At 38.9% G+C, this 108,776-nt stretch overlaps 25 protein-coding genes across 35 annotated transcripts; 18 read left to right on the top strand and 7 right to left on the bottom strand.

The window, feature by feature from the left end:
• Positions 1 to 9,354: 9,354 nt before the first annotated feature.
• Positions 9,355 to 12,615, bottom strand: LOC110769359 (Protein kinase superfamily protein). The gene is made up of 5 exons (XM_021973307.2): positions 12,086 to 12,615; positions 11,524 to 11,997; positions 11,297 to 11,433; positions 11,058 to 11,181; positions 9,355 to 9,913 (listed from the first exon to the last, which is right to left on the bottom strand). Exons 1-5 carry the CDS (start codon positions 12,135 to 12,137, stop codon positions 9,444 to 9,446), a joined length of 1,257 nt encoding a protein of 418 aa, XP_021828999.1. The 5' UTR covers positions 12,138 to 12,615; the 3' UTR covers positions 9,355 to 9,443.
• Positions 12,616 to 12,828: 213 nt separating this feature from the next.
• Positions 12,829 to 14,319, top strand: LOC110769360 (Ribosomal protein L17 family protein). Its single transcript, XM_021973308.2, has 2 exons — positions 12,829 to 13,144; positions 13,731 to 14,319. Exons 1-2 carry the CDS (start codon positions 12,886 to 12,888, stop codon positions 14,138 to 14,140), a joined length of 669 nt encoding a protein of 222 aa, XP_021829000.1. The 5' UTR covers positions 12,829 to 12,885; the 3' UTR covers positions 14,141 to 14,319.
• Positions 14,320 to 18,010: 3,691 nt separating this feature from the next.
• Positions 18,011 to 19,490, top strand: LOC110769354 (LURP-one-like protein (DUF567)). Its single transcript, XM_021973303.2, has 2 exons — positions 18,011 to 18,395; positions 18,602 to 19,490. Exons 1-2 carry the CDS (start codon positions 18,129 to 18,131, stop codon positions 19,007 to 19,009), a joined length of 675 nt encoding a protein of 224 aa, XP_021828995.2. The 5' UTR covers positions 18,011 to 18,128; the 3' UTR covers positions 19,010 to 19,490.
• Positions 19,491 to 21,647: 2,157 nt separating this feature from the next.
• LOC110769388 (2,3-bisphosphoglycerate-independent phosphoglycerate mutase) lies at positions 21,648 to 25,899 on the top strand. The gene is made up of 10 exons (XM_021973343.2): positions 21,648 to 21,806; positions 21,987 to 22,166; positions 22,303 to 22,430; positions 22,582 to 22,732; positions 22,848 to 23,051; positions 23,560 to 23,984; positions 24,509 to 24,701; positions 24,833 to 24,928; positions 25,193 to 25,348; positions 25,492 to 25,899. Exons 2-10 carry the CDS (start codon positions 22,005 to 22,007, stop codon positions 25,654 to 25,656), a joined length of 1,680 nt encoding a protein of 559 aa, XP_021829035.1. The 5' UTR covers positions 21,648 to 21,806; positions 21,987 to 22,004; the 3' UTR covers positions 25,657 to 25,899.
• Positions 25,900 to 26,725: 826 nt separating this feature from the next.
• Positions 26,726 to 28,960, top strand: LOC110769389 (cell division control protein 2 homolog C). Its single transcript, XM_021973344.2, has 4 exons — positions 26,726 to 27,573; positions 27,695 to 27,764; positions 27,878 to 28,016; positions 28,630 to 28,960. Exons 1-4 carry the CDS (start codon positions 26,961 to 26,963, stop codon positions 28,720 to 28,722), a joined length of 915 nt encoding a protein of 304 aa, XP_021829036.1. The 5' UTR covers positions 26,726 to 26,960; the 3' UTR covers positions 28,723 to 28,960.
• A 98-nt stretch (positions 28,961 to 29,058) lies between these two features.
• Positions 29,059 to 31,236, top strand: LOC110769380 (serine/threonine-protein phosphatase PP1 isozyme 2-like). Its single transcript, XM_021973335.2, has 3 exons — positions 29,059 to 29,806; positions 30,044 to 30,603; positions 30,803 to 31,236. Exons 1-3 carry the CDS (start codon positions 29,638 to 29,640, stop codon positions 30,977 to 30,979), a joined length of 906 nt encoding a protein of 301 aa, XP_021829027.1. The 5' UTR covers positions 29,059 to 29,637; the 3' UTR covers positions 30,980 to 31,236.
• Positions 31,237 to 31,864: 628 nt separating this feature from the next.
• LOC110769387 (uncharacterized) lies at positions 31,865 to 35,456 on the bottom strand. Its single transcript, XM_021973341.2, has 8 exons — positions 34,977 to 35,456; positions 34,094 to 34,241; positions 33,555 to 33,705; positions 33,355 to 33,480; positions 33,184 to 33,264; positions 32,833 to 33,025; positions 32,475 to 32,745; positions 31,865 to 32,367 (listed from the first exon to the last, which is right to left on the bottom strand). The coding sequence occupies exons 1-8, from the start codon at positions 35,172 to 35,174 to the stop codon at positions 32,117 to 32,119; spliced, it is 1,419 nt and encodes a 472-aa protein (XP_021829033.1). The 5' UTR covers positions 35,175 to 35,456; the 3' UTR covers positions 31,865 to 32,116.
• Positions 35,457 to 36,041: 585 nt separating this feature from the next.
• Positions 36,042 to 42,478, bottom strand: LOC110769372 (mediator of RNA polymerase II transcription subunit 33A-like). 3 transcript variants are annotated; one of them, XM_088255380.1, is made up of 13 exons: positions 42,232 to 42,478; positions 41,657 to 41,925; positions 41,468 to 41,578; positions 40,794 to 41,144; positions 40,268 to 40,584; positions 39,995 to 40,086; positions 39,523 to 39,907; positions 39,119 to 39,329; positions 38,922 to 39,036; positions 38,580 to 38,741; positions 37,797 to 38,457; positions 37,392 to 37,592; positions 36,042 to 37,200 (listed from the first exon to the last, which is right to left on the bottom strand). In XM_088255380.1, the coding sequence occupies exons 1-13, from the start codon at positions 42,232 to 42,234 to the stop codon at positions 36,101 to 36,103; spliced, it is 3,978 nt and encodes a 1,325-aa protein (XP_088111506.1). In that variant the 5' UTR covers positions 42,235 to 42,478; the 3' UTR covers positions 36,042 to 36,100. The 3 variants fall into 3 exon arrangements, with proteins under 3 accessions (XP_088111506.1, XP_088111505.1, XP_088111507.1); XM_088255379.1 differs by having other exon boundaries at positions 41,657 to 41,934; XM_088255381.1 differs by having other exon boundaries at positions 41,657 to 41,956.
• A 1,180-nt stretch (positions 42,479 to 43,658) lies between these two features.
• LOC110769395 (uncharacterized) lies at positions 43,659 to 44,818 on the top strand. Its single transcript, XM_021973351.2, has one exon. It carries the CDS (start codon positions 43,882 to 43,884, stop codon positions 44,527 to 44,529), a length of 648 nt encoding a protein of 215 aa, XP_021829043.1. The 5' UTR covers positions 43,659 to 43,881; the 3' UTR covers positions 44,530 to 44,818.
• Positions 44,819 to 45,499: 681 nt separating this feature from the next.
• LOC110769391 (uncharacterized) lies at positions 45,500 to 46,057 on the top strand. Its single transcript, XM_021973347.2, has one exon. It carries the CDS (start codon positions 45,500 to 45,502, stop codon positions 46,055 to 46,057), a length of 558 nt encoding a protein of 185 aa, XP_021829039.2.
• Positions 46,058 to 47,674: 1,617 nt separating this feature from the next.
• LOC110769392 (uncharacterized) lies at positions 47,675 to 48,187 on the top strand. The gene has a single exon (XM_021973348.1). It carries the CDS (start codon positions 47,675 to 47,677, stop codon positions 48,185 to 48,187), a length of 513 nt encoding a protein of 170 aa, XP_021829040.1.
• Positions 48,188 to 48,573: 386 nt separating this feature from the next.
• LOC110769393 (uncharacterized) lies at positions 48,574 to 49,110 on the top strand. The gene has a single exon (XM_021973349.2). The coding sequence runs from the start codon at positions 48,574 to 48,576 to the stop codon at positions 49,108 to 49,110; it is 537 nt and encodes a 178-aa protein (XP_021829041.2).
• Positions 49,111 to 49,826: 716 nt separating this feature from the next.
• On the top strand, positions 49,827 to 51,142 carry LOC110769371 (uncharacterized). Its single transcript, XM_021973317.2, has one exon. The coding sequence runs from the start codon at positions 50,151 to 50,153 to the stop codon at positions 50,760 to 50,762; it is 612 nt and encodes a 203-aa protein (XP_021829009.2). The 5' UTR covers positions 49,827 to 50,150; the 3' UTR covers positions 50,763 to 51,142.
• An 866-nt stretch (positions 51,143 to 52,008) lies between these two features.
• Positions 52,009 to 53,838, bottom strand: LOC110769369 (uncharacterized). The gene is made up of 2 exons (XM_021973316.2): positions 53,676 to 53,838; positions 52,009 to 53,076 (listed from the first exon to the last, which is right to left on the bottom strand). The coding sequence occupies exon 2, from the start codon at positions 53,060 to 53,062 to the stop codon at positions 52,328 to 52,330; it is 735 nt and encodes a 244-aa protein (XP_021829008.2). The 5' UTR covers positions 53,063 to 53,076; positions 53,676 to 53,838; the 3' UTR covers positions 52,009 to 52,327.
• Positions 53,839 to 56,096: 2,258 nt separating this feature from the next.
• On the top strand, positions 56,097 to 57,044 carry CML42 (calmodulin like 42). Its single transcript, XM_021973302.2, has one exon. It carries the CDS (start codon positions 56,256 to 56,258, stop codon positions 56,874 to 56,876), a length of 621 nt encoding a protein of 206 aa, XP_021828994.1. The 5' UTR covers positions 56,097 to 56,255; the 3' UTR covers positions 56,877 to 57,044.
• Positions 57,045 to 58,363: 1,319 nt separating this feature from the next.
• LOC110769373 (uncharacterized) lies at positions 58,364 to 60,494 on the top strand. Its single transcript, XM_021973319.2, has 2 exons — positions 58,364 to 59,198; positions 59,931 to 60,494. The coding sequence occupies exons 1-2, from the start codon at positions 58,615 to 58,617 to the stop codon at positions 60,436 to 60,438; spliced, it is 1,092 nt and encodes a 363-aa protein (XP_021829011.2). The 5' UTR covers positions 58,364 to 58,614; the 3' UTR covers positions 60,439 to 60,494.
• Positions 60,495 to 61,210: 716 nt separating this feature from the next.
• LOC110769374 (cytochrome P450 714A1-like) lies at positions 61,211 to 63,846 on the top strand. Its single transcript, XM_088254227.1, has 5 exons — positions 61,211 to 61,576; positions 62,129 to 62,355; positions 62,444 to 62,694; positions 62,787 to 63,192; positions 63,282 to 63,846. The coding sequence occupies exons 1-5, from the start codon at positions 61,288 to 61,290 to the stop codon at positions 63,708 to 63,710; spliced, it is 1,602 nt and encodes a 533-aa protein (XP_088110353.1). The 5' UTR covers positions 61,211 to 61,287; the 3' UTR covers positions 63,711 to 63,846.
• Positions 63,847 to 64,510: 664 nt separating this feature from the next.
• LOC110769376 (cytochrome P450 714A1-like) lies at positions 64,511 to 66,817 on the top strand. Its single transcript, XM_021973325.2, has 5 exons — positions 64,511 to 64,890; positions 65,126 to 65,352; positions 65,457 to 65,707; positions 65,798 to 66,188; positions 66,254 to 66,817. The coding sequence occupies exons 1-5, from the start codon at positions 64,587 to 64,589 to the stop codon at positions 66,680 to 66,682; spliced, it is 1,602 nt and encodes a 533-aa protein (XP_021829017.1). The 5' UTR covers positions 64,511 to 64,586; the 3' UTR covers positions 66,683 to 66,817.
• A 2,527-nt stretch (positions 66,818 to 69,344) lies between these two features.
• On the top strand, positions 69,345 to 74,130 carry LOC110769378 (Auxin efflux carrier family protein). Of its 7 annotated transcripts, none has more exons than XM_021973328.2 (12): positions 69,345 to 69,654; positions 69,807 to 69,872; positions 70,124 to 70,532; positions 70,625 to 70,704; positions 70,794 to 70,918; positions 71,233 to 71,354; positions 71,508 to 71,723; positions 72,067 to 72,141; positions 72,261 to 72,361; positions 73,041 to 73,093; positions 73,281 to 73,469; positions 73,563 to 74,130. In XM_021973328.2, the coding sequence occupies exons 3-12, from the start codon at positions 70,350 to 70,352 to the stop codon at positions 73,682 to 73,684; spliced, it is 1,266 nt and encodes a 421-aa protein (XP_021829020.2). In that variant the 5' UTR covers positions 69,345 to 69,654; positions 69,807 to 69,872; positions 70,124 to 70,349; the 3' UTR covers positions 73,685 to 74,130. The 7 variants fall into 7 exon arrangements, with proteins under 7 accessions (XP_021829020.2, XP_021829022.2, XP_021829021.2 ...); XM_021973330.2 differs by having other exon boundaries at positions 70,129 to 70,532; XM_021973329.2 differs by having other exon boundaries at positions 69,345 to 69,650.
• A 228-nt stretch (positions 74,131 to 74,358) lies between these two features.
• On the bottom strand, positions 74,359 to 77,505 carry LOC110769377 (RING/U-box superfamily protein). 2 transcript variants are annotated; one of them, XM_021973327.2, is made up of 3 exons: positions 77,091 to 77,505; positions 76,693 to 76,937; positions 74,359 to 76,351 (listed from the first exon to the last, which is right to left on the bottom strand). In XM_021973327.2, the coding sequence occupies exon 3, from the start codon at positions 76,343 to 76,345 to the stop codon at positions 74,564 to 74,566; it is 1,782 nt and encodes a 593-aa protein (XP_021829019.2). In that variant the 5' UTR covers positions 76,346 to 76,351; positions 76,693 to 76,937; positions 77,091 to 77,505; the 3' UTR covers positions 74,359 to 74,563. The 2 variants fall into 2 exon arrangements, with proteins under 2 accessions (XP_021829019.2, XP_021829018.2); XM_021973326.2 differs by lacking the exon at positions 76,693 to 76,937 and having other exon boundaries at positions 77,091 to 77,498.
• A 914-nt stretch (positions 77,506 to 78,419) lies between these two features.
• Positions 78,420 to 82,998, top strand: LOC110769379 (uncharacterized). Its single transcript, XM_088254074.1, has 11 exons — positions 78,420 to 78,977; positions 79,081 to 79,414; positions 79,512 to 79,620; positions 79,713 to 79,769; positions 79,855 to 79,930; positions 80,130 to 80,175; positions 80,271 to 80,369; positions 80,874 to 80,942; positions 81,052 to 81,358; positions 81,600 to 81,733; positions 81,902 to 82,998. The coding sequence occupies exons 1-11, from the start codon at positions 78,970 to 78,972 to the stop codon at positions 82,880 to 82,882; spliced, it is 2,220 nt and encodes a 739-aa protein (XP_088110200.1). The 5' UTR covers positions 78,420 to 78,969; the 3' UTR covers positions 82,883 to 82,998.
• Positions 82,999 to 83,316: 318 nt separating this feature from the next.
• Positions 83,317 to 86,398, top strand: LOC110769394 (heat-inducible transcription repressor). 2 transcript variants are annotated; one of them, XM_088254112.1, is made up of 7 exons: positions 83,317 to 83,541; positions 83,654 to 84,072; positions 84,262 to 84,420; positions 84,588 to 84,713; positions 84,799 to 84,954; positions 85,162 to 85,326; positions 85,531 to 86,398. In XM_088254112.1, the coding sequence occupies exons 2-7, from the start codon at positions 83,881 to 83,883 to the stop codon at positions 86,047 to 86,049; spliced, it is 1,317 nt and encodes a 438-aa protein (XP_088110238.1). In that variant the 5' UTR covers positions 83,317 to 83,541; positions 83,654 to 83,880; the 3' UTR covers positions 86,050 to 86,398. The 2 variants fall into 2 exon arrangements, with proteins under 2 accessions (XP_088110238.1, XP_021829042.2); XM_021973350.2 differs by lacking the exon at positions 83,317 to 83,541 and having other exon boundaries at positions 83,553 to 84,072.
• A 1,873-nt stretch (positions 86,399 to 88,271) lies between these two features.
• Positions 88,272 to 92,633, bottom strand: LOC110771961 (RING/U-box superfamily protein). Its single transcript, XM_021976315.2, has 9 exons — positions 92,216 to 92,633; positions 91,360 to 92,009; positions 90,926 to 91,002; positions 90,669 to 90,837; positions 90,134 to 90,222; positions 89,737 to 89,901; positions 89,519 to 89,596; positions 89,101 to 89,204; positions 88,272 to 88,724 (listed from the first exon to the last, which is right to left on the bottom strand). The coding sequence occupies exons 2-9, from the start codon at positions 91,988 to 91,990 to the stop codon at positions 88,619 to 88,621; spliced, it is 1,419 nt and encodes a 472-aa protein (XP_021832007.1). The 5' UTR covers positions 91,991 to 92,009; positions 92,216 to 92,633; the 3' UTR covers positions 88,272 to 88,618.
• Positions 92,634 to 95,998: 3,365 nt separating this feature from the next.
• Positions 95,999 to 98,647, top strand: LOC110771983 (transmembrane protein, putative (DUF1191)). The gene is made up of 2 exons (XM_021976350.2): positions 95,999 to 96,681; positions 96,784 to 98,647. Exon 2 carries the CDS (start codon positions 97,363 to 97,365, stop codon positions 98,326 to 98,328), a length of 966 nt encoding a protein of 321 aa, XP_021832042.1. The 5' UTR covers positions 95,999 to 96,681; positions 96,784 to 97,362; the 3' UTR covers positions 98,329 to 98,647.
• Positions 98,648 to 100,270: 1,623 nt separating this feature from the next.
• On the bottom strand, positions 100,271 to 102,311 carry LOC110771972 (NADH dehydrogenase ubiquinone 1 alpha subcomplex subunit). Its single transcript, XM_021976335.2, has 3 exons — positions 102,105 to 102,311; positions 101,883 to 101,988; positions 100,271 to 100,477 (listed from the first exon to the last, which is right to left on the bottom strand). Exons 1-2 carry the CDS (start codon positions 102,210 to 102,212, stop codon positions 101,896 to 101,898), a joined length of 201 nt encoding a protein of 66 aa, XP_021832027.1. The 5' UTR covers positions 102,213 to 102,311; the 3' UTR covers positions 100,271 to 100,477; positions 101,883 to 101,895.
• Between the last annotated feature and the right edge of the window lie 6,465 nt (positions 102,312 to 108,776).

A 108,776-nucleotide genomic window follows, 5' to 3' on the forward strand; every position in this document is an offset into this window, starting at 1 on the left:
AAGTGCATGGTCGAGGAGTAGGCCAAGTAATGATTTGATATCTTTGGCTTTGTGAATCCATTAGCAGACATCATCAATTTCATGTTTTCATGAGGGCCTAAGCAATGCATCGATCAAAGGCCGGCATATTGAAAGCCAGGCAGACAAAGTCGGACTATGGAGGATGTATGATGACCTCATGGGCCAAACTGTCTGGTTTGCTTTACAAGTCATGATTACTGTAAACCTCGATCGATCTGGCTAAGCATGATTTACACCAAAAAGAAGATGAGGTTTCCAAGTGAAAATGCTGAGATGCTCATTAATTCAAACTTCATGCATGCATGTGACTCCATTTGTCGTCATACTGAAACTTTAGTCCAAACATTCCCATTTGTATATTTCAATTGGGAATTTTCTATTTGGTAATTAAGCTTAATTAATGTCTCTCTGACCAGCATTAATTCAAACCCAAGAAGAAATTTTCGTGGGTTTAGTGGGAAACCAGGACATTTCTTGTTGTCTTGCGGTCTGTCGTGATCATTCACAATGTAATTAGTCGATTAATCGGCCATTAAAAACATATTAAAAAGTACTAAGTGGCGAATAAATCACAAGAAATTTGTTTGATTAAGCAAGGGGGAATGTAAATTGGAATGACGGATGGAGAAATAGTAACTTCGAGAAGTTTATTACCAGCTCCTTCTCCTTCCCAATACCATTAGTGCCAATTAATATAATATAGTTGGTTTTAGAGATTCTTAATTAAGCAAGTTGCTTAGTGCATGCCCGTCGTTTTGAGTCACAAAAGCACTGATCACAAACAATCACTTATTTGTAAAGCGCAGGATCACATTCTCTTAATAAACAATACAACTTTTCCAAAATCATTAGTTAATTTTTCTTCACGATAAATTAAGAGGTATATTCAATTATGATTTTTCTTCACGATGTACTTATTTTCTTTTTTATCATGTACGTGTGTAGAACAATAACAAAAAAAGCTAGCCTCTGAATTGGAAGGCGACATCCATTCAAACAAAGGGACCGAGTTAGGTGATAAGTAGCCATCTATGTAGCCCATACACATAAATCCGGCTTCTCTCCAATGAGTTCCTATCCACTAATATATACTTTTAATTAAGGATCAATGTTCATAGTATTAGTAACATGAAAAGAAGATGATGTCTTTTTACTAACATGGAAAGTTCAAAAGGGAGAAGATATACATATATATTGTGAAAAGGTGAACTATCTACAAGAATACAAGCTAGAATTCACAACCTCATCTGAGTATGTATGACATAGGTTAATGTAAAGCAAAGTCTCTTTGGGTGGCTCGATCATGACTAAATTGAAATTGAGTTCAAATCAATCCTTATGAATTTCACTCCTCTAGATGAAATTTACAAGTTCATCACCAAATAACAACTAGGACATCAGTTCGATTTAAGCTGAGCTACCAAACGAGACCTAAGAGTACATACAAGCTTGTGGAAATCATAAAACGCACCGCTTGAATAAGTCAATGATGTTGTAAAATAGGCTCACATTTAGTATGCAAGCAAATGAGTGAGCGACCGGTCGCAAGGTTTGGGCGACCGGTCGTTTAGAAGCAGATTCGAAATCTGGAAAAATCGCAACGAGCGACCGGTCGCAAGGTATCAGCGACCGGTCGCTATGTATCCAAATGGTCGTAGCGACCGGTCGCAAGGTATCAGCGACCGGTCGCCCCTGTGCTGTGCTGATGTTTTCTTACGTGTTTTCAACTGTGTTTTCGGTGGCTATCGCTTTCCACAAGATTTCAGAGGCTTAGTGGGTCACTTCTGAGGTAAAAGAGGGTTGACTACCTGCTGGATAGTTGGGAGAGCACTCATTGCCAATTGGTTGTCTTGGTTTGGAGAATCCATTCTCCATTTTCTGGTTTTGTGGAAGGTGGCTGAAGTGGGATTTGTTTACTTGCATGATCTGATCTTTAGTCTAAGTGGGAGACTAAAGGAAGGAACGTGGAAGACAAGATGGTGCCTTATCTTGTGTCCATTGGTTTGTGTAGGTAATGGAGATAAAGCAAGACATTATAAGATGAGAAAGCAAGTTGAAGTTAGGTGTGGTTAATCTCAAGGTGGTCAAGTAGCTGGGTGCTATTGTGTTCAAAGGAGGTTAACTTACCAAGGGAGAACGTGAGGGAGAGCAATCAGTTCAAGTTAGGAGCTGAGTTGGGGTCTTGAGAGTCTAGACACCAAGGAGGGAAACACCAAGGGTTGTGAGAGTTTTTCACAAGTGCATCAAAGTGTTGAGCAAGGGGTGTGAGAGAAAAGAGAGCTTGGGGAGAGAATAGAGTTCTAAGGGGGTTTTTCTGTGTAAAACCAAAGTTGTAACTTATTCTTTCATGAAGTGAATTTCTCAAGGGGATCACCAAGAGGATGTAGGCAATTGCTGAACCTCTATAAATTCTTGTGTCACTTTGTGCTTGGTTGTTGTCTCAAGTGTGTGTGTGTGTGATTCATCCATCATTGTGTGTGTCACAAAGTCCATCAACAACAAGATCATTAGGGGAGTGAGTGAAAGTGTTTGTCCATTTTTTCACAACAAGTGGTATCAGAGCTGTGTTGGAGCAGCAATTGCTAGTGTGTTGAAGATGGCAAGTGACAAGGAAGCTGAAGGTGGAAGTAGCTCTATGCATCAGAGGCTACCACAATCTGTCAGCATGAAGGTGGAGTTGAAGCCTTTCACAGGGAAGGAGAACTTCACACTTTGGCAAAGGAGGATGAAGTCAGCCCTTACACAACAAAATCTCAGTGTTGTCTTGGAAGGCAAAGAGAAGAAGCCGGTTACCATGACAGATGCGGAGTGGGGTGTGCTAGATGAGTTGGCTAGAGGAGCCATCGAGAACTTCATCTCCGATGAGGTGCTCATCAACGTGATGAAGGACACAGCGAAGCAAACATGGGAGAAGCTCGAAGAGATGTTTGCAGGGAAGTCGCTGTCCAACAAGCTCTTCCTCAAGGAGGAACTCCTAAATCTTCGGATGGCGGAGGAAGGAAATCTAATGGAGCATTTAAGCAGCTTCAATAGATGTGTTGCTGACTTGCAAAGAATGGATGTGTTGTATAATACGGAGGATAAGGCACTCATGTTACTAACATCCTTGCCTCCGTCTTATAAGCATTTCCGAACTACACTTATGTTCGGGAAGAGTACTCTGAATTTTGAGGAGGTGGTGCAAGATGTGATGACGCATCACAGGATGTCTCAACGTTCGGAGGAGAACTCTCAAGATGCTGGTTTGTTCGCAAAGAGTCGTTCAAGCAAGCAAGAAGGCAAGGGCAGCAAAAGGAATACTAAGTCCAAGGACAATGAAGGGTGCTTCGAGTGTGGATCTATGGATCATTGGAGACGAGATTGTCCGGTATGGAAGGAGAAGCTGAACAAGATGAAGAAAGCTGGAAGTTCAGCCCACGTGTGTGATGAGGACACATGTGATGAACTCTTGACGGTTACGGATGAAAGTAACGGGGAAGTCATGGCAAGTTCTTCATGTAAGAATTCTTCTTCAAGTTGGATTTTAGATTCCGGGTGCTCATATCATGTGTGTGCAAATAAGTTGATGTTTGACACATATGAGGATAAGGATGCATGCAAGATTATGTTGGGAGACAAAACTACATGTGAAGTTTTGGGCATAGGGACTGTGAAGATCAAGTTGCAAGGTGGTGAAGTTTGGACTCTTAGTGAGGTAAGGTTTGTACCTGCACTAAGAACGAATCTAGTCTCTCTTGGTTCTTTGGATAGAGAAGGTTGCTCTTACAAGGCCAAAGGAGGGAAGCTCATGGTCACACAAGGTTCTGTGGTGGTTATGAGGGGGGAGATTCAACCAAACAACACATACAAGCTCTTGGGTGGTGCAGAGATTTGTACCAAGGAAGAGCAAGCAACAAATCTTAAAGTCAAGGAGCTGATCCAACATAATGCACCTGCAAGTGTGCTCAAGAGATGTTGGGCAAGGAAGGTTAGTCAAGGTTGTGTGACTAACAATTCATCATCAAGGGTGCTTGATTTCAAAGGTGCAGAAGGTATGGAGTGGAAAATCCACAAAGGTGAAGTCAAGACAAGGAATGATGGGGAGGATGTTGTTGAAAGGAAACTTCTTGCCAAGGTGGTCATGGAGGAGTCTCCATTTGAGGTGGAGCTTGACACAAGCGCTGAAGAAGGAGGGCAACAACAACAAACTCACAAAGGGGTTCTACTTGAGGTGGAGCCATCATCAATTGCAAGGTCCGGGCCCAAGGAATCCATCAAACCTTCCCTAGGTTTTGGATGGATGGACCAAGAAGTTCCAACCACGTTTCGGAGTGCTATAGGGAGCATGAAGCGGGAAAGTTGGAGAAGTGCATTGATGAAAAGAAATGTGTTCTTAAATCCAAGAGCAAGGAGTGCTAAGTGGGGATTTAGTGAACAAATGTTTGGTATGTGGTTTGCATATCAAGGGAAGTCCAAGGTTCAAGGTTCCAAGGAGGCAAGGAGCAACGAATTTGGCAAGGGGGAACTCTTCTCTGCACAAGAGGTCCAAGTTACTCAAGTTTAGGCTTGGGTGGAGCACCTTCCACCAAAGGTGCATTGAGGCAAGAGGTGTATTGCCATGGTGGAGCTCTTGGAAATTACTAGAACGATTTCTAAGAGGTTGAAGAGGTTCTAGAGGTCAACAATGGTTCACGGGTTGATTAAATGGTTCGCCAAGGTGGAGATTGTTGTAAAATAGGCTCACATTTAGTATGCAAGCAAATGAGTGAGCGACCGGTCGCAAGGTTTGGGCGACCGGTCGTTTAGAAGCAGATTCGAAATCTGGAAAAATCGCAACGAGCGACCGGTCGCAAGGTATCAGCGACCGGTCGCTATGTATCCAAATGGTCGTAGCGACCGGTCGCAAGGTATCAGCGACCGGTCGCCCCTGTGCTGTGCTGATGTTTTCTTACGTGTTTTCAACTGTGTTTTCGGTGGCTATCGCTTTCCACAAGATTTCAGAGGCTTAGTGGGTCACTTCTGAGGTAAAAGAGGGTTGACTACCTGCTGGATAGTTGGGAGAGCACTCATTGCCAATTGGTTGTCTTGGTTTGGAGAATCCATTCTCCATTTTCTGGTTTTGTGGAAGGTGGCTGAAGTGGGATTTGTTTACTTGCATGATCTGATCTTTAGTCTAAGTGGGAGACTAAAGGAAGGAACGTGGAAGACAAGATGGTGCCTTATCTTGTGTCCATTGGTTTGTGTAGGTAATGGAGATAAAGCAAGACATTATAAGATGAGAAAGCAAGTTGAAGTTAGGTGTGGTTAATCTCAAGGTGGTCAAGTAGCTGGGTGCTATTGTGTTCAAAGGAGGTTAACTTACCAAGGGAGAACGTGAGGGAGAGCAATCAGTTCAAGTTAGGAGCTGAGTTGGGGTCTTGAGAGTCTAGACACCAAGGAGGGAAACACCAAGGGTTGTGAGAGTTTTTCACAAGTGCATCAAAGTGTTGAGCAAGGGGTGTGAGAGAAAAGAGAGCTTGGGGAGAGAATAGAGTTCTAAGGGGGTTTTTCTGTGTAAAACCAAAGTTGTAACTTATTCTTTCATGAAGTGAATTTCTCAAGGGGATCACCAAGAGGATGTAGGCAATTGCTGAACCTCTATAAATTCTTGTGTCACTTTGTGCTTGGTTGTTGTCTCAAGTGTGTGTGTGTGATTCATCCATCATTGTGTGTGTCACAAAGTCCATCAACAACAAGATCATTAGGGGAGTGAGTGAAAGTGTTTGTCCATTTTTTCACAACAAATGATACATATAGTCTTATTTAAATGAAATGGCACCTTCCTCTATCTTATTTGTACGTGGAATATTATGGGAATGGATTAACTAGTTCTGTCTCATCATGACCAGAAAATCATGAACTCACGCCTGTGGTAAAGCAATAGTGGTATGACTATGCAGACACACAAATTAAAAAGGGTTGGATCAGTTCCTCTATAAGATTAGATTAAGACATATGCAAAATGCGAATTATATATATATATTGATGTGAGTGGCCGCCTAATTAATTAACATTAACATAACCATCGAAAACTCGAAAAGCTTCATCAAGTTAGGTATTGAGTTAGATTAGATCATCATATTCTTCAAATGAGCAAGAAAAAAAATTAAAAAAACGTGGACTAAGTAATGCAGATAACGATTAACGACCGTTTTACTTCTAATAGTGGATAATACGTAGCATTATTTTAAAGACGTTCATGGGCGGGCATAAAATATACAGTAAAACAGCACCCTATTTCAAATTAAGTAAATTAATTACACCATTATCCAGCCACTTAATCAAGGTTACAAGAATATCAGCCTTCAGGTGTCATATTTGATTGAGACATCACTTCGTTCAGGTGGTTGTTAATTTTAGTTATCGTTTTGATTAGATTTTAGTTAACTTTTCTCAGTGCGGTGATGCTGATGGGAGGGAGGAGTAAGAATTTGCGCTAGTGACATATAATCTCTAGAGAGCTGACATTTAGAGTATTCCAGTAATTAATTAAGCATAATACCCTTCTTCATTTGGATTAACAAAAAAACTTTAGGGAAAAGAAAGGGGGATGGAAGATGAGAGATAATGTTGTTAATTAGAGCACAAATCGTACACTAATTCGCATTATCCCTATGAGAATATATACTAATTAATTTTTGTTGTAAATTTTATTTCATTGATGAAATGAGTGGTGCCAAATTAAACTAAAATTAAAATTAATAGTGGCAGCAAAGTCCTTGTACAAAGTTGCTTTCGAAAGGAACACACGATGGTATATGGACAAAGAAAAGGATAATTGAGGTCTCCTGCCTCTGGCATGCGCGCCACACAAAGGAGCTACTTAGCTGAGGAAATCACCCAGAAAATTAATTAGGATTTGCAAGAGTCGTCTCTCTCCCACTTACTTTAAATTATCAATACATGGTCTTCGTCATCCCATTAAGATTCATTAGTCAAGTTAAGAATCAAGGCTCAATGACCACATACGCATCAAGATTAATTGGGGGTTAGTTGTTTTTTTAAGTATGAAAGGTACAATGTTGTCTTTTTTCTGTGGTCAGAACATAAATTAATGGGCCCATTTCAAATTCAAATGTTGTAGAAGAAGATGAATATGTTACAAATTCAAATGTATTCTCTTTCCAATCAAGAAATTTTAAAAAAAAATCTTTGTATTCTTATGTTACCTTTTTTTGGGGGGGGTAAGAAAATTCATCATAACTAAGCATGTGAAAGGGTTTCCCCACAACATGATTTCTCCACATTTCCAAGCGTTTGACAGTCCTTCAATTCAAGAGGTTTGACTTGTACATACATTTTCATGGGGTTTCTGCAAACAAGTTACCGAATGTGAATGCAAGGAGACGAAATTACTGACTCACTGCCATAACCAATTGACTTAACCCGAGAAAAACTCAAAAACAGTAATAAAATACATGATATGATGAGCAAAGCAAGAATATATGTGATGGGCGTGAATCGATGCATATATAAGTACGCGAACATATATTGAAGCACATATTATTATACAGCCAAGTTGCCCACGTGGGGTGTTTCAAAGATGATATTTTTATACAAGAACACAAGAGAAAGAAGGTCGACGTTATTGATTTAAGATTTCTAAACATCGAATAATTTGCAGAGCTCTCTGACACTGCAAGGTTGTCATCATTTGTATTTTAGCCATCGGCTCAAAACCCACCAGTTTCAAATTAACAATAACAATAATTTCGAAGAAAAAAAGAAAGAGAGAGAGAGAGAGAGCAAAATATAATTTCAAAGGGAAGAAGAAAAGCTATTAAGCTTTAAACAGAAGTTGTGCAATTGGTGCAGTTGCAGGTCCTGGGGACGAAAGCACAGACGCCAAAGGGCTTATTGGGAAGCTGGCAGTCGATGCCGAAGCAGCAGGGCATGGAGGTACACGTGGTGGCTGAGCAGCACTTGCACAGCAAGCACAGCTGGTACGGCGCCAGCCGCCGCCGCCGCTGCCGCCGTTGTATATCATCATGATCATGAGGAGGAGCTTTTAACACGTCGATCAATAGCCTATACTCCGTCGTACCGACGGGCTGCAATGTCCCGGCTGGTTGGTTTGGTATCGGCTGATACTCGTCTGCATGAGACCCTGCTGCTGCGCATCATGTATTTAACGGTGAATGATTGAATTGAAATTTGAAGAGTTTTGACCACCAAAAAAAAAAATGAAAGTTGAAGAATATTGTACAGAAAAATAAGTTACTTACCAGTTGCAGGAGTGATGGCTAATAGGGCGGTGAAGATTAGAAAAGGCACTAGTTTTATGGGATTTTTACTGTTTGTGAGGTCGTCCATGTCAACCAAGCAAACATGCAGACACAACAGTAGCTAGCCAGGGAGAGACCAGAGAGAGAGAGAGAGAGAGAGAGAGAGTGTGGTGGGCGAATAAATTTTTGTGTGGTGGAAAGCAGTGGAGAGGAGATTTTTTAAAAGAGGAAGAGGGTCAATGAGAACGGTTTTTTTCTTTTCTATTTAGGGTCTCAGACTGTATGGTACTATATAGCAGGACATTATGGAATCATCATCAAGATCCGACCCAATTGTTGTGGACAAGATTTTCTTAAGAAATTTTTTGAAACAAGTAAACTTGGAGATAAGAAAATAAAATAAGGAGCTAATTAAGTTTCTAATATTGATGCCCATGAACCCTAGCTGAAGGGGCATGGAAGGAAGAAGGGGGGGGGGTTGTTGAAGGTAAAGATCCTTGGTGTTCTAATACTGATTTTGATTTTTTACAATCAATATTGGGGGAAGGAGAAATGAACCCCACATCTCGGTCACTTAAGTTACAAACACTTGCATATAACACTTACTGTTAAGTTCCTAATTCTGTTGATTATTCAACTTAAGCACCAAGAAATATCCACATATAGGCAAACACTTGGAAATAAGAAAGTAACAAAAAACGCAAATCAAAATCGTAAAACTAATTACTAAGAAATAGTACCTTTTTTATTAAGAAATTACACTTGATTTAGGATTAAGTTCCTAATATTGTTAATTATCAGAATTATGGACCAACTATGGCCATAATGACACATTGACACCTTTTAGGAATTAAGGTGGGCTTGAGTTTTTACATTCAATTCTCAACAGATGCCTGCTCTGTTATTTCCCTCATTAGAAGGGGGGAAATCACACAGCGCGAGTTTAACACGGGGCTTTCCACATGCAACTTCCATAGCCGCAAGAGCATGACCAAACCTAAATACAAGCAGGTGTCAAACAGAAACGATGACAAAAGGTAGAGGAACACGGCAACCCTATGTATATGGAAAACAATGACATATGCATCCATAATTTAACAAGCAAATTCTGTCATTGCAAAAAAAGGTTGAGGGATAACGCATACAAAGTACAAACAAGTATACATATAGATGACATTCTCATCTAACTCTGCATGCTGCAGGACCTCCTGGCGAATAGTTTGGGTTGGGAGATCGACAAACAGCGCCTGGACCTACATTGTTAGGAAACCTGTGACGCATTCGATACTCAGGGATTCTGCTCATCGCAAATGGTCCACCTGTTGACGATTCACTTGGTTCGTTACAACTTTGTAGAGGCTCTAGAGTTTCAACTACATCACTCATTAAGGGCCTTGCTTTGGGGTTTTGGCTGAGACAATAGTATGCCAAGCTGCAGGCTTTCTGCGCTGCCCTAACTGAGTACTGATTATCCAGCCTAGGGTCAATTATTTGTAGCAACTTTCTCTTGTCGTTCAGTTTCGGCCGTGCCCAATCTACCAAGTTCTGCTCCTTGCTCGGTCTCGTCTTGTCAACAGATCTCCTTCCAGTCAAAAGCTCAAGGAGAACGACTCCAAAGCTGTATACATCACTCCTGGCAGTCAGGTGGCCTGCCCATTTCATAAGGATTTGATTCAGAAAAGCAGCACATAAGCACGTATACATGCAAATTAATATTCCTACACTATGTGAACAACAAAACTAGACACATGCACAGCAAATGTCAGCATTTCTTCATTTGTTCATACATACAATTTTGAAGAGAAAAAGAGGACCTTGGAGAAAAAAATTAATCAGTGAGTTACAGAACAGAGAAAACAGGGTAGTTGGGCATCGCAATACTCTCAAGTTCCAATCTGCAAGTCACTCGTCACTTCAATAATAAAATGCATTTGAAATCCAAAACCTTACAAGTCATGAACAAAACATCTAAAAGGGGGACTGTTCTATTCCTTACTTATTTAAGTTACCAATTAGAGTCGTTGCATGTGTACCATTTTTGTCTGTGTAGCTTAAGGTTTAGGATTCCAAGCTAAATGAAAAATGACTTAATACTTCTACACCTCATCCATAAGCTGATAACTCCTTAATGTAGCATTTATGAAAAGATTTGAACAGAATGTGTATTGAAGCTGCCAAGAATCCTTGAATTCAAGTCCAGATTTTATAGAAGGCAAGCATTTATGACAAGATTTTAACAGAAATTGCATTAGAGCTGTCAAGAATATATGAATTCAATTTCCAGTTGCTATAGAAGCCAAGCATTTATGAAAAGATTTAAACATAAATGCACTGCATCCAAGCATTCAGAATAGTGTAAACGTAGGTGTCATTCTCTGAAGCAGTGTTGAAACTCTATAACCATCAAGCACTATTGCTCATGTTCATCACAAGAAGAGCTACTCAATCTCTAGATCTCCCCTTCACCCAAGAGCCTGCTTTGGCATTACCATACCAGGTGCAGCCTTCCCCTTTTAAAACCAATTAATCTAAAAATCTTACTCGATCTGTCACTAGTGAAAGGACGAAAGACAATTTGAAAATATAAGCTTACAACATACTTCCATAGCAAGCAGAGAACTATGGCAGAACATTCTTCAAATGGTACCAATACCGGTGATACTTGTTGGCAATTTTTCTATAGGAAGCAGTCAGATTGTTTCCCACTTGACTAATTCAATTAGAAGACTCATGATGTTCAAGCTACTACATAAGCTCTAAATCAAGCATATCCAACATGTAAGAATGCCATACCAGTCATTACATATTCAGGGGCTGCATATCCGTAGGTACCCATAACCCGAGTTGATACATGGGTTTCATCCCCTTGGGGTCCAGCTTTAGCAAGCCCAAAATCAGAGAGCTTGGCAGCATAATCCTGCAAACCCATGCAACCAGTGAGACTAATAGCATCTTGCACGTCATCACAAAGTCAAAAAATTTAGCAGAGAAATTAACTTGTAGAATCTAAAAACTCAAGAAACGCCACTTACAGAGTCCAACAAGATATTAGAAGTCTTGAAGTCCCGGTAAATAACTGGCCTTTCAGCATTGTGAAGAAAAGCAAGTCCCTTGGCAGCTCCCAGAGCAATCATCATCCTCGTTCCCCACGACAATGGAACAGTTGCCTCTAAAATTCCCACCAAATTTAAATTAGCAACAACAACAACAACAAATCATGAAAACAATCCAAAATTTGTAAGATTATGAGCTCAATTACTCCGGAACAAGTGATTCTCAAGGCTCCCTCGAAACATGAACTCGTAAACAAGCAATCTGTGATCGTCCTCGCAACAATATCCAATCAATTTCACGAGATTGGGATGGCGGAGCTGACCGAGAAAGTTGACCTCCGTCAGCCATTCGCGGTGGCCCTGAAGGCCCTCCTTGTTGAGGACCTTGACGGCCACCGGCAGAGACTTGAGCCCAACCCTCACATTCTCGTCAATGTAGCCTTTGTAAACAGTCCCGAACCCACCTTCCCCCAAAATGTAGTCGGAGCGGAAGCTCTTGGTGATGGTCTCGAGCTCGAAGAGGGTGAAGGCGATGACGTGCGTGTACAGCACCGCATTCTTCCGCGCGTCCTCGAAGTTGCGTGGGGTTGAAGGATCGCTCAGATCTGAAATAGAACGGCTGTGAGTTTGCTTCTTCTCGCCGTTCTTCACTGACGAAGACAGAGTGCTTAGCTGCTGAACTGCTCAATCAAAAAGCTGCAAGCTTAGCTGAAAATCACAACACAAATATAGAAAGATCTGGATTCTGAGACCCGAACAAGCACGCACCTTGAGCATTCGTTACCACAGCTGATTCCTCCCTCGTCCCACAGTTTCCCATCTTGACTGAATTTGACTGTTACAAGCAGAAGCAGTAAGTGAAAGCCAAAGCTGGTGATGATGAAGTTGTGCTCCGACTCTGCTGGTGGTGCAGAGTTTCATTCTTCAGTGGCTTTTCTCCTCCACCTCTCAACTTTTTCCCAGCTTTTTATCTTCTTCCTCTCTCTTTCTCTCTCCCTCTCTCTCTCTCTCTCTCTCTCTCTTTCTCTCTCCCTCTCTCTCACTGTGCTTAGCACTTAATTAGTAAGTAATTAGTATTTAACTACGAGGAAGCAAAAGAAATAACGCTTTTAAGTACAAACAGTAGAGCATAAAAAGGTAAATAAAGTCCTAGTTTCCTTCTCCAAGTGGCACTTCTGCAAGGTTCAAACTTTAAAACCTGGCCTGCCCTCTTTCTCTCCTTAAACTCTGTGATGAGAGCTGTGATGGCGATGGACCTGCGGCTGTGGATCTTCTCCTCCCTCCTCTTTGCTGTTGTTACAGTCTGTGGGGACCACTTTTTACTTCCAATTATGTATCTCTCTCCTTATAATATTAGTACCAGATATATTTTATTTTTTTTGGCCAATTGGGGTAAAGATTTTTGGAAAGGCCCAAATTGAAAAGATTGGTTCTTGGGCCTCAAGAAAAGCCTAACCCACTACCCACTACCCACTTTTCCTATGGCCTTATCCAGAATCCATGGCTCAAAAGATAAGAGATTTGGGAAAAGAAGAGGAGCAAAAGACTGTGTTTTGTATGGTTTGGGAATGGCGATGGCAATGGCGTTGGCAACGGCAACTGGAACAGTGGAAAGTGTTAGCAGCAGATGGAGCATGGCGTCTCTGAGGTCGGCGCTGCCTTCAACACCAGATAGGTGTACGGTTTCTGCATCTTCGTCTTCTTCACCATGCGGGCAACGGAGTCTGCGCCTCAGCGTCAGCCTCAACCAGTCTCTCCACAAACCCCAATTTGGGTCCTTCACTGGTCTATCTCCCCTCAATCCTCTGCTCTCGCTTGGCCTCTCCGGTATCACTCTTTTCTCCATCACTTCATTTGGTTGTTTTGTTAAATTTTCTGCTGTTGATGAATTAGAGGGGTATAAATGGAGGTGGAGGCAATTGGGTTCCAGTGTGGGAGTGAAATTATGCATCTTTGTGTGTTATTTCAGTAGAAGTTTGTACCTTTATATATCTGTGTATGTGTTCTGTTTTCATGACCTTCCAAAGTAACCTCTAGTGTTCTATTTTCATTTCAACTATATAATTCAGATGCAGTGTTCGAAAAATCGGCCTAGGCGGGTCTGGGTGCCTGGGTCTTTTTTTTTTAATTTTTTTTATTTCCTGACTTTAAAGAAAACCTCCTATCTCTCTCTCTCTCTCTTTCCCTCCCTCCCTCCCTCCCTCCCTCCCTCTCTCACGAGTCGACCGCCGCAACGACCCGTCGCCCACCCGCCGCGACCCGCGATTACTTTCATCCTGAGATTAATTGCTCTCACATTTATGCAAGAGTAACTTATATGTCATACATCTATGAGATATGTTTTTTCCATCATTTGATTTCTATGTCACTGACCTTGCAAAACCCTTAAGTTATTTTATCTATCTTCTTGCAGAGTATACAAGTTTTGAGCATAACTTCACCATTATTGATAATGGTGGCCGAATTTTGGCAATGAGACATGGCAGGAAAGTCCCTAAGCTCAACAGGCCTCCTGACCAACGAAAAGCACTTCTGCGAGGCCTCACTACTCAGCTCCTTAAACATGGCCGCATCAAGACCACTCGAGCAAGGGCAAGTGCAATGAGGAAGTATGTTGACAAAATGATCACACTGGCCAAGAATGGAACCCTTCATAAAAGGAGACAGGCACTGGGCTTCATCTATGAAAAGCAGATTGTCCATGCTTTGTTTGCAGAGGTACCAGACAGATATGGGGAAAGAAATGGTGGTTACACAAGAATTATTAGAACACTGCCAAGGCGAGGGGACAATGCACCCATGGCATACATTGAACTTGTGTAGGTCTGAAAAAATCATGTCAATTTTGAACTTGTGCGGGTCTGAGTTCGTGTCGATTCTAATTTAGACATTGGTTCCAATCCTTTCCTTTTGTTCATCATGCTGGGATTGTATTGTATGAATAGTTAATGGCTTTAATTCTTAATCAGAGATGCATTGCAAGCCTATATTTGAGATTCGAATTTCTGTTCCTTTCCCATCATTGTGCTATAAAATTATAAATCATCCATCTCAAGATAATTTTTCCCTTCATCTACGATGATTCATTTACATTGTATTCCTATCACTTGGAATTTTGCATGTATAAATTTAGGCGTGCCTTCTCACGACTCTCTTAGCTTGAAAATATTTCTACAGAAGCTATATCTTGTGCACATGTCTACTTTGAGTATCAGAAATTTTTACAAAACATAGACCATTAGGGGTAGTGCTATTTTATATGAACTCTTCTTCCTTGATTAAACTAATGTTTACCAGTCTTTATGTTAACTAAATTAGATCAATTTTCCAAGTCAAAACTCTTTCTTTTACTTCTCTGGTTCATACCATTCAAAACTCTTTATTTGAACAATATGTTTATACTTTTGCTTGGTTAGAACTAGTAATCCATGGTGGAAAATTCTTGCCCCAATGCCAGGATTGGGATTGGAAGGGAAAAGAGAGTTTTTACAAAGTGCTTTCTGAAGATATATATATATATATATATAGTGAACTATTTTACCTATCGAAAAGAAAGGAAGTGCTTTTCAGCTAGTTTTGTATGCTCCCTGTTCCTATTTCCGCCTCTGGAAGAGTAAGTAAATATTTGTGCGTGTGGAAGACCACTTTTCTGCTTTTTGCTCAAAGTCTAGTTGCAGATGTTGACAGGGTGTGAAACACAATAGACACTTCACTCGTATGAAACGGGATAGCATTATTTTGTTATCTTGATCAATAACATTATGTTATGCATGATAAATTTTTGACGTGTGTGTGACTGGTTAAAACACACGTCTTGAGTTGTTTGCGGATGGCAATTTTGGTTGGGATGAAAAGTCATCACGTCCTTCCTCATTCTTGACAATCAATGGACTCAAGTGACTCTAAAAACGTGCTCATCTCCAATACGAAAGTTGAGAGACCTTTAGTCCCTCTCAGCGCATGAAAATCTGACTCTAAATTGCCTATTTGACTTGAGTTTTGCTGCACGTTGTGGTTTTCTCGTTTAGTCGGCCAACCCTTGGACCATATGAAACACGAGAGTCGGTGTGATATTTTCCCATGGCCGTTCATCATCTCTCTCCTTCATTCCTCTTCGACAGCACATAAAAATATATAAATACGTACAAAAGTATTTGTTTCATTATCATCCACTTATTACTATTCTTGTGAAAACATTTATAAACAAAACAAAACAACAATGTTAGGTTTTGACAAGTATAACCTCGGAATTGTTCTTGTTTGTGTTCTGTGTCTGGCCAAAATAGAAAACTCTAGAATTATGAGGAAGTCTTGCGAGCATTTATGATACATGACAATTGAATCTTTGGATGTAACAGCTAGTGAGATATAGGGATGGGTTGGGCGCTCTCATAAATTGGTCTTTGGTATACAGCTGAGGAGAGAGAATCGAACCATTGACGTAGTCTAATTCTAAATGTTTGTTTTCCGAATAGCTTACTTATACGTTACGATATATTCACACACTTTATATCCCACTCATCACATAACTTACGTAATGAGTAAAATTGAGAAAGTAGACATATTTTCGTGACAATGAAGTTTTACTCCACCACTCGAATTAGGTAATAAGTGAGGTAGAGAAAGCGCATATCCAGTGACAATGACATGGAGGTTTTACTTCACCACTAGGGTCATTCTACTTGTGCTACAATATAGTCCTATGATGTCCTGGTACAAATGCATTGAAAGCAAAAAGGCAGATTGTTTGGAACAGGAACACAAGGGCATACGTAGTTTGGTGGATTGATTCATGTTTGGGAATGGAATTTATAATTAATTTGAGATTTTGGAATAGAATTCAGAATTGATTCAGATTTAGGTAAAGTAAAGCAAAGAGTTGGTGGAAGTGGGGAATTCGGGGTCTTTTTACTCGGAGCCCATCACTACTCTCATGTGCAAGTCCCTCTCAGCGTGAAGCTGTCTTCTTTCTCCACCTCCTTTTTCACAATTTCAACTCCTTTATGCATTCTATCCAAATCCACGATATTCATATTCATTTTTGGTAGTAAAAAAAATCGCATAGAATTTGTAGTTCAAATGGTTAAAAGAATTTTGATATTGCACTCGAGATCCTAAGTTTTCTTCTTCCCCAATATCACGTATATAAAAGACTTTAAAAAAAAAATTCAATGAATTGCAAATTTCTCCTTTTAGTGATTACAACCCCCAGCTACCCACAATGCCAGAGAAAAGCCATGATTATAAACGCGGATTCTACTGTGGAATTTTGATCCCCCACAGCCACAAGTCTTTGTCTTCTGGTTGGAAATGGAATCCAATAATAAGCTGAGTTGTTCTTGTTGGGGCCTAGTTGTAACTTTCACCAAACGTATAAACTTTAATTTAAATGTTAGGTCTTTGGTGTCGGTCCAAAAAACTTTGCATGGGCGGCCCCCGTGCTTGTAAGTTTTTTTTCCCCCCTTTTAATGAATTATATTTTCCACGATTGGTTATGAGGAATTGGTGAGACATACTCACGTATAGCATTATATTATAATACGGCCAAAAACAAGAGAGAAAATTCAATTTTTAGTATAAACTCCCTACTTGCCTAATAAATTAGAAATACAGGACTAAATTACTTGCATGTTGTGGCAAGAAAATAGTTCATTAAGTGTGGAGGATGGTAACATCCTCTTGTCGTATGTTATCAAATTGTCGATAAATTATTAATGTTAATTATGTATTTAAACATTGTACGATTCAGCTTGAATTGACTCGTATCGGAGATTATAATGTTATGCATGGAAGAAAATAATAGGGAGGTATGGTAGGTTGCGGCCCTAACCCATTGGCTAGACGAAAGGTTATTTGGCTTGCAAGAACAGAAAAGAAGCCATCTGGAAGCATTTGATATTTTATTTTCCATATAATTTGGGGACCATCATTGGATATAGATGCTGAAATCAAATGGATGGAAACAAACCTAGCTATGACATAAACAAATTTGTCCATTCAATATCTGAATTTTCAAATATATCTTGTTCGAATAAATAATTTAATTCATAGAAAAAGTCAGATGTCTTCCACTTATTTAATGGCTCGGGGGAGTCGCACAAACCGCCCTAGCCAATGGGCATCGTTATCACTTTAATTACTTGCATCATTAGCAGAATTAAACATGATAATTTAAATAAACAAGCACAGGAAATATCTTTGGGGAAACAAATGACAGGCGTCTCTCCTTTCCACCACGAATTGGTCGATAACCACAAAATATAATTGATTTTTTTATACGACCCAAATAATTAAATAATTAAATAATTAAATAATTAAATAATTGAAATAATTTTTTATTGGCTTAGAAGTAAAGAATAAAGATAGCCCTCCCCCATCTAATTATGAGAAAAATATATTCCTTATCATGTTGCATCGTACGGTAGGAAGATCAGCCACCTCTCTCATCCTATCCGTGTATTTCCATTCGTATTTGTTTATTTTATTTTTGTTCATTTGGGTGACGTCACACGTTGGTGGCGCACTCGTGGTGTGACTTTTTATCCCAAAACGACGGTGCTTTTGATTGGGTGCGCCATCTTCGAGTTCAACGCTTATTTTACACTCCATTCGTTTTGGACCACGAAAACTCACCACACCCACATTTCCACCCCAAACCCCGAATCTAGTTTGTGTGTATATATATTTGCCCACTTGTCTCTTAAACTTATTCATTCAAAACACACCAAAAATAACAAAAATTTTACAACTCTTAAGTTTCTGAGCTCTGCTGCTACTGCTTGAAGCATCATAGATTTTTGCAAGGCCAGAAATGACAAAGGTGTACCCAAACGCTGCCAATGCCAAAATTGCCCCTGCCTACGAGCCTGAGAGGCTCAAGCTTTCTGGTTCCGACCAGGAAGATGCGACGGTGCTGACCGTGTGGAAGAAGTCTTTGCTGCTCAACTGCAACGGCTTCACCGTGTTCGACAACAAGGGCAACTTGGTCTTTAGGGTTGACAACTATTTGGCTGGTCACAAGGGTGAGATCGTCCTCATGGACGCCTGCGGCAAGCCTCTCCTCACCATCCGCCGCAAGGTATACACACCTTTACATGCATCAGAAAATGTTATGTTACTAAACTATCAATTTAATAACGTGAGTGTATTAAAATACAACGTTTTTACATGTGTTACGAGAAAAAAGAAACCAAAAAAATATGTATGCATAAATATTAGTATGTAAGTAATTTGTTCTTTCTTTGTTTGGTCGCTGATGATTATTTACTTTATTTGCTATATCAGCGGCTGAGCTTGGGGGACAACTGGGTGGTGTACGACGGAGAAACTGCGGTGAACCCGCTGTTCTGCGTGAGGAAGAACGTGAGCATCCTCAACAACAACAAGTGTTTGGCGCACGTGACCTCCGCCAACAATGGCAAAGGCGCGTCCAAAAATTACGACAACAAAAACGCGATGCTCTATCAGGTGGAAGGGTCGTACGGGCAGCGGTGCTGCGCGGTGTACGACAACAAGAGAAGGAGGGTGGCGGAGATCAAGAGGAAGGAGGCGGCCGTAGGAGGAGTTGCCCTCGGAGTCGACGTCTTCCGCCTCATCGTGCAGCCCGAGATCGACACGTCGGTGGCCATGGCCTTCGTCATCTTGCTTGATCAGATGTACGGGACGTCGTCGTTTTCGCGGCGATCAATTTGATTGGTCAGTCACCAATTTGATTTCGTCAACCACCTTTTTCCCCTCGGTGGATTCAAATCACCCTTCTCTTCCTCTATAAATTCTCAATCCAATATTCTCTCTTTTTTTCGTTTCCTTTTTCTTTTTTAGGGTATGAGCATCGATCTTGTCGTGTCCCAGTCTTCCCCACGTGAACTCTTTTTTTTCTCTCTTTAAAAAAAAAATTCGGAAAAAATCAATGAAGCTCTTGGTTTTTTCCTTTTATATAAAAAACCAAGCTTCGAAGTGGGGATGTAAATATCATCTAGAAACCACACAGTTCTCTTTTCTTTTTCTTTTTCTTTTCTGGGTTCTCTCTGTATCTAAGCCTCCGTTCCAGCGAGGTATTGTGGGTTTACGTTTTCCATTGTTAATAATTTTCAGCAGAAACATGTAATGATGTATGTAGAATTGATATGATCAAATAGTTTTTACAGGAATATCTTGTTTCCTGTTTTATGTATTGAAAGTTTAACTTATTGGAATATCTTTCCGAAGATATTTAATTATAACATGGGATATATTCACACAGCAAAAACATTCATGAAGGTCAATTATGATTGATTGAACAATAACCAATGTGATATTTTGAGTTCGGTGGTACATCAATATCAACGCTGAAAGATAGTTTTAGGAATTTTCCTATTAAGAGAGGCGATAATATACTAAACTCACACATACTGCACTGTACATGTCTTATGACTCGAATCCAAGAACTTTTTGGCAACGATAAAAGATAGTTTTGATAATTAAAAAAACATATGATAATGAGACAGAACGAAATAGATAAGCTACATAGTAAATGTTTGGTACGTTGGTTTGCCAATTTCATTACGAAGTTGTTAATCTTACCTAAATCATAACGTCCTATAATTGAGAGAGAGATCTATAATATCGTGAAGAAGAGAACCATGAGATCAGAGGAGCTCAGTGGAGCACATCCGTCGGATCCCCAAACTTGAAGCCTTATTAGGGCCTCCATTTTAAGCCCAATTTATATATATACGTTGCCCAATAAAAACGATATTTGTTCAACTCAAATGAAAGACTTCAGCCCAAACAAAAACAAAGCAGAACGCTTTTGAGTCGTGCTATGGTGAGAGTTCATACATGTACCGTAGATGTGGACTTTCATATTAGTCATAGGATTCATCTGGATAGTAACTTCACCTAAGTTTAATAAAATGATATTGTGACTAATATAAAGGTTCACATGAGCGGTCTATATATGGGACCCTCACTATAGAATTTCACAAATGGTTTTTGCAAGCCAATGCAAATGGGCTTCTTAGAAGTGTATCAACCCAAGTGGTCATATTGGGCTTCGGCCCATCCCAAGGCCTAACTCGCATCGCAGCCTGTTTTTCTATCCTTTTTCTTTACGTATGATATTTTCTTTTTCTTTTTTTTGTTTGTCAAACGAGAGACTTTCTGTCGGTATGTTTTTGACATCATAGTAAATTTGCTAAGTTTTTTTTATAATTTTTTTTATTTCTATAATTAGGAGTAAATTATTAAGGATATTATTTATGCTCTTTCAAATGAGATCATTAGATAGATGCACGCATCTCTCCTTAATGTCAAAGCATGCTCAATATGAGTCATTTCTTTAACTTATATGCAATCAAAAATGATTAATTTTCTGACTGTTTTTTTTTAATTTTTAAAAGAAGGAGTTTCTGACTTTCTATTATTCAAGAAATTAGCTTTTCGAGTTTTAGTCAGCTACATTGTATAAACCTATCATGCCATCACGTATCAAAATTAACACAATTTCTTATTAAACAACATGCACGCATGTTCCATTGCTTCACTCACTCATTTACTTAAAAAAAATGTAATTCAAAATCCCGAAAACGACTTCAATATTATAAACACATATATATATTTTGAAGTTTAGGTGATCCATCAAGTCGTTTAATATCTTGAATTAAGTGAAGCAAAGGAGCATCAACAGGGCAAGGCAATAGTCGATATTTATATAAAAAAATTGAGGCACACACCTACACTTGAGAAACTATGTTCGTAAATATGGACTTAGCGAAGTTGGTTAGAACGGATGTACTCCCTACTCTATACCCGAGTTCGATTTCCTATTTCTATACTTTAGATTAGATTAAAGTAGAATATCGCTTTTATAAAAAGAAAAAAAATCATGTTCAAAATTCAAATGATGCATTTATTAAAAAAAAATATTTTTAATTATGTAGTTACGTCGGTAGTTAAATTTAATTAGGGAGTCAAATAATTTGACAAAGTTTAACTAATGAATTAGAAATTTGATTTGGAAGAGTATCTTCTGGAATATTCCATTCGGGGCAACGAAATTATTCGAACCGACTTTCTCCGGACGCTACCAGAAATCCCCAAAACGGTAGGTAGACATCTGTCGCCGCTTAGCGTTACTTTTTTGGTTAAAGATATCACGTGCATTAGCATGCCGCTGGTTTTGACGTCACGTGGTTTCTGCTTCGTCAAAGATAGACAGATTTCAATCCATACACGCCACGTGTAACTTTTGGATCGTGTGATGTTACTTTAATATCGTAGACCGGAAAAGCACTGGATTGAAAAACCCCTGCGCTTTGCCCCTACGCCAAGTGGTACCCTAAGAAGGAAAATAAAATAAAATTCCTACGGCGTCAGATTTGCGTTTAAGTCTAAACCGTGGGAAGAAAGCAGTTTGGTTATATATAGCGGGCTTTTGGAGCATTATAGTTGTTTCTGCCTTCTTTAACTCTTCTCTTCCGCACACCACATTGGTCTTCTGACTCTTGAGGTATGGCTTTTGGCTTCGATATTTTCACGACCCTTTGGATTTTTATTTGTCTTTTTTCTGTTTGTTTATGGATTTGTTTGTATTATCAGTATGTGACTGTCTGAGTGTGATTTGTTTGGCTTATAAAATTGGTGGGCAACTGGGTTTTGATTTGGGTTTTGTGTTTTTTTTGTGTGAAAGAAATAAGAAAAGAGAAAAATGGGGAGCTCAGGTTTTAATTGGAAATTGGCGGATCACCCAAAGCTTCCAAAGGGGAAGACCGTTGGGCTCATAGTTTTGGATGGCTGGGGCGAAGCCAATCCCGATCAGTACAACTGCATCCATGTCGCTGAGACCCCCGTCATGGATTCATTTAAGAAGGTATTTCCAGTTTCTTCAGATCTGAGTTTTGGAATTTGGGTTGCTATATGGTTTTGTTAAATCTTACTTATTCGTTGTTGAATGGAAGGATTTGATTCATATTGAGTGTGTGTATGTATGTTTGATGTTGTGACAGGGTGCTCCTGAAAGATGGAGGCTAGTGAGAGCTCATGGAACTGCTGTGGGCCTTCCCACAGAGGATGACATGGGCAACAGTGAAGTCGGCCACAACGCTCTCGGTGCCGGGCGTATTTTTGCCCAGGGGTGAGTGTCAGACTTGCCCTTCAATTTATTGTTCTGTCTGTTAGTTTTGATATATGTTTTGTTGGGTTTCTTGTCTTCATAGTTACTATATACGAATGATTAGAGTTTATGTGGTCACAAAATAATTATATTCGTTTTTGAATGAATATAGTGCAAAGCTTGTCGACAGTGCCCTTGAGACTGGGAAAATTTATGAAGGAGAAGGTTTCAAGTACATTAAGGAATCTTTTCCTACTAACACATTTCATCTCATTGGTTTATTGAGTGATGGTGGAGTCCATTCTCGGCTAGATCAACTGCTAGTGAGTTTTCTAGGCTCTGGGCTGTTTTTGCCTTTTCCTGGGTTTGGTTTTTCAAATTTCAGCTTTCCTCTTCTTTTATCTTATATTCTGTTCGTGTCTTTCTCTCTTGGTGTAGTTGTTGATTAAAGGAGCTAGTGAGCGCGGTGCTAAAAGGATCCGTGTTCATGTTCTCACTGACGGCCGTGATGTTTTGGATGGCTCAAGTGTGGGATTTGCGGAAACACTTGAAAATTACCTTGCACAATTGCGTGAGACAGGTGTGGATGCACAAATTGCATCTGGTGGTGGTCGCATGTACGTCACCATGGATCGTTATGAGGTATATTGAGTAGAGTGAACTCTTAAAGGTCTTTCCAAATGCATGATGGTTACATTTTTTTTTTGAAGTTTTGCCCATTGTGTGTATTTTTACGGATTACTGTATGTTTAGAAGACATTTCTTTTAACCAAAATGGTTGTGCATAGATAAGAACTTATTCATAAGTTGGAACTTGGGATGTGAATAATTGAAATGTTGTGAATTTCATGATCTGCATCCCAATGCTTATGGAATTCTGCCCCTATTTTATGTATGTAAGAAGGGGGTTTGTTAATGTTTTTTTTTTTTTTGGTGAATGGTTTGTTAATGTTTTCATTTGCTTGTTTTATATGTGTTTCCAGAATTATTAGGGTTTCTTCAGTAAAATGTTCATACGTACTTTGTATTTCCCCATATTTAGTTTAAGGTTGTCCTCAGTTAACTGTGGATCATCTCTGTTTACTTGACCCCTGAATTCTTCCATTTATTATCAAATTGTTAATTTATATGGATGATTGGTATTTTGTAGAATGACTGGGGAGTTGTAAAACGAGGATGGGATGCCCAGGTTCTAGGTGAAGCTCCCCACAAATTTAGGAATGCTGTTGAAGCTATCAAGACGTTGAGACAGGAACCAAACACCAGTGACCAGTATCTACCTCCTTTCGTTATTGTTGATGAGAATGGAAAGCCTGTGGGCCCAATAGTGGATGGTGATGCTGTTGTTACATTCAACTTCCGCGCAGACCGTATGGTTATGATTGCCAAGGCGCTCGAGTATGCTGATTTTGACAAATTTGATAGAGTTCGATTCCCTAAAATCCGTTATGCTGGGATGCTGCAGTATGATGGTGAGCTGAAGCTTCCAAACAAATACCTTGTAGAACCTCCAGAGATAGACAGAACATCTGGTGAATATCTAACGTACAATGGTGTCCGTACTTTTGCCTGCAGGTGAGTTTTTGTTATGAAGTTAATTATCTGTAGCATTTGTTACCCAGTTAATTATCTGTGTTGCTGTCAAGCGCTAGGTTTATTTTCTCAAAATCATTATGAACCTATTTTTTAGGATTTTTCCCCTTTCCATGTAAAGGTGTCCGTATTGTGTCCAAATCATTATCTGTGTTGCTGTCGTGTGCTAGGATTCTGTTTTCTCCGAACCATTATGAATCTATACTTTAGTACTTTTCCCCCTCCCATGTAACAGTGTCTGTGTTTTCTCATATTTATTGGGATAATGCCATTTTGACTTCGGGTCAGGGAAATTTAGATATGGGAAGGAAGTGACTATCAATGTGTTTCTTTGTGTTTGTCGATTTGTCTTTTCGAAAACAGTTTTCGACGCTATGCCAAATCTGGGGTGGGGAGAATAATTGATTTTGACCAATATGCTCATATCAGAATTTTCTTTTCATGTTTGAATTTTAGGCTTCCTACTCATGACCCTTTTCTTTCCTTCCAAATCTTTGAATGTGCAGCGAGACTGTTAAATTTGGCCATGTCACTTTCTTCTGGAATGGGAATCGTTCTGGGTATTTTAACCCTCAAATGGAGGAGTATGTGGAAATTCCAAGTGATAGTGGAATCACATTCAACGTCCAGCCAAAAATGAAGGCAGTGGAGATTGCCGAAAAGGCGAGGGATGCTATTCTTAGTAAGAAATTTGAGCAGGTAATAAATAGACCGATCATGTGATATCTAAGAATCTATATTAGATTTTTATTATCTTAAAAAAACAAAAAAACAAAAAACAAAAAAAAAACATGTTTCAGATTTAAACAATATGGTTTGTTTTTCTTTAGGTACGTGTTAACCTACCAAATAGTGACATGGTGGGGCATACCGGTGACATTGAGGCCACAGTTGTTGCTTGCAAGGCTGCTGATGAAGCTGTCAAGGTATGGTGGCTATAGCTTTTTGTAAGAGTTTGAACTCAAATTTGAACGAAAAGGAATTATGAAATAAGGATACTATATCCAATGCTTTGCATTTATATCGAGTTAAAAATGAAAAGAAATGTTTGATTTCTCTACAAGATCGTTACTTGTAAAAGCTAGTTATTGCTGTATCCCCAAATTCTTTCTTGAACTGTTCCCGAACCACCTTGACTGTCTGTAAAGGGTTTACGTCTCCTTACTGTAGATGCTATTGTCTGATTGCAGATAATTATTGATGCAATAGAGCAAGTGGGTGGAATTTATGTCGTTACTGCAGATCACGGTAATGCTGAGGATATGGTGAAGAGAAACAAGAAAGGGCAACCTCTTCTTGACAAGAATGGCAACATTCAAATTCTTACCTCCCACACTCTTCAGCCAGTAAGTTCTCTGAATACCTTTTACATATTTATAACAAATGCATAGTCCTTTGGTGCATTTGATCATTCAGAATCATCAAAATTGAACACTGTTAACTTCCACGGGTTCTCCTTGATTGATTGTCTTGGTTTTTCTTTATTAAGGTTCCAATTGCAATTGGTGGTCCTGGACTGGCACCTGGCGTTCAGTTCCGCAAGGATGTTCCCAATGGCGGGCTGGCCAATGTCGCTGCAACCGTGATGAATCTGCATGGATTTGAGGCTCCTGCCGACTATGAGACGACACTCATTGAAGTTGTTGATAACTAGGCAGCATGATAGAGGAGATGGTTGAATCTAGTATTTCCTAAATTTTGACTTAGGTTACAATGTCATCCAATGAGGCTGTCGATTTCAGTTGCTTTTACAGCTTAGATATTTTGTTAAATAAGTTATAAAACAATGCATGCTCACAGCAGTAGCTGTGTGCTATGGTAATTGGATCACTGTCTCCGGAGAAGGACAGGACAAGAAAGATGAAAATGGATTTTTGCTATTTCATGCTTTTATCAATTATCGTGGCGGTGTTTATAATAACGTTTCTTGGATTGAAGTTTTAATTCCCAGATGAATAATTTGTCATCCTTCGTTCTAAATTGTCTATTTCTTTTTTAACAGATGGAGTTTGAGAAAATCTTAATTAATAGTAGGGAGATTCACAATTATACCCGATATAAGAGTTCAAATTATAAAAAAACTCTATATGAAATGGACTTTAGAAACACATTCAAAGTTCATTTACAATATATCAAAAAGGTTTTTAATTTCTTTTAAATTATAAAATTTTCATTGATTTCTTAAAACAAACAGCTGTTATTTTTTGGGTTTATTTATAGAAATTAAATTGTGTAGGGTTTATTTATAGTTTTAATGCTAATAATGAGTATATGAGTAAATATCTCTTAATGGTAATGACGTTGATATGAGGACTAAATTATCAGCGTAATATAAAAGGGTCTTAAAGTTGATTGTTTTTGTACAACATTGTCATTCATCCGATTCCTTTTGAACTCGTAAACTCGGCTCCTCTAACAAAAGTGGAGATTAGTGAGTTTTTGCTAATTTAATTTGAATTCCAGTTGATATTGTGGGTTTTACTTTAGCTTTGATATACAATTATTATGTCGCTTGTCATATCATTTGGTGATCAAATTTAGTAATATCAAATAGGTAAATAATAAATAAAACACCAAAGTATCAATTCCGAGTTAAAAATGTAAGATTTTTTCTTTTTATACAGAAAATAGACAGGCACACAGAAATATTTTCGATTAAGAAATGTACAAGTATCTCTTCGTTGTGATTTTCCGATCACATAAAATGGAAACAAATATATTGGAAAGCGAGACGGGTAGGAGGGCAAGTGAATTCAAATTTGGAACGTGAACGCAAGCGCGGGACACGTGCTGCCCTCTCCTTCCCGTTCCGTTGGGCAGCACCTATGCGCTCCTTCCGCCTCCTCCGCCTTTAAATTTAAAAATCCAACCACAAGAGAGAGAGTGGACGGTTCGATCCAGAAGAAGAGGGAGACCAGAAATTCAAAAATTCTAGGGTTTTAATTTGACATCTCATAAATGGAGAAATACGAGAAGCTGGAGAAGGTAGGAGAAGGCACGTACGGCAAGGTCTACAAGGCCAAGGACAAGGCCACAGGCCAATTGGTCGCGCTGAAGAAGACGCGTCTGGAGATGGACGAAGAAGGCGTCCCTCCCACCGCGCTCCGTGAGGTCTCTCTTCTGCAAATGCTCTCTCAGTCGCTCTACATCGTACGGCTTATCTGCGTTGAGCACGTCGACAGCAAGGAAGGCAAGCCCGTCCTCTACCTCGTCTTCGAGTACCTCGACACCGATCTCAAGAAGTTCATCGATTCTCACCGGAAAGGTCCTAGTCCGAGGCCCTTGGCGCCGTCGATGGTCCAGAGCTTCCTCTACCAACTGTGCAAGGGGGTGGCCCACTGTCACTCCCATGGCGTCCTCCACCGCGATCTGAAGCCCCAGAATCTGCTTCTGGACAAGGAAAGAGGGATTTTGAAGATCGCCGATCTTGGACTCGGCCGCGCTTTCACTGTACCTCTCAAGAGTTACACGCACGAGATTGTTACTCTCTGGTACAGAGCACCGGAAGTTCTGCTTGGTTCGACTCACTACTCCACCGGCGTGGACATGTGGTCCGTCGGATGTATCTTCGGTACTCAATTCTTACTCATTCTCACGATTTCTCAATTTCTTTTGGATTTAATGCTTCAATTAGTAACTAATTAACTATTTAATTTGATTGATTATGCTTCTATTTGATTCTTGAATTGCAGCCGAGATGGTGAGGAGGCAGGCTCTGTTCCCAGGAGACTCTGAGTTCCAGCAGCTGCTTCACATTTTCAGGTGCTTATTTTATTTCCCCGCTCAATTTCGCATTTTGATTTGTACTTATTTTCTGGGACTGCGGAAACGGAAAAGCAAAAATTTTACTTGCTAGTATTACTATATATGCGTAGGCTGCTAGGAACACCAACAGACAAGCAGTGGCCAGGAGTTAGTGCTCTGCGAGATTGGCATGTGTATCCACAGTGGGAGCCTCAAAACTTGGCTCGTGCTGTTCCTGCTTTGGGGCCTGATGGAGTTGATCTCCTAGAAGTAAGTTTTTTTCGAGTGCTTAAAGCTGCAATTAACTTGTCTTCTGAACAGTGTTCTTCAACCCTATAACTGTTTGGTATGTGATTCATATTTGCCATTTAGGAATTTGGCATTTTTTGCCATGTGCAAATATGTACATGATTTGAAAAACGTAGTTCATTTGTTTGCCAAATTCCATGTGGGCTTATATACGGTGATCTATTCATTTTGCTTGCCAATACATATCTCTTCGTTGTGTTTTTTCTTGGTCCATCTATTCATCATATAAGTATCTTGTAATACCCAGTCTGTTTTTTTCTTCAAGAAGACAGTCTCCATGGTTATTTTCAGTTTGCAATATTGGTTCGGATTTTAGGGTTTGTTGTGTCATGGTTATTTGGAATAGTAACATAATAGGCCTGACTGTTGAGTGCCTGCCAAGTTTGAAAGCAGAACCATTACAATGTAGTCATGTGATGAATGAGCAGAACCTGTTTTAGCAAATGTGTTGACATTGGATAAGTACAAGTTTATCAGTTGATATTAGATTGGTGCTGGCTGTTTTATTAGTACTTGTAATTGCCTCTTTATTACTCTGGTTATTCTAAGAGTGCCTTGATTTTGGTCTCTGTAGAAAATGCTTAAATATGATCCAGCCGAGAGAATCTCAGCCAAAGCCGCTCTTGACCATCCCTATTTCGACAGCCTTGACAAGTCTCAATTCTGAAGTTTTTCACTTGTGAACACAAAGATGCTATGAATGAAGTGCTTTCTCCCGGAAGGAATATGGCATTTTCTAGGAAGTGATGAATTTAGGGCTGCCTGTCATCATCTTGGTGATTTCAAAGCCTCCTATTATTATGCTTTCCATCTTTGTATATCACAATATGATTATTATCCTTGTTAGACAACTTATCATTCGAAGTATGGTTTTATAATATTCAGCTTCTTTGTTGGATCATGAATCAGTAGAAGGAAGTGTCGTGTGTTATGTGCTTGTTGTTAGTCATGTGATTTGATTAATTGCTTCTGGTCTATCTGAAACATGGGTTCTTCTCCATCTACAAAATATGATTTGATGTTTTGCATGATTTGGCCAGGCATTATAATTTATACCCACAATTGATAAGATATAACGAACCTACCAGATTATGAGTAAATCATTTATAGCATATAACTATCCCCTTTTACGTGGAGCAGCCCATCTAAGTCGGGGAAATGGTGGGTTGCTTGTTTCTTTTTCTAATTAGTTGGCAAAGGTTGTGAACCTCTCAACATCACAACCATAAATAAAAAAAAGGGTTCATGTCACAACCCACAAACCCAAAAAAGAACAAGTTCGCATCCTCTGACCTCCTTTGATTAAAAATACAAAATCATTAATAATAAAATCCCACCAAATATAACTCTCTCCACCGATTCTTTTGCAATCTCTCTCTCTCTCTCTCTCTCTCTTCCTATACTTTGTTTTTCTGATCATTCTTTCTATCTCCATTGTGATCAGGTTCTGTGTGGGGTTTTTTTTTCCTTTTCTTTAACATTAATAAACAAGTTATACATATAATTCTAGTTTAGGTGTTATAGGATCAATCATAAAAACAAATAGAACAAAAGATAGGAGTTGGATAGGGAAGGTGGGGGAATGGAAGGATTAGATGGGCTGATAGAGCGACTGTTGGAAGCAAGGATCAACAGAGGTAAAAGGATTCAGCTAATCGAGTCCGAAATCCGACAACTTTGCATAACTGCAAAAGAAGTCTTTCTCAGGCAGCCTAATCTTCTTGAGTTGGAAGCTCCCATCAATGTTTGCGGTACGTAAAATTTCAATTAGTATGTAAATTCCAATTCCCTGTATGTTCATATCAGCATTTGCAATAATTAAAATCTCATAAGAGAGTCTTTTTATGTACATCATTGTCCAAAACCAAAAAAATTTACTTGAATTGGGTGGCTCCAATGAAAACAGAGCATAATTCATCTTGTTATGGCTATTTCTTCTATGTTCTATGTTATGGAAGCAATGAGATCATATTGTTTGGGGGTTGCAGGTGATATACATGGGCAATATCCAGACCTCTTGCGACTGTTTGAGTATGGCGGATTTCCACCAGATGCCAACTACGTGTTCCTTGGAGACTATGTAGACAGAGGAAAACAGAGCATAGAGACAATATGCCTCCTCCTTGCATACAAAGTCAAGTTCCCTGATAACTTCTTCCTCCTCCGAGGGAACCATGAGTGTGCTTCCATCAACAGAATCTATGGATTCTATGATGAGTGTAAACGCCGCTTCAGCGTCCGACTATGGAAGATTTTCACCGACTCCTTTAACTGTTTGCCCGTGGCTGCAGTCATCGATGACAAGATCTTCTGCATGCATGGCGGCCTTTCTCCTGAGCTGAACAACTTGGAGCAACTCAGAGCCATTCAAAGGCCGATTGATGTGCCCGACCAAGGGCTCTTGTGTGACCTACTTTGGTCGGATCCAGATAGGGACATTAAAGGGTGGGGTGAGAATGATAGGGGTGTTTCTTACACCTTTGGGGCAGATAAGGTGGCAGAGTTCTTGATGAAACATGATATGGATCTCATATGTCGGGCTCACCAGGTCTCTATCTTTTTCTTATCTTGTTTTAATCACGTAATTAGAGAGATACACATAATCGTATACAAGCGGTGATAGGAAAGAAAGTTTCAAGCATGCACCACATAACATTTACCGTCCACGTTTAGTACATGTGAAAATACCTATTTGCTAATGTGATCTTCGACCTTCGGCTAAATAGTTTTCTCTCCTTGGTTGACAGGTTGTTGAAGATGGTTACGAATTCTTCGCAGACAGGCAGTTGGTTACCATATTCTCTGCACCAAACTATTGTGGAGAGTTCAACAATGCAGGTGCCTTGATGAATGTGGATTCTAGTTTGCTCTGCTCATTTCAGATAGTCAAACCCTGGAGAGGGAAAGCTCCCCAGCTAGAATAATTTTATAAAGAAACGGGGAGTAAAGAGTTGACATTTAAAAGAATGGAGAAAGCATGCATGAACCATGGTGGAAGAAATGCAAATTTGTATTTCAGCTACACATTTGTTTTGTATAAAGTCAGCGTCATATGCCATTGTTTTCTCCAGCTGCATATAATTCCTGTAACCAAAGCATTAAAAAGCTGTCTGTGTATATAAACCCTCATATTCATGAACACAAATGCCTTATATTCTCATAACAAGTAGTTCCTTTTTAACTTTCTGGTGTTTAGCTTAATCTTTTTTGTTGTTCCCCTTCTTTTTTTTTTCTTTTTTTCTTTTTTTCTTTTTTCTGGATGTGTTTGTGTTTTCTTTAAGCTCATTTGTAAAATCAACTTTACGGGGGCAGTTCAGAAAGAATGCCGACAAGGCAATCACCGTCGAGTAGGAAGAATGCTGACAAGGTTAGCGCCGTTGAGTAGGTCCGTCAACTTTGGCATTGTTGCTGAAATGCCTCATTCTCCAAGTTTTCGGCATCTTCATTTGTCCTCCTTAATCAAACAAAGAAAAAATTCAATAACAACTACGCGTACGCGTACTTTGCAAGTTGAAGTAAATATGATCGTTACATGGATACTTGTTTTTTGCTTTTTGAAAGCGATGGCCATTCGCCTTCTGTTTTACTCCAGACTTTACTTTTTATGCAAGCCTCCTTCCCTTCGTTGAGATGAGAAAGGTAAAGTGGAGAGGTGGAGCAATCGAGTGGGATTTTTGACTCATAAACACACCATTGGAGGAGGGTTTAAATTTTGAATCAGAGTTTGACGTGACACCTATTTAGCATAATAAGGGTATTATTGACATTTTGGGCGTCAGTCAACAATCCATAAAAGTACATTTTCGTAATTGAGATTCTAAAAAATCTTTATATGGATAATGGGAAGCAAAATTTAGAAAGCCTGCCTATATTCCCCAAAAAATTAAGCTCTACAGAAGGCTACATTAACAATTTCAAAAATCATACTATGATACAATGCAAGAGCACTTCCAGGTCATCTAATGATACAACGCACTCGTAATATCCCATATGCACGAAGGCTTGCCAAAATAAACTCTTTCTCTAAGAGCAGCTTCCAAAACAAAGTAATGATCTCAACTTCAGTTAGACCACACATGAACAAGACCATGCCTATTTCCAGTATATATCTCATTGCGCTCTTCATCGTAGAAAAGAGCAGTTATGTCTTCCAAAGCCTCAGCAACGGTATTTCTCACCAGAGATGAGTTGCTTCGCTTGCTTGAGGAGCCAGCACTGCTGTCACACTCGTCAACCTTGGGACCGCCATTGCCTGCATTTATTTTGGCCAGGCATTTCCCGGTTAAGATATTGCTGACATGAATAGATCCAGCTGCAAAAGAAAAAATATATATTATATGCAAAATAATATCCTCCACTATTTTCTAGAGTTACTAATCTCTTGCTGTATAGAGAGATTGGAACATGCAAATGAAATACCATTTGCTTCCATCCAATGGTCATCCGAATCAGCCTTGCAGTAAGATATGATAAGATCCTGATCACTTGTTATATAAATGTTATTGGTATTGCAGTCAGGATGCCACAACAAGTGATCCTCAAACGAAGTCACAAGTTCTCCACGAAAGTTCCAGACAGCCACGTTTCGATTTCTGAATGTCAGGAATAGCTGGTTCTCATAAAGAAAGATAAATGCTGATGGAGTCATGAACTCAGTTCTGCTAACTTCCATCAGCTCTGCATTTCGAACCTACAGAGAATTAAAAGTTTCTCAGGCATGAATAACCAAGGCTGCAAAATAACTCTCGTTATGCCATAATAGCTATAATTTACTTACATCAAGAATCTGAAGATTCTCATTTTCTTGCTTAACAAGAAGCTTTTCATTGAATTGTTCTATGAAGTCAACCTTCTTATTTCGATGAAGTAGATGGTTGAAGGCTTTGAGAACTGTGCCATCTTCTATTGATAGAATCTTCAGTGGAACATGGCTACTAGCTCTATTGAAAATCAACAGCATGATGCCTGGACTGTTACAAACAATAGAAATGATGGGGTAAGTTGAATACAGAAGAATCATTGAGGACTTGAGCATAAATATTAGTTTGTGTGAGACATAGACAGCAAACTATGGATAGCAAGCAAACTGTTTCAACGAGAGATTGGGGGGAAGAAGAGGGAGAGATACCTGATCTTGATTTCTTGTACATGTTTGTCTGATATAGAGTAAAGCATGGTATAGTTCTTAAGGTCAAACACCTTGTATATACTGGTTCAATACCCCCAAAAAAGGGAAATCTGTTAGTATCTTAATGGATTTGATAATCATATATTAGAAATGCTACAAAACGAAATATACCTGTCTTGTGCAGAGTATGTTAGCACCTTGCCATTAACATCATCAAACTCTACAAACCCAGGCCACTTTAAAGACTCAGACTCGAAAAGAGCAAATCCAGCATCTGGCTGGCCCCTCCTTATATACCTAGTCAATGAATAGACAATAAGAAATAGATAACCTATGAAGCTAAACATAAATGTGAAGTAAGATCTACCCACTCAATCCTTGTGGATCTGCATTTCAAAGAGCTGAAGTTGTCTGAGGCATAGACCGAAACTGTGATGAGCGAATCGTTATTCTTATTATAGAACAAGCTCCGAATGACTTCATCAGGGCTTACATTCAAGAAACATATCCTCTCGTTTTTCTCTGCAATATGAATAGCCAACAGAGAATAGGTAACAATGCAGGCATGATGAAGGCTTTTTTCTATTTTGTTTAATCAACTGGTTTACAAGGTTCTCCCCAAGATTGGGTCTTAATGGGTTGGTTGGGTCCAGATTTTGGATTTTCTCAAAATGATAAAACTGTATTCAGTCTTGTTTCTACTTTTCTAGTCATTTTAAATCCGATTTTTACAAATCGTATCTTCTGTCATTAATTGTGTATCTCCTCCTTCAATTTCTGTGATTTATCATTCCTGAAAAATGATTGACTAACCTAACCTACTGCAATATTTGCTACCTTGGGAAAATATATACAGAACACAAAGTTATGCATTTGGTAAGATATTTATTTCAGTTAGGAATGTTATTACCTCTGCTAAAAGCTGCGCAAACACCTGAGTGTGCAAGAGCAAATACGATGTCACGTGCAGCAACTATCTCAATAACCCTTGTCCTCTTCATCAGAAAGGACAATATGGGGGAAGAATGCCCCTTGGGATCATGAGTATCATATTCCTCCTGAATCAGAAATGAACTAATTAGATATTAAAAAAAGAAACACAGCCATTGATAATCCCCCTTGTTATGTTTGACAGATACAGCTAATGCTAATCATGAATGTCAGCTTTACAGTTTCAACAATAAAAGAAAAACTGTTGGGTCATAACTTGAGCTTCTTAATGCTCCGTAATATGTGGAGTAGACAATTAATGAATTCTCGTTCTCATTGGCAAGTTCTCACAGGGGAAAGTTTAGTAAGAAATTAATATGATCACAAGGTTTAACCCAAGGCCAGCTTCACCAGAATCTAAACACACAAACCCAAGGCAATGAAGAAGTATATAAACCAAGGTGATAACTATGACTCAGGTTGGAAACAGCAGATCAACACATCTCTCAAATGAAAACATCTGCCCACGATCAGGGTTCTCAATTCCAGAAAAAAAACATTGTCAGTAAAGAATTCAAATTTTAATTATTTTAATTTTCTTATAAGAATTCTTCTAAGTTGTAGCCCCAGCCAAATAGTTCAAATGTTATATGCACTGCCAAAAAACAGAAAGAAAAAAAAAAAAAACTAATCAACATGAATTTAGTAAATTTATGATATGCAATGAGAACCGCATGCTTCCAAAACCTAGAAAGTGATTTGAGATTGAAAAATTGAAATTGCATTGGATACATACGAGCTATGAAAAACTGAGGTCGAGCAATTGAACATCAGTAGAAATACAACAAAAATGAAAACCAGACCTTGAGATGCATGTTACGAAATCTCTCCTGGGCATTGCTGAGGCCAAAAACTCGATCACGCTTTGAAGAAATCTCACGCCTCTGAAGCTTCTTCACGCTGTTTACAATCCCATCCGAGCGAGCCCTCTTCTTCTTCGCCAATATTCTGCGACCCGAGCATGGCCGAGGACTCGCCGATATCCTCCTTCCCACTTCCATTCTCAACTCTCAGATTCTGATTTCATACAAACGCATATCGCATATATGTATCGCATATATGTATATATATTTGAAATTATACCAGTATATGCGTTTGTGATGGTTTCTGTTAGATTAAATGGAACCCTTTCGGATCACAACAAGCCCCCCAGAACCCTAATCTTCAGAAATTTGGTTCTCTGGAGAGCGCTGGTGGGTGTTTGTGAGGGGTTGAAATTGGGAGAGGAAGGAGAAAAAGAACGTCCCTTGAAAAAGTGTCAGAGCCAGCAATGGGGAGGATAGACAGAGACAGATATATATATATATATATATATATATATATATATATATATATATATGAAATTCAGAATAAAATAAGCATTAAGAAATAAACAGGTGAAAATGTAGGCATGTTATTTCAGATATGCGTAATTAATTAATTTCTATTTTCAGTTTTTACGAAATTTTGAACATGGCCCGCCAATCTGCCAATCCGCCAAATGTAAAATTCCACTTTCATTCTTTTCCTCCATTTTGTTGTTTATTATTCTCACATTATCACATACCAGCAAGGAAGTATTTTTATTTTTATTTTTTTCTACAAGTTGTTTATTATAAATTAAGACGTATTATATCATATTCCAGAAAGTGTTTGATATGAATGTAGGACAAAATGTCTTCTAGCCTATAAGAAGAGTTGGGTAAGGAAGTAGTTTCTAAGTTTCGTGTTCGATGTGACGTACACGAATCGGAAAGCTCTTAATTTAGTGGTACTTCTCTAAGTTCTTTTCTCACATTTACGTTTTAATTTTTGTTAGCGGGCAAAACTGAAATAAAATAGACAATCGGATTGCTAACCAAATTTGGAGGCTAAATTGCAACATCATATAAGTACCAAATCAATATATTAAAATCACTACATTCTACATCTTGGCTTGAGTTTGAATTCAAACTCCATCCAACACATGAACTAATTCGGCAGCAGAGCCTATGGCAGAAGCCCCACCTCTTTCAAGAAGAGAAAGGGCCAGCTCACATTCATGCCACCCTCTCAATCCACCGGCTAATTTACTCAACGTCTCCACCTTCACTTCCTGAATCCACGCCGGAGCAAAGTTCACCATTAAGCCCACCAAACAAGAAACATAAACTTTCCAAGTTGCAGGATCACAGCCAAGTGATATGTTTCCCTCCAACACCCCTGCCAGAAAATCCATGTGGCTCCCAACAATCCTGGCCCTTCTTGAGAGTGTCCATGATGGCAAGTTGTCTCCAATGCCCCATTCAATGGAACCTGACAGGATCACCAGATATGCCATTGCATACCCCTCCATTACACGAGACACATCGTTCGCCTCCCCGAGCTTCTCTTCCTTTGATGAGAGTAACCAGGTTGGGATTGTTTCCCTGAACAGTTCTTGAACCAGCTGAACTCCGCCTGCCACACACAAGAGGCTTGCACCAAGTGAGGCTACCTCCTTTGCCTTTGCAATGGCTAGGGACAGTGATGTTTGGCTAGACTTCAAGGGAGGGGAATCTGTGCTTGCACATCTCTCGGCTAGTTTTGCAGCATACTCTGCTACAAGTCCTACGATCACATCATTCACGTGCTGGACAACGTGTATTGTCCGACAAGAACGCAGGTATAGAAATCCAGGTGCTACGGAAGGACGAGCACCGATGTCTGCAATGGTGAAGCCCAACAAACCATTCACACTGCTTTGACTGGACAATGAAGAGGTTGAAGCATGAAGCGATCCAAGGAATGAGGAGAAGCAACTTCTCAGAAGCTGTGCAACAGCATCTTTGTTCTGTCTAAATACAGAGCGAGAACATGATACAACAATGAAGTGATGCCAGCGGCGGACCTTTTGAGCCCACAAACAGCCTACAATAGGCATGCTAGGCCAAGGACAACCTGATGCACAGTTCTCCAAGGCCAGTCCAGCAACAGCATGTATGTATTCGAGGCTCTTCTCGAGTTTAAAAGTAATGGTTAAACTCACAAGAGCAGCCAGTGGAAGTGGAAGCATTACAGTTGAAATCCCTGCAAGGCATTGAAAAGGTTTTAGCAATGGAAACTCAGAAGACATTCTAAAGTTAGTATGACAGTACGTAAATTGAACCAATCATTGTCAATCTCTGTGAGTCTGTTTGTGTGTGAGGGGCTACAGCACCAGAATAGGATAATCAGAACAAACCCTACGAACAATACAAAAATAAGAGGAGTTAAATTACCACAGCTTGGAACATTGACACCAACAGCATTGAGTATTTCTTTTATTTCAGATTCAACTGATTGAAGAATCGCTGCTGGACTAGGCCAATCTATTCCATTCATAGCCACTTGTTTCCAAATACCACGGGTAACTTCTGCAGAGAAGTAACTAATAATGGCAGCAAGGGAAGCAGGAAGAAACTCAACAAGGTCTCTCAGCCCTGCAAGCATTTAAGGGCTCATAAGAAGGACTTTTATGAATAAAATCTTAAAATATCACTAAACACACTAATTTTTGTTTGAAGTGTCAAGAGAGTTACACATTCATGAGCTGATGAAAGAAACAGAAGAAATTACAAACAAAAAAGAAAAAGAAAAAAACCACATAATGAACCTGGATTAACAAGTGCAGTAATCCAACTAACCTGTTGTCAGGTCCCGGGATGAAAGCCTGCCATAGGCACAAGCAGTTAAAATAGCCTCAAGAACAAAAGGAATGGCTTCCAGTATCTCCCAAGCAGGAAGCATTGGTCTCTGACACATGTCCTCTCCAGTATCTGCAGGGGAGCCACTAATGCTGGTGCTTGATGGTCCAGAAGAGTTACTTGATGGGTCCCCAGTTCTAGTTATTTTCCAGTAAATCATACTTAATATTTTATTAGCAACTTCATGAACAGGATTTCCACTAGAGAGACCAGAAAGTGTTGAAGCTATACAAGACTTGTTTTGACAATACCAGGCTTGTAATTTCGGATAAGAATCAATGCACATAGGTTCTCGAGATGCTGATTCAAGCTGATCCCCGCTGCTGTTTGTTTCATTTCGGGCAGGTGCAGTGTGGCCATTGCGCAATAACAAAAGATACTCCAAAGTCAGCACTCCTCCAACTGCCCCTCCTCTCTCCGTAATGTATTGCTCAAGAGGTGGTCTATAGAATTTCCATAGACGAAGAAGAAAAAGAAATGCTAAAGAAAAAACCATGTAAACGGAGGACTCATCACCAATGCTTGATTTGTTACTTGATGTAGGCTTAAGTGATCCAAAGACCTCACAAAGCGTAATTAAAGAAGCTGCAACTTCTGGGACCTGTAGGCATAAGAATGTCCGAACTTCAACTTCTTATGACTTAGTTGAATCAATAGGAAGGCATTCTAAGCTCAAATTATTTTATGATACCAATAGAGATGGCATGAGATTTCTTCACTCACCATACCATGCAAAGAAAGTATATGAACTGTATCAACAGAGGAAGTTCCGAAAAGGAGAGCACTCAACATTGACATATAATCAATTAAGTGACTTCTTGATCCACTATAATTGGGAGGTACAGGAGGAGAAAGAAGCTTGACCACAAAGTGCACCACATGTTCCTGAAAACAACAAAGTTCAGAAATCAAAATTTAATTTTCTTAACAGCCATAACATTGTTAACATTTAGAACTTGAAGAGTGACATGAGGATAAAAGACACCATTAGGCTATAATAGATATAATAGGACTCGAAACATAGCCAAATGTAAATTTTTTTGTGTAATTGCATGATTGTTCAACCTGAATGTTCCATCCACTTTTGAGAGATGCACCACATAGGATCTTTGCTGCGGCGGACTTCTCCTCCTCAGACCCAGTCAATGCAATATGATATAACTTCTCTACCTCTGCTAAACTTGAGCAGCAGAATAAAGGAGAAACTAATCAGCAAAAGATCAGCACGCATTACAATTATATTCAGATATTTTTCATTATACCTTGAAACTGGGGTCCTGATAAGGGATTTTATTAGGGCATCCCTCAATGGTGCCCCTTCCATGAAAGTTGACCAAAGAGATTTTTGTACTGGTGATGTATCTGACGGTGAGATCGTGGATGCAGACACATAACCGGGCCAAAAATATGCTGATGTGTCGATTAAGTTTCTTGCAATGCAAGCTTCCACGATAAGGTGCCTCATGTCACCGCCTGAAAAACATACGACTCATTTGCAAAATTATTACAGAAAGCACCAAACCAAAGTTACAGACAGCAAACAAGATCCGTGTGTACACTTTTTCTTCAATAAGAGATTCATGCCTAAAATACATATGCATTAACCACTGATCGATTCAAAATCTGAGGTGAGATTAAAAGCGGACTACAAATTTCCAAGATAAACCTGATTTTATACTGGTATCACCATCACTGCCTCCACCTGATGCATCCTTTTCATTCTTGGAATTAAGTATAAAGCGAGCTGCTTTTGTTGCGGCAATATTAGATGAATCAACGACTGATGAAGGAGGGCATAAAAGGCCAGAGAAGTTTCCAAGGACCTGTAGAGAAGAAATCAGTCCCTGCTTCCTTGAAATATTAGCTTTGCCATCCATTTCGTCTCCATATCCACTCTCCATATTCCCAGACACTGTATCTCCCTCAATAGAAGAGGAATTCACTTTGATCTTATCCTCCAAAACATTAGCAATGGCCAAGGGGACAATAGACAAAAGGACACAAAGACGGGCCTCAAGATGTGGTATAGGGCCTTCAAGAGGATCACGTTCCTGCAAATGAAGAATGAAGGAGAAGGTAACTATCTATCTTCATTTTCTTTTCTGTTACAAGATATGCTAACATGGAGAAGTCTCAACTCGTTGCACAAGTCGAAGGGCTGACAGCCAGAGTTCTAGGAAGGTTTCTTGCCAGCTTGCCTGGTTAAATACTTGGAGCGTCAAAATTCCTTCTGCAGTTAGGTCGGTGGAATTAGGAATTAATTGAATTTCTTGCAGTTTTCTTAAAAAAAATTCTATTAAAATGAATCTAAAGGCATACAGGCATACAGGCATGCATACATTTTACATACATATAATTACAGAAATTATATCAGATATGAATTCATATGAGACTCTTCAAAGGGACTTTACCTGCAAGTATATCAACAAATGATTTAATGGAAAGTTGCTTGCCATCCATTGCATTCTCCATGTATATATCAAAACGGACCCAACAAGTGGAGTGACCAAATCCAGAATTGCAGTGAAACACTGGCTTCCGAGAACCAATATCAAGAAGCACACCAACGAGCCGGTGCTTATTTAACTGGTATTTGAAACCCAAGACACTATGGATGTTGGCAGACAATCTTGCCAATAGTTGCAACGCAGAATTCAAATCTGAGGATACCAATTGACGGCCTTCGAGAAACCGTAGCCTCTGCAGGAGGCCATTGAATCTTTCAGGCCTATGAATAAAAGAGGATTAAACAGAAAATTTATTATTAGTCTCCTAACACTCAACAGGCATCCTTTTTCATATAAATAATTTTTATGTGCACTGACAGAGCAATATGTAAGAATTTTTTTGAATATCATGCGTTGCCAAAATTGCATGGTTGGATTCTTAATACATCTACAAATTGAAGGTGACAAATATTAAGAATGAGAGGCATACATGTTCAAATGAACAAGTCGAAGGAGAACCAAAGATTTTCTGCTTTCTGTTAGTTTCGCCAGCACCTCTATGGCCAAAAGAGAATTCCTTTTCCTTATCCGTTCATGATGTTCTTTAACTTTGAGATTTTTACTTTCCATGGAATCAATTTCCATATCATTGTCTGAACCTCCAAAAGCTGATCTCGGTCTCTTTCGAGATGTCATCTTGAATCCCCAATCATCCAATGTGCTATCAATCAAGCTAATGATTACACTGAAAAAGAACAGGACGAATGCATGTCCAAGCTCGACAACATGAACCTTAAATGTCTGAGAAAGTTGAAGGGCAGCATCAATCGATTCTGTTATCCTGCAAGATAGAAAAAAGCAAAATTTCAGCAGTTCATTCAATTGATAGATACAAAAATCATGCTAGCAATGCCTGCATCCCTTTTGCAAGCATTTCGACCCATGTTAATTGAAACCAAATTAAACCATCTAAACCAAGATGGAAAACTTTCTACCAAGTTTGAAAACCTGAAATAAAATAAGACAAACCCATGATAAATACCCAAACAGAATGGTAACAGAGATTATGCTTACACCAAATAATTCATATAGCACGACATAAAGGTAATGAATTCAATGATAGCAAATCAAAATAGAGCAGAAAATGAGATTTGGCACACTCACTTTTCTTTGGAAGCATCACCAGCAAGTGGACCAAATGAAAACGCATATCTTCTTAGGAGTTCAAGATAGAGTCTATAAGCTTCTGGCTGAGCCCGTCTATGAGGAACCACCCTGCAAAGCAATCTCCAATCAACAAAACCATGACAAGGCCAATGTGAGAGCTGAGAGTTGAAGGGAAATGATGGGTACCTGGAAGACAAAATGGAGAGGACATGGAGAGGGCAGAGGATGCCTGAGGAGAGAGCATGATCTATAAACTTCCAAAGGGAAGGCCGGTTGTGTTGGAAACAGAGTTGGGAAACCAACACCTCCCCCAACTCAATGCTTGGAACTGCCTCAACAAAGTTGCCCACTTCCATGGCCCAAACCACTGGGCTCTCCTTCTGCTTCGCCGTCACCAGCTCCACCACCCGCCGCTCCAGTTCACTCCCCATTACCATTCCCATGGACCCCATCTTCTTCAATATCTAAACTTTTATTATTTATTTTCTAAAATAATAAATAAATACAAATAAACCCATAGAAATTGGCCATAGTAGATGTGCTTGTTTTCCCTATCCTACAGTCCTAGTACAGTCTACAGCTTCACACAATATAAATGTGTACTTCTGTTTTGTGAAGATTGTTAGGTAATAAAATATTGTATTTTTATTATGAAATATTGAATGTTGGAGCACCTAACACACCCCACGCCTACTCTCTTCCATGCATTCATTCAATTTTTTATGCCCAATTTCCAAACCAAAATTATCCATATTTCTTACCATTCAAGTCAACATCCGCACTGCCTTGTGCAGCGTTGTTCAGTAAAATGGCCCACCTAGGCGCTGCTGCGGCCTACGGCCTTGTAAGTTTCAACCTACCACCATTAAAGCAACATCAAGGCTTGCCCAACTACAAAAGCAGAGGCTTTGATATAGTCATCTAAGAGATGGGTTCATCGGATAATCAGAGAAAAACAAAAGGGTCGCTCTCCTTATCAAATAACGGCTGCAATTTGTGTTTTCGTCATGTCCTGCAATTTATGCTATGTGTCAGTTGATGTGGTGTTGTGTGTGTGTGTGTGCGCGCATGTTTGACCGGGGGGTTTGGTCTTTGGTTTGGTTTGGTGTCAAGAACTTGAGAAAAAGCAAAGCCCATAAGCCCAAAACGTTTATTATAACATGCACACCCAATTGCCCAGAAGCCCAAAATATGCAACAATTCGCTACCTCAATCCGCCGTTGCAGACTTCTCTTCTGAAAATTACGTGTTTTGTATGTATTGTCTCCCAAAAGCTTTTTGTTCACGCTACTCATTTTATTGTCGTATTAATTGTTTTCTCTTTTTTAGTGCATGGTAGTGTATCCAAACGAGTGCCGAGCCTCGAACTTTAAGACATGATGACCTATCATGAAATTACCAAATTAAAGAACAATGACTTATTGTCTGTATTCATTGAGAATATATATTTCTTGTCTTTGCTCATTTTCAACAGTGAATTAATAAATCCCGTCAAATTTTGTGGTTTGCGATCGTAGTCCATTTAATCCTCTTATCTTTTGATTTTGAAATATGAGTGTATCAAATTAAAGCTATAAACCTATTGCTATAAACAATGACAAAACTAAAGCTACTACTAGTGTAGTGGATCCATCGAGCCATCAACTCATCAAGGCATCAACCATTACTGAATTTGCGTGTTTCAATTGCTCCACCGTCCATTCTTAGGGTTTCTAATCTAAGTTGCTTTAACTTGATTCAGAACCAAGGTTTGAAGTTTGAACGTGCAGGAGCCCACCATTGCATGATTGCATCTGCCTTCCTCTCGTCATTAAGATCCAGACGGCCTAACCACACACACTTAAGACACTAAATTCATTTAATCACTATCATCCCTTACTTACAAGTTATACCTAACCTAAGTAGTAAGAGTAAACATAAAAAGATTTTGAATAAATATCTCCTACACAATCCTCAAAACTTTTAATATTTCATTTCCCTTTTCCCACGGCATCATACTTGCGTGTGAGAAATTCCCCTCTCTCAAGTTTAGACTATCACTTTCATGCACTTTGAGCTCAACGAAAGGCATTGTAAATTTTATTAAATTAAAATCACTTTCTTTCCATGATTTTATTTCTTCATCCCCTTTCAAATGTTCATCATTCTAATCTTAGAAATATATTATATTATATTTATAAGACTAGGCTAGGTGGCTCTACAAAGGGTCCCCAAAAGCCCCCATTGACACGTTTTGGAGCTACTGTGAGGGTCAACTCAAACCGCCAATTGGTCAGCTCACGACTGAAGCATCCTCGCTGCAACACCAAAAGCTTCCATCTTTCTATATATATATTGGCAATCCAGAATCTTTTCGATTCAAAAACTTGTCACAATAAATCTCTTTGGGGTTTCATACTTTCATTAGTGAGATGGAAGTGGCGTCTTCATCAAAGGAAAAGGAAAGATCATTGAAAGCCGCGGGCAGCGGCGGCGGAGATCCTCGCCGCCAAACTCGGAAGTGCAGAAACATCTGCCTGGCGGTGACAGCTGTAGTTCTGGTCGCAACAGTTGTACTCGTGATCCTCTGCTTGACAGTGTTCAAAGCCAAGGAGCCCGAAACGACAATCAATTCCGTCGTTTTGAAAGACCTCGACGTGGCGCTCAACATTCCCCGACTCAGCGTGGACGTGAACTTTACGCTGGACGTGGATCTATCCGTGAAGAACCCGAACAAAGTGGGCTTCAAGTACAAAAAGGGCAACGCTTTGTTGAACTACAGAGGGGAGCTGGTGGCCCAGGCCCTAATCGGGTCGGGCGAGATACCGGCGGACCGGACCAAGCCCATGAACGTGACGCTGACCATTTTGGCAGACCGGTTCCTGGGAAAATCGGAGCTCTTTTCAGACGTGGTGGCCGGTACGTTGCCTTTGACCACTTTGACCAAAATATGGGGCAAAGCTATCATTTTGGGAATTTTCAAGGTTCATGTGATCGCTACCTCCTCCTGCGATTTCAGTATCAATGTGAGTAATAAGACAGTCGGGGAGCAGAAGTGCACACAGAAGACAAAGTTGTGATCTTTTTTGTTCTTGGCTCTGGGATTTCTTATTTTCTGGATTTGCATATGCTTTGTCTGCTTGTGGGAGGTGAATTGACAGAATTGCCACTCACTGGTGACTGCTTACTACTACTAGCCCCCATGCGGTGATGGGGTGACATATTTTGGTATGTTTAGTGCACTGGTTAAGTATAAATTTTCTTCCTTTTTAATATGATTTTCAAATTTGAATTACTTGTAGACATCATTGATGTTGAGTTGTTTCTATCACCTTGTATTTAATAATGTTATATTACGAAATAGTTTATCGTATTATGTTACGTTGTCATACTATTAATTGAATTAGAATGTTGATATTTCTAAATAAAATATTAGTTTCCAGACTAGTGTTGTGAAAGAGTGTTCTGTAGAACATTTGAAAAACAATTGGTTCTATCATTTTCAGTTGGATTTTCTGCTGATGGTACTGGTCAAACATTTTATCAATATTTCATCTATCCAAAAACCTATCTGCCATTCCTGTAATTTCTTCATGCTATGATAATTTGCTCAAACTTTGACCAAATTCTGAAGAACCAAGTGTGTGAAAGAATGAGACAATTTGCGCGCAAAATACTGGTGAGAGTTGTGTACCAGTTTATTATATTACTTTCCAAGTCTTCCTGCAAAGTACGAATCTATGTCCCAATTTGCTGTGTCTCTGTCCCTATCTGCATTGTGCTTCCCTTGAAGCGGGGAGTAAATTTCTTTAAGCATGCTGATACAAGATATAATTAAGCATGCTGTGATCGAGATACGGTTCGATTTGGGCAACTTAATGACAAAGAAAGGAAAGGACACGCAGAAGTTAATTAAGGAAGAGACATGCCAGGCAAATGGGGCTATAAAAGATGTTCAAAGCATTGTATGCAAGCACACCATAGCCGCTGCAAAACACAGAAAGAACAAATCGCCTGGTGTTGTGTTGGAGAAGTATAACAACGGAGGAAATGAGGGTGGAAGGGATCATGAAGAAACTAGGAAAGCCTGTACCCCTCATTGCTGTCGGGGTTCTTGTGATCACAGCATTCATAATAACGGTGATCCTATCGGTTGCAGTTTGCAGAGGAAAGGACCCCATAACCATTGTGGATGGGGTGGTCTTAAGGGACCTGCACATTTCTCACAAAGTGCCTAAACTCACTGTAGATTTGAATCTCTCTGTGAAGAACCCCAACAAGGAGGCCTTCAGGCCCACCAAAGGCACTGCACTCTTGGTCTATAGGGGTGTGCCGATGGGCGAGGCCGTTATAGACACAGGAGAGATAGCCGCCGGCGCCACTATATCCATTACTGTCACGCTCTCCATTATGCCTGAGCGTTTGCAGGGGAATCCCGAGATTTATATGGAGGTGAAGGCGGGTATGGTGCCCTTCAACACTTATACCAAAATCTTCGGCAAAGTGAAGGTTTTCAACATGGTTAAGGTCAATGTGATCTCCACCGGCTTATGCGGTTTTGCTGTCGATGTCAAGAGAAAGACTGTTGGGGAGCCTAAGTGTTCATAGAACGCTAACTAATAATTATTTTTCTTGCTCTGTGGGGTTACATGTTTAGTGCTCTAATTTCTCAAGTTTTTTTTTCTTTTTATATGATTCAGAATTGGTTGTAATAATTAGGTTGTTTCTACCTTCTACGTATCTGATAATGTTGCATTCTGGATTTGTTAATTTGTCCCTTTTTACAGAAAATAAGATTATATTTTTCACTCTAGTCTCTGCATTTTCACATCAAACACAACTTTTGCTCTTCCCTTCAATTTGGGCTTAAAATCCCCATATGCATGTTGCAGAATTCAAGATATGTTGGATTTCAATAATTTAAAAGCAAATGAGGGACGAAGGACATGCAGAAGTTAAGGTAGACATACAAATCAAACCGGATAAATCCTTTGATCTCCCGTGCAATCATAGAGTCCGTGTAAAATGCCACCGATGCACTGCTGCTTCATCGTGTTCCCTGAAGGAATGCTTTGGACACCTGCGGAACATATTGGCTCTGAATCCTCAAGAACCAGATGAGGAGTTCTTGTTGTCTGCAATGGAAGCAGATTTTAAATGTACATGTACAGAGGAGGAGCACTCGAAAGGTGCAGAAAATCTGACCGTTGAAGATCAGACAATGGGCCTACTCAGTCTTGAATGGTGCTTAGAGATGGAACCTTCTAAAATTCACTTGAAAGACTGGACTGTGTGACTAAAATTTTCAGCATCTTGAATAACTTGATATTGAGCTGTTTATATAACCTTTTGTATCTAATACTGTTATATCGTCGTTTGTTATGTTGTCATACTATCAATTAGATCTATAAAACATTGATATTATTTTTGAAATAAATGTTAATTTCGAGACTACTCTTGTGAACGAGTATTCTGACAGAGAAATACAGTTGTTTATCTTGCAAACCTTGAAGATCAAATAATTGAAGCAGAAATACACTAAGACTTCTCAACGATACTACTTTTGTGGAAGTTGGCCTGTATATTTTCAATCAATGTTCTGGATACTCAGTTGATATATACTTCAATTTAAGAAGAAACAAAGCTCTTGTCATTTTCAGTTTGACTAAATTCTGAAAAGAACCAAGTGCGTGAAAGAATGAGACAGTTTTAGAACCAGTGTATTTTAATTTGAAAGTCTTCCTGCAAATTACAAATCTATGTCCAAATTTGCTCTGTCTCCCTTCTCTGTTTGGAGCCTTAAAACAAACATATTTTGGGGGTTAACAGCATATAGCGCATGGCATGCATTTGTTGCTTTCCATAGCAAATAAGATCACAATTTTTCCCTCTCTGCATTATGCTTCCCTTCAAGCTGGGCCTTAAAACTTTTTTAAGCATGCTGGTACACGATATAAATTTTAAGCACGCTGTAATCAAGATACGGTTCGATTTGAGCAACTTAATGACAAAGAAAGAAAGGGCATGCATAAGTTAATTAAGGAAGAGGGCAAATTTGAGGCTATAAAAGATGTTCAGAGCATGGTATGCAAGTACACCATAGCCGCTGCAAAACACAGCAAGAACAAATCGCCTGGTATATTGTGTTGGAGAAGTTAAACAATTGAAGAAACGAGGGGGGAAAGTGTCATGAAGAAACTAGGAGAAAAGCCCCAATACATCGCCATGGCGATGGCCGTGGGTCTTTTGATTTCAGTAGCACTTATAATGGGGATCCTATCGTTGACAGTGTACAGAGGAAAGGACCCCATAACCATGCTGAATGGAGTGGTCTTAAGGGACTTGCAAATTTCTCAGGATGTGCCTAAACTCACTGTGGATTTGAATCTCTCTGTGAAGAACCCCAGCAAGTATGCCTTCAGGCCCACCAAAAGCACTGCATTCTTGCTCTATAGGGGTGTTATGGTCGGCGAGGCGGTCATAGAAGTCGGGGAGATAGCCCCCGGCGCCACTAAATCCATGACCGTCACGCTCACCATTTTGGCTGAGCCTATGCAGGGGAACCCCGCCATTCATATGGACGTGGCGCGGGGTATGGTGCCCTTCAACACTTACACCAAAATCTCCGGCAAAGTGAAGGTTTTCCGCATGGTTGGTGTCACTGTGATCTCCACTGGCTTATGTGGTTTCAATATCGATGTCAAGAGCAAGACTATTGGGGACCCCAAGTGCGCATAGAGCAACTTATGATCTTTTCTTGGTCTATAGGGTTAAATAAATCTTTTAATTAGCCTGTCACATACATGTTTGGTGCTAATTTCTCAGGTCCTTTTTCTTTTGATATGATTTGGAATTAGTTGTAGTATTGAGTATCTAAAAAAGTTAAATATTTTTCACTCTAGTCTCTGCATTTCCACATCAAACACAACTTTTACGCTTCCCTTCAATTTCGGCTTAAAATTCTTTAAGCATGCTTGAATAATTTAAGATACAGTTGGATTGAATAATTTAATAGCAAATTAGGGAGGAAGGGCATGCAGAAGTTAAGGAAGACATGCGAGGTAAATGAGAGGAATTAAGCATTTAAAGCTGCCTTCTTCAACAAGGAAGTAATTAAAAAAAAGATGGTCCGCTTCACAGTCATCTGCCCGGCAGTGGCTTCTGTTCTTATGCTCATATCGATTATACTGCTGCTCCTATCCATGACAGTGTACAAGAAAATCACCCCCATAACCACAGTGGACGCCGTGGCCTTAAGACACATCGACATGTCACGTAACGTGCCCGAAATCAATATGGATGTGAACATGTCTGTGATGAACCCCAATGGTGTGACCTTCAAGTACACCCACAGCACAGTGCTCTTGGTTTACAGGGGTGTGGTGGTGGGTGAGGCTCTTATAGAAGCAGGAGTGATATCAAAGGCTGCCACCAAAACCGCAAATGTAATGCTCGCTAGTAATTTAGCTGATCGTTTGCAGGGAGAATCGGAGCTGATTATGATTCATTCGGACATGTTGGCTGGTACATTGCCCTTCAACATTCAAATCAAATTCTCTGGCAGATTGTTTTCTCTTCTCAAAATCTTCAAGTTTCATGCCGACGCGGTCTCTACCAGCTCATGCCAATTTGATATCAATGTTTGTAGCAAGACTGTTTGAGAGAAGCATTGCACAAATGAATAAAGATTCTGAATTTTTTTTGTCTTTTAGGCATTGGTATTGTTTCTTTGCTGCTTAACCAAGTTACAAAGGAAACAAAATTCTATCACCAAAAAGAAACAAAAAGTAAAAGTATCCCATTCCAAACCAACGCCCCAAAGTAACGCCAAACTTGTGTCATATGGCAATTTTCATACGCAACAAAGTTTTATTAGATTGGTTTCGATTTTGGTTTTTTGAATTGTGGTGTTTTCTGAGTTTAGAATTTAAGACTCATCGAAGCTCCCAAAAGTCCACATTGCTTAGGTGTCCTTCCCCAAAAGTCTTACTTCTCTTACGTGCTCTCTCTCCGCACTGCACACATGCATATTGTGCAGTGTGCATGTTGTCGTTTTTCAAACCAAACAATGAGACCATACTATTTCCACCCTCGTTGATTGGCACATCAACCGGCCACAATCTTTACCCTTCTCTTTAAACCCGCCTTCAAATTATTTGAGCTTGCAAATATATGATGCTGTTAATACGAACACCGCTGGATTTGAGGAAGACATGCAAGCAAATTAGAGAAGTTATATTAACATATATAAGCAATCAGTCTAAATGACTCTAATTTACGAGAAAGGGAATTCGAACTTGCTGTAAGGAGACGGACTCACTGCCAAGAGAAGTTAAGCAAATAATCATCTGTTATACCAAATCTCATCACGGGCGGGATATGTGACAAACAAGGATAACAGAAAAATTGGTTTGCTGTTGGAAACAAAAAGAAAAAAAGAAAAAGAATAGCTGGGGTGGGGAAGCAATTAAAAGGCGGTGACCCGAGGAAAGCTGAGTTAGTTGTTAGCTGGCCGTTGGATTTTGGGGGGGGGCATTAAAATCAAGTCCCAATCCTCAACTACCTACAATTTTAATTTGAAGAACCCAAAACCTATCTAAATACAAACCCTCTGCAACTCAATCTTTATCCTTGTCTCTCTTTCTCAAGTCTTCAACAAACAAACATCAAATTTATCAAACACCTTTGTTCAATCAAAACCATGACAGAAAACAGCGACCACCTCAACAAACCCAACAAGAGAAAGCGCTCCTGTCTCATTGCAATTGGGGTTGTCCTCTTCTTAATCCTGCTGCTCTTCATCATTGCCTTGATCTTGGCCTTAACTGTGTTCAAGACCAGACAGCCAAGAACCCAGATCCTGTCTACATCTGTCGACGGTGTGGCTCCTCGTATCTCATTCCCCGCAGTTCAGATTGAGCTCAACATCACTCTCGACCTCATAATCCTTGTGGAGAACAGAAACCACGCCAGCTTCAAGCATGGCACTGGCAAGACTTTTCTTCTGTACCAAGGCAACCAGGTAGGTGATGCCGACTTGTACCCGGGTTTTATCCCGGCGAGGGGCAACTCCACGCTGCCGTGCCGCCTTACGCTGCAGGCGGACCGGCTGGCGAACAACATGAGCAACTTGATCAGTGATGTGCTTGGTGGTGAGTTTGTGGTGGAAACGCGTACGAGGATCCCAGGCAAGGTTACCTTCCTGGGGTTCATCAAGAAGCATGCTGTGGCTGTATCTGAGTGCCAATTGACCATTGGTTTTCCCGACTTGAAGGTGAAGAGGCAAGTTTGTAAAAGCAAGGCCAAGTTGTGAGTTGTGAGTGAGTTTTATTGGAGAAGAATATTGCTTGCTTCTCAATGATTCATGAGAAGGTGCAGATTCCAGAAAACCCAAAGAATGGCATGTAAATTATGCATTTTTATGCTGCCATGGAGGAAAAAGAAGCAAACTTCTCAGATTGTGATCAGCGTGAGCTAGGATGATGCAAGGATGATGCACAGAGTTAAAGTTAGGATGAACTTAAACCCAGGTAATTTAGAATTTTGTGAAGCTTTTTGTCTTTTTGTCTTTTTCTCTGTACTCTTCTTTATTTTCTTTTGTTGAAACTTGGAGAAAGGGAACCAAACATAGATTTTGATGCACGAAAAGAAAAGAAAATATATGGAGAAATTCGCATATGACGTCCAAAATCAGAGATCCTTGTTCATATATTTTATAGTTTATATTGATACGCCAACGTGGGTGACTTCACGTGCCTAACTCGTTTCTGCACATGCCAATCGCTGACAGAGCTTTCTAAGCCTACCTACCAAACCCAACATCATCAAAACAGCCCGTGAACTTTTTGCTCACAACCTGAGAAGCCTGTGCTGAGAGCATGCTGTTTTAACTTTCAAAACAGAGAGGGAAGGGGAACAAAAGCAAACAGCTTCTGAACCCTGTTACATTATAACATCCAAACAAACAAATCACAGAGTCTACCAATGCTGAATAAAATCTACAACTTTTCCTAAGAATGAAAGCAGAAAACACACAGTGACATCTATTTCATTTCAAAGAACTTCATTCTCCAACAGGGAGATACTCAAGATTCATGTGAAAACAATGTCTTTGTCCTTCCAATCGGGCACAAGACATCAGATTACACATTAGCTTATCCAAGTACATCAATACCGGCAGCGACAATTTCATTCTTGTGGAGAAAATACAAGAACTAGAGATAAAGGGTTAAACAAAACCAAGGAACATAAACAGAGTAGCCTTGTTTATAGCACGCTTGGTGCTGCTCAACATATGGCTAGCATCCTTGATGGGAAACAAAGAACTCCCTGTTTCAGATTTCCTATAAACCAAAGTTACCAAAAAAACTGAGGAATAGCTTCATTCAATTATTTTCCCAATTCTTATCATCCAACAAGATTCAAAGTTAAGCAATATACACATAGGCAATCATTCCAGTCATCAAATTATAGCTCCGAATCATAAAGCTCAGAGATTTCAGGCATACAAAATTTGATAAGACAGCTATTAAACACGAATATGTTCAGCACATGATTGATGAAGTAGGAAGAAGTTTCTATTTTATTTCTCCCTTTGTCTTACATTCTGAGTAAAAATAGAGTACTAGCCAATGCTAAAATCAAAATGATGTCTTTTCCTGTGGTTGAACATATAAATAAGGTCAACAACTACTGTACAATGCTAGCACTACTGTATAATCTAGGTCAGACAGAGAGAGACAGAGAGACTGAGTTGATCCCTATGAAACATATTCTCTAAGAGGGGCAGAAATGATAATTAGCAAATTATCAGCTGTTGGAAAGAAGTACCAGAATTCTAGCAAATTCACTGCATATAACCGCATGAGTCAGCTGGTGTTAGAATTCAAGCTTTCTGATTAACCCCAAGTCAATGTTCCTTGATTTCCCTGAGGGCCTCAAGGGAGCACCAGGACAAGATTCAGCTTCTCCATTTAGAAGCGGTTCCGGGGGAGGTGTTTTGCAGTCATCAGAATCCCAACCTTTCCTTGAACATTCAGAAAAAACTCCCTCAGTTTGCTCGGATACAATAACTTCCAATAGATTTTCATACACCGCTTCAAACATTTCCTCGTCCGAAATAGATTCTACATCAGTCCAAATCTCATCTTCTGAACTTTGGACAGGAGAATCAAAATTAAGCTGACGAGCAACCACACTTCTGTACTTACTGACAAATTTTTTACAACGGGGTGCCAATGCCAGGTCATCCCGACCGGGGGCAAAGGGGTCGAAGACACCATCCACTGGTGTCCTGGGGCTGCTACCATCAGCACAATAACCAAATGGGTCATCCCCATTTCTGTTGGTGTTGGAACTGAGGCAGGTCACCATTGACGGTTTCTTTAAAAATGAGGGCGGAGATATGAAGTCAATGGTGAAATCCCCATTCTCTCTGTCTGCTTTAGGAGTAATAGGCCCCAGAGAAGCCATCCCATTTGCCATCAATTTCATTGGTGTCTCAGCAGCATCCTTATGAAGCCCCAAAGCTTTAGCTCTATCCAATTTTTCCAAAGATTTCTGAGATGGAAGTTTGCATTGATCTAGTTCATTGATACAATCTCCAGAACCCATGGTGAGGGTAACAGCTGAAGAAGAGCTTGATTAGTAAAAGAGTAATTTGGCAGAAAAAGCATTATCTCATCTAGTTGTAATCATAATTGAAATACAGGGAGAGGGTAGCAGCTGAAGATGGGAACTTGATCAGTAAAAGTAGAATTTGGCAGAAAATCATTATTTTAAGTAGATACTGAAAACAGAAATCAAATTCAGATAAAACCCATGTGAAATAGTTGAACCCGCATGAAAATTTGGTTGAAAAATAACAGAAATCGAAAGAGACAAAAAAAGGGCTTGGGGTGGAAAGGAAAATAGAAAACAAGACAAGTAATACAGAAGCAAATCTAAATAGATAACCGAGATGCCCTGCAGATGAGATATAACAATAACTAACTAAATGACAACAAAAGATTCGAACTTTGAATTAAACTCATCATAAAAGTTAAGGATTTTAATTCTCCCAGCAAAAGGGAGCAGGGGAATCCTGATTCAGGAAACTCAAAACCCTAAAACAACGGAAATGAACAGATAATCTAGGAAATCGATCTCAGAGAGCAAACAAAGAAGAACCCATAACAGAAAAAGCAGAAAGAGCTTGAGACAGAGAAAAGCTGGAGACTTTGAGTACCTGAGTGAGAGCAGAGTTGAAGAACAGTTGAAGCAGCCACAAGCCGAAGGAGTTGGAAGTGAATGGGGTTAGAGAGAGAGAGAGAGAGAGGTTACTTTGTAAAGCTGCAAAATAGTGTTTGTAAATAAACTTACTCAGTCGCTGTCTTTGCTTTCGAGTTTGGCTCCAGTTTAATAGATCTGAGTGCTCCTCATGCGGATTTCTGGACCCACTTTCCCCGCAACTCACCTCCTTTTTTTGCTTTTTGGCGGTTTGCTTGCGCAACTCACTCGTTTAATATTCCTCCCAAAATTCTAATAATAATTTAATAAACATTAAACTCCTAAAAATGCATTAAAAAAACTAATTACACTCCCTACTTCCATCAATTCCCTTTTTATTTAATTTTTTTATATCCACATTAATTTTTCTTTGTTCAAGTTTGATGTAGATAGAATTGGATTTTCAACATTATTAGAGTTGTTTTATGCATCATCGTCGTATATAATGCACTTCATTCTCATAAAAAAAAAAATTGTGTACTTCATCTATAATTACCCTGTTTTGGTAAGAAAATTAATATAATAATTATTGGAGGGAAATAAATAAGGAAAATATTTTTTTTTGGAGGCAAAAATATGGAGGGAACTATGTTTTGGAGGGAAAAAATATGGCGCGAAATAAGTTTTAGAGGGACTAAATACACAAATGGTAATGTGGGAATTTTTAGAAATATTAATAAGGAAAGAAAATTAAACCTTACCATATGGGAGCAATCTTTCCTTAATTTAGCTTTTTTCTCAAGGTGTGTTCTCACCAATTTTCTTAATACATGACACGTGTTTACAGATATAATCATGGTTAACTTTTTACTTTGATTTATATAACCATTGTTATGCTTATGGACACGTATCAAGTGTTGAGAAGGGTAGTGAGTATACACATTGAGTTAAAGTGATGAGCAAAAATGCTCCCGGAGGTTTATTGCTGAATTGTTATGTTACCAATTGAAGATAAGACATATTTGGAAACCTAATATGGCACATGTTCGTTTATCTTCAAGAATTTTTTTTATAGGACTGTCACACCTCATTGACAAATCACTTAAGACATTTTATTTAATTAAGGAAGAAAAACATTTACCGTTTCTACACCAATAAATAAATGACAAATCCACTCATATCTATCCAATACGTATGTAAACAGTATTGCCCGAGGGATATTAATTTATAATTCGTATGTAATATTAGGGTTAACTAACTAGCTAAGCTAGCGGCATTATGTTAACCCCCAGCATACACATGAAAAATATGGGAGATTAAAAAAACGTAGTTTAATTGTTTATTTTGTAATTAAAAAATTATTAATTCAACTACACCTTCTTACGTCTCTGTAGGTCCGTCAATGCCAGGTCAATGCTAGTAAGTCGACGATGCACCGCCTGAACTGAAACGAATGGCAGAGCGGATGAGGTGTAGGCATGGGTACGGGTACATGTCCCAATTTGGGCCAACACGCGGAACTCAGACCATACGTTTCATAAAGCAGCTTTTTCTTTGTCCACATACGATATGGCCCATAAATTCAATTTTCTTTTTTGGATTTAGAATTGTAAAACCACCGACTCTTTTTTATTATTATTTACTAGCCCCTGGCACATGTTAATTGGTTTTCTTTTATTTTTTTAATTTTATTTTTAGAATTAAAAAAAGATAGCATGGGTAATTATGTATGTTTTATAAAAGTAAGACATATTATCTAATTATTTTTTTAAATATGAAAAAAGTGAATTTACCATATTATCCTCATGTAATTAATAATTTCAATTCTTATGATCAGTTTGGCATTGCTGTGTTGTGAAAATAATCACTGTCAGATTTGCTGTAAGAGAAATCAGTTGTGAGATAAAGTAATTTGGCGTTTGGTAAACTTTTTGTTAAAAATGTTTTTGGTACTGATTTCCGCATAATCAGAAAATGATTCTCGCATAATCATTAAACTCAGCGCTTTGTCGAAATAGATTCCTGTATAATCATAAAACGAAAGCACTTCATTAGCTGCGTTCTCTTATAACTTTCTCATACAACAATTTTTAATAATAAGTGATTTTCTCATAGTTTGCCAAAAAAATTTAAAAATCACTTATCACCCCAAATAAGCAATGTCAAACGGGCACTTAATGTTTGAATTAACCAATGACATTTTTTGATATTTTGAATGTTTCACCATTCTCCGCCTTTTACTTTATATATATAGATTTATAATGATTTTGTTTTTGTTGGGTCAACGACGACTGACTTGTAGTTGGAGTAATAGTTACGCAGTTGGAAATGCAAACAACGGGCAAATGCAAACTCATTTTTTAAAACTAATTTAAACAAACAGATTAACAAATTAACAGGAAATTAATAACAAAAGACTTTCAACGCCCACCAAACGCGCACCTTCCCTTGTTATAACAACACCCATATACGTTCATCCCCACCGAAAGCAGAGCAGACCAAAACAAATCACCTCTTGTTTTCTTCTCTCCATCCTCTTCTTCATCCCCCACTGATTTATACATAAATAAATCATTCATTAACTGAATTAATTATCATCATGGAATTAGCAGCCGCGTCTTCGGCTTCACGGCCGACTGGTGCCTCCCTTAGCAAGAGGCCGTCATCGAAGTCGTCGTTTCGGCTTCGGTGCGCGAGCCTAAATTCCCTCCGCCTCCGCCGCATCTTCGACGTGTTCGACAAAAACCAAGACGGGTTCATCAGCGTCCACGAGATCGGCCAAGCCCTCGCTCTCCTCGGCCTTGATGTCGAAATCTCCGACCTCCATTCCACGGTCAAATCCTTCATCCAACCCTCCAATGACGGCCTCAGCTTCGACGACTTCCTCTCCCTCCACCAGTCCCTCTCCGACACCTACTTCGCCTACGACGACGAAGAGTCTGTCGTTGCTTCTTCCGCAGAATGCGAAGGAAAGGGGAAGATGTCGCAGGAGGAGTTGGATCTTTCGGAGGCGTTCAAGGTGTTTGATGAGGACGGAGATGGGTTCATATCGGCTAAGGAGTTGCAGGTGGTGCTTGCCAAGCTAGGGTTCCAGGAAGGCAATGAGATTGATAGAGTTCAGCAGATGATCACCTCCGTTGACCGCAACCACGATGGCCTCGTTGACTTGTTCGAGTTCAAGCACATGATGCGCACCACTGTTCTTGTTCCCTCCTCGTAAACTCATGATCAAATGTGATTCGACCCACCGACGGTATATATCTGCACATGCATGCATGCTTAATTATGGACCCTACGTACTTACGTGGCTCGATCATGTCTAGATCATATTGTAATCATTGCCTTTGATTGATAATGATAAAGCTTTGGCTGTGCTTTTTATGGTGTCTCTCATTAAGCAAATGGATAAACAAATCTTGGGTATGCAAATTATTTCTAAGTCAGTTTTTCATATCATAAAACGCGGGCGTTTGATTAATTAATCTCAAATTAAGTGAAAGCTAAGTCGATTATAATTAACTAATTGGAATCACCGATGAGTTTTTGAATTTTATTTGAGAACAAATAAAATTATTATTTATTTTTCAAAATGATTATATATATATATATATATATTTGTATGGCCTCTGGTTTTGAGCAATTAAAAAACAAGTCAAAAAGATTAGTTGGCTTGGCACTTTAATAATTCATTTTGCTTTTTATATGAATGGAAAGGAAACTTCCAAATGAGATGAAAAGTCGTCTGATCACTAAAAAATTGAATATTTCAAATCCGCTGGCTTGCCTCTTTTGTCTTTCTTAGACGCCCCCACCAGTCTTGACTCTTGACTACGATTGATTTCGATCGGTAATTCCCTTTGTTACTTTTGTGACTTGTCAAACATCTTGCTGACGCCAGCGATCTCGTTATTTTTCCTGAATTTTTGCTCACTGCAATGGAATGTCTCTGGTCCCTTATTATTATTATTTTTTATACAAGCGATAATTTACTTTAAAAATCAATCTAAACTACGGAAAGAGGATTCAAATCCGGGTGCAAAGTGAATAGCACATCAACTAACTCTAGCCAACTTGATTAAGCCCATGTCTACAATCATAAACCCTAACTTTAAGGAATGTAATAATAAATCGGATTGATGAAGATTACAGGCCAATTGGCAGACTCTGGAATTTGTTCTCAACATATATATGGGATGGCTCATAAAATCTTAAAATCAAGGGGTTGATTAACTTGATTATTAATTAGATTAGGTGACTAATTACAAATTTGTAGTTGAAAAGCACCTTTCATCATTATTGTTAAATTCATTACAAAATACACCTGATATAGGACGACAAATGTAAGCAAAATACAAATTCATACAATAATTTGGGGCGCTTTGGGGCCATGGCCTCAAAGAACGGGGTTGGCTCAAATTGCGGAAATTGCATAAGCTTTTAGATACCCAAGATTATACGCTTCTGATCATATGCCAATGGGTTTCATTTTATGTCCTTCATTTGACTAACAAACAACAACGTTATTAAAATCTTGAAGAGCAATTCAAGGGCTAGAGATAAAACTTGCATGAGTTCTGGGATTTGATTCGTCAGATTCTGATCGCTTCACAAGCAACCCAAATCAACTTTGGACCACGTATGTATATATAATATATGTGCATGGATTTGAATTTTCAAACATTAAAAAAAAATCGGACGGTCCACCTTGATGTCCTAGTTATAAATTGTGACCACGCTAGCTAGTGTCTTACTTGGACCAAAGCTTTTTACTTCATGAGACTTTCCAATCTCCTCCCCTTCATTAATTTCCGTCTGGCTTCGCCATGCACATGCAACATATAGCATATCTATCTCCATAGATCTCTTCGCAGATCTTATTCTTCCATTTTATAGTTTTTTTTATTAATTCGTATATAGCGTGTGCGTGCTGAAAGTATAGCCTATAGTTGCTACACGCCATGGAAAGTATGAGTTGTAATGATCTGCGAGATCTGAGCCATGGAGGAAGCTTCTCCTTCAGCTGCTCCGAGTCCGATTTGAACTTCTCCTCTCTTTCTCATTTCACCGATGACGACGAAGATGACGATGATGCTGATGGCACGAGTGATGATGGATCATACATCGAAATAGCCCTTGATCATCATGATCATCCTAAACCAAGTTGTGATCGAGATGACGATGATCGTGTTGGAGGCTTAGACCATGTAGATTACTTGCGTGTATCTTTTTCATCTAGCCTTCTCCCGGAGCTCTCCACCCACACCCACCAAAACATCTCTGAGCCTCCTAACGACCAACCATTAAACCAGACGACACCATCTTCAGCGTCGTGCACTTTGAGCTCTTGGTCCACAGAAAGCAGTAGTTGTGGGGCTCGGAAAGAGGGATCTGATCAAGACTCTTCCATGCTGCAAAGAAGCACGGCTACAAAAAGAGGGAGATTGCCTGCAGTAAACGGCCTAGTCAACACGTTGCTCTTTGGTCTTCGGTCATCGTCGGAATTGCCTATCCACGCGGACAATGCTGACGTGGCACGTAGCAGGTATATACTGAAACAAGACAATTAATAATTTTATATTAGAGGTTAGAAACCTTTGTTGAAATTTATCAAGTGAATCCAAAACTATAATACGCGTGGAATCATTAATTTGTTTTATTTGGAAAACGTTTTGAAACCATTTTTGCTTATCACTTTAACCTAAGGTGTACATTCTTCACCCTTCTCAACACTTAACATGTGTTCTTGAGTCTAATCATGGTTCCATAAATACAAAGTAAAAAGTTACCTATAATTAGGCTTATGGACACGTATCAAGTATTGAGAAAAATAGTGAGAATACACCTTGTATTAAAGCGGTGAGCAAAAATATTTCCAAACGTCTTAACCCATTATATTATGTACTGATTAATTAACTGTTCATAATACTTCATTACATCCTCATAAAAGTAGATCAACTTTTTATTTTGTTTTAAAGAAAGAAGATTATGATGTGACAAATAATGTATAAAAGTATAACATGTCTGCTCATTTGCACTTGAGTCAGAGTACCCTTTCTCGTTTTATTATAATTTAGAATATTGTATTGCCAAAAAACTTGTAGGTACTCTCTTAAGAGCAACTAGAACAGTTAATTTGTATTCGATGTCTTGTATTTGAACCCCTCCTACCTTAACATCGCTAATATAAAACCTTAAAATAATAATAATAATGTGACTAGTGATATCAAGCTTACTAATTACCATGTGGCATGTCTGTTTGCATCAATTAATCAAGGAAAGCAACAAACATGAGAAGCTCCATAAACGGTGGCATAATGAAGTTGCTGTTCAAGTTTCGAGCCATGAATTTGGGAGCCCTGGTAGCCTCAGTTGTGAAGCCCCGCCAAGTTGCCTGCGATGATCGCGGTCGAAGCAAGAAGAAGACAAAATCAAAAAAGAGTGTTCTGAAGCCTCTGGACAAATGGATGGGGCAGAAGAAACAAGGGAAGCGCAAGGGTTCAGAAGAAGGAGAAGGTGAGGAGAAATATTCGAGGGTTTTGGAAATAAACTTGGGCGCAGTTAGAGGGGTTTTGGAAGCCATAGGAAATAGCATGAGCACCGGCATTGGTCGAAAAGATAGAAGAACGAGAAGCTGCCCGAGTTCGATTAAGTCATCGCCGATTCACAAAGGGTTTGCGAGTGATGAGAGAAATAAAGTGTATGTGTATGCAAGAGAGACCTCAATTCAGGCTGCAATTGCCCACTGTAAAACTTCGTTTGAGCAACCACCCACATCGGCCTGATTTTAATTAATTAATCAGGCTTTTAACGTATATGCACGTTCTAGTTTTGATTTTTAGTGTTGGTTTGCACTTCAAATACAATTGAATATGTTTTGATACCACAATAACCGTAGAATAATAACATCAATGACAGGAAAATGAGAGATAACAAATCTTTCAAGGTTGAAAAGAAAAGTATCGTTAGATCGATAATTAGTGAATAACAACTCAGAATATTAAGTTAACAAGGAAAAAAACTTGACTCCTCAACTGTCTCAGTGTATATGATGATAATGTTATCATAATTTTATTTTCCTCGACAGTTTGGCCATCAATTTTTGGTCGTAGATCAAACAAAAATGCACCAGATTGCGAGCTATATAGTATCAATATTCTTCTTTCCAAATTCCACAAATAAATAAAAATTTAGAGACTAGCATTGGATTATATGAATGATTGTCTTATTTATATATAAAAAACGAATTAATATATTTTTATAATCAAATTTAAAATACAATCAAATGCTATTACCTTAAATAAACTCACCCTTTTCCAAGGTTATCCAGAAATTAGACATTGATTGGACAACTACATTAAATATTATTAGCGACCAATGAGCTGTTAACCTCTCCTTATTAATGATTAATTAAGGTTTAGCTGAAAGTTCAGTGCAATGGCCATAACTTTAAGTTTAATGGCAGCATAGATAATTATTATTATTCAAAAGGGTACTTTTGTCCGCCTGCCATATCAATCACAGTCGCAGTGCAGCTATAAATTTTCTAATATAGAGCTCAGCAGGTGAAGATGCCCTTGTAATAGAAAGATAGCTTGTCTCACAGAGAGAGAGAGAGAGAGAGAGAGAGAGAGATGGCTGAGGGTCTGCAGGTGGCTTTGATATGTTGGTCAGTTTTGTTGATTGGTGTTTTGAGAGTTTTGTTTCGATTGATGAAGGAGATGTGGCTGAAGCCTGCAAGGATTCGATCTGTGCTTTGGAAGCAAGGCATCCGAGGGCCGCCACCTTCCTTCATTGCCGGGAACGTTCCAGAGATGCAGAAGATCCAGTCCAGCAATCAGAAAACATCTGATGCTAATCATGTGCACCACAACTGGGTTCCCTCCATCTTCCCATATCTTCAACGATGGGAGCAGCTGTATGGTATGAAATTAAATTTGTACAATATTTACTAGACGATCGATTGAGTAAATATGGTAGGTAGATTTACTATATTAATTTACTAGTCAATATTGTGGATCATATCGATGTCGAACCATTCATAGCTTAGTCCTTATTCTTATTAGGGTAATGCTAGAGGTTACTACACCTTAATAACTATGTTATATACGTAGGATGGGATTTTATTTGTCACGCCATTATAATGACAGAAAAACTTGTGTAGGGATGTCCCTACCATGTGACAGGGTTGCAATCGAGGAAAAAGTTGACTTGTGATTAAGTTTTAAAAAGGTATCATCAGGTTTGAACACATGTCATTTTTTAACTGGATTGTTATTCAATATTGTCACCCAGCATCTATAAATTATTTGACTACACCTTCTGACTCTATTTGTATATATGATCCTACAAAATTACTGTGATTATTATACTGCATATATAACTTACTAATAAACTATGATGAAGAACCTGGGACTTAGGGTCAAATTTATTGAGGACCAAGTTACCAAGTTTGATGAAGGAAAGTGTATGCAGGTCCAGTGTACGTGTACGCAACAAGGAGCAAACAGCACCTGTATGTGAGCGATCCCAAGCTGTTAAAGGAACTTAAATTGCAAAACTACATGGATTTGGGTGTACCTAGATATTTGAGCAAGCCACTCCAGCCCTTGATAGGTGACAGCATTATTCGAGCCAACGGACAAGATTTTGCCTACCAGAAGAAAGTCATTGCTCCTGAATTCTTCCTCAACAAGGTTAAGGTAATATATAGTCAATCAATTCTTATAACATATCCGATTGTATATAATTACTTACGTGTCTATCTCTCTTATCACGTGTTACATATAGGGTATGGTTTGTCTGATGGAGGCATCTGCTGTGACTTTTCTTAAGACATGGGAAAGCCGTGTACTTGAAAGTGAGGGAGGTGTTGTGGACATAAAAGTTGATGAGGAATTGAAGACCCTCTCTGCTGATATCATCTCAAGAGCTTGTTTTGGTAGCTCTTACTCCCAGGGTAACCAGATTTTTGCAAAGATTGCTATCCTCCAGGAGGCCTTGTCCAATCCAAGTTTGCTCTTTGGCTTTCTCAATTTTAGGTTCGTTTTCATGTTTTGTTTTTGCTCTTTGGACGCCATGTCCAATCAAAATAAATGTCAAGTTTGACATGCGGCTATATATATATATGCAGCTTATTTCCTACAGAGAGTGAGAAGAAGATTAAGAGTTTGAGAAAAGAGGTGGATGCTTTGTTACTCAAATTAGTGAGAGATCGCCAAAAGGAAAGCCAATCGGGAGGCACGTCAGAAAAGGACCTATTACAAATGATACTCCAAAGTGCTGCTAATAACAGCACTGACAAGCCTCAACAATATATGCTCAAAACAGACCAATTCATTCTGGATAATTGTAGAAGCATCTACTTTGCAGGATCTGAGACCACAGCTCTCACAGCATCCTGGACACTGATGCTCTTGGCATTGCACCCAGAATGGCAAGAACGTGTTCGTGTCGAGATTGCTGAGGTCTGCGGGGACGATGATGATCAACTGCGTCAATGCTTGAAAGACATGGACAACCTGTGCAAGTTGAAAACGGTACTTGAAAGACATTGTTATTAAGTGTTTGGTAAATTTTCAAAGTGGTTGCGCACAATGTTTATATATATGCATGTATGTATGTGCAGCTGACAATGGTGATTCAAGAGAGCCTGCGGCTGTATGGGCCCGGAGTCATATTGGCAAGGGAAGCTCTAGCAAAAATGAAGTTGGGGGACTTTACCGTGCCGGAAGGCGTCCATATATGGACGCTCATTCCGACAGTGCACCGCGATCCCGAAAATTGGGGTCCGGATGCTAATGAGTTCAAGCCAGAGAGGTTTGCAAATGGGGTGTCTGAGGCATGCAAGTATCCACAAGCATACGTGCCATTTGGTCATGGGAGCCGATCGTGTATAGGGCAGACTTTTGGCATGGTGCAGCTCAAGATAGTGCTTCCTCTCATTCTGTCCAAGTTCTCATTTTCCCTTTCTCCAAATTATCAACACTCCCCTGTTTATAAAATGCTGTTGTTGCCGGAACATGGAATCAGACTCCTTGTTAGGCGTGTGCAGTGATTTGAAGGCAGCTAGAGCTGGTTTAAGGGTACAATAAAACTGTTTGTAAATAGACAGACCCTATTTGTAAAACCACTACCGTACAATGTGCTAAATATAATGTTAATCACAGAATTATCTGTCATATATTTTAATATTTCAGACTGCAAATGCCATTATATAAAACTTTTTTTTTTTTTTTTTTTTTTTTGTAGTTACATTGGAGAAAAGAAACCCCACTAGATTCGATCCTGGGTGCCATGGAGAAGGGGGAATCCACCACCACTGTGCCCATTATATAAAACTTCATTTTCATTGAACCACATGTTATATTGAATTTCAATTCTAGATGCTTGATTTACTCACGCCGGCCAAATAGTATTATTGTATGGAAGGCAACATAATTGACTTCAACATTGCAACAGCAACTCAGAAATCAACGAATCAGCCAACGGCTACATGTTAATAACTTTATATCTACTTATTTTCTTGAAAAACCAGGCTAGATTCCATCCGAGTGTCTCATTGTTTGTCTTTGAGAACGAATATGTTCTCACTCAGGCAAGAAAAAAAATACAAAGATTCTACTTGGAGTTTGAATATGTCCCCTCCCCATTGGCCTTCCTTATACCAAACAAAAAGATATTCGTCATGTCTCATTGATTTAATCAACCGCAATTAAAAATGAAAAATCAGTGACCAGTACAAGATAGGTGCAGACTGTTGATGTTGTAGTTTTGTTCTTTTTCAACAACAAAAAAGGCATATTAATGGCACAGTGCAGACTGTGGAAAAGCATATTAATGGCACAGTGCGGACCGTGGAAAAGCATATTAATGGCACAGTAAAGTTGAAACTTGAAACACAACCATCTTCTCTTCTCATAAACAGAGAGATATGGCAGAGGAGGGTTTTCAGGTGGCAATGATATCCTGGTCACTTGTGTTGATTGGTATAATCAGTGTCTTAATGCGATTGGTTAAGGAGATGTGGCTGAAGCATGCAAGGATTCGATCAGTGCTTTGGAGGCAAGGCATCAGAGGGCCAGCACCTTCCTTCATTTTTGGTAATGTTTCAGAGATGAAGGACATTCAATCCAGCAATATCAACATCAATCAGAAACCATCTGGTGTTAAACGCGTGGAGCACAACTGGGTTCCCTCATTCTTTCCTTATCTTCAGCAATGGGAGCAGCAGTATGGTATGAAGTTTATTAAATTTGCATAGTTTGAGGAGAAATATTTACTCTTGGTCACATATTATGTAAAATGTGGCTTTGTAACATCCAACTCTTGATAGACACGTCAACTGCGACATAATGTGTTCAGTTAAGAAATATGCTAGCGTTACTCGCTGGTGTATAATTTAGAATATGGGAATTTGGGATCCAAATGACAGAGAAAAGTTACAAGTGTTTGATGAAAGTATTTATGCAGGTCAAGTATACATGTACTCAACAGGGAGCAAGCAACACTTGTATGTGAGCGATCCCAAGTTGTTAAGGGAGCTGAAACTGCACAACTCCTTGGATTTGGGCAGACCTACATATCTGAGTAAGCCAATGCAGCCATTGCTAGGTGACAGCGTTATCCGGGCCAACGGAGAAGAATGGGCATACCAGAAGAAACTCATTGCTCCTGAATTCTTCCTCGACAAGGTTAAGGTACATTAGAGAATCCCTTTTATCTATATTTTCTAAAGTCTTTTTCTTTTATTTTAAAATTTTAAAATCAAGCATGTGGTGATTGAAATGGTGAAGAATTGTAGGGCATGGTGGGTCTGATGGAGGAATCTACAAAGGCAATAATTAAGACATGGGAGAGCCGTATACTAGAAAGTGAGGAGGGCATTGTGGACATAACAATTGATGAGGATTTGAAAAGCCTCTCTGCTGATATCATATCAAGAGCTTGTTTTGGCAGCTCTTACTCCCAAGGCAACCAGATTTTTGCAAAGATTGCTGCCCTCCAGGACACCTTGTCCCATCCAAGTTTGCTCTTTGGCTTTCTCAATTTTAGGTTTGTTTGTTCTTCTGTCAGTAACTTTAGCACATGTTTTTTTATATCTTTTTTATTATTGTTTTTTTACCATGTGTTCAAATCCTGCAGATTCCTTCCCACAGAAAATGACAAGAAGGTAAGGAGTTTAAAGAAAGAGGTGGACGCTTTGTTGCTCAAATTAGTGAGGGATCGTCAGGCTGAAAGCCAATTGTGTGGCACATCAGAAAAGGACTTATTACAAATGATACTTGAAAGTGCTGCTTCTAGCACAAAAATGCCTAGCCACAAAACAGACCAATTTATTCTGGACAATTGCAGAACTATCTACTTTGCAGGATCTGAGACCACTGCTCTTGCTGCATCCTGGACCTTGATGCTATTGGCATTACAACCCGAATGGCAAGATCGTGTTCGTGCTGAGATTTTTGAGGTCTGTGGGGATGATGATCAACTGCATCATTGCCTGCAAGACATGGACACCTTACGCAAATTGAAAACGGTAATATTTATTGTCAAGTGTTTGATAAATCTTCAAAATTGTTGCTTATCTATATGTACATGCAGCTGACAATGGTGATTCAAGAGAGCCTGCGGCTTTATGGACCGGGAGTCATAATTGCAAGGGAAGCTCTTACAAACATGAAGTTGGGGGACTTAGATGTGCCAGAAGGCATCCACATATGGACATTCATTCCAGCACTGCACCGCGACCCCGAAAATTGGGGTTCAGATGCTGATGAGTTTAAGCCAGAGAGGTTTGAAAATGGGGTATCTGAATCATGCAAGTATCCCCAAGCATACATGCCATTTGGTTATGGGAGCCGATTGTGCATAGGCCAGACATTTGCCATGCTGCAGCTGAAGATAGTGCTCTCCCTCATTCTGTCCAGGTTCTCATTTTCCCTTTCTCCAAATTATCAACATTGCCCTGTTTACAAAATATTGCTGCTGCCTCAACATGGAATCAAACTCCTTGTTAGGCGTGTGCAATGAAGGCAACGGGCTTAAAGTTACATCACTCGTAGATAGATTCGTTACATCTATATAACAAAGGTGAAACCCAAATCTACGATACAATGTGATCAAGAAATGTGATAAATGTAATGTTATTCGGAAGGTTATCGATCTTATACATATTTGCATTGGTCCATAACAAATATCAAATAATCAATTTTTTCAGCAAACTCATCATGGTGAGGGCATGCATTAGAAAGCTGATACAAACTTTCTTAGCTATGTGATCATAGGCTTGGGCTGGACCAACCCAATTACCAGTATAAACTGGGCTGGGCCTGGACGGACTAAGTTGAGCTGACCCTGGGCCTTGGGTTTGGGAGAGTCAAGATTGGGGTTATAAATGTTGAATAATACACGAGTCATACATTGGAAACTTAATAAAATAGAAAGTCTCATATAATAAATGGTTCCACTCTTAATAATATTGAGCCTTTGTATAAAACCCCACACCTGCTAAGCAAGTGGTTAATTTGGGGACAATATCAATGTTGTTAGTGGTGGGCCAAGGGTCCGTTCCTATGAAATTCTAACATGGTATCAGAGCGAGTCTGTTGATGGGGCCTGATTCAACCCAAATCAAACAAAAAACCTCCAAATTGAACCAAAATCAAATCCTCTCCCCAAATGGAAATAATTTTTTTTTTATAAAAAGGTGACCAATGTAGAATTGGTTGCATGTGTGGTCTACTAAAAAGTGGTCTCACGTAAAGAGAAGTGTTGAAGAATATACGAGTTCCACATCAAAAACTTAAACACTTGTAGAGTAGGCATTTTGTATAAAACCCCACACCCACTAAATAAGTGGTTAAGTTTGGGATAATATCGATGTTGCTAGTAATGAGCTAAGAATCCGTCCCTTTGAAATCTTAACAATAAATACATGCAAGCCCAGAACTCGAAACTAACTGGAAAAGGAAAATCAAAGTTAAAACAATCAATCAATTAGTTGCAAAGCATTTCAAAAAGCAAAAATTTAACCCGAATAATAATATAAGCAATGTAAAATTAAAGTACATTGGATTGTGTGTATCCAAGCTTGAAATAGAGCATTTTCTGTACCCTTAATTGAAATCCCAAACAGCTTAACCATTACTAGTCTTTTGGCAGTAAAATCCTAGAAGTGTCGTGTCGAAACTGGAATTGCCTTTTGTACTTGCCCACTTGAAAAGCTACAAGCCTAAAAGGGAAGCTTCCAGTTGAAGTAAAGCAGTTGGCCAAAAGTATGAGACTCAGATTGTGTTGTTTGATTTCCAGCTTTGGCAAATGGCACCGAGCAGGAGCCAACACCTGCGTGCGACAATCACTTTTCAGAAAAGCAATTAGGAACCATACAAATCTGATTGTCACTCCCATTTCATAAATTTAGGGTTCTTGAGAGACATTATATTTGCGTGGATGCATCAAATGCATATTTTCTTCTAAATCACACTACAACAATCTAATCATATTAATATCGCATGATGAGACATTATATTTGTTTGGGCATAATTAATATTGCATGCATGTGACATGATAATTTTATCTCCTTCTGAATCTGGACATATATACCCTTTAATTTACTGAAGATATTTATTATTATTCATTATTATATGTCCAGCTAACAGTATAATCATAACCACAACCATCAATAATTTTCTCAACAACCATTCCAAAGAAGCGACCTCTGCTTCACAAGGGACAGATCCAGTCTCCATTGCCCTTTTTACACTTAAAACCTCAACCCCTCAACCCATCTACCCATCTACCCATCTACCCATCTACCCTTCAAATTCAAACAAACCTCTATGACTTTCCTACTTACATTAAACATCACTATTTTCCACTATCTAAGATCTATAACATTACTCAACACTTTTTCTTTTTTGTTGCTAGATGATGTCGCATTTTTTATTTGGGATATATAATAGATATCACAATTAGTATTGCATATTATAAGTTTGTATATCAAACTACTTTGTTTTTTTCTTCCCACACAAACAATATTGCGTTATTAGAGAGTTGAACATCTAACATCGAGTAAGTGCTTGTTTAGAAATGCTTCTTTAGGAAGTACTTCTGCTCATAAACGCTTTTATTATAAAAAATTTCATGAAAAAGGACTTGAGAGTATGTTTTTCTCTAGAAAGCGCTTCTCTAACCCATAAACACTTTAAAACTTTTCTGTCAAACGTAGTTGTCCAAAAAGCACTTTTAGTCATTCCAAAAGCATCCCCAATTAAAGCATCAATAATTATTCTCGACAACTTAAACTACAAGTACTTGCAACAATTTTTTTAATGTGTAACTTTTTACGAAATGGTTATAGAACCTTAGGTATGTGATACAAATATTACTAATATTGTGATTTAACGAAGTGAAGATTACGCAAAGGAACTAAAGTTAATTAAGGCAAGGCAACTCTCGTACGCTTTCCTGATGCGACAAGCCGAATTTTTCACAAACTGTGCATGATGTGACAACTATTTCTCTCGATCCATCATTTTTTAGAACTTTACCTTACGTTATATTTTTTTTGGTTTTCTACAAACAAAATTTGAACCCAAAAGAAGAAAAAAGAAAATTGCCAACTCTCCAAAACTGTTCTCAGCCACAAAAGCAAAGAAACAAAATTGAACTGCACGAGAAAACGAGTCCCACACTAGGAAAGGCAGGAGAGAGAGAGACTGCGACTTGCGCGGAAATTTCGTTGGTACGGACATCTAGTAGCTCACGGCGATCAAGCGGGAAGGGGGTATTTTTTTTCTGTAATATATCGAAAGTTTGAGGGGTAGTTTCGTCACATTCGCCGCTCCATACAAATAACCGAGCCGTCGACGTTTCTGAGTTTATCCCGACGTTCACTCGTTAGATTTTAATACGAAAAAAATAGAAATTTTTTGAGAGGGAGGTGGCAAAGCGCCAACTAACTAAACCAAAACAAACAGGAAGAAGAGGCAGAGCAAGAGTAGGTAACTTAGACGACGACGTAATCTTTTTTTGTTTGTTTTGATTTTTGAGTTTCAGTTTTATTCGATTTCGGATTCTTCATTTCTCATCCTTTTTTGTCTCGTTTATTTATTATTATTATTTTTGGTTCTGTGTGTTTCTCCGATTGCTATAGGGTTTGGTTGCTGCGAATTCTCCGTTGGATCCGCGGCAGCCAGAACACATGACGACAATGATTTAGGTTGGGATTGTTTGCCTTGCCACATTTGGTGTTCATCTTCTACTTTGATTACTTTGATTACTTTGATTACTTTGATTGAGGTTTACGTTAATTATCTTATCAATTGGTTTTGTTTATTTGATGATTCAAATAATATTTATGTTCTTTGGGTTCAAGGATTCGTATTTCGACAATGACTAGGATTTTAGCTGGGTTTAGATATATAGCGCAATGTGTATTTCCTTATTTGCTTTTGTTTTTGCTGGTTCAAGGAAAGGTTGCCGAGCAACGGAGGCTTCGCCAGAAAAGAAGATATTTTTGGACTGCAAATCCCCTTTTTTTTGTTATCCCAAATAATAAATTAGGGGGCTTTATTTTGAAAGAATAATTGAATTGTGGGCAGCCTGGTTCTGATTTCATGAGAAGTGCCAATTGGGATAGTTTGAAGAAAAATTGGTGAATTCTTCTGGGCAGGCTACATAGATAGTTGGGGAAAACATGGAAAGGTTTTTGCAGGTGGTGGAGGTGGCCCATCAGGCCGGAGGGGAGTCGTTACTTGGGACGATCAAGATCGCAGTTTTGCCCATAGCAAAGGTTTTTACAGTGTGCTCCTTGGGCCTTCTAATGGCTTCCAAGTATGTTAACATATTCCCCGCCAGTGGAAGGAAACTCTTAAATGGGGTAAGCAAAACCCACATCTCACCCTTGCATTGCAAGCAACTTTCCGGTGTATATCGTGCACTATATAATTGGTTTCCTACTATTTCTTGCAGCTGGTCTTCTCACTTTTGCTTCCATGTTTGATATTTTCTCAACTTGGACAAGCCATCACCCTACAGAAAATGCTTGAGTGGTAAGAGTTAGTTCTTCTGTTTCTTTTACACTCCATGGCAACAAGGCCAACAATTATATTATTATAACTAGAAATTTGTCCTTTTGCAGGTGGTTTATTCCTGTGAATGTCGTTCTGGGTAGTACATCAGGCTCTATAATAGGGTATATTGTTGCATCCATTGTCCGTCCACCTTACCCCTTCTTCAAGTTTACAATTGTACAGATTGGAATAGGTATGCTTTCTTCTACCACTAGTTTAAACATGAGCCTCTAATTGATTCCGAAAAGTGGGATGACGAAGTATTCAAGATGATGATTTGAGATCAGTCTTGTAATTTAAGCTACTCGAAACATGTGACCAGCACATCTTTTTCTGCTCATTTATTGCATAATTCACACTTAGCAGCCCATGCAATATGTCTGTAATCTATAAATAATAGCACAATATATGTGGCTTAATTGGGTATGTAATAGATTCAGTATCAACTGCAGGCTCTACCACAATCTGAGTTATTTTGAATTATATGGGTCTTACCATTGATTGCAGGAAACATTGGGAATGTGCCACTGGTTCTGATTTCAGCTTTATGTAGAGACAAATCAAACCCTTTTGGTGATTCAACTACATGTAAAACAGATGGGACTGCCTATATTTCATTTGGCCAGTGGGTAGGTATTTTGCATTTCACTCTTGATCACCCAAACTTTTATACTTGAATCCAAGTTGCAATTATGCAGTGATTCAAGATTTTTTCTGCACATTAATTTAATCATTTACGATGAACTGCTAAACTATGTGTATTATTTTGGATGCATATATAGGTTGGTGCAATCATCCTATACACATATGTATTTCATATGTTGGCCCCCCCTCCAGAGGGTACCTTTGACATCGACGACGGAGAGCTCCCAATCAAAAGCCCTCGAAATGGCAAGATACCTGATCAAGTTCCACTGCTTACACATGATGAAAACGAAGAGGCAGCACATGAAGAAGAGGTTGCAGAAACTAACTCAAATGTTTCAAACACACCTAAGGTGAGAATGAATTTATTCATCTATACTCAATCCTACATGTCATGTCACAAATATCTTCCCATCTGCTGCAAATTATGTGTTTCATTTTTTTGAGAAAAGGGACACTTTTAATTTTAGCATGTGGGGAAGTGTGTTGTCAGACAGGAATTTAATAGCAATGGTAGGCTGGTTACAAGTTTTTCAACTTTTGATATGCTTCCATGTATAGATCCATGATGGATAACTGCTTTGCACTTGAAATTTCAGGATTTTCTGCTTTACTTCAGTGCATCTTTATGTCTGGTTATCTCTGGTATATAGTATATAATATGGCTCTAATTACATGCCCTGATTCATGATGCAGATTATAGATTTCTTGGTTTTTCTCTATGAGAAGTTGAAGCTCAAACAATTACTTCAACCCCCTATAATAGCTTCTGTAAGTTTGATTTATTTGCCAAACTAAATTAATTGCTGTATTTATTAAGGATTTTCAGTTGGATCGTTAACCCATGGACTCATAATAGATTCTAACTAGTAAGCACAAGTTTGCTGCAGATCCTGGCCATGGTACTTGGTTCGATACCATTTTTAAAGAAAATTATCTTTACTGCTGATGGTCCACTTTTCTTCTTCACAGACAGCTGTATTATCCTTGGGTATGTCCAGTTGAATTTTATACTAAGTGTACCTGATAGCATTTGGTTGTTGTCTTTAAGTTGCAAGTTCCAGGGTTGATGTTGGTAGATAAAAGGGGTTTCTTGATGTTGACAGAAATAAAAGTTAATAATCCAAGAATTCTACTGAAGCTTTGTCAAAAAGTTGTTGCAATTTTGAGTGGTGTGTGTGAGGTTATAAAAGAGCGTTAGCAGTAATGTGGTGGAAACATTGAACTTGTACAATTCCTATAACCTCTTTCTTGGTCAATATGTTTGTGATAGATGCCCAAGGAAATGAAACTTATTTTTGGGGATTCCAGCTCTGCGAGCAGTTAAGTGGTTATAGGATTGGGATTCTCAATTGAATGCAAAGACTTGACGTGAATAGATTTGCCTGCCCCTCTGTTGTAAATAGGAACCTCAACCATTTAATACCTCATGGTAGATATTAAAGCAAGGATTTCCTTGTGAAGAGACTTGTAATAACCTTTCATATGGAATTTGTGATAATATGCATAGTATGCTGGAGGCTGAATGGTTCTTATTCCATTTATGTTCAACAGTAACTGAATTGATGTGTCAAAAACACTATTGAGTGGATCATTTCCTCCCACATTATCATTTCGTGCTAAATTTCAATCTTTATTTGTTATAATCTCACAATATTGGTGATTATCAGGGAGGCCATGATTCCATGCATTCTGTTGGCGTTAGGTGGAAACCTTGTCGATGGTGAGTTGACATCCCTTTTCCATTCTTCCATTAATTTGTTCTTGTAGTTTGACCTTGCATAAATAATCTATATATGTCATGTATTGAGAAAATACGCCTTTGCTCAATAATTGTTCGATAAGCATCCCACGTGTTTTGGTTTTGAGTGTAGATGAATGTAGTCGTGACATCTCTGTGATTTTTACAGGTCCAGGAAGTTCAAAACTTGGTCTACGAACAACAGTTGCTATTATAATCGCCCGCTTAGTCTTGGTGCCCCCTGTAGGACTTGGCATTGTAATGTTGGCCGATAAGCTCGGTTTCCTCCCTGCTGGCGATAAGATGTTCCGATTTGTCCTACTGCTCCAGCACACAATGCCTACATCTGTCCTTGCTGGTACTCAATCTAAGTCATAGATCATAGACATAGCTTGACCCACTCTTATAACAACATCTAAGTTTTGTATTAACAAATCAACCTTGTCTGCAGGTGCTGTTGCAAATTTAAGAGGCTGTGGAAGAGAGGCAGCTGCCGTCTTGTTCTGGGTTCACGTATTTGCTATCTTCTCCATGGCTGGATGGATTGTCTTGTACCTCAACATACTGTTTTGAGAAACTAGTCAAAGTTGTTGCTGCGCCGCACCTATCTACCTTCTGCTATTAATTTATTTCTTTTTTTGGCAGTCAATGTTAATAGCTAAGGGTATATATAGTCAAACTTGGAAATTCATTCATGTAAAATGCAAGGTGTCAACCTGTTTCATGGTGAACTGAGGAGCAACCCGTGAATTTTGTTGTGACAGCTGCCCTCTGCGTCCATTAAGTTCTAGGTCCATAGAAGGTCAGTTGTTGTCTACATTAGCAGGTGCCTGTATATTTTTTAACTTTTCCAAAGGATTTGATAGGGGGGTTTAGAAGAAGCTACATGTCCCCCGACCTGGTTGTAAAGTGGAAGCAACTAGTTTTCAACGGGCGGTCCCGTGTCCGCTTTTCCTATATCTCATTGTCTTGTAATACAATTTTCAGTCATAAACTCGAGTAAATTTTAATTTTTTCCAGAGCTAGAATTTGGCTGAGTTGTGATTTGTATTGCAATTTGGGTTATGCATATGAGCAAAACAACATATCACAGCTTACAGGGGGTGATGTGGAATGGTCAGAAATCAACACAAGAACTTTAATGAACGATCAATGGCAAGAGCATTAGTGAACTTGCAGTGCGCTTTTAAAAGCTTAAATCTCAGTGGTTTAAACTAAGAGGTGACAGGAGAGCTCAACAACCTGAATTACATAGAACACTGAGCTCACATATAAGGTAAATAGGCAACCGTACAATCAATCGACAGATTGACTTATGATTGTACATCAAAAATTGGAAAATTCTTGCTGAATGCCTGCAGCAGAACATGTGCTACAGGCCGAAAAAACAATAGTCAGGAACGCAAAAACACAAAACTTAGCATCCATATTTACCAACAATTCAAGAACCCCTCAGAAAAGTGACCACCATCTCCTGCTTCTGTTCTCCCTGTGGTTGGGTGAGGGGCCTGTGACATGGGTTGGGCGTCGGGCCTGACCAGCAAAGTTGTGGTTTCCTGCCAGACCTCTTCTTTCCATTAGGGGACTGCCTAACCACAGCACAAGAACAATGCCCACGAGACTCACAATTGGAGCAGCAGCAAGAAGAAACCATCTCCCCCGACCATTTTCTCCACCAGAGCCATTAGTTGTTGCTGCCCCCCTATCAGATAGGAACCTCTGCTCCATTCTCCTTTCACTGAAAGCAAACTCTTCATCTTCTTCAGCTCTGTTGAAAGCAACAGAGGAACTGTCCTCACTTGCATTCTGCTGCTGGACATTGCGGGTCTCCACTCTACCACTAATGTTCCGCTTCCCTTCTTCGTAGTCTCTGTCATCAGTTGGTAGCTCGTATCGACAAAGAGGGCAAGTATTCCGTGCACTCAACCATGGCAAAATACAGGAAGGGTGATAAAGGTGAGAGCAGGGAAGCTGATTCACTTCAGTACCAATTGTCAACACATCCTTGCAAATTGCACAGGCTAAGTCATCATGCTTCTCATGTTCCTTACTAATAGCAACACGAGGCAGATTATTCACAAAGGACCTGGAAGCTGGAGGTGCTCCTCGTCTTAAGCTGTCAGCCTCAGCAAGATGCTCGAGCAATTCCTCAAAGCCTCCCGCATCTAGATAATCACCAGAATTTCCAACATATGGCAGCAACTCTGATTCCTCCGTATTAGAAAAGATGTTACGGGTATATATTTGACTCCTTCCCCTCATTCTCCAGCGAATCATACCCTCAGATTCAGGAGAATAAACCTGTTGGCGCCAATTGACTAAGCCATTACTTCCACCTGGACTCGAAACTAGAAGATTTCGAAGCCGACCTGGGGCTTCTCTAGATTCCACTATGTTTATTTCAGCATCAGCTTCTTCCCATTCATCATCTTCTTCATCCCCTTCATCATCATCATCATCATCATCATCATCATCATCATCATCGTCGTCTTCTTCTTCTTCTTCTTCTTCTTCAGTGTCATCTGAGTTCCACTGGTCAAGACCAGCATGCATTGGATCAATGTCAGTATCACTATCAAAAGCACTTCCATCATCTGGTTGAATAATCATTTCTGTATCCAGGAAACCATGTAGGTCTACAGAAGCATCAGAGTCCCCTCCGTAAGCACTAAAAGAAATCGCATCACTCTCACCATGAAATGCCCTGTACCGACCAAAACTCAGATTTGATTCATTTTCCCCATAGAGAGAATCCCCGTTATCATAACCATCACTTTCAGTATCAGAAAGTACCCGCCGCCATCTTCTAGACCCACTTGGTGTAGTACGGGAACTTGTGCGTTGAGATACCCTAGCAGCTGGATCACCATCTGCAGGAAAATCCTCAAGCCCAGAGCCAGGGGATTGGTTTTGCCGCATCAGATTAATCATATGTGAGAATTGTTGTGAGAAAATATTATCAAGTGACTCGGAACTGCTGTTCCTAGCTCTTCTTCTCGTAGATGGCGTCCCCTGAGGGGCACCATGATCTTCAAGGTACAAAAATTTACAGTCCCCACACATGCTGATAGTTTCAAGATCTCCAGTTGCCTCATTCTCGGGGGAAAAAGACCTTTGGCATAGAGCACATGTTGCAGAATGCACAAAATGGTCACCTTCCATACCACTATCTTCATTGCTGTCAACAGTGGACTGACGCAACTCTTCCAAGAATCTCTGTGAGACTGAATCCATCTAAAACTGAAAAGAGCACAACATCAAAAACAAAGAGAAGCAAAGTTCTATTGGAAAACAGAGGATATTACAAGAAAACATGCTGACAAAGGACAAGATGATGACGGAGCAAACTGCAAACCAGAAAGTGTTTACATTTAAATTACTTAAACTCTTCTCTCTAAAGGCCGCCTAAAAAAGAAAACTTAACAGACTTGATTACAAAATTGGGTTAATTGATTTAACAATGCACAACAGTAGAGAGAAATATACATAACACTAGTTGGACACCACACTTAAAATTCCACAAACTGTAAAGTATGAATGATAAAGAGAAAACCCCCAGAGATTGAGGTATTGAAGCTCACATTTTAAGACAAAAGCATAGAATAAAGTAGACGAAACCAATTATGAGCTGATACTAATCTTAGACAGCAATATCCCCAATAAAAATTTGGCTATGGATACGTAAACACATCACTATATCAGTATCCAGCTTCTTCTTCAACAACAGCTGTCAGTTTTTCTTCTTAAAGCACACATACACATCTCGCCCTTTGCATCTGAAACCCCCATTTCTGTACTAATTTGTTCACCCACCACACAATGACAGCTGTTTACACAAATTTTAGGCACAAATTGGTAGATAGCATTGTAAAAGAAATATAAAGAAAGTGAATTGCAAACCAAAAACGAAAACAAACCCAAATTACAAATCATATTAGCAGTTAAAAAGAGCAAATCTTTCGTGGTTTAGAGTAATTACCAGAGAGAGGAAGCTGAAAATAAATTACTCCGATCCTTAAAACTTCAACAGCTCCGATCATTCGGTCTTGAGCTTCAAGATTGTACAAAAACCACACGATCTGATAAGTGAAACGAAATTTCTTAAGGAAGAAGAAGAAATAGCGTAACTTTTTGGCAAGACAAGACCTCTTCAACTCTCACTCAGTCAGTCGTTGGAGGGTGGAGATGAGGATTGGAAGAAAGAGACGTTCGCGAACTTGTAAATCGAATTTTGTGTGTGCGCTCGCACGCCTCACATCGTATCCAATCACCACCGTCCATCTAATTTGATCATTCTACCTAACCCCACACAGCACTATATGGCGCGTCAATCATAACTTACTATCATCTTCACCGTACAAACAATGGGGCCCGCGTTTCTACTTTAGGCCCTAGCTTTTGTCGCCAAGGAGGTCGGTTTGGGGCATCTGGGCCGTCCAATCTCTACCTCACTACAACGGCCTTTATGGGAGTGGGCCCCAACCCTAGCCCTTTTTTGGAAAACTTCTAGCTGTGAATTTATTTTTTTAAGAATACTATCACTGTAGATTTACCACTAGCGCCCATAACTCCAAATGTGCAATAAAATATCATTTAGCTTATGTAGTCCAATTTTCTAAAGAAAAAAGGACTCAAATTCTCATTCCTTTTTCTTTGTAAATGGGTCACACCTATTAAAACAAAGATATTTGTTAACGTGTAAATACACATACATCAAAAGTCATTTCACATGCAAGTAGGCGACTAACTCTAGCATACTTTTAGTCTTTTTTATGAGCCGGTATGAATACCAACTTATTTGAATAGTGTCATGTCCAGTATTTGGTGCACTAATAAAGATTATGTACTAGAATCTAAAATAATTAGACCTAATTGTCCCTAGCCGAGACATGAGTCATGTCTCGAGGCACAAGACTCAAAAGCTCACATCTAGGAACCGATTACGGTCTAGGTAGAAAAATAAAAAAGGCCCTTGGGTGTTACTGGCTTGTAGCCCAAATTTGAATGTTCTAGGCCATTGAGTCTACAAATCTTGTCCTTAAAAAGCAGCAAGAACTTGGGCTTGGACTTCCCTAATTGAAAAGCTCCCTCTATTTCAGCCCAACCCATAAAAAGAGAGCAAAACATGAATAAAAAATACATTTTTTTTTGCCAAACAAAAAACTTCTGCTTACTATATATCACAGTGTTGATGCACGGTCTGTGAAACGCGCGTTGTGGTAACTTGTACCTGAAATGTTGAGGAATTGTTTGCCTCTTTTGTGTCTGAAACGTCCAAATAAGAGAGCAGGTTTAGTGAAAGGTCTGTGGTAAAACAGGGTACCAAAATGAAGCCCAAGCCTTTAACGTGTGATGATGATTTGTACATATTTTGACTGTAGAGTCTTCTGCAGATGGTACCCCTTCCCTCTTATAAGTCCTCACTGCTTATTTGACCATATTTCCAATTCTTCTTCAGAATGAATTGAATGCTCTTCCTCCCTCTCTTCAGTTATTATTGCATTACAAGAAGATCATGAAAATATTAATGGTTTTTTTATAGCTGAGAGGAGCCTTGAATGGTATAAAATAAGCACCAAATGGAAGAACAAATATTGGGTTTAACTTTTTTACCTCATCTGGGATATTCACATCTCTCATACAAAGAAACAACCATCCTTTGGCAAAGCTCTGTCTCATGATTCTGATCTCCCCATATTGAAATTTGTAACCCCTTGACCACATTCTTCACTGCATTATTCATCAGCCTCTCTCTCTCTCTCTCTCTCTCTCTCTCTCTCTCTCTATAAAGCTTTAGAGCCATAGAAATCAGCTGGTCAAAACCCCAACAAAGGCAAGCTAAGACATTGTTTGTAAAAATGTCTAGGTGGGTTTTTGTTCATATGTACAGAAATGTGAGAGTATGTTTGAAAGTTCTCAACTTTAACAATGTGGGGTTTTCACTTTTTGTTGTCATGAACTGTGTGTAGCATAAAATTAGACAAGTCAAAGTGGAAGGTGGAGGGGCACAGAAGGAGCCCAAGAATATCTGCTTTGGAAGCCTGTAAGGCTCAGCGGCCGAGACTCCTGAGCATCACTGGTACAAGTACTACTAGCACTGCTGCTACTGCTACAGCTCGTAATTTTAGCGCACAGAGAATGAAGCGCAACTTGGGTAACGGTGAGGGGCCAGCTTCCAGAACAAGGGCCAGAAAGAAGAGGAACCTCAGACCTTTTCAAGAAGTTGCTGCCACAACACCTTCATCCCCATCAAACCAGGAAAGTTGTTTTTCTTTTCTTTCTCCCATTGCAATTTATATCACTTAAACTCCTATGTTCTCCAAATAAATGGAGTGTTGTGGGCTAAAAGTGACATTATATTTGTATATAAGGGGTTTTTGTAATCATATCAAGTCACTAGTTCCTCATTATGTTGTTTGAGCTGAGTAATTTCCAATACCAATTTAACGTCTGTACTGTCATGCAGGTTCGAGAAGAAACCAGCCATGTAGATCACCAAACTAATAGTGGTGAGCCCTTTTTCTGCTTAATCACATTCTCTGCTATTTCAATGACTTTGCTGCTGCTGTTGTTATCTGTAGTCTATTTGTTTTTCTATCAGATCAACAGGTTGTGCGGGGTAAAGATCTTAAGCCGGAAGTTCATGCTGCCTCTACTGGTTAGCCTCATTTCTTGATTGAGAAGTCTCATTGTACATTGGCCGCTTTATGATTTTACACATTCTAACTTAATGGTTGTATTAGATCAACCATCCACTGAATCTTCACTGCAGTTGCCGGAAAAACGCATACTTGAGCTTATCCTTGACATATTACAGAGGTGGGTGCTCTTCCCATTTTATTGTAACATTCTTCACAATGAATTATGTGTATCTAAAACTGCAACAATTCAAAAAACTGTCGAGTACTCTTTTGATGAATTCATCTTAACGATGAATTATTTGTGGTTGTATCTATATTTTACATAGTTATTAGGAAATTTCTTCATTATGTTGATACATATTTTCCAAAAATTACAGGAGAGATACCTATGAAATATTTGCGGAACCAGTTGACCCAAATGAGGTGCATATCTCCTTGCTACTTTGTCATTTCATATAATGAATGTGTTCTTTGTCTTTTCTCAGTCATGGTTGTAAATTTTCCTGCTCTTTTATAAGGTTGAGGGTTACTATGAAATCATCGAAGAGCCTATGGATTTTGGGACCATGAGGGCTAAACTTCATGAAGGGATGTATAGAAATCTTGAACAATTTGAGGTATGCTCCTTTCTCAAAAATTAGTTCTGCTTTCACTGTAGTTTGTTTTTTAACCATAAATCTCCCAATGGCAATACCTCACCAAAGTATTTTTTGTTTAATTTTGTCTCAACTTTGGGACAAATGGCTTATTAATTGCCTCCTCTAATTGAACTCAAAATAATAGTAATGTAAGATTCATAATATTTCAGACTCTGTTATTTAATTTTCTGCTCACTAAGGCATTTTTGTCTCATTTTACTCTGTATGCACCATAATGGAAAATTCAAACTTATTCAATTTCAGATATTACTGGTATAAACTATTTAACATGTCCTTGCATGCCAGATAATCTTAAATTTCTAATATTCGGAAAGATTCTTTTTCTGACAAAACATATGTAAACTAGAGTATGATCTGTTGGTGATTCTGCTAGTTATAAAGCTGTCTTTGGCTGTTTAGACTGTTTGCTATTTATATATCATCTACTGTGACATCTGATTACAATTAATGAACTGTTTGCAGCATGATGCATTTCTAATAACAGAAAATGCAATGCATTTTAATTCTACAGCTACCATATTTTTTAGACAGGTATGCTAATTCAATCTTCTGAAAACTTTTGGAAAGTTTAATCTGAATTCTTCAACTAGAAAATCTAAATATAATCCATGAACTGAATGAAACCTCTTGGTTTTTACAGGCTCGTGCCATACATGAGCTAACTAAGAAGGTATTTCATGTTTTGGAAACTTATCCTGAGAAATTTGAATTAGAATTCTCAGAGACAAGACAAAAAAGTGGTAGGAGGGCGCGAGGAGAAGCTGGGAGGTCAGCTTCTAGCTCATATCCTAAAATTGCTACAAACATGAAATCCCTTAGCATGAAGATAGCTGAATTTTCTAAAGCTATTCCATGCTCACTTAGTGGTTCATCAAATGTCAGAAGATGTCAAGTAAAGACAGGGTGCTCTGGCACCATTGATGCAAGAGTGCACAGAGTTCTTTCTGGTAAGAAGTAAAAGATATGTTACGTTTTATGTTAATTTTGCAATTCTAAAGTCATCGAAAGTTCAAACCTCCAGCACACTGAGTTATGTAAATGACAAATGGTTTATGAACTAGATTTATGTTTACTTACAATTTTGTGTTTTCCAAGATACAAATCTGAATTCAAATTTATCATGAAATCTAGATCTTTCCTATCTATTTTCACAGTCAGAATTTGGACCTTTGTGTTTGTTAATAATAGGTACTCAAGATGATAGAAGGTCTAGATCTTTTGAAGCAGATCCACGCTGTACATATAGACCTTGGACATCGTACCTTGATGAGAATGAGTCAACTGGTTTGACACTATCTAGTAATTTAAAACAACTTGGGCATGTAAGCCTTCTTTTCTTGTGTTTTTGTTCTACATGTACATCTCGTTGGTCCTCAATAACTTAATGCCAAATTTCCTGCAAGGCTAAGAAAACTAATGTAGTTTTTCATTTATGTTTCATTGATTGATGTCACAAAAACTACCATGAGAACAGTCAATTTTCTGTGTAGGCGAATCAGCAGGATATTGGTTACACTTACACAGAAAGCTTGATGTTGTTTGTTAAAGACTTAGGACCAACAGCTCAGAAGATTGCCAGAAAGAAGTTACTTGGATCTTTCCAGTTGCAAAAAAGTCAAATTCCTTTGGCATCTACCTCTACCCTATGGGCACCCAGTACTCTGAGTGATATATTTGCTTCATCACAATCTCAAAACTTCCAGGGCAACCTTCATGGGCATCCTTCTATCATGAAGAGCACTGGTGACAGTTTCCATTCATGGGATGCCGATAAAAGAGAAATGGGATCTTTAGGTGATGAAATTGGCATCCAAAGTGGCAAAGTTGCAGTGGCATCCAGTAGTGACAGAAAGAACTCACTTGGTACTTTTGGAGGGAAAATTCAGTCCAGTGAATTTCATCAGAACAGAAGAAATGAGATTCAGTTGGATTCTTCTTCCTTGAAAACTCATGCTGCAGACAACAGTTGCTCAGTTTCTGGGTTCAAAAACATTGGCAGCAACTCAACATCACTGATACTGAACCAGTGGAAGTCGGTTCATCAAACACAATCATTGGAGCCACCTTCAGATTCTTCTCAGTCAAATTTGTTGGAACCACGGTTGAGAAACTTGGGATTTTCAAGTTTTAGTCGAACTAAGAACAAATTGAGTTCGTTTCATTCGAGAGGAGATTGCGATCAAACCAAAGCTGAGACAAGCCAAGTGTCAACAACAGACCAAGCCAGGCCACCGGTTCGCCAGTTCACATTTGATCTGCCGTATTTGAGAGCCCAACTTGGTAAGATAAATTCTTCGGGACAAGATAGATTCTTGCAGAAAGGTTCAGATGCTGAGCTGATCTTGCCTGATAAAAATAGTCAGGCTTCAACCTGTACCCGCCATTTGGAGACGAGAAATCAGCCTTATAGTGATTATCAAAACCAGCCTTCAATGGATACTCAATACACTGATTTAGCTCTTCAGCTGTAAGAAAACGACCGAAGTTCTAAAACAAAAGAAATATTTGACCTTTCTGTACTTAAATCCGTTGTTAAAATGTCATACAGAAAGTTCAAATGTATAACTTAAAAATTGTTCAAGATCAATTATTCTCTTGGAAGTGCTAATTGGCTCAAAAAGTTATTGAAGAAATAAAAAGATTCATGTGCTTGAGAGAGCTTGACCTGTCAATGTCATACCAAGCAATCACATTATAAAGAGACTAGGGTGGCATATGAACACGGTTACTTGCTCCTAAAGCAATAAGATAAGCTATAGATTATACAAAATGGCTCACACGTCACAACAGCTAGCTCCCAGAGGGTCCAGTTGGATGATGAAACATTCGCAAGTTAATTACATGGGCCAAACTTTGTAACATTCGCAAGTTGTCCCACAAGAACAACAACACATTACAAATCCATCAATCTAACAGAGAAACATGAATCCTTCATTCAATCTAACAACTTTCTCGTTAAATGAGAAACCCGCATTCGTATTGTAGTAAAATTCAAATCCAAATCGAAATAATTAAATTTGTTTTGTGTAGTTAAAGTATGTGCCTTAGTTGGATGGATGGTTATGGAAATGAAAATCCAAAGGCAAGGAAAGAGAACAGGTGTTGAAGAAACAGAAGGCATATAGGCAAGGTATTATATATAGGGAGAGAGGTGTTTTTGCTATTATTTTTCTGTTTCTGGTTTGTGTGTTTGCGGCATAACATTCATTCATTTCATATTTCGGTTTTTTATTTGCCTTCAGAAGAAAAGGCGGAAGAGTTAGTTAGGCCACAAAGCCATCCGCCACCAGAACCAAAAAAAAAACTAAACAACCAACCAAAAAACTCTTAAAGCACTCTTCTTCTTCCTCCTCCTCCTCCTCCTCCTCCTTCGTCGTAGTCGTTGTCATCGCGGTGGTGACGATCGGCGAAAGGGAAATTCATTTGATCTCAATAAGAAAGGAAAGAAAGCTCTGCAGTGAAAAAAAAAATGGCGTACAGAAGAAGGCAGGGGATGTCGAGGGCGTCAACTTTCAAAGAGGAGATTATCCATCGCCCACCTGATGACAATTCTGCTTCCATTTTGCAATCTTCGTCTTCTTTCTCTGGTTCTTCGTCTCTCGCTGCTCAGGCCATTCGTGCTTCCGCTCTCTCCGCTGAGCGCAACAACAACCGATCCAAGGTTTCCTTTTTCTGATCCCTCGGACAATTCTGGATCTTGCTGTTACTTTTTTATAAATTTCATAATAACTCCTCTGTTTCTCTGATCTGATCTGCTTGTTACTGGGTTGGTTTTATTTGCAATGGTTTGTGACCCTGTTCTTAATTTGTGGTAAGAGATGATTGTGATCATGCCTTATAAATAATGCAGGATTTTTCTGCATATGACGAATCGGCCACAAAATCTGGGTTTTGGGGTGTTCTGGCTCGCAAAGCTAAAGCCATTCTTGATGAGGATGGTGAGTTTCCGCAAGATGATATGCTTGGAGGCGTCAGCTCACAGTCCTCCAATGCCTCCATTGGCACCCAGGTGAACTCCAACTTGATCTTTGTTTGCAATATTGAAATGGGCTTTCTTCAAGTTTCTGACTTTCTGCAGTACCATATACAAATATCATTTCATGCACAGATAACTTTTGATTGGAATTTTCTGAGCTTTTTGTTTAATCTTTTGGCGTGTTTAACTTTTGGAGACAGTTCCAACAACCCTATCTGTCATCTGACAACTCTATAAAAATGGAAAATCCTGCAATCCGCAAGGGCTTGGACAGAATCACAACTTCCCTCAATCAGCTTGGCGACACTTTCGAGAAGGCTTTTGAGGTTGCTAAAACTTCCTTGCTTTTGATATGTCAAATTCAGTAATTTAGGAAGCAATTTTATTCACAATGCAGTTTATGGCTTTCAGGAAGGTCGTACGATGGTGGAGAACAAGACTGCCGACATCAAACTGCAAATTAAACGAAGGGGAGACCATCCTGAGGCACAAGCTTATTATGTGAACCAGAGCAATTCAGGGCAGCAGCCTAAGAACCCTGATACTCAACTCAAGGCATCACGCGACGTAAGGTGGCAATTATGTTATTGTGTGTGACTGGTTTGTGTTGTTAGAAGTAGAGAATATTCTAATCATAAGACTAAATGAATCCGATTGAAGTTATTGAATCATTCTAAAGTTGATCTATATGTTCATGAATTCATTTTTCATTTATTCATTTAGACTTCACTTAAGCCAGTGGAATGCATAAATGGTCTTTGTTTTGGATCACAGGTTGCAATGGCAACAGCTGCCAAAGCAAAATTACTTCTTCGGGAGCTGAAAACTGTTAAAGCAGATCTGGCTTTTGCAAAGGAACGATGTTCTCAACTAGAAGAAGAAAATAAACGCCTTCGTGAGAATCGTGACAAGGGAAACCACCGAGCAGATGACGACTTGGTATGTCTCCTGCTTTTCTTGTCAGTTTTCATTGTGCTGTGTCAAGGTTCCTAATGCAGGATACTGCATTCTCTGCTTCTTTGTTTCTCATGTTGTGTATAATTTCTGTTAGACGATAGGCAAATGCTTGCACATCTATGTATCTTTAGTTGTGTGCTTAAAACTTCTTTGTTTCTAACATGTTTATATATGTGATGATACCAGATCCGCCTTCAACTGGAGACACTGCTGGCGGAGAAGTCGCGCTTAGCGAATGAGAATTCAGTTTATGCTCGCGAGAATCGGTTCCTGAGGGAAATTGTTGAATATCACCAGCTCACAATGCAGGATGTTGTGTATTTAGATGATGAAGAAGTTACAGAAGTTTACCCCTTAACCAGCTCCACCGGGGTCTCCAGGATGCTTTCCATTTCCCCGCCCTCAACACCTCCTTCCCCGCCTCCAGAGGACCCTTCACCTGTAACCGCACCTGTTACTAAAGAAATATCACCTCTCCTCACCGAGCGAGAAGAAAATAAAGATGTTTCCGCAGATGAGGCCACACCAAGTTCCAATATCTCAGGTCCTAATGAAGAAGATACTAAAACACCTCCTATAGCAGAAGCAGCTACTAAATCACCTTCTGTAGCAGAAGCTGACCCTAAAACACCTCCTACAGCAGAAGCTTCTCCGAAAACACCTTCTGTAGCAGAAGATACGAAAAGACCTCGAGCTTCTGCATAAGCAACGTTGTTCGTTTTCATTAAAGATTTAGAGTAGCATTTGTTATTTTTTGTTCTTCCTTTTTCTCTTGGAGAGGGGAAGAGGAAGAAGAGGAGGGTGGAAGGGGGTATTCTTCTTCCACCTACAATATTATTAATTTGTGGATGTAATATTTTGTTTGAGGTTGGGTTGTTTCTACTAGTGCCCTGTCTACCTCTTAGTACAAGATCAAATATTGTCCATTGTCTTCCTTGTACAACCAGTGCACCATTTTTGTTCCTGAGTTTTCAGATTTCTTTTTTGATTTGTAGTGATTTGTTCTGAATAATATTGTCACTTCGTACGACACATTTATTCTGTGTCGGTCAAACCTGTGCGGTTTTTCAACTTCTCATGTGCTGCAATATCTTTTTGATCCATTATTTATTAACTTAAATCCAATCATTTGTCGCGAACATCCCTTCACGACATCAAACACACCACAAACAAATAAATGAATGGTTACAAAAGAATCAGAATGCATGCTTTAAAATAAAATAAAATAAATGTCTTCGTGCCACCTGTACAAGAAAGGAGCTGCTAAACGAACCCTAAAATTAACTGAGTACACCCTATGATCTAAAATTAATTGAGTACACCCTATGATCTAAGTACACCTTAATATTTTAATTAAAATATAAAATTAACTAAGTACACCCTATTTAACTACCAAAAATACCTCTGATACACCTATACTCTCTATCACACAACACCTTAATACCAATCCTAAACTAAATTTCTCTTTTTACATGAATTTGTGCCCTATGTTTATATTTATAAATGTATTGAATTTATAGACACAAACATTGAATTATTATTTGATTTCACAAGTTATATGAAGGAATTTTCATGGGCCCTCAACATATTATTTGGATCTAAACCAGAAAAGCTATAAAGGCATTTCCGATGTTTAAACAACCCAGAAACTGCTCCCTTTGAAGAACAAATTAAAACCAGTTTCCAGAGGAAGGTTACGAAACATTGTGGGCAGTGAAGAACAAATCAAGATAGTATAACCCATTTGATAACAAAATCAAAATGAGATTTACCAATATCAGACGACCACGACACTAGTATAATGGTACGACGACGGCGTTGCTGTAACGGTGGAGAAGCGGATGCGACGACGGCGTTAGTGTGACGGTGGAGGAGACAATGTTATAAAGGAAGCATTGCTATGTCCGGTGGAGGAGACGACGATGGAGTTTCATCATTCAATATATCCTTTTTGGTCATTTTCTATTAGGGTAAATTAGTAATTCAATAAATAGTTTGATAGTAGGGTGTACTTAGTTAATTTTAGAGTTCGTTTAGCAACACTCTTGTAATATTTCCTTCTGTTTCTTCTTATTAATATATTGCGGGTTTTCCTTAATATTTTACATAAAGAAATACAGTGAACAAACTACGGGATTAGTTATTTCCACTCAAAATTCAATTGCATCAGATTTCATGCATGCATTTAGTCCCCAACACAACCAGCAAAATGAGAGCAAGAAAGAGAGAGAGATGAAAATTTGGAAACAATTAAATTCAGGTTTCTTTGTTTTTTTGCAAAATTATCATAACATATCTCAGAGGGTGATCAAAGCGCCTCACATTCTGATCTGCCAATTTAGTTCACATTTCCCCACATATGTACATCAAGCAATCTGTCGATACAATATGAGGTAAGAAATAAAAGAAAGAAACACTGGAAGGAGAAACACCACTCGTTTTGGCAGAATCTCAAAGCTCTCGGATCCCTCTTCAACAATAGTCTCCAGTTTTGGAGAATTTGAACATTTTTCATGGGAGATCATTAGCGGCGGTGCGACTTCGACCCAATTGTGCAGGTACCTCCCTCCCTTCACCATCACTGTGTGGATCAAAGCTTGTCAAGAACACTCCAAGAAAGCTAAAATGATCAATCAATGTTAACTTTTAATGCAGTTCTTACATTCAGAGAGAGAGATTTATGGGGTTTGAAGGAGTAGGTGAATCATTTTATATGTATACATTTCGTGAGGGAATTTTCTGAAGTTAGAGGTGCAAAAATAGAAGGTAGTTGGCCTTGCTTCATCGATTTGTGGTGGACATAAGGCCATGTGAGCAACATTCGAAGAAAGCCTAGGAAAAGATTAGATTCTACATTCTATAATTGTCATTTGCCAACCCACGAAAACAAACAATATATAAGAGAAAAATTTAGAGGGAAAACAATATTGGAAAATGCTGTGAAGGAAGGGGGGAGGGGCGAGGGAAACTTTCATTCATGGCAAATAGACAGTTGTATATGGTTATCAAAAGAACTTTGTTGCTTAATTGGCGCATTACATACATTTGATCTTTTCTCGATAGGACGTATGAACAGTACCCAGTTCAGTTATACCCAACAATTGTTTTTCTTTCCAAGGGGCAACCCATGAACAAGGCAGAGCAAAAATACAATCAAATATACCAGTGTTGTATAGTTATAAGGATCAGGGTTCAGGAGACGGCTGCTTATCTGCTTTGAATAAGATTTGGAACTCTGAAGCAGAAAAACTCCCCGTTTTTACAGTAGACGATTTCAGAACAGCTGGAAAAACAAACTCGTTGATCCATCACCGAATGATCTAAGATCTGCAGGTTTTACCAAAGCTCTGCACAATGGGCACGTCCGTTCTCTCTCAAACCTGAAAAAACCATAAGTATGTCAGCAGCCAAAACGGGTACAGTAACCAAAGCGATTGAATGGTTGTTCATCAATCCTTCGGGGTATTACTCGCCATTTGATCCCGTTCCATGGAAATTCAAACTAATTTTAACAATTCAAACCTATAATACTAACAATGTACTAAGCTTTTAAAAGTAAATCATTGTAAACAAGTAATCAAAAGTCTACTCTGTTTCTGAAAGAGGTTATCACAGTGTGAAACTTGCATTGCAAGATGATTGGTAGCATAGGTAAACAGTTTCAACAAACACAAAATGTAACTAGGAAATTAGCATAAAAAGTTACGAAATGCAATATATATAAAATCAAAATCTAAACAACAGAAGTAAACTAACCACTCTGATACACAGTCCTCGCAAAAGATGTGTTTACATCGAAGTAGGATAGGAGCGTGCATCTTCTCCTGGCAAATCGCACATAGATCGCCAGCTGCATTGACCTGCATCAAACAACCGAAAACTTAAAATGAATGAACCACCAGCTCTTCCATGAAGGGATCAAAACTACCAAAATGAAACACATATATCTTAAAAATCCAAGGCAAAAGTTTTAGTTCCATATTAGTGGTATACACTAGCTCTACTTCAAGTAGTCCATTCAGCAGGTTTAAAGAAGTTATGATTATATTACCACCGACAAATATCCTACTGGAAAAGTACCACCAACTTGCATGTAGAGATTGGACCCATAACGTCATGCAGTCCATTCAATTGCATAGCAAATTCAATTGGGCAGAAAAAGATACCAGTTTACCTGTTCTGATGTTGCATATGCCCCATAGTGCACCTCTTTACGTGACAATGCCTTCAATGCAGCAAAGAAGGATTGCACCTAACCACAATGTAAAAGGGGAGAGCAAAAAACAGTAATAACAAGTGAGAAACAACTCTTTCTGGAAGACATTATTAATGAAGAGGTGACAAAACTTTGGAGATATCAGGAGCATAAACTATATCAACATTAATTCTTACCTTCTCAACAACAGATGTGAGCTTGAAAGTCAAATATAACCCTGTCATTAGTGATGAAAAGAGACTCCCATATTCTTTGTTCAAGAAGAAACGATACCACACTGGTGTTGGCAACAAGGCACGGTACAAGAGCAGTAAATACTCAAGCAGAGTAAGCATTTGACCCTAGAAAATAGGCACTTCTTCAGTCAAGAGATCATGGGGAAAATGGAAGGGAGAAAACTGTCAATTATATGAAATTGTCCCTTCAAAGTTCTACAAATCAAATGAAAGATGATAAGTAATTACAACAGCCAAAAGAAGCGCCTTTGAGCCAGTTCCTGTTGTTTCGCTTATTCTTTTCCAAAAGGAAATAATTTACCCAAATCTACTTTTGCTTAACTACTTATTAACTCACCTGCTTACGATAGTTTCGGCCTCTGCTGTTTTTGTAGTATATTAATAGAATGCACTTGAGCACCATTGCTGCCTGCCGGACCAGGGTGTCTGAAAGCAACCAATTTGAAGTTACCATCACAAGGCACTAAAATTAACTAACAGAAGCTTAACACACAGAAATAGGAAAGAAGAAGCATCTAGGAACAATAACAGTCTTCTTACTAAACCCTTCATGAAGAGCCACAGGCGGAGAGTTTTTTTTCTTCTTACTAAACCCTTCATGAAGAGCATCTAGGAACAATTACAAGTGCACCGTAAAAGTTTCACACTGTAGATAAAAACAATAACTTTCCTAAAAGATATTTGAAATCCTTATAAGAAACAAAACCTAAATGCTAAGGTCTTAACACTTTTTCATTGCTATCCTATGAACAATGTCATTGAATGCAAGTTGTTTAAGAAGAAATTATCACATAAGATAATTATTTGCAACATGAAAATAAAAAATTTGAAAGGAACAGAGACAAAAACAACTTGGTACAAAAGGAAATTACCATTCACCATGATGATAAAAACAGCGTGCCAAAATGGTGGTATAAGTTTAGGAGGAAGCATAATTAATGGGTACAAAAGATCATCATTCTGATACCACCAGTAAACACCAACCACATGCAATGCAAATGCAAGAGAGATGCCGATTAGAACTGCGACTTTCCTCTCTCCCTGCAGCCACCAACCACATCTACTCTTAATAAACAAGAGCAACTGTTGAGAGTTGAAAAAGCTATTAAGAAATGCATATCACAAATACCTTCAAAGCTGTCTGTTTCCTTAGAATATCATTTGACTTGAACATAACAGCAGCAATCCAAATTGTAACAAAGAAACCTGAAGTCATTGCAGAATGAAAAGTAGTCACTCATTTAAATATGCCTTAGCTCGTTGTAACTGAAAACCATTATTGTACAAATGCAAGCACGCTCATTTAGTTGCTAAGAACAAATTTGATACAAAAAGTAAAATCAATTCCTGTTAGGTTCCGAGACAGATATATACCAAACCTGAAAAGGTTATCACTGATGAAGCTGAATATAAAAGAGGGCAACATGAAGTTGGCAATCCCAAAGAGGGTCATCAACCCCATAATCATCAAATGGCAGATATAACTAAACAGATGTCTAACTACAAGTAAACATTAACCTTTTGCAATAGAAAAGCATAATCTAAAGTTGGCAAGACTCATACCCTGCAAATGCTGGCGGATGAAGACCACCAATAGAAGCAAAGAAAAGGGAAGGACCTGCTCAATCCACCTAGCAGCCTGCTGAATGTCATATCTCTGGTAAGAAGAATCTCTGCCATTAGACCCAGCTCCATCAACTCCTTCTCCATCAGCACTTCCATTTAACGATTGGGGCATGCCCTCTCCTGAACTACGATCTGTTCTGCCATCTGTCTGACCCTCCTCTGTTGTCAATGACACAGACGCCACCCCTGCCATTGGTGATGCAGAAACCTCATTTGGGGGAACAGTTACTTCCCTCAACTGTCCAACTACTAACCCTGCGCCTTCCCTGTCATGCTCCTGCTCCCCTGCACCAATTATCCTAATGGAAACCTCCCCGTCGTTGCTTGTGGTTGGAGATTGGTCCAGCTGACTACGATGGTGATCCCGGAAAGCAGCAGCGCTACGGCCGTTAATTAAAGATTCAGATTCTTGGTGATTAGAGCGGCCACGGAGAAGACCCGAGTACTCCAACAAGGCAGAAAGTGGTGCCTGAATGATATTGGAAGCGGATAACATTCCATATCTTCTAGAACTACTATTTCCCGAAGCAGCTCTAAACGAGTCCAGATGGCCACCCGGCGCTTCCATTTGCCTAAATGCCCTAACCCTAAGAATGGCCATCACGCAATATTAAATATACAAATAAAGTAATAAGCCAAATAATCCCAGAGCAAGTCATGTAAATATAAAACAATACGAATCGTTTCTTCCGTGTAAAACAAGAAAGCCCAATACAAATGGCGTGATTATAAGCATAACTGAAAAAGGAAACTTGATGAACGCGAAATGAAGAAATTTGACAGGAGAGCTAACCTTCGAAAGCGAACCAGCGATGGAGTTGTCAGGGGAGAGATAGCATCGAAAAAACCCTAACCCAAAATCAAAAACAGAGAAATTTCATCGGCGCCGCCTCCAAGCCTGAATCTTGGGGTGGCCGGAGACGATTGACGATTGGAGGAATTGAGGAAATTGAAGGGGTAATAGGGAAGCTAGGGTTTTGAGCAAACAGTGAGCGAATGGAGGAGAATGTGGAAGAGAATATAGAGAGAGGGTTGATGAGGGTTGGGTCTGCGTGACCTTTGGTGAATTGGAAATGGAAATTTTGGTGTTTCTGTGTGTTTTGTGTTGTTGTGTTTCTCTTTCTCGCTCAATGAGGAAGAGCGCGAGAAGAGAAGTGGCCAATACCCCCAACAAGCAGCTAAAAGGACAATAAAGAATGACGCTCTCTCTCCTCTTCTCTCTTTTTGTTCTTTTAAATTGTTTTTTTAATTCTTTCATTCTTCGGTTTTGACCAATGTCACTTGCTCCTCCCCACGCTAAAAACAAAAACAAATAAAATAGATAAATAAAACGAAAATGATCTCAAATACCACTATTACAGTAACAAAAATCTCAAAAATCATTATTATGGTAAATGAATATTAATACTTCATTTATGTCATATCAAAATTATCGACACATCTTGCAGTATAGCTGGTCAGGAGTTATGTTCCAGTTGTTCCTTGGAAGCCTACTTACCTTGTTCATGCTCCATGTGGGCATTTTGGGCCAAAGAATAATTAGAGAAAGAAAATAAATGATCGAACCGAGATGTTTACCCTGTATTTGTAATCATTTTTATAATGCAAATAACGGTAAACATCCTGTTTTGATTGTTTATCTTCTTTCTCTGATTCTTTTTGGACCCAAAGTGCTTATATAGAGCACGAAGAAAGTAAGTGAGCTTCCAATGAACAACTAGAGCACATCTTATTTGAACTTCCAAAATCCGAAGGTTGTTCTGATTTCATGGATCCTCCATGTTGTAGAGAACATGGTAATTCTCTCTCAATATAGCGATGCATTTTCTAGAATTCATTATGCTTGCTGAGAGATTGTTCACGCATGCATCATCATGTACACAACTTCCTTCTCACTATCAAAAGACGCATGCAACCGATAATTTCTCAACAATCTCCTCAAGTTCTTGATGCTTTAGCTCAAACGTTTTTTGATTCGTGACCTTGTCCTCCTTAAAAAGCTCTTTCTCCAAACGTATAAAAAGCAAAAAGGGTTTCACAATTTCCGTGTAGAATCAAAGGGGATCCCGTTGGCTTCACAGTCTCTACTTATAAAAACACAAAAACACATAATGCAGTAATAATGACATTTGAGAGTATTTCCCTAAATAAAAAGAGGATGAAGGGCCGATGTGAATGGTAGCATGCATGCAAGGATATGGACATGCATAGCACATCACAATGATCACATAACTTCCAAGGCCCCACCCACCCCCACCCTTGATCTATCCGTCATCATCGCCATCATGCCAAGCATGGGTTTGGTTTTAGCTAAGATTAAGATGCATGTATGTGAGGGGGCCTGTTACCATCAGATGATGGATACATCATACATACCAGTTACCACATCACATAAATAAATGGAGAGCCGACAAAGTAAGTGTAGATGGGCCAGCCTCTTTGTAGCAAATTTGTACCAGCCCAATAAGACATAGCCCATCAAAATCGCACAATATCAACCATTATGCTTGAACCGACAAAGTAAAGATAAATTTTTTTATACAAACGATAGTCTAAACTACTATAAATTAATCTAATTTACTGAAAGGAAGATTCAAACTTGCGCGTAAAAAAGCGGGCTCAAAAATGATAATTTTCTGAATTGAAAAATGGTTCAGATTCGATTCCTCCGTCTCACCGATAAAAAGGGGGAAAAAAAACAAAAGGAAAAGAGATTCCTAAAATTATTCAAATTAGAAGGGCCCAAGAAGTGAATTGACAGACGGAGGAAAATGGGCCCAACAACAACAAACAACAAACAACAAACAACAAAGTGGCCTTTCTTTCTCTCACTATATATTTTGGTAGCATTACGACGTCGGTGCATCACGAGCTAGAGCTACCCTACGCTCCGTTCCTTCCTAGCAACCAATAACAAGTGGCCCTTCTGTAATTTGGCCATTGGAATTGGAACCTTCTAGATTGCGCTTGGACCTTGGTGCAAATTTGGCATTTGCTCGAGGGGTGATTTGGTCATTTTACACCGCTCAATCACTCGGGGTTGCTTTACAGTTTACATCCCACTATTCTATTTCCATTTCCGTCCACACCTTCCATGGCCTTTTTTATTTCCGGGTCCTATTTCGGATCTTTGGATTGCTAGTCATGTGCGCGCGGCGTACTTTAGCATTTGGTGGACTGTGGATTGTGGGCCCCACTTGCATCATTACACAAATGAGTCAGATCATATGAGCTGGCTCGTTTATATATTGTAGAAACCCAGAAGCCATACATAGAAAATTCTATGCATTGTTTTGTGTGGATTTCTTTTCCTTTTTTTTCTTTCATTGTAATGTAATGTCTTTTTGGATTTTGTGGAATGTCACATGAAGTTGTATTACCCCCCACACGGTTTCAATTATTTACATCTACGGCCGTCAGGGTTTTTTCTTGGGCTTTCAATGGGCTCATGCTCCTATCGAATCCAATATTCAATCACTTGCCCTTTAATTTTAGCTATTTCCGGTTGTATACAATTTCGTGTCTATAACGCTCATAACGTGCCTTGTTCAGAGAACCTTAACTATCATTGATTTGTATATCTTCTTGTGTCTATAACATTCAAAACGTTTATCTTATCCATACATGATTGTATACCCTCGTGTGTCGACAACATTCATAACGTGCAGAAAGAAACACGCAACTGATAAATCTTTCATGTTTATCCTCTAAGATCACAAATTAATTATTCTATTTTCTTTTAAGGTAATTGGATTTGAATTAAGAATGGCGATAGTCAATTGGTATATTAAAAAAATCCAAATTAGGTCACTTTTATTTTCCTATTTTGTTTATTTACAAATCACACTTAAATGCTTTGTTTTGACAAATAGAAAGAAATAGGTCAAAGTAGCGGCTTTCACTAACCAAATTAGGAAAATGTTGGCTAAAAAGAAATTATAAAAAAAGTTATGACTGTTTCACAGGTCTAAAGTAACAAAGAACACTGAATGTGAGAATGTTGAACTTTTCAAACACAATCCACAGTTTTTTTTTAGCAGTTTGGTCACGAGCCTAGCTGTGCACATGTGTATGGAACTTAAATAGCTAACATTTGGTCTGTGAGGTTCAATAACTTCAAGTTGGCTCTTTTCTCTTTTTAAATTCAATTCAAGTCACTTGGGCATTTGGGTTTCTTTCTTTGACTTTAAAGCTTGGTTCACACAGATTGCTGTTTTCTTATGCATTCACAAACAAGGAACACACAGAGAGAGAGAGAGAGAGAGAGAGAGAGAGAGAGAGAGAGAGAGCAGGCTCATTTGGTCAATATGTTGAACTATGAAGGGTAACATTGTCCACCCAAAAGAAAGAAAGAAAGAAAGAAAGAAAGAAAAGAGTGAGAAGAATTAGGTGGGATTTAGTGTTTAACAAAGTCTTGATAATAAACACACCTGTCAATGACAAAATCTGATGCATTGTAACAAACTAATTATATTGCATAGTACAAATAATTAATTAAAAACTATCAATTTTTGGTGTTTATGTTTCCTTTTTTTGTTGGGTTTTTTTTATAAAACAAAATAAAATAAAATTTCTCACACTCATTCTTTCTGTCTTTTTGTTTCGCTTCACTCCCCACCAGTACATCTCCTCGCTGGCCGTCTCTAAATCTTGAGCAGCTTATCTCATCTCTCTCTTCTTCTTCTTCTTCCCCATTAGAATTTCTTGTAAAAGTTTTGGGCTTTAATCTCCAAACGGGTCACTTCCCTTTCTTGCCATAGCTTATCTTTTACAACAATTAAGCCCGAATTTTTTGCGTAAAGAAACAAATCTACAGCTAACCCGGCAATCAGTTTCTTTCCTTCTTCTCTCTGATTTTCCTCCAATCGATTTCTCAACAGTGACATCACGGCTCAATCTGTCTCTGTGTTTATCGTTGAGATTTAGTCAAAATGCAGACCCTTTTGAGAAGCCCATTAAAGCTTTGATTCTTTTGTACCTACTTGTATCTTGGGGTTGTTGGCAAGCCATTTACTACTGTGATCTTTTTCAGCAAAAAATTCAATGAGGAGATTCTTGAAGAGTATTGGCTTCTCACGCGCTCTTTGGTGGCAAATTCTTGTCCAAAATTTGTATCTCATTGTGGGTTTTTGAGGTGCATGCTCTTTTTCTACTCAACTCTCAGGAAACTGAGGGGAGCTCCATTGCCGCCTGCTGCAAATACCTCAAGATTTAGGGCTTTGTACTGAAACCCTTCGGCTGTATCCGGACAAAGATCAGGTATTTAGCTGCCCCTGTTAAAATCCTCACCTGGGTTCTTGATCTTGGTACTGAATCTACTGTTTTTTTCTGTTTTTTTTTTCTTTTTGGTTCCAAATTTAGACTGTTATAATCTCGCTGCTCATATTTGACCCTTTGAAGAAGAAAGAGGAGGTTGAAAGAGATTCTTGGTTGCCTTAATTTCGGTTTATTTCGTTTATGTGTCAATGGGTTTATGGCGAAGAATCAAGGTTTTAATTCCTTTTGAGCTAAAAAGATTCGCAGACCAAGCCCTTTGAGTCTTTGGGAGATAGCTTATTTAACAAGGGTTCCAAAAGGGAAAAGCAATCTGAAGAAGGCATAAGAGTAGCAACGGTTGAAACCTTCAAAGTCACTTTTATACACACATTCTCTACTCTCAAGCTGACAGTATAATTTTTTTTCCTTTATCAAGTATCCGTTGTTCTATTAATTGGAGAGATATACGTGGCTGCTACGCCCAAGTTTTGATTTTGAAGTCCAAGGCCAGAGGTTTTGAAGCTTAATTTCAAGAAATTTATTGCACATTTTCAGTTATCATTCTTTGGATCCAAGGTTTTATAACTAGAAACTCCTCAGGCTATATATTGTCTTCCGGGAACTGAGATTTTACCACATTGGTTTGGGTAGCATTGTGCTGAGTTTCAAAATTTCAAAGCATCGATGGGGCTTCTATTTCGAAGTCTCGCGATGCTTTTCGTTGTGATATGGTTCTCACGGCTGCCTGATCTTTCTGCACAATCTTCAAGAGGCTCACCGCATGCCCTTGATGCTCTTCTTCAAGATTATGCTTACAGGGCTTTTGTTCATCCAAAGACCGGTGTTACCTTTGATGGTCAGGTTCCCTTGAATTTGACTGGAATTCAGATTGCAGCTATGAGGCTCAGGAGTGGTAGCTTGTACAGAAGAGGTGTTGCGATGTACAAAGAGTTTGAGATCCCCCAGGGTGTCACTGAGAGTCCATATGTGGAGAGGCTTGTTTTGGTGTACCAAAACTTAGGCAATTGGTCAATGGTGTATTACCCATTACCTGGTTACTCTTACTTAGCTCCAGTGCTCGGTCTTCTTGCTTATGATGCTAGCAACTTATTAGCCACAAATTTGCCAGAATTGGATATCAGGGCATCTGGTGATCCCATAAAAATCAAATTCCAGGATGTGAAACCAACCCCTGCAGGGACCGTGGCAAAGTGCGTTTCGTTTGATTTGGATGGTTCGGTCAATATCAGCAATGTGGCATCAGGCAATATATGCTCAACAATCCAACAGGGGCACTTCTCTATAGCAGTCGAGTCCATTGCTCCTTCTCCAGCACCAGTCTCTCCTAGTCCTAACCCTGCTGGTGAAAGTCCAAATGTAACCCCAAGCCCTAGTGCTGGAAAGAAGAAGAATAATTCTAAAGTGTGGATAATTGTTGGGTCTGTGCTGGGTGGATTAGCATTGCTGGCATTGTTGTTCTTCCTAGTACTTTGGGTGCATAAGTACAGGGAAAAGAAGAGTTTGCAACAGATGGAGAAGGCTGCAGATGTAGGAGAAGCCTTGCATATGACCTCAGTTGGAGATACAAAAGCACCTGCAGCAACATTTACTCGAACACAACCGACCATCGAGAGCGAATATGTTCCTTGACTTCCCACCATTTTGTACAAGCCTCCACTTCTTTCCAACCACCATTCATATTCAAGTTCAATTCCTGTATTCAGAAATTCATCTAATCACACCTTTTTTTGGTGGTGTCTCCTTCTACGCGTTGCTTGTTCTCGGTAGATTCTTTGTGTCACTGTGGGTAATCTAGGATTTAAGTGTAAATCTGTTATCACTCACTGATAGTTACTAGTATGATTCATTGTGGTGTGAAACTGTGAATTTAGCCCAAAGTGATCCTATATGTGATGATTTTAGTTGTTTCATTGAGAAGAAATTATTATAAGTTTCATTGTCCCCAGAATGTACCTTGGAGATCATTGTCCCCTCTTTCAAGTTATGGGCGAGTAAGAGTGAAGTACAGAGGCTGTATGATCTCTGAGCAGTTCTACTTTTTTCTCAGGTGTTGTTTTGGGTCAATTATTATGTCCAACAAAAACTTAGGGTTCAGTATGGTAAGGTTGTTTGATTGATTTCTTCATCTATATAAAAAGGAGGAAATTGACCTAACAATCAATCAATCGTTTTCTGCTCTTTCTTTATTTCACTATGAGTTCTTTCACTTTTGTTGATTAATTGATGCTAACAGATTGCAAATGGCTGAAAACCCTTTTTCTTTTTTTTTTCTTGTTTTTTTTCTTTTCTGTCATGACAAATGACTGACCATGGACTGTCCAAAACATTGGTACTTTTGTCATTTCTTTGTTCGAGTGCTGTCTGTCAGATGTGGTTTGTCTTGCTCTCCACCTAACATTTTTAATGAACACAAAATGAAATTTTATAATATTAGTATTCTACTACGTGGACCTAGTAAACTGTTTTCTTTATTTATTTTAAGGATTCAAACGCAAAGCTGTGCGTCAATTGGAATTGTATATTGGTTGGCACCAACATCACAAATGCTCCATTACAAGGTAACACTAACACCAATCATTGTTTCCAGCTCCCCCATTTCATATGATACGAGGGATTTTGGGGTGGTTGGGGGAGGCACATGAAGTTTCTGTTTGAAGAGATTAGGGGGGCACATGAAGTTTCTGTTTGAAAAGAGTAATTCACACTCCTCCCATTAGCAATGCGTAGACCAAATCATCAATCTTCTACATTATCATTATATTACCATTGAATTTCATGTTTAGACCTAATCGTCAACTTTTTGTTTGACAAATCATAAGAAGAAAATTTTATCAATTTGCGCACCCTTAGGAAAAAAGAAGAAGAAAATCAACAATGTCTAGCTAGGGAGGTAGTGAAAATAATCAAATTTGAAGATGCAATCTTTAACCAAAAGGATCAGAAAATCAAATTGAAGATGCAATCTTTCTCGCCTTACCATGATTTCGAGTATTGAGGTCAATCACCCACGTCCGCATGGACATCATATACATCATTGTGAGACCTACATTTAATCATTTTTTTCTTTTCCTTTTTTCTCTTCTTGTTCATGCACAAGATTTGCCTTCTCGCAGAATAAGAGTTCAAAGCAGTTCTTTTTTTAGGTCAGAGAGTTCACCTCACCTACTGTATATACTTTGTGTGGATGATAAAATCGCTGCCACTAATGCGTTCATTCAATTCGTTTCTACCACTTACTGCAACTTCAACAGCAACACTGATCATTCTTTTTTCTTTTTTCTTTTTCGGTTTTTATTTTTACTTGGATCATTAAAGTTCTACAATAAGTTGATTATCTTTTTTAAATCCCACTTAATGCCTATAGGCTTTTACAATGGGAGCACCAGATTGATTGTTTTTAAGCCAAATCATACATGGTTATGTTTTTTTCTTTTCCTCATTAGCCTTCTGAAGTTCCTGCACATTTTCTCTGCTTATCAAAGCATTTCTATCACCTATCAGGTTTTAGGTCATATTGAACCAAGCCTCTACGATTCCAGAAATAACTGCATGATTGTAAGACATTCTCGGATCACACAAAGCTCAAACAAACAAGCTTATCTCCAAAGGTTAACATTACAAATAAAAATCACTGGAGTACAGAAACTTTTCCATGGACAGTTTAACAGCTTATGAAAATTCACATACAACGAAAAGATTTGAGATTGGAGTTGCTCTAGGCTCCTTCTGAATGGGATGACGACTTTATTACTTCTCAAGATTCCATTCGCAAAGGTTCCTGCAGTTTGCACCACAATATCATGTAAGCTCCATGGTCAAGGTAACGGAAACATACACATGCACATTTACACAAGTGAGAATGGAGACACTGGAGTTTGTATCTGAGACTCTTCCAAAGACAAAAGCATGATACCACAAATTCCTTCCTAATATCTTTAAAACTTAACAAAAAGTTAATATTGACTATAAACAAAGGATTTCTGCATTTGCATATATTACATTGAAGTTTAAACATCTCTTTCTCCCTTTAAGGGATAGGCTCTTGCAATATGAAATGACTATGGTTGTTCTCATGAAAACCATACATGAGCTTGTAACTATCAGATTTGTGGATTACTAAAGAATATTCATACAAGATCTGGGACTGTCACACTTGTGTTTCGGGGCAGGTAAAGTTTTGTGACACACACTTCCCAAAATCAAATTATGTCATGAGTTCTTGCAGCTCCCACATCAACTAGGATGCATAGAAATGCCTGGCAAGAAACTCTCAAGATGAAATTTCCCTTTCAAATCCACTTTAGTTGAAAACCTTTATCAATCAACTCCTATAATCATAGCTTAGATGATGAAAGGCTATTTTGTAACAGAAAGCTAAATCAAAGACTATTTTTCCTATCAGGAACTCGAAAAAAAAAAAAAACCAACCTAGTATTTGCAAGAATAAGCAGCATGCATATAAGCAAAGTCAGAAATTCACTCATCCAGTTCTTCATACAAATAGTGTAGACAAGGGCCCGCATCAAACCAAAGTGATCACTATAAACCATAAAGCAACTGCACCATCTGTATCACCTGTGAATCTATGATACAGGTAGGTATAACTGAATATTAAGTATCTAGTAGTTCGTCTATGAGGTAAGATCATTTGACAATTTCATATCCCAAAAACTTACAGAGTCCTGTATCAATTTAACACAGCGAGCATAAGTTTCATAATGTAATATCAAATTTCTTTGAAAGAACTCGCCTTGATAGGTGCATATAGCTTAAACATGACTTGACAAACTCTTCTAATTATTTCTTCACTCATGTAGTAGCTCAACTTCTCAATCTCACATGAAATAATCCCTTCTAACATAGGTTTGTCAAAGCTTCTATAGTCAAAATATATGCGTTTGTGCACCATCGCCTCAATAGTTACCGATTTGACCCGTCCCAATACACTTGCATATGTCGAACTCATAATGCAGACAAGCCAGCTTAATTTACAGATTAGGACTCAGCTTAAAAGCAAAATCATTTACTTCACAATTAATCTTAATGCAGCAAATGACAAGCAAGGAACTTGAACAATCATGGTATACCAAAACAAGCAAACAAAAACCCTAAATCCAAAAAATCAATAAAATTAAGGTAAATGGTCGCAAAATCGAAACCCAAAATCCAAACAAGATGAATACCGGAAGAGACGGTCTAATTAGAAGAAGGAGCAGTCGCCTGCTCTATCAGCTTCTTGTCCCTTCTCTCCATGGCTACGTCCCACATGTCATTTCCGATGTGCTTCGGCTGCCAAAAGATCGAAAATTTCAAATTTCAAACCCAGATTCATACGAATTTCAATTCTGCAAGATAGACTGAAAGAATCGAAATTGGATCTAACAATAGAAGAAGAAGGTACCAACCCGGCCATGAGCGGCTCTGTGGATATAATACTGAGCATTTCCCATGACGCAAAGCATTCCTCCTATGATCCCAAGAGGGAGAAGAGCTTCCATCCAAACCAGCGACATCGTCCACTCTCAAGCTTTCTCTTCTTCTCTTTCCTCAGCTGCTTTTACCCCCACAGTCTGTGTACAGAGACGATAGACAATAGGCAAGAGACGGAGACTCCTTTTGTTTTTTCTTTTAATTTTCATTTTTTACAGAGCGGCCCTCTTCCTTGAGCCCAATTCGAAAGCCGCACTTTTTGGGGGAGGGGCCTGCTCTTTTCATTCTCTTGGGCCAGTGGGCCCTATTTTGTAGCCTTTATGATTTCGGGTTGATTGTCGGATTTGGATTTCATGATTTCATCTCATCTCCTCAATTTGATGTCTACAATTTGGTTTACAATCATATTACTTGTAATCGATATTAGTAATAACTCAGCTTTGATCAAGTGTTAGTTCAAGTTACATGTTGAGTAAGCTTGACTTCAAAAGTTTCGAGTTAAATTTCAATTGCCTAATCTAATCAAACTTTCATATAAACATAATCGCATCTTGGTCACAATTAATTATCAACTCCTTTTAAGATTGATTCTAGACTTGGGATTTTGTTTTTTTCGTTGAGATGATTGGTTATTTATGACACAACGTGCACGCCTTGTTGTCGTTTGACATTATGTGCACGTGTCTTACATTATGCCATCCGTTTAGCATAATTGTTTTACTAGTTAATGTGGTTGCTCATCACGTGACTTGTCAATTGTTTTATTCACCATTTAACATTGTGCGCACGTGTTGTGTGATGCATGTAACTCGTATGTAAGATGAGTGATGACGTATGTAACTCGTGTGTAAGATAAGTGACGACGCATGCAACTCAAATGTAAGATAATTGGTGACACATGCAACTCAAATAGAAGAGAAAGAGAGTGCGCACAATGTTAAATACGAGTTACATGCATCACACAACACGTGCGCACAATGTTAAATGGTGAATAAAACAATTGTCACGACACGTGATGAGCAACCACATTAACTAGTAAAACAATTATGCTAAACGGATGGCATAATGTAAGACACGTGCACATAATGTCAAACGACAACAAGGCGTGCACGTTGTGTCATAAATAACCAATCATCTCAACGAAAAAAACAAAATCCCAAGTCTAGAATCAATCTTAAAAGGAGTTGATAATTAATTGTGACCAAGATGCGATTATGTTTATATGAAAGTTTGATTAGATTAGGCAATTGAAATTTAACTCGAAACTTTTGAAGTCAAGCTTACTCAACATGTAACTTGAACTAACACTTGATCAAAGCTGAGCTATTACTAATATCGATTACAAGTAATATGATTGTAAACCAAATTGTAGACATCAAATTGAGGAGATGAGATGAAATCATGAAATCCAAATCCGACAATCAACCCGAAATCATAAAGGCTACAAAATAGGGCCCACTGGCCCAAGAGAATGAAAAGAGCAGGCCCCTCCCCCAAAATTGACTAAGTGTTTCCCTAAACCCCAACAAGTCAATTTTGAAAAATCCCAGATTTTCTGTTCCCCTAACACTGACCCTGCGATTGCTGGCCAAATTGCCTCCATCAGTGGCTCCCCGCTTACTACTTCTCTGGGAAGTTACCTTGGAGTCCCTCTTGTCCACTCCAGAGTGAACAAAGACACTTACAGTCATGTGGTCTCAAAAGTTCAACAACGCCTTGCTTCTTGGAAAAGTCACACCCTCTCCATGGCAGGAAGGTTAGTGTATCTCCAATCTGTTACTTCCTCCATTCCTATTTATTCCATGCAAACGATTCAATTTCCTATCAGTATCTGTGATAAACTTGACAAACTCAATAGAGACTTTTTATGGGGGCACAATGAGGAAAAAGCCAAAGTTCATCTTGTTAAATGGGATTCTGTGTGTAAACCTCAGTCCATGGGTGGTCTTGGTCTGAAACAAACCCATTTAATGAACCAAGCTTTACTTGCTAAGGTGGGCTGGAAACTTTTGCAAAAGGGCCAAGGTCTCTGGAATAAAGTCTTGCAGGAAAAATATATTAAGAGCAACCATATTCTGAATATTAATAAAGCTGTTCAAGCTGCTTGCTCTAATACTTGGAGAGGAATCCTGTTTGGCACTCAAATTCTCTCTAAAGGTTTAAAATGGAGAGTCGGAGCAGGTAATGACATCCTTTTTTGGAAGGACAATTGGCTTGATTGTGGCCCTCTCGAGGGTCTTTCCATAATCCCTCTTTCTGAAGACATGTTACAATGGACTGTGCGGGACTTTATGTCTGAAAGTGGGTGGAAGATTGATTGGCTCAACCAACTGCTTCCTAGTGAAATTGTTGGCAGAATTTGCAGTATTCATAAGGGCTTTGAGACTCAAAGACCAGATAGTACTATCTGGGGCCTGTCTAAATCTGGAGAATTCTCTGTTAAATCTGCCTATTTATCCTTCTTTAATGAGATAAATTATGCGCCTTGGGCTTGGGATTTCATATGGAAACTGCATCTGCCACCTAAGATAAAGACCTTTTTGTGGCTTATTGGTCATGGCAAAATCCTCACTAATGTCCAGAGAGAGAGAAGAAAGTTGACTACTGATCCAAATTGTCATAGATGCCGGTCCCTCCCTGAGACTATGGAGCACTTATTCAAAGACTGCCAGCATGCCCATCAGGTTTGGAACTCCATTGAAATACCCCTTTCGTTGGCTCATACCTTCTATCTTAGCTTTGATGTTTGGATTATGATCAATCTCAAGAGCAAGATTAAAGTCTCTCACAACTTACCTTGGGTTTTGGTATTCACCACCGCTCTTTGGCACTGTTGGAAATGGAGATGCTGCTCCACTTTCAATACTGGCTATGAAGCTCCCCCCCACCTCATGCAGGTTATTCTTCAGTTTGCTTGTGAATGGTATGACATCAATAAGGTGATTAATGTTATTCATGCTAGAGAGGTTATCCAAGTCCTTTGGCAGCCTCCTTCCCTTGGAAATGTTAAATTGAATGTGGATGGTAGCTGCAAAATCAACTCTGGTTTAATATGCGCTGGTGGGCTGCTGAGAAACGCCAATGGAACTTGGATCTGTGGTTTTTCAGCTAACATCGGGTTTGGAACTATTTTGGAGGCTGAGTTATGGAGTCTATTCAGAGGCTTGCAAATGGCTTGGGCTAAAAACATTAGATCCCTTGAGATTGAGAGTGATTCAATGACAACTGTCACCTTGATAACCAAAACCTGTGAGCAATCCCACCCTTTATTCTGTTTGATTGAGGACTGCAAAGATTTAATGCATCGCAACTGGAGTTGCAACATCTCTCATATTTATAGGGAACAAAATAGAGTTGCGGACCTCCTTGCCAATATGGGGCATGAGCTCCCTTTGGGTATACACCACTATGATTCTGCTCCTGATCATCTTACCAGCACTTTGCGGGATGATGAACTAGGGAGGGCCTATGATAGGGCTGTGCCTGTTTAGCTTTTCTTCCTTGGCTTCTGCCATCCTTGTAACCAAAAAAAAGTTTTATTCATTTGTTTAAAATGGGGTGGATAATATAATTAGATGTGACAAAGGGTGGAAACCAAGCAATTGGATATAAATATTGGATTATGACCTGCCTTATTTTCGTAGGGAAGCCTACACTAATTTTGAATTAGGGTATACTACCGAATTGCCCCCTAAACTTGTACATAACTCTCAATTTACCCCCTGATCTTTTTTTTTTAGCGAATTAAAGGCTCGAATTAAATTTTATTCTCAATTTTCCCCCTGCCGTTTAAATCAACAACATGTCATCCAATAATCCGTTAAATCATAAAAAAATTATTATTATTTTTTGAAAAAATTAAAGAAAAAAAACAAAATTGAAAAAAAAATCCCTATGGCTTTTCTACACAGAAAAGAAGAATTCTGAAAAATCTGAAGAGATTGAAACCATGAACCACATCAAAATTTTGCAATGCTCTGCTGAAGAGATCGAAACCCTTCACTCCAGACCAATCCACCTCCCTTCCTTAAGTTTTTTTTACCCCCAGACCATTCACCCATTCCCATCCTAACCCGATTCCCCCATGACTACCACCCCTCAACGAACCCAGAACCCACAGACCCAACCCCATCCCCCATCACAGACCCACCCGCCATGAACCGCCGTTTTCTTCTCCCTTATCGTCCCTCATGACCACCACCACAAGCCACCCTTCCTTGCATCCCTAGTCCCCATAGAAATCATCCACACAACCCTAACCTTTCAAATCAATATCCTAACCCCAAATTCACAACCACCGAATTATTCCAAATTAAAACAAATAAAAAAACAAAACTAATTGGTTTCTGAAAACCACAAAATGTCCCTGCGATTTCCTTCAAATCCCGACCCGCACCCTTCTTCCTCTCCCACTCAAGATCTATTAGCTCCTTCATCGTCTTGAACTCCGCATCCGAATCCAAAACCCTAGCTTCATCTCCACTATCGTCTCTCTGCTCTTCTCCTCTCAGTTCGACCTCAAACTTTCTGGGCAAGCCTTTGCGGTCGTTGTCGATGTTGAAGAGCTCCGACTGAGTGTTCCGAGCTCTAACGTCGCAGGACTTGCTCCTGGTCGGGTCGAGGCTGGCGAGGCGTTCACTGAGGCAGGGGGCGCAGAAGCCGGTGATGGGTTTGGTAGGGTGGCGGTGACAGGTGGAGAGGCGGTGAGTTTGGCGGTGTAGGGCCATGGCTTTTTTTGGGTTGCATAAGTCGGTGATGGGTTTTGTTGCATCCATGAATTTCTATTTCGACAACTCTAGCTAGCCGCCACCACACTCCTCACTCCTCGACGACCACCACAGAACCATAGCACCGTTGGTGGGTGCAAAATGCTAGCAAAGGTAGATATGGCTGGGGAAGGCACAAATGGGTCTTGGGTAGCAGAGAAAGAGAGATGGCAGAAGGGGAGAGGCGGAGGAGAAGGGGGTAGGGTGGGTGGGTCCCACTCCTTTGTTTATAAAATATTTTTTTTTTCATTTTTATGTCATTTTTTATTATTTAGAAGTATTTAATTATTTTTAACATATAAAATGACCAATTTGTCCTCATATTTGACGGATTATTGGATGACATGTTGTTGATTTAGACGGTAAGGGGAGAATTGAGAATAAAATTTAATTCGAGCATTTAATTCGCTAAAAAAAAAGGTCGGGGGATAAATTGATAATTAGGTACAAGTTCAGGGGGCAATTTGGCAGTATACCCTTTTGAATTATTTCTTTCTTGAAGACCTTAATTAATATAAAAGAGTTGGTGCGCCTTTTTCCTTTTGAATTGAGTTCATACTTCATACATAGACTGGTCAAATCGTGGCCTGCATGCATCTGCATCACAATCATTTTGGGTGGAGCTCCATCCATCCAGCCCTACCCAGTTTGACATTTAGATATATATATATATATATATTCCCCATTTTATTTTTGGTTTCATATTATTACTTTATTTTCATATTTATTTACTTTTATAAAAAAACAAATGGACTTCATTCAAATCAAATAAACATCATAAAATTAAACAGAATTACTGGAAATAAGCAGTGCAACAATGTGGCCTCGTTAAAACCTTTTACACTATTGCATTTTTATAACTTTTATTTTATAATAAAAATTAACCCAATCTATGTGACAAAATTGAAAAAACTGACGGAATACCAATCAAATCAAATAATCTTAAATAGGACATTAATTATTTGATTTTTTGGATCCGGCAAAAATCCAAAATCCAAAAACATTGGCATAGTAGTTTATTATTAGATTGGATTAAGCTGTCAAACCAATACGTGTGAGGTGGATTAGCTTTATACTGATCGCCATTAATATCATTAACTTATTAATTAACCTGTTGAAGACAGCTACAGCTTCGCAACAAAATACCACCACTTACTTTTAACCCTCTCCATTATCATATGCTTTCCCACCGATTAAATATATTTATTGGGATATTATAAAATTTTGCATAAAATTGAGCCTTGGATATGCACGACCATTTCCATACTTGGGAAATAAAAAGCACATGAATTTTATTATTTTTTTCTAGGTCGTTAATACTTTTTTTTTTATTAAATCAAGTTATAGGTCGTTGATTATAAAATAAAAATTCAAAATGGTACTTTAATCTTATCAACAATCAAACACGGCAATAATAATTGTTTAAACTCATTAATTTCACAAAACTATTTATGGTGAGGTGAGAAGCACCGCCAGGTGACACGAGAATGGTGAATGAGAGAGAAAATTAGGAAATATTTGTTTTTTGTTTTTACTATTTTAACCCAACTGTCAAAAATACTCATGTGCAATTGAAGCACAATTTGTAACTGATATCTACATTCGATGAAACACATATGGAAAGATGTGTGCTTTTGTAGAGAAAACTTATATGAAATGGGGATAATATATATATTTTTTTATATGGTCAATCACTGTATGTTATGTAAAAAAGTTATCATATGAGATATATTGTGATTGACCAAGAATAACAAAATAATGTTTGTTGGCGCTAAATCTTGAATAGATAGAGATGAATGCAACTTACAAGTGGGATGGACGATCAAGAGATCGATTGGGTGTTGGATGCCGATTCTTCCTGTCCTTGGATGCTGATCCTGA

This window comes from Prunus avium, chromosome 6 (genome assembly GCF_965620075.1).
Source record: "Prunus avium chromosome 6, drPruAviu1.hap1.1, whole genome shotgun sequence".
In the NCBI taxonomy this organism is placed as follows: Eukaryota; Viridiplantae; Streptophyta; class Magnoliopsida; order Rosales; family Rosaceae; genus Prunus; species Prunus avium.

Bases quoted from the DNA above. Each gene is read 5' to 3' on its own strand.
- LOC110769378 (XM_021973328.2), top strand. From the start codon at position 70,350: ATGGAAAGGTTTTTGCAGGTGGTGGAGGTGGCCCATCAGGCCGGAGGG. The intron at 70,919-71,232 runs GTATGCTTTCTT...CATTGATTGCAG, and splicing joins AATTGTACAGATTGGAATAG to GAAACATTGGGAATGTGCCA. The intron at 72,142-72,260 runs GTAAGTTTGATT...AGTTTGCTGCAG, and splicing joins AACCCCCTATAATAGCTTCT to ATCCTGGCCATGGTACTTGG.
- LOC110769360 (XM_021973308.2), top strand. From the start codon at position 12,886: ATGGCGATGGCAATGGCGTTGGCAACGGCAACTGGAACAGTGGAAAGT. The intron at 13,145-13,730 runs GTATCACTCTTT...ATCTTCTTGCAG, and splicing joins GCTCTCGCTTGGCCTCTCCG to AGTATACAAGTTTTGAGCAT.
- LOC110771983 (XM_021976350.2), top strand. From the start codon at position 97,363: ATGGGGCTTCTATTTCGAAGTCTCGCGATGCTTTTCGTTGTGATATGG.
- LOC110769376 (XM_021973325.2), top strand. From the start codon at position 64,587: ATGGCAGAGGAGGGTTTTCAGGTGGCAATGATATCCTGGTCACTTGTG. The intron at 64,891-65,125 runs GTATGAAGTTTA...GTATTTATGCAG, and splicing joins GCAATGGGAGCAGCAGTATG to GTCAAGTATACATGTACTCA. The intron at 65,708-65,797 runs GTTTGTTTGTTC...CAAATCCTGCAG, and splicing joins TTTGGCTTTCTCAATTTTAG to ATTCCTTCCCACAGAAAATG.
- LOC110769359 (XM_021973307.2), bottom strand. From the start codon at position 12,137: ATGGGAAACTGTGGGACGAGGGAGGAATCAGCTGTGGTAACGAATGCT. The intron at 11,434-11,523 runs GTAATTGAGCTC...TGGGAATTTTAG, and splicing joins TGAGAATCACTTGTTCCGGA to AGGCAACTGTTCCATTGTCG. The intron at 11,182-11,296 runs GTAAGTGGCGTT...ATGGGTTTGCAG, and splicing joins CTAATATCTTGTTGGACTCT to GATTATGCTGCCAAGCTCTC.
- LOC110769395 (XM_021973351.2), top strand. From the start codon at position 43,882: ATGGAAGTGGCGTCTTCATCAAAGGAAAAGGAAAGATCATTGAAAGCC.
- LOC110769373 (XM_021973319.2), top strand. From the start codon at position 58,615: ATGGAAAGTATGAGTTGTAATGATCTGCGAGATCTGAGCCATGGAGGA. The intron at 59,199-59,930 runs GTATATACTGAA...CAATTAATCAAG, and splicing joins GCTGACGTGGCACGTAGCAG to GAAAGCAACAAACATGAGAA.
- LOC110769371 (XM_021973317.2), top strand. From the start codon at position 50,151: ATGACAGAAAACAGCGACCACCTCAACAAACCCAACAAGAGAAAGCGC.
- LOC110769388 (XM_021973343.2), top strand. From the start codon at position 22,005: ATGGGGAGCTCAGGTTTTAATTGGAAATTGGCGGATCACCCAAAGCTT. The intron at 22,431-22,581 runs GTGAGTGTCAGA...GAATGAATATAG, and splicing joins GGGCGTATTTTTGCCCAGGG to TGCAAAGCTTGTCGACAGTG. The intron at 24,702-24,832 runs GTAATAAATAGA...GTTTTTCTTTAG, and splicing joins TTAGTAAGAAATTTGAGCAG to GTACGTGTTAACCTACCAAA.
- LOC110769391 (XM_021973347.2), top strand. From the start codon at position 45,500: ATGAGGGTGGAAGGGATCATGAAGAAACTAGGAAAGCCTGTACCCCTC.
- LOC110769374 (XM_088254227.1), top strand. From the start codon at position 61,288: ATGGCTGAGGGTCTGCAGGTGGCTTTGATATGTTGGTCAGTTTTGTTG. The intron at 62,356-62,443 runs GTAATATATAGT...TGTTACATATAG, and splicing joins TCTTCCTCAACAAGGTTAAG to GGTATGGTTTGTCTGATGGA. The intron at 63,193-63,281 runs GTACTTGAAAGA...ATGTATGTGCAG, and splicing joins ACCTGTGCAAGTTGAAAACG to CTGACAATGGTGATTCAAGA.
- LOC110769380 (XM_021973335.2), top strand. From the start codon at position 29,638: ATGGAAGGATTAGATGGGCTGATAGAGCGACTGTTGGAAGCAAGGATC. The intron at 29,807-30,043 runs GTACGTAAAATT...TGGGGGTTGCAG, and splicing joins AGCTCCCATCAATGTTTGCG to GTGATATACATGGGCAATAT. The intron at 30,604-30,802 runs GTCTCTATCTTT...CTTGGTTGACAG, and splicing joins TCATATGTCGGGCTCACCAG to GTTGTTGAAGATGGTTACGA.
- LOC110769354 (XM_021973303.2), top strand. From the start codon at position 18,129: ATGACAAAGGTGTACCCAAACGCTGCCAATGCCAAAATTGCCCCTGCC. The intron at 18,396-18,601 runs GTATACACACCT...TTGCTATATCAG, and splicing joins TCCTCACCATCCGCCGCAAG to CGGCTGAGCTTGGGGGACAA.
- CML42 (XM_021973302.2), top strand. From the start codon at position 56,256: ATGGAATTAGCAGCCGCGTCTTCGGCTTCACGGCCGACTGGTGCCTCC.
- LOC110769369 (XM_021973316.2), bottom strand. From the start codon at position 53,062: ATGGGTTCTGGAGATTGTATCAATGAACTAGATCAATGCAAACTTCCA.
- LOC110769392 (XM_021973348.1), top strand. From the start codon at position 47,675: ATGGCGATGGCCGTGGGTCTTTTGATTTCAGTAGCACTTATAATGGGG.
- LOC110769389 (XM_021973344.2), top strand. From the start codon at position 26,961: ATGGAGAAATACGAGAAGCTGGAGAAGGTAGGAGAAGGCACGTACGGC. The intron at 27,765-27,877 runs GTGCTTATTTTA...ATATATGCGTAG, and splicing joins CAGCTGCTTCACATTTTCAG to GCTGCTAGGAACACCAACAG. The intron at 28,017-28,629 runs GTAAGTTTTTTT...TGGTCTCTGTAG, and splicing joins ATGGAGTTGATCTCCTAGAA to AAAATGCTTAAATATGATCC.
- LOC110769393 (XM_021973349.2), top strand. From the start codon at position 48,574: ATGGTCCGCTTCACAGTCATCTGCCCGGCAGTGGCTTCTGTTCTTATG.
- LOC110769377 (XM_021973327.2), bottom strand. From the start codon at position 76,345: ATGGATTCAGTCTCACAGAGATTCTTGGAAGAGTTGCGTCAGTCCACT.
- LOC110769379 (XM_088254074.1), top strand. The intron at 79,770-79,854 runs GTTAGCCTCATT...TGGTTGTATTAG, and splicing joins AGTTCATGCTGCCTCTACTG to ATCAACCATCCACTGAATCT. The intron at 80,370-80,873 runs GTATGCTCCTTT...AACTGTTTGCAG, and splicing joins GAAATCTTGAACAATTTGAG to CATGATGCATTTCTAATAAC.
- LOC110771972 (XM_021976335.2), bottom strand. From the start codon at position 102,212: ATGTCGCTGGTTTGGATGGAAGCTCTTCTCCCTCTTGGGATCATAGGA. The intron at 101,989-102,104 runs GTTGGTACCTTC...ATCTTTTGGCAG, and splicing joins ACAGAGCCGCTCATGGCCGG to CCGAAGCACATCGGAAATGA.
- LOC110771961 (XM_021976315.2), bottom strand. From the start codon at position 91,990: ATGGAAGCGCCGGGTGGCCATCTGGACTCGTTTAGAGCTGCTTCGGGA. The intron at 90,223-90,668 runs GTAATTTCCTTT...GGTTGCTTTCAG, and splicing joins TTTTATCATCATGGTGAATG to ACACCCTGGTCCGGCAGGCA. The intron at 89,205-89,518 runs GTAAACTGGTAT...TGTTTGATGCAG, and splicing joins CATATGCAACATCAGAACAG to GTCAATGCAGCTGGCGATCT.
- LOC110769394 (XM_088254112.1), top strand. From the start codon at position 83,881: ATGGCGTACAGAAGAAGGCAGGGGATGTCGAGGGCGTCAACTTTCAAA. The intron at 84,421-84,587 runs GTGAACTCCAAC...TTTTGGAGACAG, and splicing joins ATGCCTCCATTGGCACCCAG to TTCCAACAACCCTATCTGTC. The intron at 85,327-85,530 runs GTATGTCTCCTG...TGATGATACCAG, and splicing joins ACCGAGCAGATGACGACTTG to ATCCGCCTTCAACTGGAGAC.
- LOC110769387 (XM_021973341.2), bottom strand. From the start codon at position 35,174: ATGGAAGTGGGAAGGAGGATATCGGCGAGTCCTCGGCCATGCTCGGGT. The intron at 33,706-34,093 runs GTAATAACATTC...TTCATATTGCAG, and splicing joins TTGCGCAGCTTTTAGCAGAG to AGAAAAACGAGAGGATATGT. The intron at 32,368-32,474 runs GTATTTCATTTG...TTTCTTTTGCAG, and splicing joins CCATTGGATGGAAGCAAATG to CTGGATCTATTCATGTCAGC.
- LOC110769372 (XM_088255379.1), bottom strand. The intron at 39,037-39,118 runs GTATAATGAAAA...CTGCTGCTCAAG, and splicing joins ATCAGGACCCCAGTTTCAAG to TTTAGCAGAGGTAGAGAAGT. The intron at 38,458-38,579 runs GTGAGTGAAGAA...TTATGCCTACAG, and splicing joins TACTTTCTTTGCATGGTATG to GTCCCAGAAGTTGCAGCTTC.